General features: G+C 37.2%; 15 protein-coding genes and 3 pseudogenes across 19 annotated transcripts; 6 read left to right on the forward strand and 12 right to left on the reverse strand.

Annotated features, from left to right (window-relative positions):
- Positions 1–9,547: 9,547 nt before the first annotated feature.
- Positions 9,548–10,545, reverse strand: LOC126782539 (UDP-glucose flavonoid 3-O-glucosyltransferase 7-like; annotated as a pseudogene).
- A 1,846-nt stretch (positions 10,546–12,391) lies between these two features.
- On the reverse strand, positions 12,392–14,627 carry LOC126785368 (abscisate beta-glucosyltransferase-like). Its single transcript, XM_050511034.1, has 2 exons — positions 14,047–14,627; positions 12,392–13,923 (listed from the first exon to the last, which is right to left on the reverse strand). Exons 1-2 carry the CDS (start codon positions 14,281–14,283, stop codon positions 12,724–12,726), a joined length of 1,437 nt encoding a protein of 478 aa, XP_050366991.1. The 5' UTR covers positions 14,284–14,627; the 3' UTR covers positions 12,392–12,723.
- A 1,491-nt stretch (positions 14,628–16,118) lies between these two features.
- LOC126785367 (uncharacterized) lies at positions 16,119–18,141 on the reverse strand. Its single transcript, XM_050511033.1, has 5 exons — positions 17,877–18,141; positions 16,965–17,078; positions 16,707–16,780; positions 16,428–16,504; positions 16,119–16,335 (listed from the first exon to the last, which is right to left on the reverse strand). The coding sequence occupies exons 1-5, from the start codon at positions 17,894–17,896 to the stop codon at positions 16,333–16,335; spliced, it is 288 nt and encodes a 95-aa protein (XP_050366990.1). The 5' UTR covers positions 17,897–18,141; the 3' UTR covers positions 16,119–16,332.
- A 5,605-nt stretch (positions 18,142–23,746) lies between these two features.
- LOC126785364 (CBS domain-containing protein CBSX2, chloroplastic-like) lies at positions 23,747–28,808 on the reverse strand. Its single transcript, XM_050511030.1, has 7 exons — positions 28,301–28,808; positions 28,160–28,224; positions 27,939–27,999; positions 26,781–26,833; positions 24,595–24,710; positions 24,237–24,294; positions 23,747–24,134 (listed from the first exon to the last, which is right to left on the reverse strand). Exons 1-7 carry the CDS (start codon positions 28,593–28,595, stop codon positions 24,060–24,062), a joined length of 723 nt encoding a protein of 240 aa, XP_050366987.1. The 5' UTR covers positions 28,596–28,808; the 3' UTR covers positions 23,747–24,059.
- A 2,045-nt stretch (positions 28,809–30,853) lies between these two features.
- LOC126785348 (polyadenylate-binding protein 8-like) lies at positions 30,854–35,509 on the forward strand. The gene is made up of 9 exons (XM_050511012.1): positions 30,854–31,443; positions 32,585–32,703; positions 32,787–33,443; positions 33,543–33,620; positions 33,810–33,899; positions 34,008–34,145; positions 34,379–34,552; positions 34,631–34,834; positions 35,058–35,509. Exons 1-9 carry the CDS (start codon positions 31,203–31,205, stop codon positions 35,301–35,303), a joined length of 1,947 nt encoding a protein of 648 aa, XP_050366969.1. The 5' UTR covers positions 30,854–31,202; the 3' UTR covers positions 35,304–35,509.
- An 87-nt stretch (positions 35,510–35,596) lies between these two features.
- LOC126782540 (probable disease resistance protein At4g27220) lies at positions 35,597–40,867 on the forward strand (annotated as a pseudogene).
- A 1,529-nt stretch (positions 40,868–42,396) lies between these two features.
- LOC126785342 (probable E3 ubiquitin ligase SUD1) lies at positions 42,397–47,658 on the reverse strand. Its single transcript, XM_050511002.1, has 9 exons — positions 47,256–47,658; positions 46,070–46,762; positions 44,971–45,738; positions 44,680–44,891; positions 44,225–44,587; positions 43,836–43,996; positions 43,592–43,755; positions 43,328–43,474; positions 42,397–43,200 (listed from the first exon to the last, which is right to left on the reverse strand). The coding sequence occupies exons 1-9, from the start codon at positions 47,571–47,573 to the stop codon at positions 42,688–42,690; spliced, it is 3,339 nt and encodes a 1,112-aa protein (XP_050366959.1). The 5' UTR covers positions 47,574–47,658; the 3' UTR covers positions 42,397–42,687.
- A 2,040-nt stretch (positions 47,659–49,698) lies between these two features.
- On the forward strand, positions 49,699–55,389 carry LOC126785343 (filament-like plant protein 7). Of its 5 annotated transcripts, XM_050511007.1 has the most exons (7): positions 49,699–50,066; positions 51,448–51,557; positions 51,665–51,776; positions 51,885–53,688; positions 53,776–53,836; positions 54,185–54,710; positions 55,326–55,389. In XM_050511007.1, exons 2-6 carry the CDS (start codon positions 51,459–51,461, stop codon positions 54,659–54,661), a joined length of 2,553 nt encoding a protein of 850 aa, XP_050366964.1. In that variant the 5' UTR covers positions 49,699–50,066; positions 51,448–51,458; the 3' UTR covers positions 54,662–54,710; positions 55,326–55,389. The 5 variants fall into 5 exon arrangements, with proteins under 5 accessions (XP_050366964.1, XP_050366960.1, XP_050366961.1 ...); XM_050511003.1 differs by lacking the exon at positions 55,326–55,389 and having other exon boundaries at positions 54,185–54,957; XM_050511004.1 differs by lacking the exon at positions 55,326–55,389 and having other exon boundaries at positions 51,451–51,557; positions 54,185–54,957.
- A 4,839-nt stretch (positions 55,390–60,228) lies between these two features.
- LOC126785357 (wax ester synthase/diacylglycerol acyltransferase 5-like) lies at positions 60,229–62,501 on the reverse strand. The gene is made up of 6 exons (XM_050511021.1): positions 61,568–62,501; positions 61,379–61,451; positions 61,214–61,281; positions 60,907–61,125; positions 60,673–60,810; positions 60,229–60,566 (listed from the first exon to the last, which is right to left on the reverse strand). The coding sequence occupies exons 1-6, from the start codon at positions 62,327–62,329 to the stop codon at positions 60,411–60,413; spliced, it is 1,416 nt and encodes a 471-aa protein (XP_050366978.1). The 5' UTR covers positions 62,330–62,501; the 3' UTR covers positions 60,229–60,410.
- A 7,751-nt stretch (positions 62,502–70,252) lies between these two features.
- LOC126785366 (40S ribosomal protein S16) lies at positions 70,253–70,886 on the forward strand. The gene has a single exon (XM_050511032.1). It carries the CDS (start codon positions 70,301–70,303, stop codon positions 70,736–70,738), a length of 438 nt encoding a protein of 145 aa, XP_050366989.1. The 5' UTR covers positions 70,253–70,300; the 3' UTR covers positions 70,739–70,886.
- Positions 70,887–74,802: 3,916 nt separating this feature from the next.
- LOC126785363 (caffeoyl-CoA O-methyltransferase) lies at positions 74,803–76,403 on the reverse strand. The gene is made up of 5 exons (XM_050511028.1): positions 76,234–76,403; positions 76,062–76,141; positions 75,800–75,944; positions 75,579–75,710; positions 74,803–75,289 (listed from the first exon to the last, which is right to left on the reverse strand). Exons 1-5 carry the CDS (start codon positions 76,315–76,317, stop codon positions 74,996–74,998), a joined length of 735 nt encoding a protein of 244 aa, XP_050366985.1. The 5' UTR covers positions 76,318–76,403; the 3' UTR covers positions 74,803–74,995.
- A 3,083-nt stretch (positions 76,404–79,486) lies between these two features.
- LOC126782543 (protein ALP1-like) lies at positions 79,487–80,728 on the reverse strand (annotated as a pseudogene).
- Positions 80,729–86,624: 5,896 nt separating this feature from the next.
- Positions 86,625–91,763, forward strand: LOC126785347 (E3 ubiquitin-protein ligase MBR2-like). The gene is made up of 7 exons (XM_050511011.1): positions 86,625–86,935; positions 87,887–88,068; positions 88,193–89,667; positions 90,234–90,284; positions 90,939–91,037; positions 91,112–91,255; positions 91,352–91,763. The coding sequence occupies exons 2-7, from the start codon at positions 87,990–87,992 to the stop codon at positions 91,481–91,483; spliced, it is 1,980 nt and encodes a 659-aa protein (XP_050366968.1). The 5' UTR covers positions 86,625–86,935; positions 87,887–87,989; the 3' UTR covers positions 91,484–91,763.
- Positions 91,764–93,386: 1,623 nt separating this feature from the next.
- Positions 93,387–97,673, reverse strand: LOC126782547 (laccase-15). Its single transcript, XM_050507808.1, has 7 exons — positions 97,586–97,673; positions 95,542–95,555; positions 95,292–95,443; positions 94,948–95,192; positions 94,666–94,794; positions 93,607–94,563; positions 93,387–93,529 (listed from the first exon to the last, which is right to left on the reverse strand). The coding sequence occupies exons 1-7, from the start codon at positions 97,671–97,673 to the stop codon at positions 93,387–93,389; spliced, it is 1,728 nt and encodes a 575-aa protein (XP_050363765.1).
- A 14,728-nt stretch (positions 97,674–112,401) lies between these two features.
- On the forward strand, positions 112,402–116,721 carry LOC126782549 (transcription factor bHLH95). Its single transcript, XM_050507810.1, has 3 exons — positions 112,402–112,851; positions 113,906–114,418; positions 116,617–116,721. The coding sequence occupies exons 1-3, from the start codon at positions 112,402–112,404 to the stop codon at positions 116,719–116,721; spliced, it is 1,068 nt and encodes a 355-aa protein (XP_050363767.1).
- Positions 116,722–123,842: 7,121 nt separating this feature from the next.
- On the reverse strand, positions 123,843–125,508 carry LOC126785361 (U-box domain-containing protein 26). The gene has a single exon (XM_050511026.1). It carries the CDS (start codon positions 125,411–125,413, stop codon positions 124,166–124,168), a length of 1,248 nt encoding a protein of 415 aa, XP_050366983.1. The 5' UTR covers positions 125,414–125,508; the 3' UTR covers positions 123,843–124,165.
- A 3,508-nt stretch (positions 125,509–129,016) lies between these two features.
- LOC126782550 (secreted RxLR effector protein 161-like) lies at positions 129,017–129,808 on the reverse strand. Its single transcript, XM_050507811.1, has one exon. The coding sequence runs from the start codon at positions 129,806–129,808 to the stop codon at positions 129,017–129,019; it is 792 nt and encodes a 263-aa protein (XP_050363768.1).
- Positions 129,809–131,879: 2,071 nt separating this feature from the next.
- Positions 131,880–132,845, reverse strand: LOC126782552 (uncharacterized). The gene is made up of 2 exons (XM_050507813.1): positions 132,183–132,845; positions 131,880–132,014 (listed from the first exon to the last, which is right to left on the reverse strand). The coding sequence occupies exons 1-2, from the start codon at positions 132,843–132,845 to the stop codon at positions 131,880–131,882; spliced, it is 798 nt and encodes a 265-aa protein (XP_050363770.1).
- Between the last annotated feature and the right edge of the window lie 9,105 nt (positions 132,846–141,950).

The raw sequence follows: 141,950 nt of genomic DNA on the forward strand, positions 1-141,950 counted from the left end.
CCGCTTCGGACTCTAATTAGAATTGGAATTGAAATGGACTTATAAAGAATCGAAATACTTGCTGCCTATATGTTGTTTTATGTGTGTCATACATGTTTCTTGAGTAGAATTCGTGTTTTGGTTATGTGATGAATGGTTGATCAATTGTATATAAGTAATTTAGGATTTATTTTAAGTAGTAGTTATAGAATCCAAACCCAAATCCCCCAATAACATGATAAGTGTTGAGGCCCTTTTGATTCCCCGGACTGAACGATCCCTGCTTATTCTATACTAATGATGATGTTTTTCAAGGTATTTTATAGACGTTCTAACAAAACGCTCTATCAACTAGTAAAGGTCATAGCTTCGGCCTTGGCTCCTACCTAGATGTGGGGGAGACCATTATTCTCTGGAATCAAAAACTAAAAAGAAGCAAGGTCCGTAGGCACTAGGCAAAAGTATTTCGTCCATCATCAAGAGATATTCTGTGAACATGTTTCTCAACTAATTTTTTGTGTGACGCTACAGACTCATTTTGTTTATGTTTGAGAATAAAAGAAATTTTTCAATTGATCGTATAAGCACGCGCGTGTATTAATAGATTGATCTCACATGATTGATGATGTATTCGCTTATACTCTTATTTCGTTGTAAAGAATCAATGATGAGCAACATGGCCGAAGTAGAAAGAATCAATACAAGCTGAACTAGACTTTTTATGTTAGTCATCGTTCGTAAGTGTAATGAGAAAGATGAAGTCATGCAATATTTGCCAAACTTATGGCGCAAAGATTGTCTCATCATCCTAGTATTGAATACATTGAGTTCTATTATCTTGTTATGGACATAATTGTTTTCCGCTACTTGATCAATAGTAGTGTCCATGAAAATTGATTTGCAGCATATGATCGTGGTCATTGCATATTTGTAAAGAGATCTTGACACAAATATTAAAGTTCCCATAAGACCTTAATTGCATAATTAAATGTCTCTAGACCACGGAGAGCTTAGACAGTCAGATTGGACGTTCGAGAAAACATAGTACAATCGGTTGCAAGAACTTATACCCATAAGTGTTCATATGAAAGCTAATTCTAGATTCTCTATTACGTCTAAGTAAAGATGATGATGAGTTTCAATTAGCTATAGATTCATGTATGTTAGTGTTGTTGGGACACTATTGCTTTCATTATGATGTGATTAACTATGTGCCTATGCATCGTCATTAGACATGAATTGTTCTTTTGACATGAATTTAATTCTACACTTAGTGAACCAACACAAATCATATCCACATCAACGTCGCCAACAACTCTAGCAACATCAACGTACGCCTTGGTGTAGTAGTTGGCATTGGCAGCATCGAGAATGTGTACGGTTCTGCCTCAGACCAAAATTAGTCCTTCCTTGATCCATTCCTACATTCCTTTGTGAAAGCCACATTGAATGTGACAAATCAGAATCTATCCAATTTCATATGTCAACTTCAACGAGACTTATTGGACAGCTCACTCAATACAATTATGTGAAATTAATATCGTTGCAAAGGTCTATGTGTCTACTTTACAAGGACCCAACCATTTGTTCATAGCTATCGTATTGAGTGAGTTATGACCGTTTTAGTAAAGTATGACAGTTCTGTCTAGGAATTTGCAAATCAGTAAACTTCGACAGAGCACTATGAACGGCTCCGGTCGAGTTAGGTTGTGAGCTTTATGTCATTGGAAAGCCATGGGTGTTTAATTTCCAGAACATTTTACAGTTCACTAATACCTATTGTGATGAATAAGTTATGGTCATTTAAGTGAGTGAATGTCATTCTACCCGAGAATCTGATTTTCATTGCAAACTCTTGTTTTGAGTTTATATGCATTCTTGTTTCCTAAGATCAAAGTTTGGCTAAGTATAGCATGTATGATCTAAGGATGTATGACTAGATTAATGATTAATCATTTTTCAAATACTACGTTTGAGAAACATGTAATGAACGTTGTATACGTTGTTCTTTGTTCTCCATGATTATGACACTAATCGGAGGGAGTTGTTTCGTACTCTTTAGGAGGAGTTTATCTCACATAATGCTATCAAATTTAGACGGTGTGTTGTGCTCTTTTTCTCTTCGTTTAAGTTTTTTGTTTTCACCTAAGAGGTTTTTATTTTTGCTTGACAAGGTTTTTACAAAGGCAACGATGTGTGCACCATGCAACCTAGGCATGCGACACAAGGGGGAGTGTTCTGAGAGAATTATTATTATACCCTTGTGTGTCTTAGCGTTATTAGGTTTCCTATTAGAGATATATTTGCATATCTTGTAATAGATTATGACTCCAAATTCTACGAGATTGTGGTTAATCTTTATATATGGTCTTTTAATAAAGATACAGTTATTTCATCATGCATCAACAATGATATTATTGGTATATAAGTAATATGACTATATATCATATATTTGCGAAATTTCACGGGCCGGGCTCGACTGGCTTTCGGTGGACCGGATTTCTCACCCCTAAGGCTTTTATACGGACCGGATCAGGCTGAGTTTTAGGCCTATCAGGCTTGTGGGGCCTCTATTGACCCACTTAATCCGCGGACTCAGTGATGAGACTTATTTTTTATTATTAACAATAAACGAATTAAGCACCATGTCACCATTGATGTGAAAACTGATGATCGCGTGGCCGGTATCTATAATTTTCCTAAAAATAATATAAAGAAAGTTGTACATGTAGATAGAAGGTGGAATGGTTTATCAGTCGGTCGTCGGAGGTGAGCGGCCGGAAGAGGTCAATAAAATGTAGCTTGAAACTGGCCCACTATTCGGATAAAACTATAATTTTCAAACTGTGTGGGTTCTTCCTCCATTGAAAGTTCTTGGAAGAAGACGTACGTATACAATAATTCAAAAGCACATTTGCATGGTGCAAATTTTTCAGCACGCAAATTAGTTTGTCAATTTATTTCCTTGAATCTTGATTTTTGAGGTCTAATTTGTCCTCTAGTTCTTTAGGTTTCGAAAATAAGTCATACTATAAATATATATAAATGCCTAGGCCACAGTATTATGTGTAACCATCGAACTAAATTTGCTACACTAGAGATGTTGCCCGCACGTTGCTGCGGCATGTATTATATTGTGACGTAGTGTTAGATAAACATTAGAAAGAGAGGGTAAAAAGTCATAAACGCCAATTTCATATCCTAAACAACAGTTGTTTCTATAAATATACAAAGTTGTTTTATCGTATCATAAGTGGGAGTCCTAGTCCCCCGAAACCTAATAATTTTAATTTCTCATAAGATGTCGGCGAAATTCTAAAAGTAACATCCGCCGATTCCTGGTTGACATCGTTTATGGTTGAAACTAGGACGGTATTTAATTGTCTTCGAGCCCCCAACTTTCGTTCTTGATTAATGAAAATATTCTTGGCAAATGCTTTCGTAGTTGTTTGTCTTTTATAAATCCAAGAATTTCACCTCTGACTATGAAATATGAATGCCCCCGACTGTCCCTGTTCATTACTCTGATCCCGAAGGCCAACAAAATATGATTGAAATCCTATGATATTATCTCATGCTAATGTATCTAGAGCGTAAGCTTGCTTTGAGCACTCTAATTTCTGAAAAATAACAGCACCGACCAAATAAAGCTAGGAGCGTATCGCCGGTAGAAGGGACGAGCCAATCGGTGCACACCTAAAGATGGACCGGTCGACCCAACCCAACCCAAAATCCAACTACGAGCTTTTTAACTGCAATAACTTAAATATACGCTATTATAGCATTAATTATATAATGTCTATTGCACAATATATAATATTGAGAAGAGATCGCTTATGTAAATGTTAGAAAATGATTGCTATATCAACCACATTACAATGCATAGTAGTTGAGGCCAAGTATTTATCAAAGTCAGTCACACCGCAAAACAAAAGTAATTAAAGAAAGAAACCAAGTCATAATTAGCAAATCAGACATGCACATTTAACAAATTGGTAAATTCCTCCTATGGTACTTGATGTTTGGCTACTTGGACAATTTGGTACCTGATGTATGAAAGCGGACAATTTGGTACCTAAAGTTCTCAAATTTAGGCCATTTTTGGTACCTCTATCAATTTTGACCATATTTTCAGGGTTATTTCCGTCATTCTAGTCCTAAATTCATTAAATTCACATTTTTCTTCATTTCTTTCTATATTTTCCTCTCTTTAGAGATAATTAAATTGATATATCTACTCCACTTAGCATCTACTTCGCATATATCGAAAATAATTTTTTTTCTTAATATACTTATTGTATCCTAATTATATTTTACAAAGGAAATAAATTGCCTTTATGCAATTGTAAATTTTATCAAAAAAAATTTTAATTACTTATAATTAAAATTAATTTAGATTGATAGCTACATTATGAAAACTTATATACGTAAATCATCACAGATACTAAGTGGATGGGTTATCAAATTTTTAGTGATAACTTAGAGGCAATTTGGAGGTATTATAAAAAAATGAAGTATAGTTGAGATAAGATGACGGAAATAACCCTGAAAATATGGTCAAAATTGACATAAGTACCAAAATTGCCTAAATTTGAGAACTTTAGGTACCAAATTGTCCGCTTTCATACATTAGGTACCAAATTGTCCAAGTAGCCAAACATTAGGTACCATATGAGGAATTTACCCTTAACAAATCTACAATAGGCAATAGTGCTGCAATATATGCTAGCATTATCTCTAATTTCCACTCTGTTCCTCTTATTTGTCAATCTACTTTACAATTATAAATAGCCAAAAAGAGCTTCAACACTATAATTCTCCACGTACGCACAACCAATATGGAATGGCATTAATGCTTAAACAAATTTACATGTGTAAAATATATATGCAGCTAACTCCTCTATTGATCAACAACACGAAATTGGCTGCAAAAATTTTTTAACCAAGAAACTCAGCCACAAAAGATCCAATTACGTTGTGTAACTACCAAAAAAGAATGAAATTTGAGAACATGAACCATACTTGTAAAATCGCCGAACTGGAGATCAATGATAATTAAGAAGAGAAGTAGAGTACTGAAATACATCAATTTGAGAATCAATCAGAATAAATGAAGTTAATAATGATCAAACAATAAGAAGTAAATCTCATTCTCTAATCTTTAACACAAGCAAAAGCTACTCTAACATAAACATATTACAATCAGAACATGCTAGCTATAGCCCAAATCTATAACATAGTACATGTACAAATATCTACATATAACAGCAAATAGAAATTACATAAATTGAAAGTGTTCAGAGGTAATGAAGACTGATCAGATAAAAGAATACCTCAACTTACCCCGAGAATTTAATTAATTGTCTTAACTCATTGATTGAAATCAACGTCTGAAGCACAAAAATCATAATTAGCAATCGAAAACCCTACTTCCTAGCTTGAGAACCTCTAACTATGTGCAAAAGAAAGATTTAAGGGTGGACTAATATAGAACTTTATTCTTCCAAAAAAATAAATATAGAACTTTATCAATAGGTGTTGTTCATACATGATTGAGAACTTTGCCATTTGAGACTTTAACAATGATAACTTGATTAAAGATAGGATAGGGAGATGCATTCAAATTGATATATATAAGTAGGTGATATATAACTATGTGCAAAATAAAGATTTAAAGGTGGACTAATATAGAACTTTTATCAATACGTGTTGTTCATTTTTTTTTTTTTGAAAAGTTGTAGGTGTTGTTCATATATGATTGGGAACTTTGTCATTTGAGACTTTAATAATGATAACTTGATTAATGATTGGATAAGAGATGTATTTAAATTGATATATAAGTAATTGATCCATAATATATATAAAAGTTGGTGATTCGTAGTAATGAATATCAAGTAAACACTAACTCATGACCCATTGATTTCTAACACCAACATAAATGTTATCTCCAAAATCATAACCCATCATAACCCACTTAGAGCTAACTATGTATATAAGTACTACTGAAATCATGTATTCGTTTTGGATTCGTTTATCCTTTCAATAGATGTCCAACGTAATATTATCAAATGCATATATATGGTGTTTTAAGGTCAAAAATAGTGGTCCAATACCCAACAAAGTTGAGTTCGTTGATGGCAAACCCAATAGAGGATCATAACCAAATGAAACAAAAGAAAAATGAACAATTCTAATTAAGTTCTGAAGGCATACCGAATAAGGGAACCCAGATCCTGTGAATGATCGTCGGAGAGTTTCCAGAAGAAGAGAATCAAGAGATTAACCGAATTGAGAAAGAGCATAAGGGGAAAGATAAGATTTTTCTTATGAGTGAGGCGGCTGTTAAACTTGCTTTCTATAGTTCGCAGACGTTTTTTCCCTTACTGCTCACTTCTGCTCTCTCTCATTTACCCCCCTCTAAAATTTTCAGACAATTTTGTCCTTTGTGAACAGTATAATGCGATTCTCCACACTCACCAAATGTTAGATAGTAAATGGGCAACTTGCAATTTTTGGACTCACAATTTTAGTGCAGCCAAACATGTCATGATTGTTTCTTCTTCCGAACTTTCAACATACACACAATCATCGAATCAATCACACACCACTTTTTTCTTACGAAATTGGGTGTTACAACCCAAAATTTCAAGTAATAAATTCGAAAACGAAGCCATGAAAAACTCTAAAATAATCTCAAAAATATTGAAATCATCTTATAGTCACAGCGTATCATAACTGAGTTCATAGTACATCTCAGTCGATTTAATTATTACAAACCCAGTTTATAATTCAAGCATTATAACAAATAGAAATGTAAAATCCTCACAATCCTCACTACAAATAGAAATAATAAACTTCGAAATATTCAGAGTAGCCCTCCAATTATGTTAATCCACACTTGCAGAACTATCCCCTACACCATCGAATAGGTGCACCAGGATTGTAAACACAAACCCGGTAAGCTTTGCAGCTCGTATGAGTAAATCAACAGTATAGCACACATAGTAAACAAAAGATGATTCAAATGACATTTAAATAAAAATGCACTCATAAGACACAAGACGGCCTATCTGGATGTCCAATAATATCTGAAATATGTGTACTCATGAGACATTGGGCAACCCATTTGTTTACCCAAATTACATTTATAATACGGGTACTTATGAGATCCGGGTACTCATGAGACCCAGGTACTTATTTGTTACCCCTCATGCAGTACGCCGTCTGATACTGGGCAACCCATATGTTACCCAATATCACAAAAATATGGGTACTCATGAGACCCAGGTAACCCATCTGTTACCCCTCCTGCAGTACACCGGCAGACAAACTAGCTCTAACTGAATCGTAACTGTCACCCGGCCAAGGCTTGGTTCCGATATTGCCAACACGTCCGAAGACAAAAAAACGTTTTAACATGACTCAAAGTTAAAACCACGTACAATACAATCCTCACATGTTATCGTACAACAGCCAGGCGATTCTTACTCAAATAAAATAAATATTGGTGCTATAATAAAACTCATTTGGAAATAAGAATGTGACAGTATATAATATAGCAACCCATATATATGTATCGTATTTACCATTTATACACATACACAACACACTATCATATACATGTCATAGTTCGGTCTTTTAAATAAAACATAAATATGAATCACCGCCAAGGGAAGACTCGTCATAGTGAGATTTACTCACCTTATTTTCCTGAGCGTAATTTCCACAATACCGAAAGCAAATCTTTCACTTGTTTTGACGATCACTTAGTTGTATAATAAAGTGGTTAGAAACGTTACGTAAAACCTCAGATGCCGAATCAATACTGTTGTTTATTGTTCAACAAATTACGGTTTTACGTAATTACTGTTCATGTAAATAATGTTCAAGCATTATTGTTCATGTAAATGTTGTTCACGCATTACTGTTCTTGTAAATACTGTTTACGTATTACTGTACACCAATGTACTGTTTCATTGTAATTACTATTCAGGTAAATACTAATCATTGATATACTATTCAAAAATTTACTTTTATAATTACTGTTCAGAAATCACTTTTACAAATTACTGTACAGAAATTAGTTTTACATTTTTACTGTATAAAAATTACTTGTTCAAAAATTTACTATTCGGAATCACTGTTCACTCGCCGCCATACGTGGCGGCGCGTGCGGTTCACGCTCCACCATCCGGCAGCCGCACGTGACTTGCCCACCGCCACCCAAAACCCACTCTTTTCCTCTCCTCCTATCCTCCTCCCCTCCACGGCCTAATGTCGCCTCTTGCACCACTCCACTTGCCCTCACGCGCCGCCCTAGGTGGCGGCACGAGCTCTCCCTCCTCCTCCAAAACTCCACAAATAACCACAATCTTCACACAATATGTACATCAAACGATTTAAAATATTTCCATAGCTATATTGAACCCTAAAACTGCCAGGAAGTTGCCGGAGAAGCTTGAATGTCGACGACGATCAAACTCGTGGAGGGTGAGGTGGCAGCGCGATTTGAGCTCCCAATGGCTTGCAGGTCGCACCGGTGGTGAGGATCGGCGAGGATGAGCCAGCCCCATGCTCTGGCGTCGCCGGAGAAGGAGCTTGGACGACGACGGGTTTTTGCAAAATCTTCGAATCGCCGGTCGAGCTCCGATGCGGTGTGAGGTAGCGTGTCAAGCCCATGGTTTGGTGCTAAGGACCGTGCGGTGCCTTTGGGGTCGGCGGTGAGGCGAGATCGCCGGATGAGATTTTTTTGAGAGGGGGTCGGGGTCGAGAGGGTGAGGGAAGGCTGCGGGGGAGAGAGAGAGAGAAGGGTTTTTGTTTTAGGAAACCCTAGTTTCCTATAAACCCCTTTTATACTTTTTCTAAAATCGGAAACCAATTTCCGTCGACGATAACTTCCATATACGACATCCGATTAAGGTGCGTGATCTATCCATGAACTCGTATCGACGAGCTCTACAACGTTTGTGAAAGAAGTTTTCGGAAACGAACGACAAAAATAGAAGTCAATTCTCAAGTCACAAAACGTAACGTTTTTTCCAATTTAAATTTCCGAACACGGTTCCGTTTCGTCTTGACATCGTCGAGAAAGTGAAAAATACGATTTATTCAATTTTTCAAATTTAATAATTTTCAAGAATTCATACAATTCGAACCTAAAAATTAGGGATATTGCATTGTATTAGCAAAGAAATGCATTATAACCATCACATAAACAAATAGACATGTTCAAATTAGGGATGTTTCCCTTGTGACATGGGATTTGCACCCCTGCGCATGCGCGAGAGGGTATAAAAAGACTTACACACTTTACAATCCATATACAATGGATTTTATATAAAGTCTTTTCAACACTTCTCTTTTCCAATGTGGGACAAACATTTTTCCCTCATTCTAAGTAGTCATCTTTGAGTGACAATTTCTTATTCACCCACAAACTAAATTACACAAACAAACATATGATCTTGTAGTCCTCATTATGGAGAACTCAAATCTATGTTCATATTTGATTAATTATAAGTTTAACTTAATTAAATTAATCAATTATAATTTGATTTTAAATGGTTTATTAACCATTTTCCCAACAGTCCTGTCCAGAAGCCTCAAGGCCTAATGCAATTTCTAGCAGCTGACAGTCAGCAAAACGGATCATGCTTCCGAATGATACATAAACAACCGAATGCGGTTTCTTTGAATCAAGCCATCTCAAGCACTCATGTTTCTAAGCAGTATAGTTCTCTACAGATCCCCTCTCTGCTTTATCATCTTCTGTTGTCTTGTTGCATAAAGAAACATGACCGATATGCCATGCTTTCCTCCCAATTAAACACCTTCCTGTAATGATCTGCATAAGCTGGTTCTAGTTCATAAAAACGGTTAACAATTACCCCGTGGCTCCTTTCTTCGCTCTCTATGGATGCTTTGAGCATCTTGATGAATTCTGACTCACCATCTAGATTAGGATCGGCCGCCGGAAAAACTGGTAATTGGCTTGTAGTCATCTTGATCTCATCAGGGAGATTAGGAATCACAAAAGAATCTGAATCGGAGGACAACTTTGAGTGAGGTTGATACATCATCACACTCATTGTAGCACACAGGGGGAAGAATCCCGTTCCATAAAAATACATCCTAGGGATTCCAAACTTGGCAGCAACGTCCGTAGCAAACGGAAAGAAAGCACACCAACAAGGCAATGAGGACGATGTTCGTTTAAGATTTGCTCAAGCTCTGGTTCAAGTAAACTGGTGGGTTTGACAAACTTATCCACCATGTCTTGTGCTGTAATCACGTCGGCGCTTTCGCAGTCATGAGGCAACCCAGCTTCAGTTGATGGGAACTTGATGAGAACAAGTTCAATATATTCTACCTCCTTGGATTGCTTTGGAGAAGGAGGGTGCATTGAGTGGAGTGGTTACTATGGTGCATCTTGCACCATGAAAAGAAAACAATTTGGCTATGCCTATAATGGGTATGCTTAAATCAAAAATTAATGGGTATGCTGTGGCCGCGAGCCATATATGGAAGAAACAAAATATGAAGCTGTTGACATGATTTTGTTTCCATGGGGTTTTAATGTACTCAGCTCAGAGTCTCAAATAATGACAATGTTAGCCTTGACGAAGAAATGATAACGAGTTGGGATGACGAAGGGATAAGGTGTGATAGGATCATCCGATCATATATAGAAAAGAGGCGTATATAGATTGACAGGAATGAGAAAGATATATAGATTGACAGGAATGAGAAAGATATATAGACACTTCGAAAAGACAGCAGTGTGTTCTGTTGGAAAATGGTTGGAAAAACCATTTAAAACTAAATTTTAATTGATTAATTAAATTAAGTTAAATTTATAATTAATCAAAGATGAACATAGATTTGAGTTCTCCATAATGAGGGCTACAAGATCATATGTTTGTTTGTGTAATTTGGTTTGTGGGTGAATAAGAAATTGTCACTCAAAGATGGCTAATTAGAATGAGGGAAATGTATTTGTCCCACATTGGAAAAGAGAAGTGTTGAAAAGACTTTATATAGAATCCATTGTATATGGATTGTAAAATGTGTAAGCCCCCTTATACCCTCTCGCGTACGCGCAGGGGTGCAAATCCTAGGTCACAAGGGGAACTCGTGTATGCCCGTGCGACCTGCGAATACGAATGCAACACCGAATTGAGGGTCGGAAAGCAGATTCTTTTTGCATTTCTGAAAATTCGGTTTTGACTTTTCAAATTCTCTTGACTGTTCAAATTCTTCTTTTGTAACAACTGAGTTATTGTGTGTTATGGAGAATTATAACAGAATTGAAATAAATGTTTGTAACATATGTAACTCATATAACAGCCATCTTATTAATTGCTGATTGCAAATCCTCACAGTATAAATAGCCACCATCTTTTCATTGTAAAATCATCCCATTCGAAACACAATCATCTCCCACTCTCAAAATTCTTAGCTTTTCTCTGGTGATAGAAAGAGGTACCTTTCGAGTTCGTTGAAGGTTCTAGTTAGTAGTGCAACTTCCTAGAATCGTTTAGTCGTTATATCCTGGGAGACAAGCGCCAAGCATCCTTGCACCGGTAGAGGAGGCGTAAACGTCTTAAGGACATTGTGGTATCACACACGTCTCGACTAGTTCTTCCATCACCAATCGTTCGGTATTTTGGTTGAATTCTTTTCGTGTTCTTCGTTTTTAATTTATAATTATTTATAATTCGACTTATTAAATTATATATGTAATATATCACTGTTTAGTGGACCGTAGACTTTTCTTACTAAGGCAACAATTATATATGATCGGTAGTCTTCTCTTCTTTTTTTTCTATAAAATGTAGGCATGATAGTCTTCGATCTTCTTCTTTATGCAAGATCGATGTGTGGTCACTGTGGTGTATGTTAGTCTTCTCGTTCTTTTCAATATGGTTTAATTTAGGTGGAAAATAGTGTTTTTATTTCTTGCTCTTACGCTTTGCTTTTTAAGAAGATTTCATTCGGACATTAGATTATTGCTCTAATTGTCAAGTAGCGCGTTTAATTAGAATTACTCATAAATAACGTGTTCAAGCTCGATTTTATCATGCATTCATGTAATATCATGGTATGGACTCTTCAGACCGACGGCTCCAACACTATCAACCACAAATGATACACCACTTGATTTTTGTGTTTATGATTTGATGTGCTTATAAAGAGTTCTTGCATTCTCAAAAATAATACTTGGTCATGTTGACATTATTCTCAACTTGTCAAATTCTAAGTGTTTGGACATCCAACAATCAGTATATTAGTAACACGTTCGTCTTGCGACCACCGATATTCTGAACCAGGAGACCTTATCGATATACATTGGTAGTCTGGTACTTTAGGGAAAATTCTAATGTATATTGATTTATATTATACATCTTACATCCGACGGTCGATATTATTTTATGAGTATGGTCTAAAAAATAATATACATTATTAATTGTCGGATGTGAGATAACATGCATCAGATCTATAATAAATAAATCCGTACCTTAGTGCATTTTCATTTTATTTGACATATACCGATAAAGAAAAAAAACATATATGTGCAGTCAGTGCAGATGAGACTTGTACGATTTTGTGGTACTTGTTGTCCAACTCTCCAAGACTTGAATTATACTTGCCCAAGCCAAGAGCCCAAGAGTGTACAACTCTGCCATTAAACCATCGACCAAAATAGAGAAATATTTCAAATGAAAAAGCAAAGCAGATCCCCGACTAGTTCTGCTTCAGTGACTTGAGCTCTGAAATCAAAGCATCTACTTCTTCATATGATGACCCGCCTTCTTCAACAGCTCTCTTTGCCTTCTCCAATAGATCGCTTGCCCTCTTCCTCATCTCCACCGCCTCATCACCACCACCCACCACCCTCCTCACCGCCGCCTCCACCTTCTCTCTCCCAATCACTTCCTTCCTCTCCATATTCCACGACGCCCATTCTCTGCTCCCAACCTGCACACCAATCCCCAACAAATCAGTAATCAGCTTCTCATTCGAAAACTGCTCCGCCGAGAGCGGCCACGTAACCATCGGCACACCGGCGCAGACGCTCTCCAATGTCGAGTTCCACCCGCAGTGACTCACAAATCCACCAACAGACTTATGCTCCAGCATTAAAATCTGAGGCGCCCAGCCCCTTAACACAACCCCTCTTCCAATCTCCCTCATTCTCTTCTCAAAACCCACTAGCCAATTTTCTTCATCTTCATAACTCTCATTCTCTGATACAAACACTTTCCCAATAACCCACACAAAACAAACCGTCGAATTCTCAAGACCATGCCCGATCTCGATCAGCTGCTTATAAGACAATCGAACCAAGCTTCCGAAACTAATGTACACAACCGAGTTGGGTTCCTTCGATTCCAACCAATTCAAACACCACTTGAGTTTCTCCTCGTCAACTGAAGCAGCTTGGCCTCTTTCCGACTTATCAGCTTCGTCTCCGTTGCATAGAGAAACCGGACCAATCCCCCACGCTTTTTTCTTCAAGTCGTTCTTGAAATAATCGACGTACTTCGACTCTAACTCATAGAAGCTGTTCACCACAATCCCGAAGCTCTTGTCTTCCAACTGCCCAATCTTATCAGCACCACCACTTTTCTTTCTGGCGAAGATGGGGAGCTGGGACATCGTCAGTTCGACCCGATCGGGAAGACCCGGCACCACGAACGGGTCCGAATCAGAACCCACTTTCTCATGCGGCCCGAATCGACCGACGTTCTGCCTGACGCAGCGGGAGAAGAACCCATTTCCGTTGAAGACGATTCTCGGGATTCCGAGGGAGTCTATGACCTCAGAGGCCCAGCGGTGGAAGATGTCGATGACGACGCAGTCGGGAGGGTGTTGGGAGAGGAAGTGCTTGAGGGGTTGTTGGAAGGCGGAGGTGTCGGTGAAGGGGGCGGCGGACATGGAGGTGTCGGGTGGGGCGGCGTCGTTAGGGAGGTCGAGGACGTGAATGGTGATGAGGCGGTGGAGGGTTTGGTCGCGGTGGATGCAGTTGCGGAAGCGGAGGGCGTTGGAGAGAGTGGTGGAGAGGATGGTGGACTTGGCGGCGTCGTTAGGGAGGTCGAGGACGTGAATGGTGATGAGGCGGTGGAGGGTTTGGTCGCGGTGGATGCAGTTGCGGAAGCGGAGGGCGTTGGAGAGAGTGGTGGAGAGGATGGTGGACTTGGCGCCGTGGGCGGAGAAGACGCGGGCGGTGTCGATCATGGGGATTTGGTGGCCGCCGCCGACGAAGGGGAAGAAGTACATTTCGACGGGTAGTTCCGAATCCATGGTTGAAACTTGAAACAGAGAGAGAGAGTGAGATTGAAAATGTGAAATCAAGGGAGTTTGGATTGAGATTTATATAGGGACTAGATAGAGAGGTGTATACAAATGTGATTGGAATTCTTTGATTTGAGAGAGAGGTTACATCAGACAATTACAGGCGAGGGGTGTGTGCCTCACATGCCATTGTTGAAGAAAATAACAGGATATAGGCCGGTACGTGGATTGGTAGAGTTTTCTTGATCACTTCATAATCGGCGATTGAAGTAGCGTCGACCGGTAGGGATAGATTTCTAGGGTGATAGAGAAGGGCAATAGGTGTTTCACAACATGAACACTCCTCTCTGTTCACATTGAGTTTTTAGAATGTGGAGTAGAGGTGACAAACCAAAATGCGTTCTTTTGGTTTATTAGATTTTGAAGTGTTTATTCTTCGATTCTTTTATGCAAGTCGATGGAGTTGATCATCTCTAAATATTAACTAGAAAATACGTAATTTTTAAGTTCAGTTAAGTACCTTATCGGTGAGGTTTAGTCTGGTTGGTTAGCTAGTCACTCTAACTGACATCCTTGAGTCTACGAATTCAACCTACTGAAGTATGTACGAGTGATTTATGCAACCTCAAACCGCACTATGTGACATTGTGACCCTTTTTGGTTCTAAACAACATAAAGTCATAAACTCAATGTTTAAATAGAAGGTTTCCGGTTGGGTCAGTTTGGGTAGGGTATCTATTTGGTATTTGGTGTTTGATAATGCAACAGATCCAAAGCCAGGCAAGTATAGGGAATAACGGGCTTGATAACCAAACCCCTAAAAAATAGTGATGCATGGAATTCTCAGGCAAGTCATATGGAGAAGAACACAAACAAGGTTCTAAAAAGCGCTAGGCGGTATGTATGCGGACAGCCACTTCCTAGCGCCTAGACGGTTAGGCAGCCTCCTAGGCGGTTTTAAATTATTAAATATTTATTTATTTTTATACATATATTTAAACTATTTTAATGATTAAAATATATAATGATGTTTAATATTAATTTTAAAAATACTTAAAATAGTCTAAATTCACATAACTTAAGTAGAAAGTATATAAAAATATTTGAAGAAAAAATAAATAATGAAATAAATGCAATAATACTAAATCTCAATTTATTTTTCTCCAAATTCTTTCTTAACTCATTTAATGGTCTTTTCGAAAAAAAAAAACAACAATGACATTTTAATCGTGCTACAGTACAAGAATGATTTCATTGATATATCAAGCAGACTCTTTCGATTGAGAGGTAGACTTGTATACTTCTATGTCGAACTTTGTTAACTTTCTCATAGATACCGTACGTAGAAGTTCACATGTACATGTTAACTCAATTGAAATTTATTTAACAGAAAGCATATACAACTCCATATCTTAGTTAGTCCAGGATAGGACACACTAACAGGGAGAAGGTTTACCTCAAAGTGGCTCAGGAAAATTATCATTCAAAGACTTAAAAGAAAATTTCTCCGTGGCTTCTATGAACTTCAATAAAAATGTTAATATGTGGATTGGCAAGAAGATGTGAAGTATAACTTGAAATGTATGTGCAATGAAATTACATGGGGTTGTTATTGAATAGATTTTCCAAATGTATTCTAGGTGATTATACATTGTAGGGCTGTAAACGGTTCCAAAACCGCCAAAAATAGTTGGAACCGTAAACCGAACCGTGTTATTTAAACGGTTCGATTTTTGTATTTTTTAGAGTAAGAACCGTTAGGAACCGAACCAAACGGTTCTATTACGGTTCATGTTCCAAAACGGTTTCTGTAGCTAAAATTTTGTATAAATAATTAAACATCAATGCTTCTTGATGATATTGGCAATATACAAACCATAGTACTAAACTCATCAATAGTCAAGAAAGCATAGCAAATTACAAAACAACAAAACAAAGTTGCAAAAGATAACATAAAAATTAAAAATAAGCTTGTAAATTGAAATCAAGTTATGTGGACTACTGTGACACTCTCCAGCCTCCATGAATACAAGTTATGCAGCCACCAAGTCAACTTCTTTACTGCATAGCAATTTAGCAACAAAGCATTATGTTTACAATTTTACTTATATAATCATTAATATGTAATACTGTAATCAAATATTGGAACACACCTCCCTGTAACCTTCTCGCAGCTTGTCTATTGATAATGCAACATCGTTCAGAAGAGGTACTGCATATCCTACCTTACCTAAAAAAAAGTATGAGAACAAATGTTACTCCAACTAGCAGTTTTTGAAGTGTCTTATGAAGACTAGAGTTGATCACAGGAAACGGTTTGAAAACCAAATGATCAAAGATGCAGTTACTACACTTATGTTGCAGTTACTACAAATGATCAAACGGTTTGAAAATAATTAATACATCCATTAGGAAAAAAATGTTGCATATACCTATGAAATCCATGACAAGTACATGAAGTTTTTTGTCATGTACAATAGGGCATCTGATTCTTGCATCGTTTATCCTGCAATTTATAAACCATCTCAAATTTAATCATTCATCTCAACTACAATGAAGCCCCTCTAAAGCTTCACTTGTGGATAGCCTATAATAACCCTATTAACTTGATCAAAATAGATATATACAAGATTTATTACAGTAAAAAAAATAACATAAGAAATAAACAAAAATAATTGTTTTTTTTTTACCTCTTCAGATTCCTCATTTCTTTCTCAACCAATGTCTTCATTAGTTTCCTGGCATTCTTCATGCTTAATACGCGTCTGAATCGAAAGTCCCCTTGTATGTATTTAGCTCTGTCCCTAAAGTTTATTGGACAAAAGAACAAGAGTTAGATCCAAACTTTAAAGTCTACCTATGTAACATATATAAGAAAATACATGAGGAAAACATTGGGATCCTAGAAACCGTGAGCTTATGTATTATACTCACCATAATCAAAACCTGCTTCATAGCTAGAGTTCTAGACATTAAGAACCTTTGGATTTTGGAGCTAAACCCCAAAAAAATATCTCTCTGCAATAAGCCAATAACTACTCACACCTTCCCCTTGTGTTCTATTAGAAAACAGAAACAAACCTCTTTCTCTCTCACATGCCCAAAACCTCTAATTCATTTCTCATTCTCATTCTTGTTGTCTACACAATCAAGCCATGGAAGAGACAGAAGAGTCAAATGGTAACAAGAAATGCAACACCAAAACCATAAGAGGCATAACCAATAACTCATCCCAGAAACACCATCACCCGCATCACCACCATCAGCTTATACAATACTCGAATGAGTTTGTGTTTTTCAACCAGAACCAGCACTATCAGAGATACTACTACCCAACTCTACTTCCTCTCTAAATTGATTCGAACTCCAAATGAATTAAAAACTTAAATTGATTCATTTAGAAACCCCAAATTAATCGAATTAGTAAAGTAAATCATGTTGTTATAACCTCAAATTGATTCGAACCCCAAGTGAACTAGAAACTCAAATAGATTCATTCAAAACCCGGTAGCAATGAGTTTGAATTAGAAACAATAACAATTCCAGTTGTGCTTGAATTGGAAACAACACAAATAAATTCGAATTACAGTGAAGAATCTTACCTCAATTGAATGGGTCTCATGATTATGGGGATGAATTGATTATGGGTTCCATCGATTATGGATGCTTGAATTGGGGGTCGAGGTCGAGGTCGACTTCCATCGATTATGGGTGCTTGCTTATGGAGACGAAAACAGATAATTATGGGTCTCGAACTCTCAATCGAGCTTGGGTCTCTTCATCATGGGAAGTTGGATTTGGGAACGGAGGAGATGAAGAGAAGACGAGGTCTGGAACTATCATACAACAATAATGCTATAAAGATGTTTCCCGTAGTAACCCTAAAACCTAGAAATCTAACGGTGAAGATAATAACTTATAGAGCCAACGGTTCCTGAAGATTTTCCACAAGCAGAACCGAACTGAACCGTTTAAATTTCAAACGGTTCGGTTCTAGTTATATATACATTTTTTTCTAATAGGAACCGGACTGAACCGACCTGAACTGGTTCGGTTCTAACGGTTCCTTCAGGAACCGGGACTGATTAACAGTCCTAATACATCGTCCATGGAGGTGTTCCTTTAAGACAGCAGCAGAGTTTAGAAACAAGGCCATGCAAGCTTTTCAAGAAGGTGGACATGTAGTCACGTAGATATAAAACCTACATCATAAACATGAGAATCGGAGTTGTGGCCTTGTAGGTATTTGGGATCTAATAATTGATCGCTCAAGTCGTTCATGGATGTATATAAAGAAGACGTTACCCAGACTATATTGAAAATACAGTAAAATAGCAATGTTTTTACCGTAACCAAATTAACCCTCGTTTTCCCGAAACTAATCGTTCGCATTCGACCCTCTCTCACATTCCGAATTTCCGATCACCTTCCTCAAGCAATTTGGTTGACATGAGAGACCGCTTGGATCTCCACTTCCCGACTCCGATTCTTGCAGTTGAACTTGACAACCCAAAATCAGAACGTTTAGAAATCCCCGACATTACTTTTTATTGAAACCGATTTAATTGGAATTTGGAGATAAGAAATAATTCTTGTGTTTTCGAATTTGCAGTTGATTGAAGGATTCATCTCGTTGGTTCCAGATTTACAGTATTTCCATTAATCTACATGTTTAATTTTTCAATCTTCAAATGTTTCTTCAGTTTAGTTGAATATGTTTGGAGGAGGATGCTGCAATTATACCGATGAGTATATAGTTTGGCTTGGATACGATCACCATGTATGCAACTATGTATCTTCAGTTCAATTCCCTTCAATGATTTTAACTAGTTTCACATTGTGAAATCTGGTTTATTGAATGCGAAGGTCATTGTTCTTCAATGAAATGGATTTCGAGTTCATGGCTTCATGCATCTTTCCTGCTCAAATAGATTAATGATTATTTTTCTGTCACGTACTGCCCTTGTAGATAGCTCTTAATACTACTTCGTATGAATATGCAAGTAATGCCACTTAATTTAATCTTAAAAACTAGAAATTAGATATTACAGATTGAAAATACGAATTAGAATACATCTTGATGATTCTCCAATATTATATTTGCGGTTTAGAGACAGTAGTGTCAATTCATAGTTTATTCCAAAGCGCAATGTACAGTTTCTTTTTTGTTAGTAAACACAACAATGCTTTTCCTGTTTCCCTCCATCCATCTCGATCATAGTATTGCTAATGAAAGTTAAGCTTATATTTTGTTTTGTTGACTAAACCAACGTGTCGATCACAACTCATGGACACACTATACACGTATGAACTAATTATAATGTAGCGTAATTATTATAGTAAATGTAGATCCATCCCCATATTCGTTTTGGATTTCGACTTTCATCGAAAAAAACCTTATCGAATCATTGATGACACAAAACGAACTTCGTACAAATATGGGACCTAGAAACCAACCAGCTCGTGATATCTCAAGGACAGACTAGCTCTCACACACCATAACAAGCAAGTCCACACGATACACATATTGAAGGCAGTGTTAATATTACCTAAATACTGCTCATAACCCTTGGCCAGTGTTTAATTTTTTATTGAAGGCATTTCATTCATAAAGAAGAAATTGTTACAAGGGGATGACCGGATGAAACATTAGATCGAGTTCACAATGGTGCTGCCCAATAAGTTAAAACCATTTGGCTTCCTATTGCTTTGCCCGAATCAAAAGGTCACAGTTCACGATTCTACAGATAACAAAAGTAATATAGTAAATGGTAGGGTTTAGGAGGCAAAACCAACAGTCACCTGCTATTACTAATGTTGTGGTTGATGTCGTAGTATTTGATGCCCTAGAGGCATGTATATATATTGATAGTTCTCTGGGATGCAATTTCACTTCAAAATTGTCATTGTGATACACATACCAATAGGTCTAAGGGCTAGTTTAGTAATGCTGTGACTTTTTAAAAAATATATGTTTTTATTGTACAATTAAAAAAACAGATGTGAATTAAAACATGTTTTGTTTGGTAAATATTACTTTATAAGTGTTGTTAATATATATATTATTTGGTAAATTCCAAACAAAACTGTTATAGATATGGCCAACAACAAAAAATGACATGATTTTATTTTGACATATTGAGAATGATTATTGATAAGGGTCTTATTTGAGAATTTACATATTAATATTAACATTTATTAAGTTTTGAGTAAAAACAGTTTCTAAAAACTGATGTGGGTGACCTATAATATTTTTTAAATGGATTTTTTTAAATTATCAAACACTATAAGTTTTGAAAGTTGACCTAAAAACAGTTTTTTTTAGAAGTAAAGTTGTATCAAACTAGATCTAAAAGCCAAAAACCCACTGGAAAAGTCTAAAGAGTACATACACCAAAACGTTATACAAAAAATGAATACCAAATTATGTGGCATCTTATGTGGTATTACCATGTCATCACCTTCCAATTGAATAATTTCCAGCACATATCTTCTATTAATAAAACAAAAAGGAAAATTTGACATGTTAACTGGTTAAATTTTTTAGTTTTCTAAAAAACCTACTGTTTATTAAAGTCCTAAAACTAATTGGTTATAGTTTGAAGGATATGATTGTAATTTATAAAATATAAATTTAAAAAAAATGATTCCGACAAAAGAGAAATGAGAAAACAAGAAATATCCAGTCTAAATGAATAATAACTCCCCACATTTAACTGTCTCACACATCTCCCACTTTTCTCTCTTATGTTTAGTTAATTTTTTTTTTCACACCTATAGGATGTGTTTGAGGCTAGTATCTAATTATATTTATTTTGAAACTGGCTAATTATAGGTTATAATAATGATAATAAATAACTTCCTTATATGAGTACAAAACTTCATCATGAGATTAACCTAAAAAAAAGTTACGTTGGTGGTGCATTTAGAAAATTTAATTAAAAATGAGGATTTTATAATTCCAAAATACAATTTTCTTGTTTGGCAATTATAAATTAGAAATTATATATTTCTGTGGAAAATAAAAAGAAGGAATTCATAGCTTAAATTCCCCACTTGAATTCCTCACAAAATATGTGTCATTTGCAAATTCATTTCCAGTGTCCAATTATCTTTAAAAAATACTTTTTTATATTTTACCTCTTTAATTTATTTTAATCTTTTTTAATTTATCACAAACTTCAAATTCCACATAAATATAACCAAACAGTAGAATTCACAATTAACGAATTTCAGATTGATAGGTTTTAAGATGCCATCATTTATAAACTTCTATAAATTTTACAATTTCCTCATCCAAACACACCAGGGTGTAGTATTCTAGTTCTGCAATTTATACTCTTCTCAATCAAGAGGTAAACACCTCAAATTCCTCACATATGCAGACTCAATCTTTCTCTATTTCTTGGTATCTTTTTTGCAATAATAAGAATGTTGTGATCTTGTTTTTTGAATTTAAGAAACTTACCCTAGTGATATTACGAGAACAAAAGTGAAACCCAGGCCATCTTTAATTCAAACCCGTTTGAGCTCATATATTACCAAACCATGTCAGTAAGGGAAAATGGATTACGATGCAGCTTTGGTGATGTATAGCTAAGAACAAAAGCAATGAAAGAGAAGAGGCACATGCCAATCATAAGAGAAACACATAACACCACCAAATCCAAATTGCCTTAGATGCTCAAAGCTATCATCCATATTGTGTTAAATTTTCAGTTTTATAAATTCCTTTTTTTAGACAAATATGAGTTCTCATGCTTGTGAAGGGAAAGGAGCCGTATGGTGTATATAGAATATGACTATTAATCCTAACACGACCCGATAACACGATTCGAAATCTGCACGAAATAAAATATAATACTTGTTTATATATTATGGTGTATATAGTATATAGATTATAGAATCTTTTATTTTTATTTTTATTTTTGATTCTTTATTTTTGGAACCAAATATTCAATAGGAATACTTGTTGGATATTTATAGTTTTAGAATGATGATGTGGCATATTTGGCATATGTTTTTTGGTATAATATTTTGGTGTCTAGCATTTTCCAAGTCTAAAAAACAAAGAACAACATTGATGCTATTTTTTTTTTTGAAGTAAACCAAGTTAATCTAGAGAAAGCTATGCATATTAATTAAACAGTAAAAATAGTCAGATGTGCTGTTTCATTCTCTGTTTTGTCTTCTCCTCATTGGCCCCCTTCTTTCTTCAACTCCTTTTTATCTTTCGCATGAAACGTATTCATATCAGCAGGAGATTTATCAAGTTACAAGATAAATATGAAGTAAGAGGATTAATTTGTGAATATTTGAGGGTGAGGGACCATATTGGCATACATGACGGCATCTATGTAGAAATGTAGAAAATGGACTGAAAAATTTAATTAGTTGTCTAGTTTATATTCTCAAGTGCCCCAATTAGAAGGGGTTAGAACATATTGTTCTAAATTAGGCATGTAAAATGGGCAGGGCAGGGTCGGCCCTAAGATATGAAGACCCACATACTACCAGACCCATATCTTTTTCATCATTAGGTGTAAAATGAGCAATGTAGGGCCGGCTCTATCAAAATATGTGAAGTTCGAGCCTGTTATCTAGGCAGATAAAATTTGGGCTTAAAAAACCTATGTTTAGCCCATGATTTTTAATAATAAAATATTTTAACTTTTATTTGAAAAAACATTGATTGAGATAGGAGTTCAACATCAACATAAGTTATTGGTTATATCAATTACTCATAAATTAATAATAAAATTAGACATCGAGAATGAGCCGGAATATGAGTCAGCCCTATAATATATCATATGGTTAGAGCTTTGAGTCGGCTCAGGGCTTGAAAAGTGTTGCTCATATCCTACCCATTTCAAAACGGGCCGAGTAAAGTCATTCTATTAATTTGGACCAAGCCAACCTGCGACCCAATTTTTTAGGCTAAGTTTGAGTATGCCCGTCGATCTTGGGCTTAATTTACAAGTCTATTGAAAACTGGCTTGCAAGAAGTTGAGAGCACAAGTTGTATTTCTGTTTTCTTGCGAACCACTTGTCGATTTTAGTATGATATGACCTATATAATTTAGATCTGACCTGGTTGAGAACTAGTGTGAGATCCCAAGTATCAATCTTGGGTTTAACAATTATTGGTCTTCTAACTCATCCAAACCCTGAGAAGCATCCTAGGAGAAATGATAAGAAACCAAAAACAATATACCAGGAATTGCCCAGGTGTCTGTCAAGGGTGTTCAAGTGCTTAAGTGAACTGACTGACATCACCAGAAAATTGTGGTTACCTCATATCCAATCCAGCTAGCTTTGAAATCTCTTTCTTCACTTATAAATTTGAATGTACCCCGTCATACAGTTCAGTATGACTTATTACTTATCAGTATAAACAATCTGATCATAATATGAAGCAGTCACATGAAAGCAATATGGAAGTTCCTTACAAACCAATACAATCAACACATGGTTCTAGGTCATAATAACCTATGAATATAAGAAATCACTTATAAATTATAATACAAAATTTAGGTCTGATCCTAGAGGACCTATACAATGTTGATCAATTACAAGCCTAAAATATACATATATATTTCATGAAAAATACAACGACGGCCCTGTTATAGTGCAATCTATTATGCCATAATTGGCTCTCTTAATAAATCGATGCAACAACAGGCTGTGCCCGCTTGCTGCAGAAATAATGGTGACATGTTTGAGTTCATAAATCTTTAGTTAGCTCATTATGCATGTCTATTGAGTTCCAATGATGTTCCCCTGCACTAAGCTAATTTTTCACTAGCACGTTTAATCTGTAGGGCAGCTTTAACAACATTTCCCCTTGTAATGATCCCAACCTTTTAACAGTGAAAGGAAACCCATTAGAGAGGACTTGCCACAGTTTGGCGTCCAATAAATAAGAAAAACTTGTTATTGTTTAAAAAGAACAGGATTCTTACCAGCTTGCCATCACTATCTACAACTGGCAGTCGGCGATATTTTGTTTCAAGCAACAACCTAACAGGATATGAAGTGTTAAGGCATACTGTTTGACCCAAAGATACGTTACTAAATTAAACAACATATTCAAGTGAAAAATGTCTCCTGCCATCACATTTTAGCATGAAAAGCAGAATGATAACTTCCACAAGTCTATGGTGTGAGAAATTTGTCAAAGTCTAGTTAAGTCATAGCAGTAGCCATTAGAAAACTCTAACGGTCTCTCATCATTGTTTGTTTAATAGTCACATGAAATAAAAAATCAATAAGTCTTCATAAACAAACTAGATGTTTAAGGACATCGATCAAATCAATTACCTAGCAGCATCTTCTAGGTTGGTGGTTTCACGAACAACGAGTGGAGCAGATGTCATCAAGTCACCAACAACTTTTCCATTGGTTTTGCTAAGCAGTTTCTGTATTTTATTGAAAGTCTGCCATAACATCCAGATTTAGAGAGTATACCACAAAGCAACTATAACATATCTTAGTAATATAACATATAAGAAGATATATTGTCTCCAAATTAAAATTCTAAGGCACATAAACTGTCTCAATTTTTATTTAAGCAGACATTCAAGGTTACACTACTCATTAAGGTACTCAACTACAACTGAGAGAAATAACAAGAACAAACACCACACGATCTCTATGGTCTCTTCACTCATCACTTGTTTTCACATGTAAAGTCCAACAAGAGGTCAGGTGTGGTCATACCACCATAATTTCCTCAAAAAGCTTTCAAATGATAAAAAACCGTGTTATCCTAGATACTGAATACCTGACAACAGAACAGAAAATTGATCTAAATCATGGAATAATATGACTACTTAAATGGAATGCTTAGCAAAGTTATACATTTGTTTTCTTCCTATTCCTCAAACATAAACATTCTCACTGATACGATGGGAAAAAAAGCTCAATACAACAGTAAAATTCTATTTATACTATGCAATAACAAAAAGGTCACCAGTGTAATCTCTTTTAATTAAACATTTTAAAATCTCGAGAAAAATTATAATTTAGGAAACATGATGAAACCTTGTGGACAAATTAAGGAGAGGAGCCATCAGTATTAAAAAATCTGGCAAGAACCTTACAATTCACTATTGTTGAGCATATATATTCCAAACCATTAGGCTTTGCCAAATTCCAGTATGTCCCCAACTTCTTATTTGGTAGATATTAGCTAAACTGAGAAGCGAAATCCACACCACATTTCCAGCTTTATTGTGTGTGTGTGTGTGCCTACAGCTTGCTCTTTCTTTGTTTAAAGATATTAACTTCACTGCATTCATTCTCTCTCCTCCTATCCTTTCAACTCTTTTTCTCTCTTGCTTTTCTTTTCTCTTTCATTGGGCTCTAATGATCTACATTTGAACAACAGCTCTGTTCTTCTATTTCTTTTTTTACTCTTTCTTCTTCTTTCTCTCTTCCCTCAAGCATTCACTTTCTAGTACCATCCACCACTTTTTTTTTCCAAAGGCCTATCTGGCACGTCGTGGTGAACAAAGGAAGGGCAGAATGGTGAGGGCAAGAGCTTGACAAACCTTCAATTTGAGGAGCTAGAAGGAGGGTTCATGGATCTGGCTTTATTTATTTATATATATGACAGAGTTAACTTCAATCCTTCCTGGGTTAGGAAAAAGAAAATTGGGGACCAAGGATGATGGTGAAAAGCACGAGAAGCCTTTAAATGATTCTGCATTCCAAATTTGAATTAAAAAACCAAACGTCCTCAATCTAGGATTAGGCAGGAAATCTAAAAGCATTGAACTTTAAACTGATCAACTTGCCTATGAGAAAGAAATCATTTGAAAAGAGTACTATAAAGGAAATGGAGCAGGAGAAAGAGATATAGGCAGGCAGGGATAGTTTTGGTGAAGAGATAACAGCGAGATGAAGAACTATTAATCTATTCGGAAGGGGATGCATAGTTCACTCCCCAAAAAATTAAATGAAATAACCAACGGCTTATGAGTTCAAGACCAAAGAAACAGATGACCTTTACCAGTATGTTAAACCTTATATACTCTTTTTCTCCTGAATCCACACCCATTTGTATATGTCAATGACATCCCAAACCATGAGCTCTATATTACCAACAGACCACAGGTCACCAGCAGAAGGACAGGGGATTATTGGTTGTCAGAAGTTGCAGATCCTGATAAGAGTATGATTTGGGATTCTATATCACTTTTGCCAGCATGTTAAGTAAGCATTGTCAATATGTAAGACTACACCAATAGCTGTAAGAGCAATATTCTCTGACAAATTCAGAACTCGAAAATATAGAGACAAACTCCTGCTAGGCAAGGACTTTGGGTACATCACCGGATGTGGTGTGTGCATGAACAGAGTCTCCATATCATGATCAAAGAGTAACAAATTAACATTCTCCTACTTAACTGAGAAATACAACATCGATGATCTAATTGCAAACTACACATTAAAACACAATAGACAGCTTGTAAATTAAAATTAAGACTTGTCATCAAACATACCTTCCAAGAACTGTCCACATCAGGAAAGATTTCTGGGTCATGTTGACTACCACCTGATGGGAATATAACATCATGATAAGTTTCATTCATTTCAATGAATAACAAAGAAAGATTAAGAAAATATTGTTGAAAAGAAACTAAATATGGCAGACGATGTCCATGCGATTCCATTGGGAGCCTAGTGAACCTATTGTCAGAAAACTATGTTACCTTTGTCAGCTAAATATGCAAGGGTATAATGTATGAGATCATAGGCAGCAACGAGTTCATCTCTTTTGGTAGCCTGAGGCTGGATGCTTTATTTGGTGCTATTTTTTTTTATCCCTTGTTTCAACTATGAAACAACAGTATAATATTGAACTAAATCATTGCAAGAGCTCCTTTTGACTTTATTCTATTCAAGTGGATATTAGTAATTGCATAACTTTACCAAGCTATAATCAAATATTTATATTTCTTTTGGTTGGATTGTTAGAAATTTGAACCTTTTTCATGCATCAGAAATGCACAGAGAGGCTCATTTTAGGAGTTCAGAGCAGCTCCAAAAGTGCCAAAGGCTCAAGGCGCCATTACCACAGACCACATGTATACTGGCACTCCAGCATAGACCCAATTCCACAGGCGAAAATCAAATAGTTCTTCTCTCTAAAGAAAACTAAATTTGTTAACTTAGTATGTGATACTGTGCAACCCAACCTTGAGCAATTACTCAAGCTAGCAGGGTGATAAATTGAACTTCTTCTGTTATTCTGTCATCCTTTCCCAACAAAAGCAAAAAAAAAAAAAAAATATATATATATATAGGTATGCTTATTTGATATCAATTACATTGCTCCCTTCATTTCTCGTTTCCTTTGTAAATGTCTACAACTTTATCCCCTCAGTTCAGATTCCACACATCGTTACTAAGAGAAATAAATCATTGTTCAGGATTAAATTAAGCATTTGACCTCAGTTCAGATATCTAAATTCTTCTAGTCTCCCTTGAAATTCACTAACCAACTTCAAATCTCCTACTGTTCCCAAACTAGTAGAAAGACTAATGCTAACAAGAAAAGGTAGACAAAAGCATAACTTCTAAACCAAGGCATCATAATAACACAACCGAAAAGGTCGACGAAGGCATAAAATGTTCATAGACCTCGCAACACACCATACCTTGTATTCCTCCAGATATGGAGTCCAATGCTAACAAGTCGTAATCCGAAACAACACCAACCTGCAATGCAAACAGTCATAATCTAACACTGCAACAGTCATTGATACAAGCAAGCACGAACTCATAAATACAAACAGTCATTCCTTCTGAAATTTCAAAACGTAAAACTGATTTCAATCTCATAATCTCATACAGATAAACAAAATTAAGCACAATTTACCAGCTTCCAGTCATCATCCACCACAGGAAAGCCGGTAATTCGCTTCTCCACCAGAAAATCCAACGCTGTAAAGAAGAAAAAATCAAACTGAATCAGTCAGGAATGAATTCAAGACTGCACCGGAGTGAGAGGCTCCCTTACCTTGGTCGACGGTGGTGGAGGGGTTGACGACGTGTAGGTGCTCTTTGGTGGTCATGAAGTCGCCGACGGTGTAGTTTCCATTTCTCGGCACGGAGTTGGCGACGCCGGCGCCGGCGGAGAAGGCGAGAGTAGACGCCGCGCGGCGGGGGTGGATGGCGAGGCCGCGGGCCTCATAACGACGTCGTAGTGAGGGACAAAGAGGAAGTGGAGGAAGGGAAGGAGTGGGGGTGTGGTTGGCTAAAGAGATTGGGATTTGGATTTGGATTTGAAATGGGAGTGAGTTTGAGCCCATCATACCAGATATTCTGATTCTGATGGAACTAAAAAAAACACTAAGAATGAGAATCTGAGATGATGATGTTGATGATGAAGCAGAGGGGTTTAGTAGTTTTTTAATTTCTAGTTTGGAATTTAAAAAATTTTGATTTCTTTTTTGGAAGGGGAAAGGTCTGTGGTGTGGTCAGAGAGATAGAATGAGATTCTCTAAGCAGGTTGCAGTTGGCTGTTTTGCTTTCAGAGTCTGCGCTAGTTTCCGTGTCAAACGGAGATTGAGGAACGGCGTTTGGTCGGTCATTGGGTGGATTTATTGAGAGGTCGACGCGCGTCTGTTTTGACTGTTAGTCATTTGTTCGTGTACGGCAAGGTATATCTGCTTTTTGATTAGTATTAATAAACATAAATCTGGAATATACATTAATTTATGAGAGAAAGAAAATTCTAAGTTAATTAAGAATTATTTAGGTCTCATGTTCATCAGGTGCCGGGAATCAGGATTAAAAAGTGGGTAGGGCTAGTTTTAGTCTAAAAAATATTTTTTTTATAATAAAACTAAAATTTTAAAGAATATGTAAATAATATGTTGTAACTAAAGAAAGATAATAAGAAAAAAGGGGAGATAATATAAATTAATTAATATGGAGTTTAGAGATAGAAAATAGTAGACAAAATTGTAAAGTATAAGGATAGATACATTTTTTTAAAGAGAAAAAGAACTCCGAAGGAAGAGGAAGAAAAAATGAATGAAAAAAGCAATATATAGTTTACAGATATAAAATAGTAGACAAAGTTGTAAAATATAAGAAATTAAGGATAGAAAAAAAAATTGGAAGGGAAAAGAATTGTGAAAGAAGAGGAAGAAGAAAAAAAAGAATGAAAAAAATAATAAAACTCTATAATAGACAAAAAGAAAAAAATCTAGAAAGGAAGAGAAAGAAAAAACACTTAGTAAGACTGAATTTAAAATTACAGTTAACAAACTTGATTAACTCAAACATTTGCACATATAACATATTTACATGTGTTTTAGCTCAACTAGCCTTACATGTGATTCTGCTAAGCTCATAGTCATAGTTCATAGTTGGTTTAGTGTGTATGGATGGAGCTCTTGATGTAGGTGTAGAAATTGTGGTACTAAATGTTGCAGATTTACTTGTGGGTTGGCCACTTGGCTCTTAATTATGAACAAGTCTTTTCTCTTGCACAACTTGCGGAGAGAGCTGGCACCTAGCAGAACAGCTTGGATAACTGGTCGACAAACGAGGTTTTTATTCCAGTAACAAGTATAATGTGAGTTGTAATTTTGATGATTTATTTCAGGTTAATGTCACAAGGCTAATAGAACATAAATATGTTATTCAAAAAATGCTTCCAAATGTAGCCATCAAATATCTAAATTTTATAGACCGACTAAAATTATAACTATACCCAACAAGTTATTAGGTACATTTAATAACACTCTAATCAAAATTTACTGTGAAGAATAACGAGCAAAAAAACTCTATTTAGCTTATTAATATAATTTAATTATGTTACATATCGAGCTCTTTTTACGTTACTAGAATAAATATCATATTATATTTGTTAGTTTCAACTTTTTTTCACTATTTGAATTTTCAACAGGCTGATTTAATAAAAAAATAATAAATTAATCAACTGTTAATGTAACACAATTTAAATCTCACACAAAAATTAGCTGTTTAATTTTGATAATTTAAACTTTTAGTTACTGGAAATTTCGGCATGCTTGCGGTTACAATTTTTATAAATAGAAAGCTTTTAGTTTAGTTCCAACTGACGTTAAAATAGACTGCCATTGAAATTACATGAGTCTAATGTTACGTAGATTTGAAACTACACCGAAATAAGAAAAAAAAAATTTGGGAAAGGGGAAGAAAATTCTTATTAACATTGTAAATCCTGAATTAAAACTCCCAGAATTAACCTGGAAGAACCGCGGTCCCATTGCCGCTTGGCACGTCCCTAAACCCGCACGGACCCCCACACCAACTCGGCAACTCCGTTCCAAATCAGAAATGAAACCTTTACCTTATCTAGAAAAATCTACCATTACCCGCAGTTGAACCTCACACCTCCTACCCCTCCCATCCTCACCCTCCACTCCCCCTCCTCTCGACCCCACCACCCCCAATCAACGGCCCAGATCCGCAACCCTCACACCACCCTAGGGTTTCCCTACATCAATTCCTCACAGCCCTCTTTTCTCTTCTTTAGTGCAGTTCCCCTGCCCTCCCCAACCAAAAAAAAAACTTTATCAGTTTCTCTCTCCTTCTCTCTCCATCTTCAGATTGCTCCTCACGCGTCGCCACTCCCCGGCGCCATCCCCCACCGTCGGATCTCCCCCGGCTATTTATCCCTCCGCCCCCTTCCCTCTCTTCCCTCCTTTTCCCAAAACACCAAAAAAATTAAAAAAAAAAAAAACTCCCGATCTTTTCTCAGAAGCAGTTAGAGAGCATCAGTAGTGTGTTTGCCTTTTGAAACTCTTCCTTCCGATTTTTTAGCGAAGAATAACAGCGAGGAGAGGGAACAAGGTTCTTTCTTTTTTAGATTTTGTTCCAAGGAAAAAAAAAGAAATTTGATTTATTTTTAGGGTTGAGGAGGAGGGATGGCGCAAGCTCAGGCTCAGGCTCAGAATGCGGCTTCGGCGGCGGCTAATGGCGGCGCGGGGAATCAGTTCGTGACGACGTCGCTTTTCGTGGGGGATCTGGACCAGAACATAACGGATTCGCAGCTGTACGACTTGTTCAACCAGCTGGGTCAGGTCGTGTCGGTTAGGGTTTGCAGGGACTTGTCCTCCAGGAGGTCGCTTGGTTATGGCTATGTCAATTACAACAACGCCCAGGACGGTATGTCGTTTTTTCCTTTGTTTGGTTTTTTATTCTTTATCTTTTGGGTGTGGAGGTATTTGGATTTAGTGTTGAGCTGATTAGTATAGGAGTGGACTGGGCTTAGTGTTGTGATTGACATTGATAGAGGCCAGGGTGTGGACCGATTGATAAGGGTGTCCAACTGTCGATTGCGAATCAGTGCTGTGTTTTGAGAGGTTTAGATTCTTAAGCATTTTGGAAACTGATGAGTAAGGGAAGCACATTGTTGTGTTGTGTATTTTATCAGTGTTCGGTTGTGTTTTGTTTTTTTGGCAATTTGCCAATTTGCTACCCCTAGCTTTTATTTATGGCAATTTGCTCTACATAGGTCGTCAATTTGCTAACCTAAGTATCAATTTTGCCAATTTTCTAAACCTTAAACCAAATTTATAGGCTTTTCAAGATAAACCAATTTGTTTACTAGGATTTTCAAAATTAGTCATTTGTTACGGAGAATTGACAAATTAATATGACGAAATGGTAGCAAAGTAGCTAATTTTATTGACATAGGGTAGCAAATTGGCAAAATTAATGTTTTGGGTGGCAAATTGCCAGATTATGAAAACCTAGGTTAGCAAATTGGCAGAAATAAAAGCTAGGGTAGCAAATTGACTCTAAGGTGGATCCTAAGGTAGCAAAATGTCTTTGAAGATAGATCTGTTAGACTAATAGCACATTTTTAGTTTTCAGTATTTTTGATATGTGATGGTGTGAGGAATTAATTGGTATGTTTTGCATGCTGGTTATGTTAGGGTCGGGGGTATCAGTTCTTAATAGTTCGAGTAGTTATGTTTTCTTGACATTTTAGACTCTGAACTTGGGTTTGGGTTTTCAATGATCTTGAATTTTTTGTTAAAAAATCTTGTGGAGTTTTTATTTACTATGGGATAATGCCCCCGAAATGTTAACATGCAAAATATATTCTATTTGCCCTATTATTCAGGCTGTGCCTTGGTTTCTTTGTATTCGAAGCAGTGTCCACCACTCTGTTATATATATTTTGTAGCCTTCTTTTCTCCTATTAAACAAATAAAAATAAGAAGACAGAGGGAGTGAGAATATAGAGAGAGTACTTTTCTTTCCCCAGTCCAACTCACCTTTTGATTGAAATGGCTCACAGCTGCTAGGGCATTGGATGTGTTGAACTTCACTCCTGTAAATGGAAGGCCCATTAGGATCATGTACTCTCACCGTGATCCTAGTATTCGTAAAAGTGGGGCTGGAAATATATTTATTAAGGTATTCTTTGAGATGTTGTATATTTGTATTGGTCACTTTCATCAGATCCCTTGCTAACACTTCCACTTGTATCAATGTGGCAGAATTTGGACAAAGCTCTCGATCATAAAGCCTTGCATGATACATTTTATTCTTTCGGAAACATCCTTTCTTGCAAGGTGGCGATGGACTCCTCTGGCCAGTCAAAGGGCTATGGCTTTGTGCAATTTGATAATGACGAAGCTGCACAAAAAGCTATTGCAAAGTTGAATGGCATGCTTATAAATGATAAACAAGTTTTTGTCGGACCATTCCTTCGCAAGCAGGAAAGGGATGGTGTTGCTGACAAGTCAAGATTCCAGAATGTTTATGTCAAGAATATATCAGAATCGACTACTGAAGATGATTTTACCAAAATTTTTGGTGAATTTGGACCACTTACCAGTGTAGCGATCATGAGAGATCAAGATGGAAAATCAAAGTGCTTTGGGTTTGTCAACTTTGATAATCCAGATGATGCTGCCAGAGTTGTTGAGGCTCTGAATGGAAAGAAATTTGATGATAAGGAGTGGTACGTTGGGAAGGCCCAGAAGAAATCTGAAAGGGAAAATGAATTGAAACTTCGTTTTGAACAGAGTATGAAAGAGGCAGCAGACAAATATCAAGGAGCAAACTTATACGTTAAAAACTTAGATGATAGCATAGTTGATGACAAACTTAGGGAGCTCTTCACCCCATTCGGCACAATTACCTCGTGTAAGGTATGTTGGAGTTTGATATTGCTAATTATTTGTCACAATTATTCTAAATTATTTGAAGAAGTATGTCCTCAAATACTATTCTTCTTGACACATGAGCAGGTCATGCGAGATCCCAGTGGAGTGAGTAGGGGTTCTGGTTTTGTTGCATTCTCAACTCCTGAAGAGGCAAATAGAGCTGTATGTTAATTTTGTATATGAGTTATTATAGTTTGTATTCCCACTTAATTGATCCTTTAAGAAATGTCTTACTCATGGCTTTAAAAACTTTTCCTCGCCGCATAAGCCAAACTTTTGGTAGGATTATGGATGCTGAAATGGTTTGCTTATTGCTAAATAAATATTTAAGTTATTAATTATGTTTGCTAGCTTGCGGAGATGAACGGAAAAATGATTGTAAGCAAACCTCTCTATGTTGCACTTGCGCAAAGAAAAGAAGATAGAAGAGCAAGACTCCAGGTAAGTTGGGTTCTTCTAGTGTCCTATTGTGTATCATCATTGAGTTGTTTAGGGCCAGTGTTTGTGTGATTCAGTGTTATTGATGTCTTATGCACAACACCTGCACAGGCTCAGTTTTCTCAAATGCGGCCAGTTGCGATGGCACCCTCAGTTGCTCCTCGTATGCCAATGTACCCTCCTGGTGGTCCCGGTATTGGACAGCAAATATTCTATGGTCAAGCCCCACCTGCTATCATTCCCTCCCAGGTATCTTTATATCTTACATTTTTTTAAAAAGTTCAGACTCGTTTTCATTTACAGTCATATTGATTTATAAACTGTATCAGGTTTTATTTCCTTTTTTTCAGTAACGTAACAACTCTTTATTTAGCTTATACTTTTGCCTTTTAATAAAGCATGTACGGCTTCCAGTTCATCTGTTTTTCATTCTGGTGTGTTGCTCATTCTGGCTTTATTTTTTATTTTTTATGTTCCCGCAGCCTGGTTTTGGATATCAACAGCAGCTGGTCCCTGGTATGAGACCTGGTGGCGCTCCCATGCCAAACTTTTTTGTGCCAATGGTTCAGCAGGGGCAGCAAGGTCAGCGTCCTGGTGGCAGACGTCCAGGCCCTACACAGCAAAACCAGCAGCCAGTACCATTAATGCAACAGCCGGTAAAAGTGAACTATCTTCCTATTATGTGCTGTTGCATGCACTTAGATATGTTTGATTAATTGGCTTTATAAATACAGATGCTTCCAAGAGGGCGTGTCTACCGTTACCCGTCTGCCCGGCCTATGCCTGATGGTCCTATGCCTGGTGTTGCTGGAGGCATGTTTTCTGTTCCATATGACATGTCTGGCATGCCGTTGCGTGATCCAGCACTGTCTCAGCCTGTTCCAATTGGGACTTTGGCTAGTGCCCTTGCAAATGCTACACCAGAGCAGCAAAGGACGGTGAGTCTTCTGTTGGTCTATATACGTGTCATTGTATTAAATAAATTATAGTAGGCTGATGCTAGATATATCGGAACTTGGTGTTGTGTCCTTACCATTCTGGCATTGGTTTGTGCTTTGCTTATGACAAAAAAAAACGGCTTATTATGATTGCTGCTATTGTTGATAACAGAAAGGGACTGTTTTTGTTTTTAATCTCGTTGGCTACTGTGGAAATTTGTAGATGCTGGGGGAGAATCTTTACCCACTGGTGGAGCAGCTGGAACCTGACAACGCAGCTAAGGTTACTGGCATGCTTCTTGAGATGGATCAAACCGAGGTTCTGCATTTGCTCGAGTCACCTGAAGCTTTGAAGGCAAAGGTAGCTGAAGCTATGGAGGTTCTGAGGAATGTTGCTCAGCAGCAGCAAGCTGGCGGTGCAGCTGATCAACTAGCCTCAATGTCGCTCAATGATAATCTTGTTTCTTGAGAGTTTTATTGCTGGCGTATGTTGTCTTTGAAAACAGATAGGATTCTATTTTAGGTGTGGATGGGTTTTGATAGTCTGAACAGCAAGCTTCTTGAGTTAGGTAGACACTGGTTTGGTTTTGGTCTGTTCTGTGAGCTTTTGAAGTTTATTCTGGGATTGTGACGTTTATGCATAAATATTTCTATGCACATCTGTTGGCTTCCATATATCTTTTTGTTTATATTTTGACACATCTTTATAGTTTATATTTTGTTTACAATACTTGCAATCTACTATGAGTCTGAGTAGGTTATATGACTAAGAAGGAAGCGTGTTGTCACTGTAGTGAACAAACACGTTGCAGACTCGGACTCTTATTCCTCACATTCAAGAGGACTGAATTATGGTCTGAGTTTCCAGTTTGGGCGATTTTGTTTTGGTTTAGTAGTGCTGATAGTCTGATACCCGAAGAGACTGGGAACTTTGCTGCGAAGGGGGTGATGGTTTAACGTTTATCCTACAAGTTTAGTCATATTTGAGTCTAGATAATCTTCCAAGTTGCAAGTTGCAACTGATTCCAGTCGCCAGTTTAAAGGATTTGAAAGGGTCACGAGTCCTTTTGAATTGCCTAGGGTCTCTGGGTAAGCTGAAGAATCCAAGGGTCGAAAATTGGACCCACTTGTTCTTGTTGCAAAAACTGCAAATTCTGGAAGCACAAGTGCGGCAATGTGTATCGTTTGGCAGGTGTGTTTGATTGGCGGCAGTTTCGCATGTCACTGATAACTTCCACAGCAGGAGTATATCTGATCTTCTTTGGAGTCGATGACACCTCTGAAACCAGGGAAACGAAACTACCAGGTGACAAGAGAACAGAGAGAACCGAATAAAAGACTTACGGATTTGAGTATTTTAGAAGAGCTCATTTTTTATTTACATGATTCTCATTTATATGGTTTTCTTATAAGTCACCTCTTTGATTCTTACAACTGCATAGAGGAACTGAGGAGACATCAACCAGTCCTGAGGAATGTGATGCTCAATTGGCTTCATCGGTAAGTATCTAGCCTTTTATTTGTTTGTCTTGGTTGAATTCTTAAAACTTCAACAATACTGCAGAGGCATGAAGTATCACAATACTACAATTATACAAACACTTACAGCACCTTAAACTTTAAGATGAACTTCATCTATTATAATTTTTAACACAAAATTCTCAAGCCTGTTAAAAGTTGTTTTCAGCTTCATGACCGATCAATAACATGGTGTAGCTGGATTTAAGTTTTTCGTTTGACCTATAATTAATTTCACATTTTTTTTTAAAATTCTAGCAAAACAAATCAAATCTTTTCGTGTGAAATGATTAAAGTCATATTGATGTTATCATGTCGTTTTCATCAACCTAACCCTCCAATATTATTGTCCAATTAGATCATCAGATAAACCGTTCCATGGTCACTTGCAAATTAAACTGAATTGAAACCTGAAGATTCCGCTGGTCATATGGCGGAGGTAGAGATTAGAAATGGGGGGGGGGGGGTGCCAATGCATGTAACTAACTCTATGAAGAATTTAATTGTGTTAAGTTACAAAGAACAAGTACATACACAACAAAAACATAGGGGGTGCTATTACGGGCCTTTGAGTAGCTCCGCCCCACAGGCGGTATTCAAATAAATTTGAGCATGGTACATAGAAAAAGGACAACAGAAGCTAGTTTTGCATCTTTTCAGTCCCAAAATATAGTAACTCTAAAACCATCTTGATTAATCCACTAATATGAGTTATATGACCCGAAGAGCAGGAAGTAGAGTTTATTTTCAGTCGATTCAATCTCTAGTTCATCTTTTCTACCCTCAAGAGAAACCCAACTTTTTGAGCTAAGATCTGTGCACCAAATTCTCAAAGCTTCTCTGCTAAGGAATTCAAGCTTCCCTAGACCAAGGTTAGTTAACAAGCTTATACATGTAGTTCCATTATCAGAGAATTGATTTTTTTTTTGGTAAGTTGCATCATCATTCAATATATAGTTTAGTGTCTATTGCTAAGCTTCAATTCATTTATCCGCTAAAGCTAAGTAAGAAGCTCCCTTGTTCAAAGATCTGTCAGCTAAATCACAGTTCCATTTGCACAGATTATCACTAGCTTCTCTTTTCTAATTTATCTTGTGCATGTGTTTTCAGTTTTCAGGATAAATAAATAAATATTCAGTTCCCTTCCAGAGCGGAGCTCCGCTTTGAATTTAAAGAGCAGATTTTCTTATTAAGCTAACTTTTCACATTTCAACATTTCCACCATTCAATATTTAAGCATGTATACAAGATCATCTATACAAAATTTTAATCAATTTGGTGATCATTAAGGTATCAAACCTATTTTAAATCAATGAACACATAGAAACTGTTCAACATGAACTGTTTGTATAAATCAAGATTACTAAAGCTCAAACGATCATCAAATTGGATGAAACTTTACATAATTGATTTACACATTAAGTTCTAAAATTTGAAGGTAGAGATGAGAAAATTTGACCGAAAAATTGGCCAAATAAGAAAATATACTCTTTAATTTCAAAGCGGAGCTCCGCTTTAGAAGGGAACTGACGGCCGGGATTGTTGTGGGAATTCTTGGTCCAGTAATTCTCACAACAATCCCGACCATCAGTTCCAGTGGCGTTACAATTTGGAAAGAAAGGATCGAAGCTGACAACAACACTAAGCAAGTTGGTAGAAGAGGCAAATTTTGAGTCTGTTACACTTGAAGTAGGACGACCACCTGAAGTTCAAAACTTGATCTTTACCGAAGGGTTTCAAGGATTTGAATCAACTAGACAAGCCATGGATAGAGTCATGAACGTGCTGAAGAGAGACGGGGTCACAGGCATTGGTGTTTACAGCATGAGTGGGATTGGAAAAACCACTTTGGTGAAACAAGTTGGTGCACTTGTTTGTAAAGATGGGCTCTTTGAAAATATGAATGGCTGTTTTCACACAGAATCCGATGGTGGGGCAAATTCAAGACCAAGTTTCAGATATGCTGGCCTTGAAGTTGCATGAAACAACAGAATTGACAAGAGCAGCTAGATTGAGGGAGAGGGTCTTAAGAGGAAAGAATATCCTCATTATCTTGGACGATATTTAGGAGACAATAAATTTGTCTATCATAGGAATTCCTAGCTATGAAGAGCTTCGAAATTGCAGTTCCAAAGTCATCATTACCACAAGGATGTGTGTCATGCCATGGGCAGTCAAGTGAAGATCCCACTCAACCGATTGTCAAAAGATGATTCTTGGTTCCTTTTTGTGAAGAATGCTAACAGGTCATTTGAGTCGGCCAATTTGAATGAGGTAGCAAGGAAAGTAGCTGGAGAGTGTGGCGGCCTCCCAGTTGCATATATTGATCACAGTTGCAAGGGCACTCGTAGATAAAGACCAGCTGCAAGTCTTGATGATGACGGGCGTGTGCTCAAGTGTATAAAGTTAAGTTATGATTACTTAAAAGGCGAGGATGCAAAATCATGCTTCTTAGTTCTTACTTTGTTGCCTCTTTCCAGAAGGCTACGATATCCCAGTAAGAGACTTGATCAAGTATGGACTTGGGAAAAGCTTGTTTCGGGATGCTGCCACATTTGAAGAAGGCAGGAGCAGAGCGCAGTCCGTAATCAATTATCTCAATTTTACTTTTAGATGGTGAAATGGACAAACATGTAAGGATGCATGATGTCATTCGGGATGTGGCCAAGTTAATTGCAGCTTCTAAATATGGTGATAGATTTTTAGTCAAAGCTTGCACTCAAATAACGGTTGGCGAAGTACTGCATATGAAGGCTGCTCTGCAATCTCCTTGATGAAGAACGATATTCGGAAGCTTCCTCAAGAATTGGTATGTCCAAATCTCCGGATTTTATTACTGCAAGATAATAAACATATAAAAGAGATCTCGGAAACATTTTTTGAAAGTTTGAATTTGGTAAAGGTCTTAGATCTCAGTAGCACTAATATATCGATCTTACCACAGCCTTTGAGTCTGCAGACTAACATGCAGGCATATTTAGACTAGCCTCGTACCCGTGCAATGCATGTGTTTTGATCACACGAGTTTGCATAATTTTATTTGAACGTATTCTTGAAAGACAATCATTTTATATAATTCTGTTTACTACAAATGATAATTTTGGTAAAAGACGTTGAAACATTCGCATTTTACATAATTGTCTTTCTGTCTATGTGCGGAGATAAAATTATAAAGAGATATATTTGACAGTTCATAATTTAGTGAAACTTTTGGATGCTTGTTTTATAATAGTAGAGATAAGTGCCGATCAATAAGAAATGTTTCTCTACTAGGAGAACTGAAGAAACTTGAAATTCTTAGCCTGAGAGATTCATCCCATGAGAAATTACGAGAAGAAATGGGAAATTTGGATAGGCTCAGAATGCTTGATCTCAGTGGAAATGGGTTCATTGTGAGTATCCCTTCCAATTTGATATCAAGGTTGTCAAGGTTAGAAGAATTATACATGCGAGGTAGTTTTGAGAACTGAGGGAGTAAAGTTGAGGGAGAAGGAGAACAAACCAATGTTGGATTTGATGAGTTGATTTTTTTTGTCATACTTGAACATTTGGAGGTTGATATAATTGATGCAAAGTGCTTGCCTGTGAATGTTAGTTTAATTCCCAATTGGATAAAATTTGACATACGTATTGGAGGAAAAGATAGCAGGGTGTCTGATGTTTGTAATTTGGATGTGTACAACTTATCACATAAGGTATATTCAAGAGCCTTGGAGCTTAACAGAACCATTAAGGGACACAAAGTGTGACGACTTAAGGTATACCCAGTTGGTTTATTAGTGCTGTTACCCAAAGAGCCCAGAAACTTAGGTACACAAAGTGTGACCACTTAAGGGACATTCTGTTGGAATGGGACCATGCAAATCTACTAAGGCTTGAGTTTCTAGTTATTAAAGATTGTTATCAGGTTGTAACTTTGATGGACACAACAACAAGGGCTGCGATTGATAAACCTGTGTTCGAGAATCTTGAAGTCTTGTTAGTGGTGAGTTTGGAGAATTTGAAAGAGTTGTGTGTTAGTGAGTTGCCACAAGGGTCTCTTGGCAATCTGAAGCATTTCGGGGTGGAAAATTGTAGTAACTTGTTGAATCCACTTCTTCCATCAAGATTGTTGCAAAGATTACAGACTCTGGAAACACTTGTTATTTCAAGTGTGGAATATGTGCTTCGGTCGGAAGATTTTGCGCAAGATCAAATTGACTAGAGGAGATTTAGAGAACTCCAACTGTTCAATCTACCAGAATTGGAACACATATGGAGTGGTCCTGCTGGTGGAGTTGTCTTCCGTAATCTTCAATCTTTGGACCTGGCAGGGGCAACAAGTTGAAATATGTCTTCACCTGTGAGATATCTCAGTCTCTTGCAACTGGAGAAGCTTGTTGTAAAGGGATGCAGGCGTTTGGAGATGATCATCGGACCAGGCGAGGGAACAGTTATGGACAAAGTTTTGTCACATTTGGCTCACTTGCATATAGGTCATCTTCCAAATATCACAAGCTTCTACACTGGAAATAACGGGATTGAGTGTCCGTCATTGCAAGTCTTAACTGTTGTGAATTGCCCTCAATTTCCAACCTCTACTTATGACTTCCACAGCAGGAACTCGGTCTCAATCTGTACATTGGACAATCTCACCTGAAATTGCTACAAGGTATGTCTTTTTTCCCCCCTGCTTCACTGCTTTTGTCATCAATACAATCCCCACATCGTTGCTTGCAAACCCTTGAACCTATGTTTAGCTTTGTACTACTGAGTCTCTGTGCATGATTCACATGTGGATGTCGTGAACTTTATAGACATTTGGTGAATTACTTAAGCTGATAGAGCAGATACCAAAACTTGCATTCTGTTGTACTAATTAATTAACCTACTTCAATTTGATTGTAATATGTGCAGAGTGCGCATTATCATGAGAGGGCGATCACACCAATGCTCCTGGAGGATGTTCAGTTCACAAATCACAAGTCACTCTTGACGAGAATGTGTCTTTTCAATTCATTTGCATTTGTTGGAATCATAAACATATCAGATGAATTGCGTTAATTTAATTTTGTGTGAGTTGAATGTTCTTTAGTTCCTGTTCTGTTTGTAAGGCCTGAACTTACATGTGGACTGATTCTTCAGATTTGATTTGAAGTATACACACGTATTATTGTTTTAGTAAATTTGTTCTATTTATCTGCTTTTTGGCTTGTAATTTCTATCTGTTGATTGAATACCAAATGCAGTTTTTTTGTCTGGACTAATTCAAATACATAATGATCCTGTTTTAGGACATTGGCATTTAAATTTATTCTTTTCCCCCGATTTATATGCGTACGTGAACTATATTACAGAAATTGTCTATGCATTTGAGGTGTCTCTCGCTTTTGCCTAAATCCGTTTATGGGATTTATGGCTCAAGGTCATTCACATGGCTAAGGTAGTCGTTTTCAGAGGCCTCAAAGTAAGTGATCACAAACTTTCCAGATGCTTCACTACAGAATTCCCTGAAGTTCCGTCTGTTGAAGTTGGGAGTTTCAGAAAATTGTATGAGCTTTCATTCTACTAATTCCCCCAAAAATTGAAACACAAGCAAAGTTCATGAAAGTCGCAGCCTTTTCAAGCACAACTAGCTCGACCAGTTTCTGAATTAAGCCAAGGCTCAACTGCCTTGTGGCTGACATGTTCTCTCCTTTAGCTTCTATAGGAGTCCTTCGATTCCCAACCTTCTGTGATTACTAAATTGCCAAACGATATGAAGCTGAGTAGAAAGACGCCGCCCGATTTCATCGAAGACTCTCCATCTTGAACGGGAACAGAAAGGTGTACGAAGACCATGTGATATTAGTATGCCTCAAAGATAACCTAATACAGTTAGACTAGATGTTTTGGAAGTTCCGCAAATTTTGGTGATGCTTGGCTCTCAAGGATTGAATGGAACTGAGTTTCTGATCGCGCACACAGAATATTATTAGGATAGAACTACTAGACTCAGCTACAGCATACCCTCAACTGTGCATTCGAAAATGCTATAAAGATCATTCAAAAGCGTTAATAGGAACTGGCAACCCAAGATTTATTATATTTCAGAAAATTTCAGACGAGCAAGATGAGAACAATAACCAATGAGCAAGCTAGAACAAAAGGATTATATGAACAATTTTGATACCAGCTAATTTAAACAAATTATTATATGCACAAACTGATCGACAACTCTAATTGGAGGATATTTGAATACACCCTTTCTTTACATCCATGGAAGCGATGCACAAACCAGTCATATGTCGTACCGTATACATCTAAAAACTTCAAGATAGCCTCATATTTGACCAAAACCTTTTATAACTCTTACCTCATAACTGAGCATCATGTTGAACAGCACGCCTTAGACGGAGACCAACGTCAGCCTCTCGGTCATGTGGTATTAACCCACCAACTTCAAAACTAGAGTCCTGCAATTCTGAGGACATCCCTGCCTCACTGTGCTTCACTTCAACATCTTCTCCGAAGTTATGAAGCCTACGTCCAATTAGATATCGATCATCACGTATAGAGTTGTGAAGGTTGGTGAACCATACATGGAACCTCTTGGCACAGAAGCACAGCAGACTAAAGCACAGGCATCCTATCCAGGCAAACCGGTAAACGGCTGAGTTGACTACTAATGGGTAACCGAGCGCAGGAAATAACCCTCTCGCGATCACATATGGCACACATAAAGCAGTCAATAACTTCATTATTATTGGGAATACAATCTCGCGGAGCACCCAAAGACCTTGCAGCCTGGAGAAACCATCTTCCCTCACCCTTTCAAACTTAATGCGCCAGCTTTCATCTACCAGTGGCATCATGTGATCCAACATCACCTGCAGAAGTACATTACAAGCTTCAGCAACAAGTCACTCATGTATGAAAGTAATTGATCCCAAATGGAACAAGTCCACAAAATATGCCACTGAAGTTGATATTTCATTAAGTACATAACTGACTCACCAATCTAGTCCATATCTTGAGAAAAATAAGGCCTAAAGCCCAATCCTGATACAGCAGGAATACTGGGCTTTCATCAACAGGCACCCGCATAGGCACAATCACCAAAAGCTCAAAGAGCAACCCAATTAATACTGGAATGACAAAAATCTGGAATCGGAACAGGGCGTTAGAAAAAATGGACCTTTTTGTTGTTTTAAGATATAAAACAACTTATGATTTTCCGTTATTAAAAAAAACAAGAAGAACAAACCAAATAATTCTTACCCATATTGACAACAAGGCAGTACTCTTTATGACAATGCTACACCACTTCCAGATCTGGCCCAATAGAACTGCAACCCTTTTTGTTCTGATGTGCTCAACAGCATATCTAACTCCGGCTACAGCAGTCCATATTATGTAGCTTCCAATGATGAAAGCATATAAATCTAGAAAAAGAATCAGTTAATATTTTAGACTCGTCCCAAGACTCAGAAGTAAGAAATGAGAAAATTAGAAAAGAAATTACCGTTACACTTGATGCCATGAGTTATAGGGAGAAAAGGAATGACATTGAAAATAGTTCGTCCAAGTGATGTTGGTACAACTATCAAGGCCGAGTTGAAGACAAGTAAAGTCATCCAAGCCACCACCAACAAGAGGACAATTCGAAGCACAAAGCTATACCGTCTAAAACACAATGATAACATGTAACAAGAGCAGAATTAGTATAATATAAGTAAGCAAGCAAACTAAGACTAGGGAAAAAAAAAGATGAAATGCTTAGTGATCAAGAACAGATGCATTAACTCTGAAAATATAACCCAACCAAGAAATTTAAGTTTTGGAAGTGCATCCTTCTATATTATACGGTAAGGTCTAGCATCAAATCCAAGAAGATGGGTTCTCTCAACTTACTCAGAATCAGATTGTTCGTCAGCGTCATACTCATCTACAGAATTTGTGTCCCCTGATGCTAGAAGGCCTCCATTCGGTTCATCCGCACCTGGAAGTGCAACCAAAGCCTGATCCTGTAGCCCCAATTGAACCTGTAACCTATCCTGTCTTCCTGGCTCTGCATTTCCATTGTCCTGTCCGACATTATCATCAGGTCTGGGTAGTAAGAAATCTGTTAAACCAAGTGCCCAACCAACTGCCGTAAACCAATAACGAAGCAAGGATTTAATGGTTGCCCGTAATTTAAAATGCTCAATGGCAAATGGGATGCAAATTTGAAATAGAAGCATGTCCGCAGGAATTTCAGTAAATGGGTCCGACACCCTGCCAAAGAGAAAAAGGGTGCATGTTAGAAACCAAAATGAGAACCCATTACTAATAGATAGGTGCCACTGCAACTTTAGAGGTTAACTTACGAAATGTCAAGAGGAAAAATGGAAGGTGCCATCCGCATAGCCAGTTTAACTGGTAAAAACACCAGCATTACAATTAGACTGCCATACACCGCAACAGATAACAGGACCCTGCGAGCATGTTTGTGCACGGGATCATCAATGAGATCACGGAAGGGATTGTAATTTGGGTCAGCTGGATCTCTAAGGAAATAAAGAACTCCATTGCGCAGAACCTGCAAATATAAAGCATATTAAACAGATGTACAGATAAAAGGTGTTAAAAAAAACTAGGCATATGACAGAAAACAGTACCCCTCGAAGAAGACTGACAAATATGCTTATTTGTAGCATGTATACTATTCCTACAACCCAATGGACCAGGGAGCTAGCTAGGGGAGATGCTGAGAAGAACTGCACCCTGTGAGACATTGTCTTCCCAAACATCCTTATAGTACAAACATCCAACCACCATCCACACATTAATGGGAACACTCCAAGCTCAATGACGAGAAGGAAAGCAACCTTAATCATTGTCATCAAATGCCTCATTGCTGCCAGGAACTGCCTGAAGAGAGATGGAATTGTCTCTGCCATTGAAGCAATACCATAGAACCTTCCCACAGTCAATGGCTCACCCCTAGTGTACCGAATAAAAGCCACAATTCCAAGGTAGAAGAAAACTAGGGAGAATATAAACATGTATCCGATAGCAAGAGTTGTCACATCAGAGAGCCTTGAAGTTCCAATTGTTGCCCCTTTCAGGATGTCTGCTGAAAGTGGTGAACTTGAATTGTTCGTTACCTCGTTCAATCCACTCATATTAGCATTCAAGATTTCTGCAACCTGGCCAACCATACCACTTTTATCGCCATCAGTTGATAAATTTGTCACAGCTGTCAATGCATTCTTCAATGTCATATTAGCCAAGGAAATGGCTGATTCCGTGATTGGCATGACTGTTGACAAGACTGGACCACTAGCGGTGGAGAAAATCCAAGACAAATGATAGAGTATAATCCGACCTAACGAGAAGGGCACAAATATCACTACACCAAGGAATATCATATTGCTTGCCAGTACCTGCAAAATATGAAACCACTCAATTTTTTGATATAAAAAGATAATAGTTTCCTCGGAAAGAAGATTGTCAAGACACAATTAGCTTTAACAAATGTTCTCAACCAAAAAACACAACTTCCGGAAGAAAAAAAAACATAAAACACAAGCATACACATGCATAATTAGTACAGTATATGTTCTTATGTCTGAAAAATTGAACCTGGAGCAACTAGGACATGACAGTTTGGGAAACATGTACATAATTATTAACTAGAGAAAGAATGTGTGGAGAGCTACAGGTAGAGGACATATAAATTTAGAATAAGAAACAACAAGAAACAAATTAACTTACAGTAAATGCATTTTCCACCAAATGAAAGACAGGTCCCTGCATTCCCACAAGCTCGTCAAATGGTACATCCTCTGCACCATCAGCATCATCCAGACCATCAAACATCTGTTCAACATGAGCCTCAAGACGAGCTGCCTGCATTTCCCAGCGAGCAGCCACATTTTCTGCATTCCTTCTAATCATTTGACCTGCTCCAGCAATACCTTGTGCTCCAGCAGCATCTTCCCCGTTAGCGTCCCCAACAAAGTTCCTATTAGCTTGTCCAGGAACTCTTCTGACAGGACGAACACCATTTCTTTCTGCCTCATCTTCCCTGTCAACATCTTGACCTCCAAGCTCACGTAAATGCCTGAAGTAATCCCTCAAAGAAGTGGCTCCGAGAAAAATGAACACAATGCTAGCAGAAAGTAGGAACCCATGCAGACAATCCGTAAGAATGACTGTAGTTGACAGATGACTCAAGAACAATCTCTGAGCTTCACCAAAACTCCTCACGAAAGCCAACCGCCATATCCAAAACGTAATGAAAGGTATGATGAGTAGCCAAACAGAAAGCACAAAGCTAAGGCGCAGGAAAAATTGCAGAACATGGCAAGTCTTCATTGCCATCCCAACCACAAACTCTTGGAAAGGAAGCCTAGCAGGTGCATTCTCCGCATAAACGGGAGAGAATGAAAATGGATGCTTGCAAACCTGCAAAGCACACCAACATGTATCCGTGAGTCTCAAAAGAGTACAAATATGACAATCACACACAAAAATATGATAAGCTCAGATTTTCCAAATTCTTCCAGCACGTTATTGTTTGCGGTCAACAGAGCACAGAGTTAAAAATAACCAAATCTTACAGCAATGATGATATTAACAGGGAAATCCATATCAGAGAGCACAAAAGAATCAAATTTTCACAGAAAATCCATGTCAATTACGCCATCTCTATATTAGTTCCATCATTTGATTCTCTATATGGGACTCATACAACACTCTTCACTTCAAAGTAACTACAATTAAAAAAAGGATTTACCTTTCTAATTTAACCACGATCATCAAGAAATTCACAACCAATCTCACCTATCATAAACTAAAGAACCTCCAAAACCAAACCCTAAACCTAATTACCAAATCATAAAATAACAAAAATCAAAACCTGATTCGAGAAATTCAAAATCGAAAGAAATATTCGAACCTCGCATTGGCGAGCATTACTGTGATTGAGCCACTGAAGAAGACAATCCTGATGAACGAACTTGATGCTCCCGCTACAAGCGCACGGATACCGGAGCGGGTTATCGGCGTCGCCTGGGTTCCTACAGATCCGGCAGACGTCCTCCTCCTCTTCGTCGTCGTCGTACTTCGCCGCCGCCGCCGAAGACGTCGACACGTTCGCCTCCTTGCTAGTCTCGGGGAGCGAGGACGGCGTCGCTTTGGCGGAGGACGAGGAGGGGTCTTCCGCGTTCGCGACGTCCCGGTCTGCGGGCTGCGGCGGCGCCTGGAAGAGCTGCATGGGTCGGGTCGGGTCAGGCTCTGTTTGAATCGATGGTTTACTCGGTCTGCGTTTTATCTCCGAATTGGATTTTAGGGGTTTGGGTTGGAGGATGCTGTTTTTCTGCGTTTTTATATTCCTATAATGTCCCTAGTGGGCGGGGCTATGTGCCCATGCGGTCTAATGAGGTTGGGGATAGGTCGGTGATTTTGCCAAATGTAATGACGTGGACGCGGGTAACCCGAAGTTGGGTGTTTACTGGGAACCTTCATCAAGCCCCGTCACATCACGTTTTTTTTTCCGGGTATTAACCCGTCACATCACGTTAACAACGAAAGACTACATTCTTGTGAAACAAGTTTGTTTTCGTCACGGGCTTGTGTCGTTTTAGTTAATTTGGTTTCACACAAAATCCAAACCAAATCAGCCACCGTTGATGAATAGACTGAAATGTTAATAAGATCGTAAATTGTTAACACCACCCTCAAATGGGGTGATTTCTAGCTTAATCTCATCCTACTTCCGTCGTCGGGCTGGTGGCCGGAGACCTAGAAGGCCCAACATGCATGTAAGCCGGTCCGGTAACCCCTCTGCTTGTTCGGACATCGCCTAAATGATAGACGCAATGTATTGGCGCACATTCCCACATTAAAGGAAGAGTCAGACACATTTCTCAATACACTTATAAATAGGCTGCCTAAATCATCTAAAAGATGTAATTTATTTTTAAGTCATTAACTCTCAAATTAATTCCGTACCGGATACTAATTTAAGCTTTAGAGGGTCAAATGCCGAGCACCGCTGACCATTTGACTTTGTGTTGTGTGCAGGTCCCACTGAGCTAACACATCGATATATAAAGTTACGAGAAGCTTGATCCTCCGGATTTGACTCCCGTAACATAAATCATATCTTAAATCGGACTAAAGAAGTTTCAAGAATTGATCAGAATTTTGGATCATACATTGGCAAATTAGTATTTTGCTTTTACAGTTTTAATTTCTAATTGTTTGTAGTGTTACGTCATTTATGATTTTAGTTTTACAATTTTTAATGTTTAAAAAGACGTACAAAATTAAAATTCTCGATTTAGATTTCATTTGAGATAGTATTTCTTTAGTAATCTTAAAAAAGGCTTGCAAAATTAAAATTCTTGATATAAATTTCATCATGATGTTTCTCTAGTTGTAAGTGGTTGGGCTCGATCCTGTAGAGGCATAATGGCGGAAGAAGTGGGTGGAGGTGTATAGTGAAGTTGGGGAAAATTATAGTTTTATTTCAAAAGAAATTAAAAAGCGGTCTGTATTAAAAGAGACTAGGTGCGACTTGTGACTTGTGAGGACCAAATATCACATAGACTTCGAATTAAAACTTGTGCCAGGATGATTGTTTCTTCACTACCTCTCATTTCTTCCATAAAAATTGGCAAAATTTCTTCAATAAAGATTATCATAATACTATAGGATGAATTTTCTCATTTTCTTAAGATATCATTCTGAACATTCATAATCTCTATTACATTATCCGTTACTGATAAAATCTCACTGGCCAGTATAGCAAGCAAGGTGCGTACGCATGACAATTTCAGTAGGACAATGTCATATGAGTCATGAGACATGTCATGGGTGATTAAGAATCAACTTAAACAGAGAATTACAAGAAGAAACTCATAGGACCATAGACATCATCATTTCCAGCTCACTTAATAAAGAAACGCCATTACATTTTGCGATGTATGCACTATGCACCTACATTCTCTATCCCATTGCACATAGAGTTATATATAACCACTCACATATGCTTTGAATGTGCAAATTATTTGTTTTTAAAAGATTAAAGAAGAAGAAAATGTGGTTGATTTTGCAGAAAAAAATTAGTCATTAAGAGTGTAGTGGAAGAAAAAATATGATTTATGAGATGAATTTATTTTATTTTTATAATTAATAAATATTTTGTAATTATCCGAATTGTCCCTGTAATTTCCTCTGTTTCTAAAGTTTTTTAATTTATTAGAGATTTTTTGGTTTAAAAATTTCTGTTTTAGCTGGCTGAGTCTTATTTGAGTTATTAGAGTATAGATGATGCACCGGTGTCTAACCTTAGTGAGCACTACCAACTCCATTCACAGTTTCATATATACAGACACTTGAATCCACCAAAGCTTCGTGTTCCTGAGTCCCGAGATGTAGAACCCTCTCTTTCTACAACTCTATATTAAAACCAACATCATCACTATCTCTTTCAACGGCTTGCATGTTCGACCTTTGGCCATCGATTCTTTTGACCCCTTTTGTCTTCGGTTTTTCCACCCAGAACCCTTTTTTTTCTGCTTTCCCTTTTCACTGTGCGCGCTCTCTCTCTCTCTCTCTCTCTCTCATGAATTATTACAGCCACGGGTAACTGTCGGTGGAGTGCAAGCATCCTATGAAGGTTTGGATGATGTAAGCTAAGTTCTGTGCTCTGACTTTCATTTCCAAACGTTACACAGTAATTCTGGTGTTTCACTTTACCCAGGTCAGAACAAACTTCTTCTTCTTCTTCTTCTTCTTCTGCAGCTTCTTCATCTTCTTATCTTCTGCTTCTTCTTCTTAGCTTGAAATGGTACAATGTCAGTTCAATGTCATCCATCACCTTATTCTCTCTAAATTTATTAGTTTGATCCTTACTTCCTGTATTCTTCTTGAATTTGTTCATGCATGCAGCTTCTTGGGCTTAGTTCTTGAGTGGTGAGCCTATATTTATTTATCCTTTATTACTGATTTTCTTTTGCTTAGCTACTGTCATAGCGTAAAGATACAAGATTCCGAGTGTTCATATAGATTTTCGAAATTTCTTTGGTGATCTACAAAAATCGGCTAGCTTTTCTTTCAAACTTATAGCATTGGTTCCAAGATGGTATTTTTATCAATATTTTGGTGATATCTCCGTGAAAAGTTCAGTGATCCATGACTCTGTCTTTTTCTCACATATTACTGTAATTGTAATAATAGCAAATTTGTTAGAAAGGTCTAAAATTTAGCCTTAATATGAGGAACAGCTTAGAATTTCAATCTCATTATCATCTTGATCACCAACTTTCACCTTCTTTCTGTGTTCTGACACTCTTTTATAGCCTCCATTAAGTTTTACTTCTTTTGGATCCTGCACTTGGATTTCTGGAAGTTTACATTCTGTTGTTGTTTTCCTTAAATCAGTGCATAATATTTCTAAATCATCAGTCTGGTCAATTTGGCCTCAGTTTCTGAGTGAGACACAATGTGGTCACTGACTGGAATAGATATGCAATATTTGTAAGGATAGAAACTTAGATCTCTTAGTTAATGCTCTCCTCTTGTGGTTCTGAAAAAACAGCTTTAGTTCAGTAATAGTAATCTAGTATAGTGCATTTGAGGCAAATGGTAGTTTTTTTTTTGAGTGCTTATGTAACATCTGTTTCAACCCCAAAGCTTTTCTCAGTAATCCTTTTGCTTTCTCATTATGCAAATCGCGCTTCTAACTTTGTATTTCAGGCTCTCTTGATAGGATATTTATACCAGTGTATTAATTTTGTGTTAGGTGTGGAGAGAACAGCAATTTATGGTCTTCTAGATAGGAATTGTTTACACTGGTGTATGCAGAATTCGCATTACGTACAGAGAGAAAAGCATATTTCACTACTTGTATTTTACTATCTGCACTGGTTGCACATCTTTAACATGATGACTTCTGTTGAACGAAATTAGTACATGCTTATTTTCATGGCCTCTTATACCAAATGACTTATTTTCATGGCCTCTTAGTGCTGGGGGCGATAAGCCAATAACTTTATTTCATATTTATTAGAATTGTTAGGTGACTTGTATTTGCAGATGGTCTTTCAATGGTTATTAAATTCTCCACCTCTGTTATTGAATAGCAGCTAAACTCATGGACCACAAAGGTTGGCTTTGGAGGAAAAAATCTTCTGAGAAGACAGTTGTTTCAACCAACAGACTTGCCATTGCTTTAGGAACAATTGAAGAAGAGGTAATGCGCGCTTTTAACACCGCTTTTGCCAAACTGGCCAGTAGGCCCGTAGTCTTCCTTGTAGATGTTGTATTCATTTCTGTCTCACCAATGTTTCATCGTGTTAGGTACAATATCCAGTGGAGGATGGACATGACGTGGAGAGACCAGGGAAAAATCTTAATGAGAAGTTAGCTTCAGTCCTCCTTGACTCTAGTAATCATGAAGAATGCATACCAGGTAATTGTCAGTTAAGCTGTATCAATGTGTTTTCCTCTTTAAGAAGTTTTCGGCGTACATGTTAAACTACTTCTTCTCATTGGTTGCTTACTTGTTCGCTTTTATCAGCACATTTGGTACCAAAGCAAGAACTAGATGAAGCTTTGAGGCAGGGAATAGCTGCCAATGAAAGATCAATCCATTCAGATGATGCATTGAAAGAATGCGTGGAACAATTAATTTATGTTCGAGAAGAACAGGAACAAAGAATACATGATGCTGTTATGATGACATCAAGAGAGTATGAGAAATCTCTGAAGAACTTGGAAGCAAAGTTGTACGAGAAAAATGAACAGGTTACAAACTTAGCTGTTGAAAATACAAATCTGACGAGGTCCCTTCAAGCAAAAGAGAGATTTATAGAAGATTTACGCAGACAGAAGTCTCAAACAGATGCAGAATTTAGTGCACTAATGGCTAGACTGGATTCCACAGAAAAAGAAAATGCTTTCTTAAGATATGAATTTCACATGCTTGAGAAGGAACTCGAGATTCGAAGTGAGGAGATGGAGTACAATCGTCGATCTGCTGAAGAATCACACAAACAGCATTTGGAAAGTATGATGACAATCACAGAGTTAGAACAAGAATGTCAAAGACTTCACCTTCTGCTGCGAAAACGGTTGCCAGGTCCTGTCTCAATGAATATGAAGAATGAACTCAAAATGGTAGGGAGGGATCAGACCGATATGAGAAGAAGGAAACTCAATCCTACTAGAGATATGATTGTAAGAGATGCCAACATGAGAAACTCTCCTGAAATACCAAATAAGAGTACGAATTTCATGACTGAGCAGTTACGTAAGATGGAAGAAGAAAACAAAGTTCTTAGAGATATTTTGACCAGGAAAAACTCTGAGCTCCTTTCTTCGAGGAACATGCATTCTGAAATAGTTTCCAGATTGTCTCAGGCAGAGAAATCTATGGAGCTGTCACGATTTAGTCCTATCCTAGCCGATGTTTCTCGATCTTCAAGGTATGACATTTGCAGTGATGATGGGATGAGTTCCTCCGAATCTTGGGCTGGTGCTTTACTGTCAGAGTTGGAACATTTTAGAAGTGGGAGGCTTAGAAGTCCACAGGATCACAAAGAAACAGAAGTTTCAGATATGAGCTTAATGGATGATTTTGTTGAGATGGAGAAATTGGCAATAGTTTCTGTGGAAACACCTCCTAAAAATACACATAATCTTCGCTTGGCTAGTAAGGATCTGGTACGAATTGGAGATCACTCCACCATGAAAATGTACGGCGAGTCCACAGATGCAGTACTTGAGAATTCTTTTGACTGGCTTCAAGTTGTGTTAAAAGCAATGTTGGAGCAAAAGAATGTTTCAAAACAAAGTCTAGATGAGCTTTTTGAGGACATCAAAATTGCTTTGGGTTACCTAAACCAGCCAACTAAGCATGAGGCTAGTAAAACTGCAGAACCTCAAGAGAAGTCAGTGTGTCTAGCTCTAGTAGCTTCTTCAAATGATAATAAGCTTAGTGATGAGCTACAAGAAGAAAACAGCAGATTAAAAGATGAACTGAAGAAAATGGAATCTGCAAAGAAGGAAATGGAAGCTAAGCTACAGTCAGCCACCGAAGAGAATGAAGCATTGATGGTACAGCTTCAGGAATCACAACAAAGTCTTGGAACCTTACAAGCAGAAATGGACAGTCTGAGAGAAGAGGAGGGGATGATAGAAGATCAGCTCGAAAATCAGAAGTCAATTAATGAAGACCTCGATACACAACTAACTATTGCCAAAGCAAAGTTAAATGAAGTCTTCCAGAAGTTCTCATCTTTAGAAGTGGAGTTGGAGGATAAACATAATTGTTTTGAAGAATTAGAAGCAACCTGTCTTGAACTCCAACTTCAGCAAGAAAGGTAATCATCAGTCCACTACATCTTCTGTAATATACTTTCTGGTCGTTTAATGAGTCATTTCTGATTTGTAAGATATCTGATTTACAGTGCTGCAAAGACTGAAGCTCCAGAGTATGGCACAAGCAAAGAGGAAAAACAGTCTCAACCTGTAAGTTACTCGTACTGGTCTTTTTTTCTTTTTTCTTTTTTTTTTCTTTTTTCTAGCACAGGTAATGGAGTTACATACCAACAAATTACCAGAACTGAAATAATAGTTCCAAACTTCCAACAGAAGATAATCCAGCCATTTGTGTTCTGTCTGTTTGTAATTTGAAAGATTAGTGGATCCCAAAAGATAATGAACACACTATCATAGTTTAGAAATAGTTAATCATCTGTAATGCATCACACTTTGTTCTGAAAGGAGTTCAACCAAGCTCAAATGTATAGATACAAATGAACTTTTATAAGAATCTTCTAACTGGGCACTCTGCTGTGACAACGGTTAAACAATTAGGGATGGGAAATCACAACAGCTTCAGTGAAACTGGCGGAGTGCCAAGAAACCATCCTGAACTTGGGAAAACAGCTGAAGGCACTAGCCACACCAAGGGAAGCAGCACTGTTTGACAAGGTGTTCTCAACCACCAGCGCTGCAACAAACGCCACCAACAATAACTTCTCCAAGCGCTCTTCCCTACGTGATCGATTGCTTGCTGATGAAGATCCCAGACAAGAGGTTCTGAAGTCCCCCAAGGATAAACAAGCAATGACGGATGCCGATGCACAAAAGTCATCCCATTTTCACTCTGATAGTCATAATGCTTTGTCCACTCCTAGTGCTCTGGTAAATACGCGGCAAGGACAATATGGTTCAAAGCATCTGGCTATTGTACCGAGTAAGAAACAGGGAGGTTTTGGTTTCCTAAAGAGGCTATTGCTGAGGAGGAAGAAAGGAAGCAGCAAGAAACCCCACACCTGGTCCAAAGCTTGATTTTCAAAAACAAGAAAATGACCGCAGCAAATTACAATACTTTAAAGAGGTAATAAGACTTGGTACTTGGTAGCATCAGACTTTTGATTTCTTCTGCTGTTTGGTTGTTTCTCATTAGTCCTTGGCATTACTAGAGTTTGAGCTACTTTTCTAGCATAACGTGAGCGAGAGAGATCTGTGACATTGTGAGTCTGCTTGATGTGTATATATCTTTGTTTGACAAAACTTCGAAGACTATGGTTTACATAATTAATAAGAATGGCGGATGATGAGCAGATCAAACGTACATGTTAGCTCAACAATTTTTGACTTATGCTACTGCATTTATATTGTTAGCTCAACAACTTTTGACTTATGTTGTTGCATTTATGCAATTGCAGACATATTGCATTTATGTAGTTGTAGTAATTGAGTTTTGTGTTGAGTGTTCATATTAGATGATTTCTATAAATGTATGATCTGAATTTGAATGAAATACAACATATGAAAATCTCATCTATTATATCTGATTTGGTATCAGAGCAGATCTGAAAGGGTTTGTTGTTTCTTTCTTTTTCAAGTAAAACCTTATTGTTAGGATTTTCTTTCTCAAATCAATGTTGTGTACATCTGGCGTTGGTGTTTTATCAGACGGTGGTAAGGGTCTCCGAATTGCTGTTTGAAGTTCGGCAGCAACGCCAACGACAGTGTTCTCTGAGCAAGCCTTGAGGCCCATAGTCGAAGCCTCCAGATCGTTCGGCTCCTTTCTCAAAAGCTTCCAGTCTGTTGAGCAAGCACCGTTGTGCAGACGCTGTCATCCCCTTGGAAGAAATCAATCAGACTCGGATGCAGCCTTCAACGACCCGATTCCAATATTCCAACCCGATTTCAGTGTTCAACCAGTTGTCAGTGCATTTACACTGTTGGTGCAGATTCACTTGTTTTCTCCCTATCAGTGCAAGTGCACTGATAGTGCAGGTTCACCTGAAACAAGTGGTTATCGTTATTTTCCGCTGCATCGCTACTGATTTGTTGATTGTGTTTTTTTACACTGGGTTCTGGAATAGAAGAGAGTTCTCATGCCAATGATGTTCAGAAGTTTGAAGTATTTGTCAAGAATTCTGAAAGTAGTTTCTTTGGGAGGGGCCAAACTCAATGGAACCAATTTTCATAAATAGAAAAGAATTATGACAGCTCATCTCAGATAAATGCACAAGATGGGGCACGTAACTGGGGTAATTAAAGCCCCCAGTGAAGATGATGTTGATGCCTACACTAAATGGGAAGATGATGATGGTCTTGTAATATATGTATCATACAACGCTATGATGGAAGATATAGTTGACCTAGTGAAGGTATGTGATACTGCGCAGGCAATATGGAAGACATTAGAAGACCTATATACTAATGAATGTGATTTCATACAGGTTCATTAGTTAATGTGCACCGCTTCAGCAATACAGAAGGGGTAACCAGTGGCACATTATTTCACCAAGCTAAAGAATATTTGGGTTGGGATTGATATGAAACGTCCTTGCAAGATCAAGAATCAATATGATATTGTTTGGTACCAAAAGGAAAAGGAACTTGAACGAGTTCACCATTTCTTGAGAGGTCTTGATGCAAAGCATAATAGTGCTAAAGGAGAGCTGCTCATAATGACAGAACCTCCTAGCCTAACCACAAGTTTCACATATATATGTAAGCATGAGTCTTAATAGGAAAGCCGTAATCATACACAAGTTGAAGTTTCTAGCCTTATTGTTCAGGCAATATCTCCAACATCACTCCTTCAACAATCAAATTCAGTTCCACTTCACAAGCAAAGACCATCACTAGGCTTTGGGAATCATCCTTGTCCTCCTTGATCTTATTGCAATGCTCGACATGCCCATGAGACTTGTTGGGAGTTGTATCCGCATCTTAGGCCTAAAATGCCTAATTATCGTCATAAGGCAAATGCAGCCATTCAGTTGGTTCAAAAACCAGATATCTATGGTATGGTCGGACATAATCATCATACAGTCGGAGGAGCAACACCCACAACATCAATAGCTGGTCGTGGTAAGATTGGTATAGCTTTAAATATTTCTAGCTTTGTTGATACTAATATATGGATTATCGATTCTAGTACTTCAGATCATATGACTTATGACAAATCTTATATTACCGTATTATCCTATTCACATGTACCCTATGTTACTAATACTAATAGTGAGGCATTCCATGTGTTAGGAAAAGGGTCAGTTCGTATTACTCCCACAATAGAACTTCATAATGTGCTATATGTACCCGCATTATCTCATCATCTGATATCTATCTCATAGCTAAATACTGAAGCTAAATGCTCTGTGACCTTTTTTCCCATGTATGTGATATTTCAGGATATTCTCACTGAGGAGTTGATTGGTCGGGGATATCTGAGGGGCAGGTTGTTCCATCTGGATCAGACATACGTAAAGGAGAAACCAGGAGCACAGTCTCGGACTGCGTTAATCTCCACTTCTAATAAACTAAGTGAAGTTTGGTTATGACACCGTCGCTTAGGGCATTCATCTTTTAGTATTATGAAAACAGTCATGCCTACTTTGTTTATTGGTGTGGATGAGTCAACTTTACGTTGTGAAACATGTGTTTTGGGCAAGAGTCATCGAACTACTTATTCCCCTGGTATTTCTAATAAAAGCATTCTTCCTTTTGAATTAATTAATTCTGATGTTTGGGGACCTTCGAAAGAACCTACTATGTCGGGTATGAGGTACAATGTGTCATTTATTGATGATTGCACACGTCTTTCATGGATTGTTCTTCTTAAAACCAAAGATGAGGTTTTTCGGCTTTTCGGCTTTTCGCGCCTTCGATACCAATGTCCAAACACAATAGCATGCCAAAATTAAAGTCCTTCGTTTTGATAATAAGGGGAATATGTAAACCATGTCTTTCAGGAGTTCTTTCAAACACATGGGATTGTTCATCAAACAACGCGTCCTTACACACCTGAGCATAAAGGGATATCCGAAAGGAAAAATCGTCATTTACTTGATATGGCTTGTTGTCTTCTCTTTAGTGCCCACATGCCTAAATATCTTTGGGGTGATGCTATCATAACCTCTGCCCACGTCATTAATCGTCTTTCATCTAGTGTCCTCTAGAGAAAAGTTTCATATGGAGTGCTTACATCTCATGTCTCCCTGCCCTCATTTCATCATCTCCTTACTCGTGTTTTTGGTTATGTTGCCTTTGTCCATATCCCAAAAAGTCAGAAGTCAAAATTGGAATCCGGGCACTTAAATGTGTGTTTGTTGGTTATGGAGGACATCAGAAAGGGTACATGTGTTATCATCCACCTGCCAGAAAATACTATGTCACTATGGATGTTACTCTCTTTGAGGACATGAGCTATTTTACCTCTTCTGATATTGCTATTCAGAGGGAGCATTCATATTTTGAAGAGCTGTATCATGAAGAGGCTGAGATAGGTTCAATTGAGATCACTAATGCATCAGCTCCGAAGACACCACCAGATGATTCTGGTACAGTTGCTCCAAAGATTCAGGTACCAGAAGCAGACAATGCAACTGCCCCTCCTTCCTCCCCTACTGTTACTTGTATCCCTGACCCATGTTTTCCTGATACAAAAGATCACTCATATGAGGTTAGTCACTCTATTGAAGTTAATACTAGTGAGACTAATAGTAGACAATATGTTTTACCAAATAGGTCTACTCAAGGTCAGCCAGCAAAAAAGTATGAACCTACCATTCAGACCAAAACTAAGTATCTTGTGGCAAATTTTGTGTCCACCAAAAAATTGTTTGAGTCATATGAATCATTTGTAAATCAAATATAAATTGTATCAGTACCTAACAAAATGCAGGATGCATTGGGAGACCTAAATGAAGGAATAGATGGAAGCATTACATAAGAACAATACTTGAGAGTTTGTATCTGCACCAGATGGAAAAAAGGCTGTGGGATGTCGTTGGGTGTTTACAGTGAAGCATAATTCAGATGGGTCAGTAAATCGGTATAAAACAAGCCTAGTAGCGAATGGATTCACCCATACATATGACATAGACTATGATGAGACATTTGCACTTGTTGCAAAGATAAACATTATCCGAGTATTGTTTTCTTTTGCTGCTAACTTAAACTAGCCACTTAGATAGTTTGATGTCAAGAATGCATTTCTTCATGGAGAACTTACAGAGGAAGTGTATATAGATCTTCCGCCATGATATGTAGCTGGTTCTCCATGTAACTTCATATGCAGATTGATAAAATCTTTGTATGGTCTTAAGCAATCACTTTGTGCTTGGTTTGGAAGGTTTTTACAATTCATGAGAAATATTTGCTACAAACAGAGTAATTTAGACCACACATTGTTTCTCAAACACCAACAAGGGAATGTAACAACCCTAATTATATATGTTGATGATATGGTAGTTATTAGTAATGATACTGTTGAGATGGATAGATTACAGAAGCAACTAGCTGCAGAGTTTAATATAGAGGATCTAGGTACACTCAAGTACTTCTTGGGCATTGAGGTAGCCAGGGGGAGTGAGGGTATCTATCTGTGTCAGAGGAAGTACATCATTGATCTACTAGCAGAGACAAGTATGTTGGACTGCACACTTGTTGACACTCTTATTGAGCAAAATCATCATTTAGTAGAATATCTAGATTAAGTTCATATCGATTGAGCTCGTTATCAGAGATTAGTTGGGTGCTTGATATACTTCACTCATACCAGACCAGATGTTACGTATGCCGTAAGTGTGGTAAGTCAGTTCATGCATAATCCGAGTGAGGATCACATGAATGTTGTTGTGAGAGTTTTATGGTACTTGAAATCAGCTCCAGGAAGAGGAGTGATGTTTTTTAAAGACAACCATGTTTTTGAAGTTTGTGGCTTTACAGATGCAGATTGGGCTAGAAGTATCACAGACAGAAGATCGACATCATGTTAGTTTACCTTTGTGGAAGGTAATTTGGTTACATGAAAAAGTAAGAAATAAAAGGTGGTGGCACGGTCTAGTACAGAAGCTGAGTATAGAAGTATGGCTCATGGTCTGTGTGAGTTACTGTGGCTGAGAAACCTATTATGTGATTTAGGTGTCAAACCAAACACTACCATGAAATTGTATTATGACAATCGGGCAGCAATTGATATTTCACAGAATCTTGTACAACATGATCGCACTAAACATGTCGAGATTGATCGTCACTTCATAAAAGAAAAGCTTGATGCCAATATTATCAGCTTTCATTTTGTTCCTATAGAAAACCAGTTGACAAATATATTAACTAAATGTGTTTCGAAAAAAGCCTTTTGTGACTCACTTGACAAGTTTGGTATGATTGATGTGTATGCGTCAACTTGAGGGAGAGTGTTAGCTCAACAAATTTTGACTTATGTTGCTACATTTATATTGTTAACTCAACAGCTTTTGACTTATGTTGTTGTATTTATGTAATTGCAGACATATTGTATTTATTTAGTTGTAGTAATTGATTTTTGTGTTAAGTATTCATATTAGATGATTCCTATAAATGTATGATCTGAACTTGAATGAAATACGACATATGAAAATCTCATCTATTATATCTGATTATATCTGATTGTACATACCTATCTGGAATTAGCCCTTCCTAAATGTAGGTTGATCTTCCCAATACAATCAATGTTATTGTACAAACTCTACTAGGGAATTTAATCTATGAGTAATCTTCCATCAATAGTCCAATAAATTCTTCAGAGATCCTTCTAGCTCTTTGTGATGGCTGCAGCTGCTTCCTTCATATCAAGTAAGGCCTCTTCGAAGCACTTGGCGAGAAACGCCGGGTCAGGGATGATATCTTTGGCCACCAATATTTGCATGTCTGCCCTTTCAGCATAGCTCACCATGTGCAGTGTGAGTGCCTGCATTATCAACCATCAGAAGCATAATGTTATGAGCCATCAATTTCACAACTGATGTACTTGAAATTCAGTTTTGCTAGAATTTCAAGTGATTCTATGGCTTTACATGAGGCAAACTTGATGAACTGGCTCTTAGAAAAGTTATAGGGTTGCCTCCAAGTGTAATTTCTTCTTGCGGTCCGAGTATATTTGAGATAGTAAAGCTAGTATTGCAGAGAATCCGGTAGTTGAGCAAGGTAGCAACCTGCGTAGCAATAGAAACAGGCACTTAAACTTTGCACATACAAATTGGAAAATGAACATCTATCATTTTTGTTTCAATCCTTATTTTGGTCATTACCTTCGGTCCCAAGTAAGTCATTACAAACAAACCAATTTTATATGAGAAATGACCCTCTACAGATTGCTTCTTCTTGTCGATCATCACCTTCGATCTCTTAAGATAGGCTAAAGGGTCGGCATTGCTCTTAGAATTATGATAATATATAGGCAAGAGAAGCATGCCGAACTTGTTACCCCAGCTTGATCCTGAATTGCTTCTCATCAAGTCAGACAGTTCCTGGCACAAGTCAGAAGTTTCAATCATTTCCATTAAGAAATAAAACAAAGAGAATAGAATGAAGTAAAGGATGACAGTGAGAGCAAACCTGTAATCCAGGCTGCTTTCTAAGATTAACCATGGCTACTCCTGTTATTTGAACACCCTCAGGCAAAGCTGACAAAGAAAACGAGGTTTAGTTATGGTGATCCAATGTCATGATTCAAATAGTAACGTACTACAAATACAACCCCAGTTGTCACACAAATTTTACCATTTGGTTTTCTGTGATCCAAGTATCTTGATATCCCTGATGAAATTACCCCAAAAAGTACGTCATTGATAGTCTGCACATAACCAAAAAAAAAAATGAAGTCAAAATAAATAAAAAACCCAAGAAAATTGGAGCTAAACCAAAATAGAAAATTCCAAGTTTCCAACAGACATGAAAAACACAACTTACCGCATGAGGAACAGCTTTTTTAACAAGCTTCATGTCTTGAAGCCCAAACTTCGCAGTAGCCAGTTTCCTAGGCCAGAGCTCAACCCCATCACCCCCACAAATCTCAGTTTTCCGATCACAAACCCACAAACTCCTCAACACAAACTCAACCACGAACACCAAACTAAACCACACCATCACCAAAACTCCCCACACCAAACCCCAAAAGCTCTTATTCCTATTCGCACCTTTACTGAGTTTACTCTTCCCCGACGCCAAAGTCGGCAGCTTCCCCTCGTCGTCGGCTCTCCGGCAACTCGCCAGAAACATGGACATGAGCGATATCCCATCTCCCAAAGCATGATGGATTCGGAAAACCATAACTTTGTGAGCGATCAGCAGATGAACTTCCCACATGGGTTTGTCTGTTGGGAGCCCCGGGCCGGTGGAGAGGTCGGCCAGGTAGTTGTTGACGGCGGTCTCGTCGTCAACGCCAACATCGGAGACGGGGTCGTGGAGAATGATGACGTGACGGTCAACGTCGACGCCGGTGGTTTTATGCCAGCGTTCACGGCCGTGGGAGTCACGCACCATGAGGCTGGAGAATCTCGGGTGAGTTAGCATGAGGGATGATTTGACTTGGGATTTGATGGAGTCGATGTCAATAGGGTTCTTGAAGCCAATGACGCAGTAGATTATTTGGTTCATTTGAGGTTGCAGGAAGAGACGTCCGGCCGGAGTTACGGGCTCGTCGGAGTCGGGTGCTGGTGCCGACGAACCCATTAATGTTGCGGCAAAAAAGGGCAAGAGATGGAAGAAAGCGATGGAGAAATACGAAGGTTCTGGTTTTGATTAATATGAGCATGGCTGGCCACAATTATTTGAATAAATTAAGTGTCGCGAATGAGTTCGCTGTGATTGAGATGGGAAGGAGGTTTGGTCTCACATAAATTGCACGAGGAGATGAGAATACTGACCCACTTATATTCATTTGAAGAGATCTAAAAGTGGAATAAATAGTGCAGGTTTATTTCTTTCTGGTCCAGAACAATTGCAAGTTAATTCAGATAGTACTTGGTGGAATGGTACACGGTTAAGATTATATCCTGTAGCTACACGCGTCGTAATACAAGAAATTCTGAAGATAATTAGCTTTAAATAATTGGTGGGAAATGAAAAGACGGATAATGGCTGGCATCTTTTTCTTTTTCTTTTTCTGGCTGGCAAATTGGGTCGATGGGGTTGACTCTAAATTTGGGTTTGTGTTGATTTGAGTATACATTGCCTGTGATGTATATTTGATATTGAGAAATTTTTCAATGGTATGGTAGTGATAATGTATAATAAGTCTATCATTCTAATTACAATTTGACATGGAAGATTTAGTTATAAAAATTATATTTAAGTAATTTTATTAAATACTATTTTGGATTTCTTTCTAAAATCATACACTCTAATACCCTAAATCCTAAAATCTTACACTCTACACCTTAAACCCTAAACTTAAACCTGAAATCTTAGTTCAAAATCATCAATACTCATAAAGATCATTTCACAAATAATAAAAACATGTTAAATTATAATTTTAGTATGATAAATCCACGTGTCGAAATATAACATATAAGGAGGACCGCTAGGCATTTCCACGTGCTACTACGATAACATATAAAAAATTCTCCTTTGATACTATGCAAAATAGATACAAAAAGATTCGCCATTAAAAAAATTGATTTACGGTTATTGAATTACATCTACATTTAAATCCGTTATTTTGTAGAAAAATAATGGGGTACCTGTATGTACTCGTTGCCTAATTTAGTAATAGTGTAGGAGTAGTACGCTTGTATTGATTCCTTCCCAAGCTGACTTCATCACATGTGTTAGGGGAGAAAGCTAGATAAAAGAATGTGCTCCTACAACGAGTTTCTAGGGAGACAAAAATAGTGCTCCTCGCTAAAATATTATCGATATCTTGATCTAGATTTCTCTTCCTTGACCATTTGTTTGGTTGTGTTTATAAGACCATTCTCAAAAAATTCATCCCACAAATGCACTCCAAATGGTGCTCGTCGTACTTAGTGGCTCCATTATTGCAATGTAGAAATAGGAAACTTCATTCTCACGTTGAAATAGAAAAAAATATATATAGTGTTTTGAATCGATTATCTCAAGATATAAGAGACAAATTTGTACGCTAAAATTCAATAATTAGATGTATTTTAATATATTGTTTTAGTATGCCGCCTGTGGTAATGGCTGATGTATACTCGTATCTTAATTTATGTAAATATAGGGTCATGATGCAAATTGACATCACAGTTACTCATATGTGATTTGTTTCTTGCTTCCTTTCATATATAGTTTTATTTTCGTGTGCAGTTGTGCTGATTTGGCAGACCGTATAAGAGTATGATTATTATGGCCAGAACCCCACAAGCAACAATAAACAAGGCCGGCAACATCATTTTATTCATCGCCCTTACCAATTGCAAAGTCTCTTTGCCATCTCTAGCTCCATCCAACAATAGCATAGGTAACCACTTCTTAAGCGAATCATCCAACTTTCGAAGTTCTTCGGTGTAATTCCACCTTTATGAGATATCCCATGCACCAACCTTAGAGCAATTTCGGACAAGCTCTAGGCCGGCAACTATTTCGATTTTAAGTTTTCTGTACAGTGATTAAGAGACCAAGTTCCATGTTTTGTTCTTCAATCTGTTTTATCAGTGGTAATAAGAATTCTAAATTGAATTTGATCCCTCTGGCAAGGCCTTTGAAATTTTTAGACGTTCTGGTCAGTTTCTTTATGCCCTTGTACAGCTCTGAAGATATTGTTCCCAGAACAGCACCGCCAGCGAGCTCTGCAGCCATCTCCGATCCGAGCCTCTTCAATAAGAGAAGTGAAAACGAAACATGAAAATCCAATTTAGCTACTCTCTATTTGCTATCACAAAAGGCACATTGTATCAAAAATCTGGTACTTAAATTGATAACAAGATTATGTAGAAAAAATTTACAAAACAACAGGTGTGTTGAATCCAGCAATTAAGTCACATATCTATATGTGAGAACAATAAGAATAATGATCATAAAGCAGATAAAGCAGAGCTATGTATAAATCATGGACAAGAATAATGAGTAAGGTTCAAAAACTTGAAGGAAAAAAATAAGAAACAGTGGAGAATTAGAAAAGGTATATGTTACCAAAACGGTTGAAGCTTTAACTTGAAACAACAAGGACCTGCAACTGCATTGAAAATGATGGCAGAGTTGTTGACTTGAAATCTCCAACTGTGTATGCCTAGGTTGCATGGAATCTGATACGGGTACGTAGAAGCGAAACGTTTGAAAACGCGGAAGCGTGTTTTTCAAAAATTTTAGGAAGCGGGTACGTTTGGAAACGTCGAAATAAAAAAATATATATATATATATTATACAAAAAATAAAATATAATAACAAATTTTTAGTTTAAGTAACTCAAATTCTCAAATAACTTAAATAATTTGGTGTTCAACATTCGAAATAATACAAATATAATGAGAGATCTAGGTATGAACAAGAAAGAAATAGGGTCGGCGACTCGGCGGGAGGTCAAAAATATGTCGAAATAAGTCATTTGACTCGACGAATGTAGGTCTAGTCCTTCATTTAAAAAAATAAAAAATAAACATAAAAAACCTTTATTTTTTGGAAACTCGTGTTTCCACTGCGTTTCCAATTCGGAAACTCGCATTTCTACCGCGTTTCTAAAACATATTTTTCTGGAAACACATTTCCGGGCGTTTCCGGCGCATTTCCGGACGTTTCCGCTTCGGAGGCGGGAAACGTGGGTGTAGGCACGTCTCCGTGCTTCCCAGGTGTATGCACTTCCATTTTATAGTTGCCGACAAAGTTTAAACGTGTACGACGTTTATCAAGCGCACCAACAAAACAAGAGAAAGAAATCACTAAAATCAGACCTGCATGCAGACGAGATGACTCAGTGGATTTTGGGACGTTAGTGAAAGTAAAATGGTTAAAACTGACACTATATACACATTACAATATTGGGCGCTTGAGGCTGTGGGCGTTAAGCAAAATACTCCGTTCCAAAACTAGCATTTTGGTATACGAAATATGAAAGCCAACCTAGAAAACAAGCACGACGTCAATGACGGAGTTACTTCTGTGTTATTCTTTGTTTGTTGGAGGGTAGTTTAATACTTTCCCAATTTAAAAACTATTCAGGAAAAAATATGGAAAACATCTCTTCTTTCACTCCTTATCCTCTTCTTGATAAACCAAAGATGTCTAGCTGTCAAGAAAAGTCGGAGGACAGCTGCAAAATGTCTCCTAGTAGAACTAGGAGTTGTGACCTTGTATCAGAATGAGTCTGAGTTCTATTACATTTGTATTTGTATATAGTTAACTTCTTGTACATGTATATCTTATAATATACTCATATATACACACACTCAAGTCAGGCTATTGTTTACGCCTTTGGACATTCAATAATTCTCCTCTCAACTCTTGTTCTTTCATGATATCAGAGCGGGTCTCTCTCCAGTCGTGCCTTCAATCTGTCGTGGATCCAAGTTGGGTGTCACTTTATCTTGAGCCCAAGTTGGGTGTCATTATCATGTCATCAGAGAGTTTCTGATTGGATTGTCACCAAGTGTCGTTAGTTACTTGACACTGGTTTATTTCGTCTCAATATGTGAGATGTTAATCTATCACGTGCAGATCTAAAAATTAGGTTGTACGTGAGGGGGCGTGTTGGAGAGGAGAGATTCCACATTTGTAAAGTGACAAGTAAAATAAAGCTTATAAGTGAGTGGATAATACACAATTGTACCGAGATAAAACCCAACACCTCTGAGGTAGTTAAGTTGAGATAATATAAGTACAGTTAGTTCACGAACCACGCTTGTCACTATTTAACACGAGACAATATCGGTACGCCTTGACATTCAATAATTCTCTTCTCAACTCTTGTTCTTTCACTTCTTGTCTTCTTCCATGTAGGGGTGGCACTTAAGACCGAAAAACCGAAAACCGAACCGAAAAAACCGGATCGAAACCGAAAAAAAACCGAATCGAACACAAACCGAACCGAACACAAGAAAAACCGAACCGAACCGAATTAATCGGTTTGGTTTCAGTTTGGGCACATAAGAAACCGAACCGAACCAAAAAACCGAACTATTTATAAAATAATGTCGTTTTACATTTATCTTACCGAATATTTGATTTGATTAATGTGATTTTAGGTTTATATTATATATAATTATATGTTTCTCTTTTGTAGTGTTATATATGTATATATAATCATCTATGTTTATATGTATGCCCATATATGTATGTTTCAAATAAGTTTGCTAAAACAAACACATATATATATACAAGCGGATGTATAATTACTAAATCCATCTCAATATGAAGCAACGATATGAAGGAAATTTCTCGAGATCGATCGACACCAGTCGATATGATTGATATATATATATAGTCACCTTGTAAAAATTTCATCCAATTCGGACCTCGTTTAACCGTCGGAATTTCCGGTAAACCGAAAACAATACTAATATGTCATAAGGGAAGACACATTACCAAAATACGAACACCAAAAGTCGTTTGCATATCTGAAATCACCTAATTTTTGTCACCAATTGTATGCGGTCGCACCAAAGAAACCCATTTGTCAAAGCCCCGGTCAATGAGGATTTTAATATGTCAAAACGCCTCTTTTTTAGTTGACCGTTAGTACGAACGGTCAAATCATGTCCAAAACGGACGAAATTTTTATGGGGTCCCTAAAAATATATACATATCACATCTACTGGTGTCGATCGACCATATTTCAAACTGGAGTTGTCGATCGCCGAAGTGTTCACTAATGTATTATAACCTTTATATTAGGGTTATAATAAAACTATCACATTATGAAGCGACTATATGAAGGAAACTTCTCGGAATTTATCGACACCATCCGTTGTGATTAGTATATATATTTAGTGATCATTTTAAAATTTCATCCAATTTGGACCTCGTTTGACCGTCGAAATTTCCGGTAAACCAAAAACAACACTAATATACCCTAAAGGAGGACCCATTACCAAGATGCGAATGAGAAAAGTTGTTTACATATTTGAAATCACATAATTTTTGTCATCGATCGTGCGTGGTTGAAACAAGGAAACTCATTTGGCAAAGCCCCGGTCAATGGAGTTTTATTATGTGAAAACACATGTTTTTTGGTTGACCGTTGGTACGGACGGTCAAACCATGTTCAAAACGGACGAATTTTTTACGGGTTCCCTAAATATATATACCGATCACATCTACTGGTGTCGATTGACCATATTTCAAACTGGAGTTGTCGATCGCCGAAGTGTCCACTAATGTATTATAACCTTTTATATTAGGGTTATAATAAAACTATCACATTATGAAGCGACTATATGAAGGAAACTTATCGAAATTGATCGACACCATCCGATGTGATCAGTATTTATATTTCGTGACTATTTTAAAATTTCATCCAATTCGGACCTCATTTGACTAGGGGTTGGCATAAAAAACGGAAATCCCGATCCCGTCCCGAAATTCATAGGGACGGGACGGGACGGAGGTCTAAAAACGTTCGTCCCGTCCCGATCCCGTCCTGCTTCATAATTGTGGGATGGGATGTGAGACGAATAATTTATATCCCGCTTCGTCTCGTCCCACCTTTAATGAAAACTTAAAAATTCTTATATATTTGTATCAAAATGAAACTAATTTATATTCTTAATAACTCCAAATTATATCAACTCAAATAATAATGGTAAATTATAATATTTTGAACATAATATGTATTTTTTTGTTAAAATTTCATTATTGAATGTTACTTTGTTATGAAAAAAATAAAAATATAAGTTTTTATTTAACTTTATAAGAAGGCGAGATTTGTCCCGTCCCGTCCCGATTCAAAAGAGTGGGACGAGATGTGGGATGAGCCTTGTCCCGTCCCGTCCCGTGCCCCACCCCTACGTTTGACCGTTGGAATTTCCGGTAAACCAAAAACAATACTAATATACCCTAAGGGATGACCCATTACCAAGATGCGAATGAGAAAAGTTGTTTACATATTTGAAATCACATAATTTTTGTCATCGATCGTGCGCGGTCGAAACAAGGAAACTCATTTGGCAAAGCCCCGGTCAATTGAGTTTTATCATGTGAAAACGCATATTTTTTGGTTAATCGTTAGTATGGACGGTCAAACTATGTTCAAAATGGATGAAATTTTTACATGGTCCATAAATATATATGTCGATCACATCTATTGGTGTCGATCGACAATATTTTGAAACTAAATTTTTTTTTAAAAAAAAAATTTCAAAAAAAAACCGAAAAAAAACCGAACCGAACCGAACCGTTCGGTTCGGTTTTCAGTTTATCCTATTAAAAATCGTGAACCGAACCGAACCGAAGTTCAATTTCAGTTTGATTTACGGTTTGACCTCAAAACCGAACCGTTTAAACCAAATGTCACCCCCTACTTTCAGTGTCTTTAGTCCGAATGAGTGATCTCCATAAACCAACCATGGTGAACCCCGTCATCATTAGCTACCCGATGCACATCACAATCCCTTATAAAATTATTAGCCTTTAGCCGTTTTTCACGTTTTACTCAATTCATCTGAAGCTCTGTTCCTCCGTTCCCAAATTACCTTAATTAACTCTCAATCCTCATCTTCAATTGTCTTTAACATAAGATGGATCAGGAGTCATCTTGAAAAAAAAAATGGATCAGGAGCTGTGATCTCTAAAATTGATATTGTTATAAATTCTTCAAGCAGTGACGCGAGCGCGAGCAGCAGAAGATTTCTTCCCTATCTCGGGGACGACAAAATTCCAGCAACCAAAAACCCAAAGCATCAGAGCAAATCTAAGCATTGAGGGAAAAGAAGTATACCATAATAGAATTATACCCAAGAGGAAGGGAAAGAAACCCTTATAATTTCTCCTCTCTCATCCATGACAGGGTTTAGGGTGGGAGAGGGTTTGGCCATTTGGGTTATCTAGTCTATCGTCTGGTAGGTTTCCATTTTGTAAGTGTTTGAAAATTCTGAGAAATGAGTGAGATAATAAGAGGACGAAGAAGGAGAAAAGAGAGCGATTGGTGAGATGAGAGAACCTGTTGTCACCTTATGCTGCTTTTATGTGATAACAAATGTTATTGAACACCAGGATTGAGCTTAAACTTGAGGAATTGCAGAGGTGATCGGACTTGGAGTCGGAAGATCGAAGAAAGATGAATAAGTACTCAGGACTAAATTACCCCTCTAATAGAGACGGATGTCCCTGCAACTAACGGTGTCAACGACGGCGTGTCTATATAAGTGGGTTGGTGTTCAAACTTTATGTACCAAAACGCTTGATTTGGAACTTAATATATGAAAACTATTAGTGATCAATAATTATTGTACTATTCGTAAAATTTTGTATTGTGAAAAAGTTAGCCCAGGTCGATGTCCATGTCACCTGATAACCCAATTCAAAAATATCCACCAACCCTGGTTACATCAACATTTGTTAATTTGCTCAAAAAAAAAATACTAAGAATTGGGCCTGCATGATATGGGCCAACTGAGAAAGACCAATAACCCAATGATAAAACCCTACAAATTTTCCTCTTATATTCTTTCCTCTCTTATTCTCTTCGCCGCTTAAAACCCTAAAGAGAGAGGCGAGAGAGAGAGAGAGAGAGAGAGAGAGAGCAACACAACCATGGCGGCTCCCCCAATCAAGTCAGTGCAGTGCTTCGGCCGCAAGAAGACCGCCGTCGCCGTCACCTACTGCAAGGAAGGCCGCGGCCTCATCAAGATCAACGGCTGCCCAATCGAGCTCGTGGAGCCTGAGATCCTCCGCTTCAAGGCCTACGAGCCCATCCTCCTCCTCGGGCGGCACCGCTTCGCCGGCGTCGACATGCGCATCCGCGTCAAGGGCGGAGGGCACACCTCTCAGATCTACGCCATCCGTCAGAGCATCGCCAAGGCCCTGGTCGCTTTCTACCAGAAGTTCGTGGATGAGCAGAGCAAGAAGGAGATCAAGGACATACTGGTCAGATACGACAGGACTCTTCTCGTCGCTGATCCACGGCGCTGCGAGCCCAAGAAGTTCGGTGGGCGCGGTGCTCGTGCTAGGTTCCAGAAGTCTTACCGTTGATTTTGGTGCGGGGTGTTTTGGTAATTCTCGACAGGTTTATTTGCTTTTTTATTGCTATAAGTAATTTCTCAGAGTTTTGTTCTTTTAAGAAAGACTTTTGTAGTTTGTTATGCCAAATTTTGAAGTAGAACCCTGCGTTTCGTGTGTTTCATGGGCTTGCTGTTAAAATGCTGGATGATTTGATATTGTTTTGTGGGTTCGATTTAGGTTTGTGATGGGTTGCAGAGGTTCGTGTTATTTTTGAAGTTTGTGTTGTGAGAAGCTTGTTTTGACAATTAGTTCTTCTATGTTTCTATTATGGGAACTTTTGTTTAGCTAGTTTGTAGTGATTCTTGTCTCATACATCAACCACGTTTCTAGGGTAGAGAGATTGCAGTGTTTTCCCGCTTTGATATAAAGCCAAAGAGACGATTACATAGTTGGGTAGATGCATTAAGTTGACATTGGTTATTGATAGTGGAGAGTTTTTGTTGACACTGTTGTATTGTTATTCCCATTCCACAGGAATAGGACTATAGGAGTGTGCTCTGAGATGTTAGCAATTGCTGAATAAACAACCAAATTTTGTTCCTTTGAATTGTTTAGTTTTCAAATTCGTGATATCCCCTGGTTGTTTTCTCACCCTAGTAACAGGAGCCAACAGGACTTGTTCTCAGTTATCGGATTTAAACCAATGACTTACAGGGTAGAACTTGTTCTCTTTTCCTTATCTTATTGGGATATCTCGTTTCTGTTTCTTATTGGGATATGTTTAATACACATGTACCTATCTGGGACAGCCTATAAGCCTATATAAAGACTACTCTCTTGGAGTGTCGAGTTTTTTGTCAGTCCTCCGCCCTCTTTAGGGTTTGAAAAAAATAGCCAAAAGAACCACAGCACGTCATGAACTGCAATCAAATTACAAGGTTTTGTGATCTTCCAGATGAAGTTCTGGAACACATTTTCCTTTCTACCCATCAAAGCCCTCGTACGAGTCGTTTCTCTTTGAAAAAAAAAATACAGTAAGATACGTCCACCATGTCTGTCACTATGCTTAGATGAATCCTTTGACGGAAGTCTTTTTTCCACATTTGGCGGTCGGAAACAAATGCTCAAATCCATCGAGAGGTTCTGAATTCGACGTGGGTGTAATAAGTTGCAATGCTTCAGATTGTCTTGGTGCTATCATGCTCACGAACAAGCCAAACCAGAAAGCCCCTGCCCCAATGACCTGAATTCGTGGATGGTCAAGGTTATTGACGATTCGGTATGGTGTGATGTTGAAGAGATTCATCTTAAGAACATAGATAGTAACCAGAAGGCATACTAGGAATTTCCTGCTATTAGTTACGGATCGTTAAGGCATCCACATGTGAACGGGTACATAAATATCAAAACGCCCCCTAGCTCTTCCTTTCCTAATCTCGAACGCCTGGAGTTGACACGAGTTGCTGTATCTGATGAGGAGACTTTCAAATGGATCTCACGTTCTTGCAAATGCATCAAGGAACTACGGTTGGAAGACATTTCCATTTCCATAAATATCAAGAGTGCTTGCATTGTAAGCTCATCTTTGAAATCGTTTACTTTTATTCACAATAAGAATTACTCAACACGCAAGTACATTCTCTATGTCACCTGTGAGAAACTTGACGAGGCATGCATCCATTAGGGGGTGCCGCGCCACACTAAAAACGGAGGAGCACTGCATTTTCAGCACCAAATCTGAAGATTTTGAAATGGAGCGGACACATGATCATGTATCAAAACTCGAGCAAATTCGTGAGACTAGAAAGAGCTGTGATTCACCTAGATCAGGGGATTAAAAACCTCGGTAATGTTCCTAATCTGTTTCATAGTATTCGAAGGGCTAAAGATCTAGATATAACGGTAGGGACGATGCAATGTTTGTACAAAGGAGGTTCAACGCCAGAACAACTATATGAACCATATGATAGTTGTTCTTTAAGAATTCGTGGTTTGAGCTTAATGAACGACGATGTCCCCGCTCTGGTGTACCTTCTAAATCGATTGCCGAACTTGGCGACTTTGCAGATAGAGGTTGGCCGGAATGCGAGTAATATCAGCAGATATGAATTATAATGTTGTAGTCATCAGTTAGACTAGAAGTGGCAAGAGCTTTCTGTACATAACCTAAAGGAGGTGACTATTCAGCCTTCTGTGGGAGATAATGGAATAACCTTGACACAATATATACTACTTAACGCTCTACAGTTGCAAAATATGGTTATCTATTATTTACGGGAGCAATGTAATGAAGTCCAGAGGTATAAGCCAAGGGCTTCGAATGCTAGAGTTGTCTTTCGCATGCGAGAATATCAATATGCGAGCAAGAATACTCAGTTTGCGTTCCTTGATAGGGATGTTGCTTCACCGAGACAAAAATTGAGCCACAGCTATGGTTCTATCCTTAAATCTGTAGTTGATGATTTTCAGAAACGTTCTAGTTGAATGATAGATTTCTCTTCACCCGTTTAAAAGCTGAAGAAATATAAAATCCTTGTGCATTAATTTTTTTTTCTTTACTGGATAAACTACTGAAATGCTAAACGAGAAGTTCCCTCTTAATGAGAAGAGACTACCACTAAACCAAATGGAACAAGGCCTATGCATCACATTTCTGCGCGTAGAGATTAGTTTCAGTTTTTTTATTTTCTGTTATTAGATGGATAAGAATCAATGGTGATTATATTCAGGTCCGTCAGTTTATGGTTTTCTGAACTATAATTGACCCATTCACCTCGAGCTGGACTTAAACCTCCTCATTATAAGTTCTAGGCATATATAGCATTTCCACAAGAAATTAAAGGACTTTTTAGTAGTACTACTACTATATATGCGGCAACTGGCAAGGGATTTAGCACCTGGGTCGAAGAAAAGTTGCACTGCATGCTTGGAGGGCGGCAACAAATTATCAATAAGAGCGATTCTAAGTACTAAAGCTACGTGGGAGATCGATGGTGTGTTCAGACTAGTGGCAAGGAGGAGCTGCGAGCTTTGCGACATTCCAAGAGTGTCCGGTGGTCTTGCCACGTGTGTTATGTTACGGTAGCATATCAAAATTTCTCTATGTTCTATGTACAAATATCAGGAAAATTCTAATATACATCAATGTATGCTACACATTCCACATCCGACGGTCGATATTGTTTTGTGAGTGGGGTCAGAAAAATAATATCCGCTGTCAACCGTCAAATGTGTGATGTATAACATACATTGGTGTATAATAGATTAACCTCAAATATCATACTATTTACCTTCTTGTTGATCTTGTTCTTTTCAATTCTTTCGATTCTTTCACAAAGAACAAAAAAAATTCCTATTCTTTATAGGCACAATATGCACCATCTGATTCAGCTAGGGAGCCCTTAGTCACATAGAGAGTTTATCATTGATCTGTATATGCAATAACCTGGTCTTTCCCGCAAATTAATTTGTTATTAGTGATATTCTGTGACCACTATTGCCCAGCATATCATTAATACTCTATTATATGCTCCTATAGGGCTAGTCAAAGTTGCACCCCATAGTTCTTTAACTATGAGTGCTGACGTCGTGGATTAGCTCCCAAGTATGAATGTATGATGAGAGTCTATAGATGCTTTGATGATTAAGCTCAATTCCTAAATGAATTTATGTTCTTCGAAATTGAGAAAGATATAACTCTTTATTTTCTTCGCTATATAATGAATCGCAATTTGGAGGCTATGCTAATGCTTGGTGTGAGTCGGGTAGCCATTGACATATTTTGATACGCACACACAATTTGTTCCTGCATATGCCATTACATAAACGTGTACCACTTTATCATACCAAGTCCTGGTGGTTCACCAAGTCTCAACCTCAAAATGAATTAGAGAATTATGTGTCATTTTACATGAACAGATCAATGAGCGTAAACAAATCAATTTGGTGGGGTGGGTGGATGGGTGGGTGGGTTGGTGGAGTGGAGATCATGATCACCACATATGTGATTTAAAAGCTAATAGAGTATTGCACATTCCTATATTAGAAAACGAGATGGTCGCATTTGTGATATACTCCAAAATAACCAAGAAATGGATATGAAAACGACCATGTGGTATATTTATGGCAGAAAATTAAATCAGCACAATTCAATATGGTATGCCTATCAATCCTCCAGACATGAGCATTTTCGGCTCCCAAATTACAACAAATACACATGAAAATAAGAAAAGAAAAGGGAAAGACCATGTTTGCCTCTTATCATATATTGACCCATTTTAGGCTTGATCACTTAACCCGACGGCAGAGAGTGATGCCATCACCAACGGGAAGCATGCAAATCTCAATTCTGGGGTCTGCAGCAAGAGCCTTGTTGAGCTCGAGCACAAAGTCTCTGTAGTACCTGACGTACTTGCGGAGAGGAGCATCAGGTGGCGCCACCACGGAGCCGTTCCATAGGGTGTTGTCGTAGCCGATGAGGCCCCCGACCTTGACCAGGTCGATCAGCCTCTTGTGGTAGTTGATGTAGTTGTCCTTGTCTGCGTCAACGAAAATGAAGTCGAAGGAACCATGGTTCTTCTCCTGTTGCACCAATAGAATGTCACTCTCAATACCAATAAATAAAAAAGTAGTGAGATATAACTCATACCTAACAACCCCACACAATTTTGATGGTATATTATAAATTTAAGAGCTTGATCGTAGAGAATGACAAACAATATACTAAGCTAGTTGACTTGTGTATTGAACTAGTCTATCTGATGTATCTATACAATGATGCACCGTAGATGATATGTATTCTCTAAGTTTACTCTAAATTAATATCGTGACAAAGTAACACGAACGAACTTTTTATGAGCTCCTCACTTACATCTTCGATCATTTGGTCGAGGACGGGGAGGGCAGGGCCTTCTCTGAAGTCAATCTTGTGGGCAACACCGGCCTTTTCGATGACTGGCAGACCCAATTCGTAGTTCTCTTTGTTGATGTCCATGGCCAAGATCTGTGACAAACCCATTTATAAAATAAGTCATAATTTCTAAAGAACTATTGTTTGTGTATTTGATCGGTTTCAAGGGATAAATTATGGACCTTTCCATCTTCAGGGATAGCAAGGGCTGTGGCCAAGAGGGAGTATCCAGTGTAGACACCGATCTCCATGGTGTTCTTGGCGTTGATCAGCTTGAGAAGCATGTTCAAGAATTGACCTTCATCAGCTGAGGTGGTCATGATGTTCCTGTTTTGAATTCAATTTCCCAGTCATCAATCACAAATCAAGAAATGGGTATCTCTGTATCATTGAATGAATCAAACTGGGTTGATGAAAATCAAATCAAAGTTGAAAGAAACAAACCATGGGTGCTTTGCAGTCAACTCTCTGAGCTCCTTCATGCATTCAGGCTCTCTTGGGTACACACTAGTCTCCAATATATACTACAAAACAGAACCAAACCCAGAAACCACAATCAACAAAGCTTCCAAAATAAACTTTGAAGATTCTGAACAAATTGTAATGGGGTTGGTACCTGGTAAAGAGCATCACTTTGAAGAAGGCTTTTGTGGCCAACTTCCTGGTGCCTGCTTTTCTGCTCCTCTCCATTCTCTGCCATTGCTCTGTTAATCTTCCTGGCTTTGTGAATATGATCAATGAATATGTTGGAGACTTAAAAGAGGTTGATAAAAAGCCTGAATTGCAAAAGAGGGACGACCCGGGTATTTAAGGAAGAAAGTTTTGCGGTTTTGATTCGGATGGTGCGGTTGGACCGGCCACGGAACCGGTCCGGTCCGGGGTTGGTGAGGTCCTTTGGTTTGTTTACGTTTTGAAACTCCAAACCAACTCTTTGGGGCCCACTAATCTGGTAATGGTGTAATTGGTGTTAGGACATCGGTTGGAGATTGGCCGGAGACTTTGAGGAGTCTTGCTGACGCCATCTGAGGTTTTATTACATCATTGTTTTATGTTGAGCTTCAATCATCCTCTACATTAGAAAAAAAAATCATAATTTAATCTATCAACAAAGGGTTGGTGTTAATATTTTTTACTAACCACTAGCAATGAAGAATTCATTATATTGGATTAATTCAAAGAATAAATGTATTTAATCACAATTATATATAAGGTGTACGGAAAAAATTAGAGAAATCTGACCTGAAAAATACGACTGTTATTGTTTTATAGTCGTAGATGTTTCCTTTTGTGCAAGTATTGACGATTATCTACAAGCTCGTGCATACAACGCTCTTCTGATACAAGATGCAATACATGGTAGATAGGTTGTCAAATATTCATTTATCGATCGTCAAATACGAGAATTAAAATAGAAAGAAACTTAAGAACATGTAGTTTAGGCCATTAGGGGAAACAAGAGAGTGATAATGATTAATGAATCCTATATAGAGTCCAATGCTTATAAAGGCTATGAGGTTTATACGTGTTCATAAGATATATGGAGGTATGCTTCATGTTGTTTCATCCTATATATCGTAACCGGCCTTAGTAATTATAGCCACATTCCATGCCAGATTATATTCATTTCCATTAATTTCGAAGAGCAGAATAGAAAAAGAGTTGGCAGCCTATGTTGGGATATCACTTTTTATATTTTTCTGATTCTTTTGCAATAGGGTTGGTGAGAATGCTTGAGATTTGGCTGAGTACGCAGCAGCAGTAGGTGAGGCAACCTCTTTCCTCTCCTTTTCTTATATACAAGCTTCAAGCTTGTCATATCTATCCATTTTCAATCATTTTGTTTTTCTGGGTCAATAAATATCAGCTGTGCCATATTCAGGCACTTCAGTAAGTAAAAATCAATTGACCACGAGAACGAATAATCATCCGATATGAATCTTTCAAAATTGTGTAGACATCTTCGGCAATTAAATAAGTTACTTCCCAAATGCACTTTGATCATTTTAGGAAACGAAAATGTAATCTGACATGGGTATGGAAAATTAGAGAAGTATGAAAATGATCTGAATGAGGGTACTTGTTAGGTGAAGTGAGGTAAGTCGTTTGTTGGATTTATATCCTTGCTGGGGTGACAATGTTGAGGAATGGTTCTTGTGTCCCTATCCTGTGAATTTAGTCCCACTTCAGATTCTTCAAATGGCTCACCAACCCCATTGTCTGGCATTTCGGTTAAAATTACAGGACAATGTCTTTTTTTTTTTTTTCACTTGAAGTATAAACCTGAGCAGTTGAAACTTTACCGATTAATCATACAGGCAGAACTGATCTCTCTGATAAAAACAGCTTCACCTTTCAAGTTTTAACTGCTGAAAAACGTCAGGACTCATCAAAGTTCTTTAAATTGGAGTTGCGGCTTGCAAGAAAGTTTCAGAGCATTCTTGACCTGCGAGAAGCCTGGTGCTTATGGAAAATATGTAGTTGTCTACTATGAAAAGGACTCTTCTCCAGTCTCTTGACAACGAATGTATCATTGGTACTGATATTCAAAGTCTTAACATTGGACTGAAGGGTTACCACCCCGTAGAGAAGGACGAGCAGCAGGAATGTCTAACCAAGTCCCGGAATGGAGTTTAAACTAAATTATACGAAGGCAGTTGAGAATTCTGGAATCGATGTATTTTCTTGACTCTAGAATGACCGAAGATACAATTTTTTTTTTTTCAAAGAGCAAGTCAATAGCTGTTTTGGAATGAGATTAGTTCCAGAATACATATTTTGGAACATTTCTAGAATCTGAAACATTTCTAAATAGTTAACACCAATACATCTTTTGGCAGTGTCATCTGTTCAAGCCACATCAATAGAGAAATAAGAACAGCAAACATTAGTTCCAGCAGTGAGATTTTGCATCCAGCCACATAATATTGAATGTATTGGTCTGTCACTATAAAGCATAGACAAGAGTGATCTGAATCGAAGGATGAGTAATTTGTTATGCTATACTGCAGAGTCTGCAGTTTTCGCTTAACAAATAGCTTAGAGGAATAGTGAGTGAGAAAAGTTTGAAAGATGTTAAGCTGCTCCTATTTTTATTGAATTGTGCAACACTGGAGGGAGTAGAGGCTGTTGATATGTGCAAATGCTAAGCTATACAAGGAAGAGGTTGAGAGGAGTCTGAAGATTAAAAGTTAAATTTAAGAACAGGACTGAGTTCCAATTTTTAAACAAACATGCTCTAATGAACAATCAACTATAATGCAAGATAGTTTGCCAGATTGTCTTACTGTCATAAGTTATAATACCAGTCTTTTTACTTGTGTTTCCAGGCTTTGGTCTGCAACCTGCCTAGTTGGTCTATCTCATTATGGAACTATGGATAGACTCAATGCTCATAGTAATGTATATTGTTCTTACATTCCACAGAACTCAAGGTCCACAAGTCACGTTTACAAGTTATCCATTCTTTGGAGATCAATCATTGATCCTATATACCAGTATACCACAGACATTGATGTAGTTTGTTCTTCCTGTTATTGGCTTGTTATATAGAATTTCGTTCAATTTGATCAAGAAATTACAGAGCATTAAGCCTTTACTCTTATCACTCAACGGATACTAAAGCATTCACAGCATAATTCTCATCGCTATAATTTTGGATATATTAGAACATGCTAAACTGGTATATCTTCACAGATCAAAGCTACAATTTAGGAATGCATTAGCAATGAAATAAATCAAATGAATGTAAATGAAACAATGGGCATGTGGTCTAAGAACACATAAGTATCATAATGAAAGAAAAGTTATCTAGAAAATACCTGATAAAAAAAAATTGTGCCATATCAGCTACCTCTAATTGAACCAATCTCCTAGGTTGATTGCAATGACGCCAAAGAGCTAGATGTGGTCGAAAAAATTGATTCTTGAAACTGTTTTGCTTTTGTAGCCAATGCATTTCTTATAGCAGAAGCCTTCCTCTCTATTGAATTCTCCTCCAAACTCGTATCCCACCTATAGCACTGAGAACTCTCATCATACAATGAGTCATCATCCAACCCATCCGACATTGCCGAATAGTCCTCCCTGATCAACAAACCATTATGAAGTATAGAACAAGCACCAATATAAGCAACAGCCATCTTCATCTCCTCGCAAATCGGCCTACTGAAAACCCCCCAATTCTTCAAACTATCAACCACTCTAAGCCCCGAAAGCCGCATCCTACTATGCGCAGCATTGAACTGCTCCTCATTCGACCCCGGCATTGCATCAACATAAGGCACCATAAGCCACGGAAGCAAAGGATAGCCTTCACCTCCAACCAAGTACTGATTCACCGCCACCCCATCCACACTCACCGCCTCCGAGTCGAGTAACTCACCACTCTCAATATTCTCATACAATGTCGAACACTTCAAAACCGTCTCATCACTCTTGCTCCCCCTAAACCCGGCCACAATGCTGAGAATCCGACAAGAAGCATCCGACATTATCTGAGCTGCAACTCTCTCTTCTCCAACCCCATTATGTCTCACAACTAAGAACCTGACACATTCGATCACACCGCAGCAGTTCGGCAACCCGGTGTGGGCTTCGAACCCGGCTGATACCTTAACAAGCTCAGCTTTGGTCGGAAACTCAGTCCAGAACCGGTAGTTGGTGCAGAGAACACGGCAGAGCTGCTTGGAGCAGAATCTGGCGACGGACTCGGAGACCCGGAAATGCGTCGAGATTTGAGAGTAGTTGGCACCGGTGGCGAGGCGGAAGAGGCCAATAGCGAGGCGGAGAGATTGAGAGGGTCGGCTCACTCGAATAAGGGCTCGAGTAAAGAGCAGAGCCACTCGAAGGTGGAGGAGGACATGCGGAAGGAGGACTTGAAGGAGTCGGGGGAGCGGGGGAAGTGGTGGTGGTCGGAGGAGAGGCGGGGGCGCTTGCGGCGTTTGCGGGAGAGGGAGAGGAGGGAGAGGGTGGCGGCGAGTTCTTGGGAGGAGAGGAAATGGTGGGCGGCGGAGAAGGGGGTGTTGTTGGTGGCGGAGGAGGAGGAGGAGGAGGATGAGGAGGATGAGTTGGGAGATGGGGGAGAGTAGAGCTACGAGGGTTGAAGATTCCATTTTTGGGGGGTTTTGGGAGTCTTGGTAATTGTCAAGATAAATCTGAGAAAATCTGGGAGAGGAAGTACAGAGGCAGCACCTGGCTGTTGCCGGTTCGTTATTGTTTTTGTTTTATTTTCTTTTTCTTTTTACTATTTTTTAAGGAAGTGTATATTTGAATCTATGATATTTTTTTTATTTAGAATGCTATAATACTTATCTTCTGACATAAATGTTTGTTAGAAAATCTTGATACGTATTACATCTCATATCGTTTAAGCCGTATGAAACAGAAAAACATTTAGTGTAAAAAAGTTTGATAATTCTGGTTTTAATGTCACATGACGTTTTGATATGTGATTTGATAATACTGAATTTAGTAATTCAAGTCGCGCTAGTTGATGATTAAAGACTAATTAACATGATGTATTGTTTGTAAGAAAGATTTCTCTTTTTTGTTGTTGTCTTTCTTAGTCTTACTTTGCCGTTGGCTCGTTGCCCTTACATTGGTTCCGAACTGGAAAGAAAAATGCTAGGCAAGTGGTAATGCACATATTGTTTTGTTCACCACTTGTAGTACCTAGGACCTATCAATGTGAGGTTTAAGGTTTAAAAGCAGTGGTTGGTATAATATACTTTTCGTGGAAACTTATTGTAAACTCATAAGTAATGCTATGCATAATATACCGAGCGGTTGATACAAGATTCATTAAAGAAAAATATTTTGATTTGAATATGCAAGTTTTTCTTATGAAAAAAAAAAATTAGAATGAAGGAACTTCAGCTTTTGTTTACTTTGAAAATGTCTTGATTTTTTTTAGTACGAAAGTTAATAAGATTTAATTCAGTAAGAGTACAAAGATAACTCACATATAATGACTGACAATAAGAGGCATCCCATCTGACAATCTAAACATAGAAAAATATTAAGCTTACAAAGTCAAAAACATACATCTACCATAAATATCATTTATAGCGCTATTATTTCAGTGTCTAGCAATACTTAGAAGATTAAATAAATGATACAACCAATCCTCTTAAACACTGTGACTGGACTCAATTAATCCACTTTAATCGTGGAAGAAGAGGATACATTTTTCAATCCTCCCGGAAAACCACGTGGCAATGTCCAGTGGTCCTCATCACCTATTATATTTAGACACGTGATTTTATTACACCAAAATTATAATTTTATAAATTTTTATTATTTGTGAAATGACCATCATGAGTATTGATGATTTTAAACTAGGATTTCAGATTTAGATTTTTAGAGTTTAGGGTTTTAGGGTTTAGGGTATTAGAGGATATTGTGTAAGTTTTAAGAAATAAATTCAAAATAGTCTTTGATAAAATAGCTTAAATATGATTTTTATTTTTAAATCCTACGTGTCAGATTGTAATTGGAATGGATGACCACTAAACATTGTCACGTGGTTCTCTGGGAGGACTGAAAAATTCCTCGAAGAAGAGGACATCTCCACGACTAGTTAGGCCTGCCACAGGGTTAGAAACCCCCAAACTAGCATAGCCCAGAATAAAACAGAGGCCCAAACTCCAGGCCCACGAACGATTGAGTCGCACATCTGCGACCTCGGCGGCATCAGATCAACATCTCTGCACACTGGTCTTGGACGACCAACGAATGATCACCACCAAGACCAATAACCGACCAAGCACCAATGTCGTCGACGTCTCCAAAAATAACCGGGTCTTCCCTGATCTACGCCGCTACCAAATTGAGAGGTAGAGACCGTAAGAACCTTCCTCCATCCCAAAACCAATTCATTGATATCCAACAACCCAAGATCCAGATCGATGCTAACACCACCAATCCCAAAACTAATTCGTTGATATCCAACATATGACATCAGATGGAATCTCCACCGATCCCATCTACACCAGTACCCAACACCATCAAAAATCTGGGTCGAAGTCCCAACCCGAAATATTGATCCATCCGTTGATGGATCCATAGAACTTGAGATGCCTACACCTCTCACTTGCAAATCAAGAAGAGAAAGCAAAGAGACAAGAAAAAGGAGAACTCTGGCACCCCTCTCCAGCCCTACATAGAGATAGGACGAAAAGGATGTTCCCCTCCATGACTAAGATTCGCCGAATTGGAATGCGACAATTTTTTAAACCCGCCGCCGTCAATAATTTGTTTAACTCAGCCCTAGCAGAGGAGCTAAAGAGAGTAATAGGTAAATTAGTATATCACTAATTTGATGTAACAAAAAATTTTCCCCTTTGAAAATGTCTTGATTGGATGCAGTATACACATATTAAGATACTCGATCTTGCATTGTATAACTAATCAATTAAGGATCGCATCATCTTTTTATGGGATGGCTAGTGTGGCCACCCTCAAAGGATCGCGTCATACAATATCAGAAAATGTGGATGAAATAGTCTACCAATTAGTAGTAATTAACATTGATGAAGCAGTCACTAGCCAACTTTTGTTTTTTTTTCTAAATATGAGGACTTTTAGGAGATGAAACCCCCGCTTTGCTAGGTTGGGAATACGACGCCTTTAGGCATGCAAATCCAGCAATTCTAGCACCGACTTTTTCTCCTTGAAGGGTTGTTATTTCAACATCTTTGTTGTCTACAGAGGATTCAACTCTTGTTGTTCTTCATCTTTTCAAGAAACCTAAAGTGGTTTCCCAAGAGATATTTCCATGGATGGAAATATGTGGAGGTGGAGTATCGCCAAGACGATGGAGTAGAAGGATGCCGGAGGTGAGGGATGGGTTTCAGGTCTAGGATTCGGGTCCATTCCCCATTGTGTTCGATGCGACTTTGATAGTTCGGTAGGATGTTGGCTCCTTCTCCTTGTAGACAACGACTATGTGGTGGAGAGTGGAAGGTGTGGCGACGACCTTCATGGAGGCGGGGTCGTTCTTTGGGTCGACGTTGTCTTGGATTGGTGGCACTAGTGCGGAGGCAGACACAGCTTCCTCTGGTTGAAGCATGTCGGCCAGGGGTGGTTGAAGGTTGCATCTCATGGGGTGTCCATAGTAGATCTGGTCCTTCTATTGTGGGCTTGTTGATGGGCCTGCTTTGGATAGGTTGAATTTTATTTCTACGGCCCAAGCATTGGTGGATGCAAATGTGGGATCCGGGTGAAAAGATTGGGTTAGTTTGCACTCTAATCTTCAGTTGGATTGGAGGTTCAAACCCTTGGCTCCGGTTACTTGGTTACTTCAGGTGTTTTATTTTAGGGTTTACAATATTGAAATTTTTTAGATTTCTTCTAAACAATTACACACGGTTCAATTTCGTTGTCTTCGTCCAAGAGGGCGTTACGTGTTCATGTTGTATTATCTTGGGTGTTCACCACCTCAGTTACTATTACGACTACGATTATGATTCCTACTATATTTACACTAGTTTCGTGACATATGCACTGTAGCGGTGATTTGCGACATCAAGTCACATGGTTACAATTCATTCTCAATGCGTATGTGCATCTTGTTATCTATTTATTTCACATGCTTTTGTGCATCCTGCTCTTTCATTTTTATTTCGTTGTGGTTACATCCCTATATATTGTACCTTTTAATTTTCATTTAATATAATATTTCTTCATATTTCGTCATTCTTTCCAAAAAAAAAAGAGAGGAATTTTAAGGGTTGCATTGTAATTAAGGAGTTACCCCTTTGGACTGATCGATTCGATTACTCGACATCAATATTAACCATGTAAGCATCATTATTAGTATAAAGCAAGAAGATCTCGTTACAAACCGGAGATCCAACCAGGGACTAAATCACAAACATTTAATCACGAATTCACAAAGAGTTTAAGAGTTTGAAAGTTTCGATCATAAGAGTAGAAATAAAACCTAAACTACTATATACATGTGATCAATCAAACACACACACAAGCATTCATCAAACAAGTAATATAAAGCCAACGATAATCAAGTTCTAATCTCCTTAAGGTTCATGCCGTACACACATATAAATGACTAAGGTTCGATCATGCAATTAGGATCCTTCATGGTTATCCTAAATACATAGACACGCTATATACAATTAAGCATGACTTTGGCCTTACTTAACATCTAACACGCTTATCCTACCATGCATCTGAAAAGCCACGCATATCCTATCATGCATTTATGAGCCACATAGAGAAGATAAACATGTTCATAGCACAAGTCATAAATCGAACAACCTAGATATCATGATATACTTCGGGCAAACACAATAATTAAGCACTCTCGAAATCACTTAAGAACATACACGGCAAAAACCAAAAATCATTGAATCAAAACTTACTTGAAATTCACAGCAACTTCATAGACAAAGTCGAGATAAATAAAACTAAAACAAACAACAACATAATTTGTAAACAAGAACACAACATAAATTCGTAAATAGTAAGTCATGGTTACACTTTAGAAATCATTCGGGGCATTCACAAGGGCAGGGTCCAAGACTACTAAGGGAATGAGCGTCCTAGGCTTCGTACTTCGAAGCAAGAGATGGTGAATGGCTGAAACTTTGATGCTAGGGTTCTTGGAACGATGAGTATGTATTTGTGCAAGGCTTTGGCTAAACTTTTGTGTAGGATTGATGATCATTCTAATGTAGATTTGTGCCTATATATATATGAGAAACAAATCCCCAACTTTCCCTCACAGCACTTTGATCAAAAGCAAATCAATGGCTGAAATAATTATGCCGAGCCCACTAAACCTCCAAGTAATGATTTCACCATAACTTCCTTCAGGAAACAGATATTGATGTGATTCTAAATTCTACGGAAACTAGACTCATAGAGCTTTCCATCCATATATGACAGGTCTTCTAATTCGTTATGCGCTGTCCATGGGAGCCCGTCAAAGTTGGACTACGAATCTTGACAGATTTCTGAATCTTGTATGGATTGAGCTTTAAATGCATATCTTCATCCTACTTGATATTTTGATTTATTATGCACAAAAATCTCGAGAGTGCATATCTTGGAAATCCATCTCCAACTTGGTATTGAAATCCAACTCCGAATAGAACTCCATGTCTTGAATGCACACATCGAGCTTCTCCTTGTGCAATTAGGAATTGGCTTTGATGTCCTTCTCTCCTTGTCCAATTAGAATTTGTCTTTCCTGAAAAGAATAAGAAAGTTAGAAATATGAAAGTAGAGTCTTAATCGAATAAGGAAACCTATCTCAATAATGATTTTTAACACTTAACACGATTTGATCATTAATTCACTCATATTTGAGTTAAGCTTTTCCTAAATACTTATTCAAATAAAATAAACTAAAACATACGAAATAAAAGAGTAAAAATATGACATATATACATTAAAACGTCACACTTTGTACTCATATCATGGACTCTAGATAAGCTGGTGATGTGTGTATAGCTTGAGTAGCACCTTGCCCTATTTCAAAATAATGCCACTAGTTTTTTTTCTTGGACATAAAATATTGCGATTTGCAACTGCTATCAAAGTCTAGGACGGTCTTGAGTTAGGGACGTTATACATTTAAGTCAGAATAGAACATTATATACCTTTCATGGCAGACAAGAAGAGTGATGCATAGAAGAGTAGGGTTTATATTTTACTTTTCACCACGTAGAATTTAGCATATATCCTCGTTCAGAGACGCTAGAAAAATAAATTTAAGTGGCACACGGAAAAAAAAACGACTTCCATCATGGACGAAACTGGAACAGGGAAACCCCTTGCCATCTAACCACAGAAAACCAAAAACTGTGAGTTACGTTTCACTCGCCCGGTACTGTACTGATGCGAGCAAGGAGCACGTGCCCGGCAATTAGCAAAAGAAAAATAATCACGGTGGTCACGTGGCCCCCACCAGGGGTGAGCATGCAAAATTGCAAAGCTATGTGTACATCGAAAGTCGGGCGCTCTCTTCTCTCTTCTCCCCTCAAAAATAAAGAGGGATGTTTTAATTTTAATTAAGAAATTTGATGATAAAAGATTCATCATTGCTCTGAGATTTCTCTCATCATCATCTTCTCTGTGATTCAATTCCCCTCTTTCTTTCTCTCTCAGTCCCCCTTGTCGTTTTACGGTTATCCCTTTCCGACCAAGATTATTATGTTCACATATTGAATAAGGAAAAAAAACTGAAAGCCGGAGAACCAAGACTATCCATACTTTCTCATCGACGCAATTTCCATCCTCACTTCCTCACCTCACCCCCTTCCTTTGATCTCACTCTCTCTCTCTCTCCCTCCACGGTACACTACTCATTCTCTCTCTCTCTCTCTCATCTCCGGTCGATCTTCATCCGTTGATGATTTCTGAATTTGATCCCTCGATTTTCGGCACAACTGGCCCCTGTTTCGTTATTAGATTGTTTTTGTGTGTGGATGTATTTGCTAATTGGTTCTATTATTTGTGTTTTTGTCTGGGTCATTGGTTCTGTCCGCATTCATAGAATCGATTGGGTAAGAATTCCGAGGATCCTGACTCGGGTGGATCAGTTCTAAGAAAAAATCTGCGGCGATTTTTCCAAAGTTTGCTCTGTTTTTGATGTTTATAACTGTGTTTTTATCATCTTGTCAAGTCGTTTAATAGGGATATAATTAGGTTCTGCATTACTAATGCATTTATATATTTAGTGTTGATTCTTTGTTACACTACATTATATAATTAGGCCTCAACCTAATAATACGAGCTTTAAATCTCCTCCAGTGGCAGATTGCTTCTCACATTGTTATGGTGCTCACCGGAAAATCAGTTGATCATTGTTGTGGCAACCATTGTTTTTGGTGTTGTATGCTCGAGATGTTTCCAGAAGTTGGCTTTCTAATGTTCTTATTGTTAACAGAGTAGCATATAAGTGAATCAGATAGTTAGTTGACGAGAGAGTGGAGTAGAGCTATGTCAATTCAAGTTTCTGCTTTTCGGCACATGTAATGTAGTCAGCCACTTATCCAAGAAACCAAGTTGTTGCAACATAGGTCCAAGTTAAACAATAACAGAGAGATAAATAGTATAGCTCAAAGGGATGCATGTTTTTTTTATTATGATTTTCAGTTGAAGACATGCACCATCCCCCTTCTTCTCCAAGTATTTATATATCAGTATTTATATCTGAGTTCTTGCAGAGGTGCAGATAATTAACGATTGAAAACTCTTTACTGTGACCATCATTTGATATTCGGAGTTAATGGTGCAATTTGCAGATTCCAGATGTGCTGGATAAGTGATTAATCTTGACCGCCTGTGGATACGATATAGTATCATCCGCACTTCATCAGGTTATTAGGGGGGAAGTTCCTGTCCCTAATGCAAGGTCAAGGGAGTGGTATTGATACTTTTTCAGAAATCACTGATGTTGGTCTTGGACCTGTTTCCAACAGCACTGGTATGAATTTGTAGACATCTTTATAAATATGTGAAATCCTGTAAAAACCTAGTTGTTCAGCTATATGGTGAAGTAGCATGTTTAAATGCCTCTAGTCTTGACATTCATAGGTTTATCAATTCAGGTGAACCTAGCTCTAGATTGAATTTGCAAAACACGGTCAATGATGGTGGAATAAGAATGGTACAGGATTGGTTGCCGGCTCCACATAGTGCTTGTCCTGTGACTGCCCAAAGATCAGAAGATACGCGAATTGAGCCAAATATCCTTTTTCCTGGGAGATCACGTATTGGCCTTGGTGGCAACCAGATTACAGGTCGGCCTTCTTTTTCAGAAGGTTCTAGCTCTAATTATATCCCTCAGCATGTAAATTTAAATGCAGGATATGTTGAAAACAGTAGTAACTATGAGCATGGTATGGAAGCCGATATAGATCCTAAATTCTACAAGTCAAGTGGATTAGGAGCAGAACATACATCTTCAGGCAGTGCCTCTCATGACATTATTGGGACTTCATCCAGAAGCTCTGATTATATGGTTGGGGAAGATGATGGTAATCCAGGCTCTTCTTCTGGCAATTGGGGTTTATCCTGCAAGAGAAAGGCTCTTGAGGGTACGTCACAGCAATCTTATCCGGGTGGAAGTTCAAGCTCATTTTCTGAAGCTGAAAATCGACCCTGGAATACAGGTCCTGCTTGTCATAATCCTTCTAGTAGCTTAAGTTTATCTACCCCCCGTAATTCTCCTAGTGGCCTTACTTCAGAACAGCAGAACTCAAGAACCAGGATTGGTTTGAGAGTTGGAGCATCTGAAAACTTTTCTTCATTAGGTGCTATGGGAAATGCAGAGAGCCCACTAAGACAATATGTTAGGAGTTTCTCTAATACTGGGTCTCTGCCAGAATCTGCAACATCAAACTTATTATCTGCTGGAAGATCAACTACAGTAGCTGCAACAAATTCGAGTGCTCCCGAAAGCCAGTCTCCTGCTATGCATATGAACAGATCGTCGGGAAGTATGTTTCCTTTCCCTTGGAATAGTGCTTCCAGTTCACGAGTGGGCAGCTTATCAGGGTCTCTTATGTCTGGACATAGAGGTACTGAATTGAGAGAAGAAGCAAGCTCACAAAGCAATTCTAGAATCAATGTAGAGCACCCCTTGTTTGTTGCTGTTTCTGAAATGAGAAATTCAGCACAGGATCCAACAGGTTGGAGTTTAGCCCCTGGAAACTTGAGCACTTCAATAGATGCTCCTTCTTCTGCAAGAGTTGGCTCCAGTTCTAGCATTCATTCTTTGCCTAATCCCTCATGGATCCCTCCTCTGACGGAAAATCCAAGGATAAATGAATTTGCACCTTGGTCTTCGTTTCCATCTATAGAACCTAGAGGTCGTAATCATTATAGTACAATACCACCAGGACCTTCTGCTTCCTCTCAGGATTCTGGAACTTCTTCCGGACCAAACAATCAGGGCCGTCTTCAATCAGTTCATAGATCAGCATTCTTGTTGGACAGACAAGGTGATGATGTTCTTAATACGCCCCATTCGCTGCGGGCGATAGCAGCAGACATTGATGGGAGGCGCCGACTTATATCTGAGGTTTGTGTTGAATTTCTCTTTTTGCTGTTTTCCGGAGACTGCATTGTTTTGAAATGTTTACATCCAGAAGAGAGTCTAGAAATCACTTCTGAAATGTATCAGTTTGACAGTGAGATATATTGCTCTTTGATTATTGAATTCCATTGCAATTTTTTATATTTCTGCAGGCTGGCTTGATGTAATATCAACTTCAAAATTGCTTTGATGTTGTTGTTTTTTTCTCCTTGCCTTTACCTGAATAATATATCGCTAAGTTTCACTAAATGTGTGACATTTTACTTCTGCTTTGAGAGTAATTTTTGTAATATTGTGTTGTTCTATTTCCATCTTTCATTCTCCTCTACCTACCTATCAATTATTAGGTGTTATATTACAAGTTTGTCCTTGTACTGAATTACCAAGTGGTATTTACTAGAGGGCTGTACACATGCTTGCCTCTTCTCCTTTCTCTCTTGGGTTTGACCAGAGAGACGAGTAGTGCGTACAAGTTTTGTTCTAATATATGGACTAATATGCATAAGACATCTGCTCTGAAACTAAAAATTATATCATTCTTTATGTACCAGATCCGTCAAGTTTTGAATGCTATGCGCAGGGGTGAGAACTTACGAGTTGAGGTTTGACATTGACCTATACATTTATTTCCGTTTATTAGATTTTTCTGCCATCTTTGTGAATGATTAAAATTATTATTTTTCATATCCCATGAGTTCATATAGGAAGCCGTAAAATAAGACATTCATTATAGTTGGTGCGAATGAAATTTAGTTCTTTGTAACTGCAATAATCAGTAGCTCTTAGCCTTTGAACTTTTGGGGTCTATTGCATCCATTTCTATCTATTTGTTCCTAACTAATGCTAAGACATTAAACCAGTTTCAATTAGTACTATAAATTGTGCTCAAATCTTTCAAATCACCCGACTATTGTTATTCCCATTTTTAATGGCATTGGTTGTTTTTTTGGGTGCATAGAATGTAGGTCTCTTGCAAAAGTTAGGAATATTTGTGGATAGTCAATCATGTTAAATTCTCGAACTATAGTTATAATTTGATGGAAGAAATATCTTGATATTCGGTAAAAGAGTTGTATTGTTCGTAAAAACTAATGAGTAATCGGGTCAAGCTATGCATGTGTTTATGAGCAGGTACACACTCGATGGTTCTTCTGTTAGCATCTCTTGGCGTTTATTCTGTTACAAAAAAATGTTCAGCTTCTTATGTGCACATGATATATTACTTTGACTATTGAGATTTGTATCATGATTTTCAGGATTATATGCTCTTTGACCCATTTATATATCATGGCATGGCTGAGATGCATGATAGGCACAGAGACATGCGCCTTGATGTTGATAACATGTCCTATGAGGTAAAACAGAAGCAAGTAGTTTCCCATACATTTTCCCATAAAAGCTGTTCCAATAACTATGCTGTCGACTATAGGAACTGTTAGCATTGGAGGAACATATAGGAGATGTTAGCACTGGACTGAGTGAGGAGACCATATCTAAATTGATGAAACAGAGAAAATGTCTGTCTATTACAACAGAATTCCCAGCAGATATGGAACCCTGCTGTATATGTCAGGTATGAGAAAATGGCTCTGTTACTGCAGCTGCTTTCCTGTTTAAGTGCTTCATAAATCTGAAATTTTAAATTGTCTGAAATTAATATGAATGACAGGAGCAATATGCTGATGGGGATGATATTGGCACACTCGATTGTGGGCACGACTTCCACACCAACTGCATTAAACAGTGGCTAATGCAGAAGAACCTGTGCCCGATCTGTAAAACACCAGCCTTGGTGACATGAAAGGGAAGACCGAAACCAATTTATCCCAGCTTGGAATTTGATTTTATTGCTGCTGTAATGCTAATACAAATGTGGGTTGGAGAATCTATACCCTTTTGTCTGGAACTGGGTATTTATGCATGAAGAACTTGGTTGATAAAGAGGGAAAGAGAAACAGTCCTTGAGAAAATAAAAAAGAGACTACTACATTGATCATGAGAGGATTTGTTTCTCGGTTAGAAAAAGATACATTTTAATCGTATGACAATAATTAATATTTGAATAAACATTATATCCGACAGTATGAAACACAGAAGTGTTTGTTTAATATGGACTTTTGTGCGTGGATTTTACTGTGATTGAACAGCATAGTGTTCTATTCAATTCTCTTGATAAAGTTGATGTTGAGATCAGTTTCACAGATTAGTTTCATTGCCTCCATCCCTATAGATGTTCAGAATCTCTCGATCTTCAGGCCGGTAATGTAAGTTTTATTCTAGCTGAAAGTTGCAACTAGAGTATTAAAAAATCGGCAAAAGAAACACAAATATAGGGTTTTTACAGCATGGCAGCGCCGGGTCTAGTAGTCGCCTAGTCGCAGTGGCGCAGTGGCAGCGTACATCACCATTTACTTGGTTTGAAAGGTACAATGCTGGTTCAGTGGTTTTAAGACCCGATAATTTTGATGCCCAAAACATTGCTCTTAGATGTAGATTACATAACGAAACTTATTGTATGCACGGACCGTGTATATGTACGGCTTATTTTGACCGTTCAATTTGACACCTGGAGAAAACTTTCACACGATTGTGATCAAACGCTAATTTCTGTGTGAAGTCGTGTAAGTTTCCATATATGACTGCATCTAGATTCGTTGGTTTGCCAGAGTTGCATCTGGGTTCGCTGGTTTCCTGCATCTGAGTTCACTGAATCAAGGAGATACGGTAAAAAGTGATAGAAGTCTAGTAGTCTCTGCAGTCGCCGAACTTCCAAACCATATCAATTCGAATTATGAATCTCTCTAATAGCTTTCGAATACCTAATCAAAGAACTCCATACATAATTTCTAGTTTGTAGTTATTAGCTTTTTGGATTTAGGAATTTAATGATTTTCGCTTCGTTTGTATATTGTAGTACTACAAAGAGCTTGTACTTGTTTCTGCCTAACCTAATAATAGTTGTCCATTATTAGTCTGTCAACAGAATGCAGTTATCTCAGTTTTTTTTTTTTTAAAGAGAATACGACCCTATTATAAAAAGAGTTATAGATAATTCTAAACTACTATAGGATTTTTCAAATGAATATTTACTCATCTCATACTTTTTGGGAAGTAAATCAAGCGGCTGATGCTTTACCAAATTATAGTACTACTTTTACGAGCTTTTTTGGTGGCACTCTAAAGGTGTATTCTTGCAGAGTAATAGAGAGTTAGAGACCACTTGGTCTTCCGAAATCCGAACATTAGTTTTCGACTTTTCGCTAGTAAACATGTATGTTTTATATCCGTGTAATTTCTTGGGAGGTTTGGTTTTGGTCCCCTTCAATGCACTCTATTTCCTTTTCTTTTTCTTATTATAAGAATAGGAAGGGTAGGTCATTCATGCCAAAGAAAAAAAGGCTGATTGACCAGCATATCATAGCTGATTAGCTGGTATACATGCATAATCCTGAATTGCGCAATTAAAGTAAAACAAGAATTCATAGATGACTCTATTGGTCAACGGAACGGATTGGACCATGAATTCATTGAATCAATATACTTGCTCAATCTAATTAATTAACTTCCTTTATATAGAAATTGAGTTTACATTATTTTCTTGAGAATTATTGAATAATATTTTTTTTACAACAATTATTGTTATCTTCTTATCTATATATGTTAAATGTAAATATGCATAGATACGGCAATACTGACACGAAATTTCAGCCAGATTCATAACACGGTGGCATATCAGGTGGTGGAGGCAGCAACCTTTGGTGCCTGCGTTTCCCATTCTTGACAATAAAAGCCGTGTCCATTCCCCATGTTAAGTGACGCTCGAGATGGCAGTGCAAGAACCATACTCCTGAAATAGCAAAATTTTCTTGTTAAAAATATATTCATCCGAAATGATAATCTTAATGATTATTGTAGCATGAATACCAGGATTTACGGCCTTGAATCTCATTGCCGCCCATCCACTTATGGGGACAGTAACAGTGTTCCTAAGAGGAGGATCAACAAGATTGTAGCTCAATGGGTCCTTTTCTTCATCAAAGTTCCCAAAACCAGTTCCAACAATGTAGAAGTCAAATCCATGAAGATGCATAGGATGATCTAACCCGCCGCCCCCTAAGTTGGTATTTTGAAACACAACTTCTATATCAGTCCCATATTCTATAACCTTCACCTTTGTCCCCCTCTTTGGTATTTGCAGGATCATAGGCAAGTCCTGAGCAGTGAAATTAAACTTGTACGGTGGATATGGTGGAAAACCTTTTTTGAAGACTCCATGGATGTAGTAGTAGTAAGCTTCTAGTATGTCTACTGTATTAGGCTCCACAAAGCTTATATTGTTCAAGCTGGCAGCAAATCGCGTCCCGTTGGGTCCTTGACATGTTTGATTTGTTTGATTTCCCTGGCAAGGGAATGTGTTGATCGACGTCGTTGTAATTATTCGCCTGGTGATGGTTCTCGGGATAGGCTCCTTGAATTCAACAGGTAGGCTCCTGAGTCCACTGAAGAAGCCAAGGGCTGCAGCTGTGTCATTATAGTCAGGAAGTGAAGGAAATGCTGGACTCTCATTCCTATTTCCATTGTTGTACTCAACTATTGCTGTGGTGGTGGTGTTGTCGAAACCAACTACTGGGTTACTGTTGTAAGCCCTAGCAGCCATGTAATATCGACCGGGTTGTTGGTTCGTGAATAACAAGACATCCATGGATTGGCCAGGAGATATTGTAATGTAGTCTGATTCGATTGGCTTCGTGTAGCTTGCGTCTGTCGCGACCACCGTGAGGTTATGGTTTGCCACGGCGAGGAAGAGGATCTCGTTCATTACTGCGTTGACCATTCGGAGCATGTAGGTCTTGTTTTGGTCCACAGAGAGCTTGAATGTATCTGCAATTTTGTTTAAAGGAAATGAAAGCATACCCGTTAATTAAATTTAACTAATTTACTCGTGGAAAATTAAGCTAATTAATTGAAAGAATTCATATATACTTGATTTTGAGCAAGGATAAAGGTCTCCAGGTTGACCATTTATGGTGTAAGCGTCAGAAATATTTGGAGCTCCTCCGCTTCTAACAAATTCTTCAAGAACCTCATTTACATCCTGCTTCCACCACTCACCTGCATTTTCATCAAATGTTCATTACATGTTGGTCGATCATCCCAGAGAGTTATACTAGAACTACGTTCAAAAGAGAAAATTAATTTGTTTTATACAATTGATTTCAATCTTAGTGTAATGCATGACACGGGGAAAAACTAATTGATTGATACCCAATATTATGGGAATTTCATGATGGGGCTTGGGAAAAGGGTAGCTAGTTCCTTCCTTTGGATAGACATAGATTGCTCCATGCACTGTAGCACGTGACCAATCACTATGAGCGTGCCACCAGAGGGTGCCTTCTTCTGTAGAAAATATAATCTTGTAGTTGAAACTTCTCCCAGGTTGAATAGGACATTGTGTGATGTATTCTGGACCATCAGACCATGGATTCCTTGGTTGCTTTACTCCATGCCTATTGTACGTACTCAACCAATTAAGTAAAAAAAAACGTACATTATACACCTTATCTTAAGTTGAAATTAGATAAATAAATTTCGAAACTAGCTAATACCAGTGAAGAGTGACATTGTATCTGCCTCTGTTATGAACGTTGACATAGATTGTATCTCCTCTATGAGCTCGTAAAACTGGTCCAGGAAATTTCCCATTAACAGTCAATATCTTCTTAGTGCTGCAAAGCCTTGTATATGTAGCTTCTCTCACCTGCCCAATATACAGCTAAGGTACTAAGTAATTAACATTTAACATAGCAAAACACAGTCAAGTCAAGGAACAAATCAACAAATTAAGGAAATACATACCACCCAATTATAATCTGCCCAAGCGTCATTATGAAAGAAGAGTAGCAGAAATGATAGAATCTTCAGGGCAAAGTTCCCGTTTTTTAACCACATCATTCTTAAATCTTAACCTAAGAATTGAACACAATCATATGCACAGTTTTACAATTTCTTCTGCGTTTCCTACTTGTAAGTACTGATGATCGAAGAGATCCTAGTTTGCTGAATTTATAGACGATCAAAGTTGATGACAGATAAGGGGCTGTTTTCGTTGATAATGACGTAAGATTGGAAACGACAAAGCATTTCAATGAGAGAGTATCTTAAATTAGTGTCACGAGATTAAGACTATTCACCTTCGTTCGCAACGTGATTTATAGTTTTTTACTTGATTACTTCACTTTTTCGTTCTGATAAAGTATATTCAGGCCGGATACAACTTTTATGCAGACCGTATATTTTGAACACAATGAATTCGTATCCGATCAGCTGTTTTCATGTGACAATTGGTATGTTCGCGCTAACACAAAATTATAGAAGGATAGATTAATATAGGTCGTCATGTTTAGTTAATTGAATGGACTGGTAGGACCAGAAAAGACTAGGAGTAGATGATATGATGTTAAAACCATCTGCTGGTCAGTATCGATCCGACTCTCAGATTACAATTATCGAGTTGAGTTACGTGGTCATATTGATAAAAGATTTCCTCATGCATATATGTACATCACTACGGTTGGAAAAACTGATTGACAATACTTCTAGTAGTAAAGTTTCCCATTCAAGCTAGCATAAAAGACACAATTTTGGAGCGTGTTCAATTACAGGAGTAGCTAATGTTTCCACTCTTCAGTTAGTTATGATTTTCAATACTCTACTGATTTTCGAAAACTCTTGGCAGCACCCCCTTTTTCTTTGGTGAAATTGACAATTCACCAAAGTGCGCGCGCACGCACACACATATATATACAATATACATGTCTTCTTGGCTTGGAAGGGCCGTACTAATTGTTTTAGTGCGAATTTCTATTTTTCCACAACTTTTTCATCGAATTTTCTCATCTACACCATCTAATATTTAGATAATATTGTGTAGATCATCTCTAAAAAATTTCACCCAATTTGGTAATCATTAAGATCCTCAAACTTGTGTTTTTTTAATTAAAAAACATGAACGGTTCATGTTTGATAGAATTCAATCCATCCATTTGTTTTGCGATTTTAAGGGGACGATCACTAACTTGGCTGAAATTTAGCAGAGATAATCTGCACAATATTATCTAAATACTAGATAGTGGAGATGAAAAAATTTAATTGAAAAATTGTGCAAAAATAGAAATCTGCACCTAAGAAAAATCCATTGTGAGTTTGATATCTATATCTGATTGCAGTGGTGGAACCAATGGTCTAAATATCGGTTATCGGCATCGTATCGGTTTTGTAAAATAAAGATATAACGGGAATATATCGAGATATATCGGATTATATCGGATTTATCGTTTTTGTTAATTTTTAATTTAAATTTAATATATTTATAAACATATACTTCAAAATATTCAAAATATACCAAATAATATTAACTACTAAGTACTAATTGAACAAAAATATGTGTACAAAAGATAGATTGAGATATTGATTATGCATTCATGCATTATAAACTCTCTCATCATAATAATCAAAGTCAAACTGATCTTCTCCATTATCTTCATTCTCATCTTCTGAGATAAAATCATCTTCATAAATCACATTCTACCTATTTGCGTTGAAATTCCTCAAAACGACATCGTCTCCTTCAAAAAAATCACCGAAAAAAAGTAACAAGAAAAAAAGTCACCGCAAAAAAAAGTCAACAAAAAAATAATCGAAAAAAAAGTCCACCGAAAAAAAAAAGTCAAACGAAAAATAATCCACCGATATATCGCATGTTGACCCGATATTTTGAGTTGACCGATATATTAAGGCGATATGGCATTTATCCTATCGGTTTTTAAATATCACCGATATATCGCTGATATATCCCCGATATATCGCCGATATATCCCCGATATATCCCGATATTTAGAACACTGGGTGGAACTACTCAACTGTAAGTAGGGATTCCAACCCTTTAGCCGTATCATATTACTTACGTAAGTGCCTTCAATTATTACCATTTACGAATTACAAATAATTAATTACAACGTGTATATATATATATATATATATATATGTGTGTGTGTGTGTTATACGTACACCGTCTATCCATGCCTGATCGATCGGGTTCGATCCTTCTAAAATGGTATACGGTGGAGTCGTATATACGTTCATCGATTCATGTGTTGAAGTGCAGACCTGAGAGAGGAGTTGATATATGGAACTTATTAAGGGGTATGAGGAAATGCAATTGGGTAGACTTTCCGGAAATGAATGCAAGAGGAAACATTCGTTAAGACATGTTAAGAGCATCTTTGATAACTGATAAAGAAATCTGTGTTTAGGCCTTTAAGGTAGCTATAGGTAGAATAATAGTGAACGGCAAGCTAAGTATATCATCCTTTCTGATGCCTCTAGCTCATATCTAATTATCAAAAATACATGCAACATATATATGTCGATCCTGTGAAGTAAGCTGGAATGGATTGACTTGCCTCATTTGCGGATGAATATCATATATGGTCTATCTCTATATTCTTTATTTCTCATCATAGTAAGTCGTTATGTGTATATATCTTTATATATATGTTTTTGGGTAAACAATTGGTACATATGTTGGATCATAAAAGTTAAGTCAGGTAAATTACGCAACATTTCTATACACTCATTTCGTAAGTCCCAATCAAATGTTGGTGGGGATAAACAAAGGTAATTATACTCTGTCTTTAACTTTCGATATCTTTGGCATCCCATAATAGAAATAGGCATATGTCTTACCATTTTTCTTTAGACCCCCACCCCGCCTAGCTACTCGATCACTCTCTCAATTGGATTCGAAAACAAAGTCTCTTAAAATGTAAAGTTGTTGCGAGCCTTACAACCACATTAAACACATGCTAAAACGCATCTGTGTCTTAATTCAGTGTCTTTAGTTTTTTAACACTTAACTTATATTTATTGAAAAATTATAAGACAAGTTACAACGACCACAAATGGTCTGAGTTGGTATAAGAGTTTAAAAATCTTTTTTGGATTTAAATTCCGCCAATCCTTATTAAACTTAAATCCCCTTGATGTAGTCAGAGGGATAATACGTTCTGAGTCTCCTGGCAATTGCACTGATAATCAAGCTTTTGAAGATGCTATGATCCTAATGAAAATATCAAAATATTCTAAGTATGAGAAGCCACAACGTTTCTTAATTGCAGACTAGCATCTCTTGTCTAATCAACACGCATGTAGAAATGTAGAATTCTTAGGAATCAATCAATTACTAAATTACCTAATGTATTTGGACCACAAATTAGCATAGTAGATTAGTAGAAGCTCAATCAACCTTACGTACCAAACGGAAATAATGTTCGTGAATGGCTTTACTTACCGAGCTGTAAATACATCGGAATGATCTTGTCAACTTTCCTGTAATTAGCTTGAAACTTGGCGCCCCGGGTTTGATTCTCATTGTATGATACCTGATGCCGAATAGAGCTAAATTCTTTATAAGCAAGCAACAATATTAGTGATAAAAATTCCTAATTAATCTGATACGTACGTACCTTCTTTTTTCTTTGTCTTTTTTTTTTGTGTCAATTCCTTCCTTTTCTTTTCACACGCATGCATGCATATGTACATCTAGAAGAAAAACCTTACAAACTGACGAAGAGCAAAACAACAACAAAATTAAGAAGCTAGCAGATCGAACCTCCAGATTTCAAACAAGAAAATTATGGCGCAAAAATAAACTATAATTTCTTGAGCCGATCGACATAAGCATGGTACGTGTATGAGAATATGAGTGAAGGAGGAAGTGATATATAAATAAATAAATAAATAAATATATATATAGTCTCTATTCAGAGTGAACTTCTAATTTTGGCACACTTTTCGGTCAATGTTTTTCACCATAAGTGATTCAATATTTAAGTATGTTCATAAATAGTGTTTTGCCTTTGATTGGGCTTGAGGTTTTAACTGGGTTTGAGATGTACTGCTCTGTCTACAGTTCATACGGATCTTGACTGTCTTGGTAGTCAGCCCATCTGGTTGGTTGACTCGGGGCTGCTTCACTATGAGCTTCTGATGATGAGGAGCAATTATCTTCATTATATTCAGCTTCTGAAAGATTAGTAGCATGTTGTGATAGAGTGACTGCTTGTTGAATAAGTTTCTCAGCCATTTTTTGTAGCTCTGATGCTGTGGTAGAGGTTGATTTTGAAGATGTAGACTTTTTTGACTTATTTTTCTAACTGGAAGAAGATGTTGTTTGGACCGTGCTGGCCTGGCCTGGGCTTATTGCAAACGGCTGGTGGGCCAAAATGACTTCTGCAGGGGATGATTTAATTGTGACATGACCATGTGTTGACTGGAGATTGACCGGAGCTGTTTTAACTGTAACTTGATCGAGAGGATTGTCTGCAAATTCTTTTTCAAACTGGGTGAGAATTCTGTCGGTGTTGAACTTGTCCCACCATTTAACTAGATAGTTTCTAGAAATACAAATTTCATTGTGAAAGTCGTAATTCCATTTTAAGATCCAAGGGATTTTGTATTTTGACATGAACATGAGTGTTGGGTCAAAGTTGTCTTCGTAAGTAGTATGGGGAACTAAAACTTCAATTTTTTTTTACTGCTGATTGTAGGACAGGAGGAAGAATATCATCAGAAGCACCATGGTACTCCCACCATTCTCCGAACCATAAAGGGAACTGGCGGATGAATTTACTGTCAAAATTGATAAACCAAGAGTGACTGAAATCTTGTTTTTGATGGAGGAAAATTTTATTCCAGGCATCAATATAATCATGATAGGTACATTCGAAGGTTGGGTGTTTGGAAAAAGCATTGAAACCCCAATCAGATAATGGGATAACCTTTTTAATATAAAGGGAATGGTACAAAATTTTCTTTGTTGGATCTTGATTTTCATAGATGGCTTTAATTGAAATTGACTCAGAAGTAGTGAGACAATTGTGATAGAAAGATAATAGTTGATTGGGCCATAGAAAACTTTCGCCATAGCAATTGGTGATTTTAACTGTATTAGGGATGGTTCAGCAAAGAAACAAAATTCTCTAGCCCTAAACTGATAAGGTGATGATATCGGATGATGGACATACGCCGGGGGAGGTGGAGCTGTCTGGAGTTTGAAAGGATCATAATCATTGACTAATGTTGACTGGTAATTGGGCCTAGGTTGACTGAGAGTAGGTCCTAGTGGACTATATCTGTTTGTGACTGGCAGAAGAGTATGACATGTACGAGGAACAAGACTAAGAGATGGGCATGACTTGGGGTTTTCATCTTTTATTTCATTTTTTATTGGTGATGGTGATTCAAGGTTTACTATTTCTTTTCCGGCCCTGTGGGAGCCAAGAGAGTTGAACCATCGCATGATGAACCCTGCAAAAATTCTCGGGTTAGAAAATCTGGTATATGATTATCACTCCCCTTTATGAATGCAATTTCAAAATCAAAAATACTTAAAATTCCTTGCCATCTGGCAAAAATCTGTTTGCTAGCAATATTTTGAACATCTTTTTCTAAGGCATCTTTTGCGCTCTTGCAATCAAGTCTGACTAAGAATTTTTAATTTAATAAATCGTCTTGAAATTTACTGATACATAAGACGATAGATAAAATTTCTTTTTTCATTGTACTGTAATTAGACTGGGCCGGGTTCCAGGCTCCGAATGGAAACGGACAATTTGTTCAGGATGGGTAGGAGAAATTCGTTGTTTAAGTATACCACCATATCCTATCTCTGAAGCGTCAGTTTCAACTATTTTAAAAGTATCGAGAAGGGGAATTCCTAAACACGGCAATGTTTTAACATGACTTTTGATTTCCTTGACTATAGATGTATGAGTAAGAGTCCATGGAGGAGGATTTTTATTTAGTCTGTCAAATAATGGTTTGCATTTCTTTCGGAGGTTTTGATAAAAATCCGCTATGTAATTCAATGATCCAAGAAATCTTTGTAATTGGGTCTTGTCTAGTATGACATCTGGAAATTTGTCTGCAAATTGGATAACTCGGTTAATGGGTTGGATCTGTAAATGGTGGATGTTAAATCCTAGGAATCTGATGTTTGACTGAAATAGCTTTATTTTTGAAGCGGATACTACTAAACCATTGTTTTTTATAATAGAAAAGAATTGGTGAAGATGTTTTCAATGTTGATCAATAGACTGGGAGAAGATTAGGACATCATCGATGTACACAATTGAAAAGTGACTGTAAGGATTAAAAATGTCGTTCATAATATTTTGGAATTCACTGGGAGTATTCTTAAGACCAAATGGCATTACATTCCATTCATAATGGCCGAAAGGAGTAACAAATACAGTTTTATATTTATCAGCTTCATTGATTTGGATTTGTCAAAAACCTGATTTCATGTCAAATTTACTATAAACTGCTGATTTATTTAGTCTGTTGATTAAATCTTTTTTGTTGGGAATAGGATATCTGATCCATTCCAGGACTGTATTTAATGGTTTATAGTTGATGACTAAACGAGGAGTACCCCTTTCAAGCTCAGCACTTTTTTGAACATAAAAGGCGGCACATGACCAAGGAGATTTACTAGGTCGAATTATTCTTTTTCTGAGTAATTCATTAATTTCATTTTTGTAAAATTCTATGATTTCGTGATTCATCTGTATTGGACGAGTTTTGGTAGGGATATTACTTTCGTTGAATTCTTTTATATATGGTAAAGAAACGATATGTTTTTTCCTATGCCAAAATGTCGTAGGAAGATCAGAACACAGTTCTTTATTTATTTTTTCTTCAAAATTTTTAATTTTACTTTGAAGAGTGGTATCTTAAAGTTGGTTGTCAATTCTTTTAAAATTAATTTCTTCTTTGAGAAAACTAATTTGTTTAGTTTTTGTCTGGATACAATTGATAGTTTTTGTAACTGAATTTTCTTGTAATGCATTTAATGTATGAATTTCAGGATTTGAAAGAAAATTAAACTTGACTGGTTCGTTAAAAGGGTAAGTAATGATTCCATCATAATTGACAAGGAAAAGGTAAATTAAGGTGATAAATGGTAGACCTAAGATGAGCCTATCAGTTAGGTTTTTTACTAGAACAAATGATGTTTTGTAAAAAAACTTTACTCTGGCAGATATGTGCTCTAGGGATTTCATATTTAATATTCATTTTTGAACCATTTGCTGAATTGAGAGATTCTTTAGATTTTTCAAAATATTTTGAAGGTATTAAACCTTCTTGGATACAATTGAGGTCGGCTCTAGAATCTAAAAGGGCTATTGTTGTGAGTTCAAAATCTTTGATCCTGAGTTAGATCGTGGTATACTATTTTTTGAGTTGAATATGATTAATAACACTAAGAATATTTTGTTCAGATGCTTCTTCATCATTTTGTATTTTATTTTCTTCATCTAATATTTCATTAATTGGAGGATTTTCTAAGTTGGAAAATGCATCATTTATTTTAATAATGTTTAATTCTTTTTTGATATTTATATTATCGTCTATAAGCTTAGAATGAGATTGTTGTAAAGCATGAATTTCTATTTTAATGTTCTTAATTTCTTGTTGTAAATCTTGGATGGTAATTTCCTTTTTACTTCTGTTGAACCTATCAAATGTTGAAGTAAGGCTGAGTTTTGGTGAGGGTGTTTTACCAACATCTTCTTGGGTAATTAATTTTTTTAATTTTTTGAGGTACTCAGTTTTTAAGTCAGGGTTATCAATTTTAGCAATTAAATCAATTAATAATTCTTGTCGTTCTTCTTGTTTAGAGAGAACATTAATTGTTTTGCAACAAGTATCGTTGCAGCCAAATGTGATTTTTTGAGAGGGGGAAGATCATTCTTCTGATTCGGAAAAAGAGGATCCTGATAAAGATCTAATATCTTCACTTATGTCATTCTCTGAATCTGTATTTCTTAATTCTAATACTTTAGTTAGATTCTCTTTTTCAACCGGTGTAAGTGTTAATTGATTTATTGTACTTTTAACTTGACATTCATTTGTATAGTGACCGGTTTTATGACATTTAAAACATTTCGTTTTACTTTTATCAAAAGATCTTTTCTTTGAGTAAGATTTCCAGTTTTTGTTCCAATTTTTCTTTGGCTTATTTTTTGAATAAAATTTTCTGGTTCAAAATTTTCTCTGTTTTGAAAATAAGGTTTGTGACGACTAGACCTAGGATGATGAATAAATCTATTGAATGACTTTCTTCGTCTGGAGGGAGCTAAGGATGGTAAACCATATTGTTCACAAAAATTTCCTAATTCATACTTGGCTAAGTTCTTTTCTGATTTTAGTTGGGAATTTAGTTTCATATCAATACACATTTTCATGCCTTCTTTCTGTATAACTGTAATTATATTTCCATAGGTTAAAGAGTCATAATTAATAAATCATGTTTCATTACTGAGGACTTGTCTAATTTTATATGCAAAAAGTTTAGGAAGACCATTTATGAATTTTTCTTTCCAAAATGGTTGGTTACTATCATCTCGAAACATTACTCTGGATATGAAAACATCTTTGTACCATTTAAAATCACTTAAGGTTGGACATTTTAAGTTACTGAGTTGATCATAAATTCGAGAAGTGATATGACTCGGAGTACCTATAAAATGTTGAATGATTGTATAGAATAAGGTATTTATTGCATCTGAAACGCCCATATTACAACGTTCGTCGAAGATTGGGGTTCCATCCGGTTCACATTGTATTGCATGTTTAAAATCGGACCTTGCATCAGGGGTGAGATGTTTTTCCCACCAAGAATGCACCATTCCGGTGAACCCAGAGAATAGAATATCAATAATTTCGGGTTGTGTGAAGTTGTGATTTGTGATGTAACTATTTCCTGCCATTGACATGTGATGTAGTTTATTTAATATCTCTTGTTTTGATAAATTATCAATGTTCCATTCATATGTTTTATCAGAAGAAACTGCAAATTATATATTTGAATGAGTGCTTAGTTGAATATCTATTGGAAGTGGTCTTTCAGTCCAATTTCTTGAATGTTATTTCTTTGGTCGCATTATTCGATCAATATTCAAAGTTTGGAATGCCTTGTCTAATTGGGAAATTATGGTTGAATCGCTATCAGAAGTAGAATCAAGAGTTTGTTTCGTATTGATTACAGAGATTGTATTGGATGATCTTGGTTCATTTTTTTAGATTTTTTTAACAATTTTTCTATTTTTTGAATTAAATTTGTAGGCGTGACAGTCGGTTTACTGTTGAAGTGAATTATGGGAGATTCTGTTTTAGGGTTAGGTATAATGTGAACTTTAGATGTAACATGATCAAGTGTTGTTTCTATTTTGTCTAATTGTTCTCCAATAGTAACTAAGTAATTATTCGTGTAATTATTTTGTTCAATGATCTTCTTAGCATTTGGGTAAAGTTATTTAACTTTTGGATCTTCAGAATGACTTTTAAAAGGCAAAGCTAAAACTGGGCTTGACTTGTGATTAAAAACTATAGTTTCTGAAGGAGGATGACTAGAAGAAATAGTGTTAGTTTGGGTTGAATTAGGAACGACAGTTTGCCATTTTGTTTTTGTTAACGTTTGAATGTTTTTATGTTCATTTAATTGGTCTAGGAAATCAAGAAAGAATATTTCAGTTTTTGTCTTTTGCATCAAGTTTTTCCAAGCTTTAAATAATTGTTTTCTTTGATTTTCAAAAGGAAATTTCATCCTAAAGAGATTTCTCCTAAGAATGTTTTCTTTAGCTTTCAAATGAGTATCTAATTTAGAATAATCGATTTTGAATGGTTGACTAAGCGTGTTTATATGAGGATTTTCTGGAGGAACTATAATAAAATCTAAAGTTGTTGGGGATGTTGGAGAGTTTTGTCTTTCTTCAACAGTTGTATTATTATGATTTTCAGTCTCAGTATAATTTGGGTAGCTGACTTGTTCATTTGTCATTATACTGTTAATTCTTAAATTCTGAACTTGTTCTTCTAATTCTTTTATTCGAATTTCTCTAATGACATTATCAAGTTCTATGTCACGATCACGGCGAGACATTGAATCTGCAGTGGTTGAGCCAGCAAATGATTGCCTGGCAGTTGCAAAAGAATGCCTAGAGGAACTTCCTATTTCTTGAATTCTTGGTGTTTTGCTAATTCTTGAATTTTGGAAGCTAATTCTTATAGTTCCATCGTTGTATTGCGAATAGAATCTAAATCAGAAAGATTACGTTGAGTATTTGTTGGTTGATATTCATTGGTAAGAGACCATTCAGCCGGAAGATGGACATCCGACCATCTGATAGTTTGCGGGACAGTGATGTTTGCTTTATTTTAACTGCTTTGAATCAACAAGGTTTGGCTCTTAGGACTTCTATTAATGGCTTGGAAATTCATATTTGTGGCAGTAACTTTGTAATGGATTCGGTAGATTAAAGCAAGAGGTTGGGTTCATTCAAGGATATTGTATCCTGAGGTCTTAATGTTTAAGGTTAATGTCTTTAAAATATGAGGGTCACTTAGGCTAATTGAAAAATCTGGGAAACAATTGAAGTGAACTGGTCCATTAAAAAGACTTGATTCGATTAAACCAAGGGTACTGTCAGTGAAGTTGGTAAATCTTGCATCTCTTAAGCATAAGAGAATGGAGGCATTAAGACCAAGCCTTGTTAAAGGCTTAATACCAATTTGAACTAAGCCGATATGGAGGAAATGGTGACCATCTTTCTGATGTTTTTTAATTGAATCTGGATTGAGAAGTTGGCAGGTTTCATGTTGTTTACTTAAGGCGTAAACTTTTTCTACTGATTTAATGTGGTGTTCTCCTTTAAAGGCTGCAAGATTCCATTTTCTCCTATAAATTTCACTGGTATGTACTCTAGGTATGTTCCAATCATTAGGGTCAATATTATCATTTGACTGTTCTTCATTAACAATGTCCGGGATCCTATCCAAGGAGAAACTATACCCTCGAGAGGAGACTGAATTAGATCTGAAAAGTTTGCTCATTGTGCTAGGTGGAAGGGATCTGGTACTAGACTTAAAATGGTAGAGAATTGACTTCAGAATACTTAGACCTAAGAGTAACACTCTTCTCTGCTCCGCTCATGCCGCATCCGCTCATGCCTCACTTGGGACTTAGTGTTTGGACCTGGAAAACTTACTGTTTGGTTGGAGAAGAATGAAACCCAAAAACCCAGTAAATAGAAGTAAATTCCTAAAGTTTTAAGAATAGAAGCAGAAATACAAACAAGTAGCACAATAAATAGAGGATTTAAAGATTCAACTCAAAGACCACTCTAGGAGGCTAGGCCTTCCAATCGGGGATTGAGGAGTGTTAATAAATAGATCGACTTAGGATCCACACTTAGGAGGCAGAACCTCCACCTGGGGACTAAGAAGTTTAAAAAGCAGAGATTAATTACTTACAACTCTTTCGGCTCTGATACCAGAGACCACGAAAGCATGTATTATAATGTTTTATTGATTATTACTAGATGACCATAATATTACATAAACATAATTGAATCAAATCCCAAATGACACATACCTCTTCCAGTTAAACAAGGAGACGTACTAGTGCGCGGCTTGGTTAGCTAGCCACTCGATCTGCTAGCACTGGGTAAAGGTCCAATATAACTAAACATTTGAAAGGCGTTCTTTTTGAAGAGTGTTTAGGAGGATAATAAGTTGGACAATTTCTGCATTATATATCTGTGCATATATATGTAGAAATTTTGCAGAGTGCTGTGATGGACAACAGAATTGAAAATCATTACTAATATTATATAAGTGATAATTAAGTGATAGTTTCGCATTATATATTTATATATAATTAATTGATAATTAATCAATATGATGAATAAAATTATGAGCTTCTTATAAAAAAGTTATATTTGACTAACTTAATTATAAAAAAAAATCACCAACAGTTTCAAAATCATAAAAAAGTCACTAAATTGAATTTGATAAACCGTTGCCCACAAATTTCATGAAATTTACAGGAATGCCACTGGTCAAAATTATTTTCTAGTTCGGATCTTCATGTTATCTAATATTCGTTGGTCATCAATTCGTGCATTTCGTCGTCAACTATCCTCCACTTGGACTTCTCCTTGGCCTTCATCATCACCATCCGAAGACCTTGACCTTCGCCTCGGTGACCGCACCTCCGTCTAGAATCCCCGGTGATGGTTGTCGGCGACCTCCAGGCACCGCACCAGATCCAAAGCCCTAGGACGATCTGATCCAAACCTCTCCCTTCTTTTGCTTCTTCGGCACCGCTACCACAGCTCTCGTCTTCTCCTGCATTAGCGCGGCGTATGGCATTGTGAAGGTGGGAGGCGGCGTCGTCGAGGCTGATCTAAAGGGTGGCATCATTGCAACTGTAGAGGCTGAGGATGTTAGATCAGAGGAGGCCCCTACTTGCCGTTGTACGAGGCGTCACAGAGTAGAGATCTTCATCGGCGACACCATCGAAGCGGAGGAGAGAGAATATGACGGAGATGATCTTTGGGTCTGGGTCACACTACTGTGGCGGTTTTTGTGGCCAGTGTCTCTCAGAATGTGGCCACGGTCCTCCATGATCTTGCTGGCCAGTGAGTTGAGTCGAGTCAATGTGCTGGAGAAGGTGATGTGGGTGCCCAGAGCAATTTTCTGGGTGCCTCTATCTGATTTTCTGGGTGCCTATGTCTGTTTTCTTTTTCATTTTTTTTTTCAATATCAATGTGAATTGAAGTGTGACTTGCAGTGTGTCACATTACCAGATACAATGACAATGAACTATTGTAATTTTTCAAGCAATTACAAAATAAAATATTTACAAGTGCAGCTACAACTGTAATTTACATTTCACACTAAGCGTCACAGAACAATTTTAGTGTGTGACATGTAGTGTAGTTGACTAGTTTTCTAGACATAGAAGTAGTGTGAATATTGATGTGGCTCCAAATGTGACGTCTAATGGTGTGGCTTCTAGTATGACTACCAGTGTGAGTTCTAGTGTGACCACTGGTGCGACTATTAGTGTGACAACGTCAAAATTGATATTTGCATCGTATTAGTTGATTTGAGAAGTACAAGTCACATGATAGCAAACACATGTTTGTTATTTTCAGTCATTCTTTTCTTCTTCCTTTTCTTTCACACATGGGTGCCCATATCATTTTTCAGGGTGCCCATATCATTTTTTTAAAGAAATTTTTTGTCACACTACCTGTCACATCAAAAAGCTAGTGTGACTGGTAGTGTGATAGTCAGTGTGATAGGTAGTGTGGTTGGGGTGTGACATCACATTAATATCGATATTTGGATCGTATGAGTTGATTCAAAAAGTTCAAGATCACATAATTGTAAACAAATGTACGTTAATTCTAGTCATTCTTCTTCATCTTTTCACAACATAGTCACATAAAATAGTGTGACAACGGCTGTGACAGGTGATGTGACAGAAAGTGTGACTGTGACTGTGGTTGTGATAGGTAGTATGATATGGGTTGTGACAGAGGTTGTGACAGGAGTTGTGACAGAGGTTGTGACAGGTAGTGTGACAGAGGTACAGGTAGTGACAAGGGTTGTGATAGGTAGTGTGACAGGGGTCATGACAAGGGCAATGTGTGTGACAGTGGTTGTGATAGTAGGTGTGACCGTTAGTGTAATAGGTAGTGTGATAGTGGTTGTGACAGGTAGTGTGACAGAGCTTATGACAGTTAGTGTAAATAGATAGTGTGACAGGTTCTGTGACAGTGGGTGTGATAGCGGTTGTGACAGTATCTGTGACAGTTAGTGTAAGAGGTAGTGTGACAGTGGTTATGACAGAAGGTGTGACATGCTGAGAGGAAATATGGAAATATGTGAAATTTTGTTAAAATTCAAATGAGATTGGTATAAGTATGCTCAGAATGAAGAGAATAACTAGAATTAGGAAACCTTGAGCTTCGGTTTCGCCGGAATTGCTTGGAGCACCGCCATCGATGGCGGCAACCCTTTGCGATGGTTGTTGCGCCTTTAACGGTTTCGTCAGAGTGGATAGTATATCAAATGAAAAAGTGAAGCAATATCTTTCTAACGGTACCAATTTCGTCAAAATCTATCGCCGGACGGGAAAGTTATAGCCGAAATTAGAAAAAGAAGGAAAAAAGTGAGAAATAGCAAAACAGTTCAAAAAATATTTTTAAAGTGACTTTTTTCTAATTTTATTAATTGTTTTTTAATTTCTACATAAATGTAATGACATTTTATAATTAATTCATAAATAATGATTTTTTCTAATATAAGTTGGGAGATGGTATATTTTATAATCCCTAATACTATATGTCATTATATATAATCATATATTGATAATTCAATCTCGCTACGTGGGTACGTATCAAAATTGGAAAGGCTAGTTCTTGCTTGTACGTATGTGGAGACTAGCTGAGGTTAAACCAACAGTCGATGGGGTTTCTAACTATCCTTTGGTATATTTGATTCTTTAAGAGAGTGATGAAGGAGTTATATTCAGAAGGTGGTTTCTTTCGGTGCTGAAATAATGTCTTTATTCATGAACTATAGATTTATATATTCAGAAGGTGGTGTCTTTCGCCATAAGGAAGTAGTTTGTAACTGCCAAGCAAGTTTTGGATGCATTACCCATAACTCGTAGTCTTCCACTGCATACAAATGATACAATGATTACGGCTCTACTTTTTCTTCTTGAGCATCTTCTTCATCGATCACCATTATCAAGAAGAAGATGAACAAGCTGCCTGCATCGCTCACTGCATATATGCATGAATGCTAGGTGTACATAAAACTAGCTGTTTTTGTTGTTGCGTGTGTAACACTTCCTCAAAGAACCGTCCACGAAAACTCCAGAAGCAGACAAAGCCATACTATCTGCGTGTGTGTTTTGCCAAGCAAGCATTAGAAATCAAAGAACACTGAAACGTACAACGAAGACGGTTTTTACTTTTGATTTATTGCTCTGTGCAACTGGAACTAACAAGGTGAAAGTCGTATGCACATCGCAACCCCTCGCCAGTCGCCAGTTAAGCCTTCTGGTCCTGTAAAGTTTAAATTTGCATTTAAATTTAACTGAGTTCATTACCTTATCGATCTGGTTTAGGTGCAAGCATAATTAAGTTGTCGAACTTGTTCTCATATAAATTACCCTAGTATAGGAACCCGAAGATCAGCGCATCTTATTCCTACTTTTGTCAAAGAAAAAATAAAGTAAAATGCCATAGATTATTGATTACCCGTGTTTTATCAATTGAAAACTTCAATTACATATATGATTAATATGAGAACAATCTGTTCGTCATATATTAAAGACACCACAAAAGATAATTACCTTAGAAGTTTTATACATATTTTGGACCATATTAATCCAAGTTATAAATTGCATTTAATTGGATCGGTTTCTGCCTGGACCGGGAATCATTGACCTTCTGTTAAGAGAAAACGCAGTGAAGCTTCGCTGCCACAGGCTAGCTTAGTGAAGAATTAAGATTCTGCAACAAGGAAGATATTCGCACTTGAGTCTTGGTTTATCTCTCATTAAGCATAAGGTAAGATACGCATGCAATTTCTAAAGAGAGAAACAAAACAGTTCCTTTCATTGGTGATCGATCAAGGTAGCTAGCCTTGGTTTCAATATCATGTTAACCTTAATTAGTAACTTTGTTGTGTATTTGACAAAATTAGTGTCAATCGGAGGAAGTGGTAATTCATTTGGTCTGATGAAATTGTTTTTTTAGTTTTTCTGTAAAATGTACATATTACTGCTAGTGGGCAAAGTTTTTTGTTCAAGGAAAAAGAAATTCTAAAATATCTTAATTAACACACCGTGCCTTACATACACAAGTGAGATTTAAACTCGATCATGATATTAACCATATCCATTAGACTAGTTAATTAAGTAGCTTTTAACAACATCGTTATCACTTACGGACTAGTAAATACTTTTGAGAGGCTACAAATTTACAGTAATGAATATATAATTTTTTTAAATTAATTCTCATACTATTTCTTCTCAAGCCCCCACATGTATGGCATAAGCAAAACTAAATATAAAAAAGTGCCACAATCAACATCGGTTTTATCACGCCAATAAGATAAACCACGTAGTCAAAATATTCTGACCAACTAATCATTACTTTGTCTAGAAAACAGTTTTGTCAAAATATTTATTCATAAATATAATAGTTTACCGTCTAAAAAAAGCGTAATAATTATTTAAAAAAAACGGATACACGTAAGACAAATCGTTAGAATTTAGCCTAATTTTTCTTTGATAGATCAATCAAATTCTATCTTGAATTTAGAGCACTGGTTCACCGATTTATCCTTTGGGTACCTAGAAATGACATGGTATATATAACAAACGTAAAATTTTAGATGCATATAATGTATTCTCAAAGTACAAGATCGAGGAAAGAACATTATAGTAACTCTTGAAGGATGAGGGTAAATTGAATGTAAATATACTAGATGAGTGTTCATTTGTTATGTGGGGTCAGAAACCTTGTGGTCGGGTCCCATCTCTCGTATAGCATTAGGTTATCCGTTTTTGTTCAGAAGCATAGTAACGGCAAAACCTGATGATTATATTTTGGCCGGATTCTTTCCTTACCTGCCGAATGCACCACCTTTTTAAACGCCAAGCTGCCTCACCTATCTCTATCCCTCCGCCCATCCAGACTCTCTCTTTCTCGATCTCTTTCTATTTCTTTGGTTTCTCCCTGTGTTTTTAGAGAGTTACCTGGTGTGTGTCTGTGGCTAACAACTATGTCTGAACCAGATGCAGGAGCAAGAGGTTCAGATGGTTGGTGGGCTAATTTGTCCAATTCTAATGATAATTATCTATTGAAATCCAATTCTGAGAATTCGGCTGGTGGTGAAAATGAGGGGAATGATCAATTAGGGAAGGAGAAAGAAATGATAGAGAGGGAAGAGCAAAGAGAACCAGAGGGAGAGCTGACGGCTGCTCCGGGAAAGAAGATTCTAGCTAAGAAGCGAGGAAGCCGAGTCGGTGGCAGTAGTATCAAAAGGCATAACGGGAAGGCTAATAAGGGAAAGGGAAAAACGAGAAGTGATGAGGTGATGAAACAAGGACGACGGGACTGTATTTCTGAGGATGATCATGAGCTGCATATATACACTGAAAGAGAAAGGAGGAAGAAGATGAGGAACATGTTTTCTAGCCTTCATGCTTTGCTTCCGCAACTTCCTTCCAAGGTAATAAATTAGATTATAAATATTACATACATAAATGTTAAAATGTGTTGAGGTTTTTTATTAGAACAAGTATTGCATGCATGTATCTCACTCTTCTCTTATGGGTTTTCACTCTCTCGCAAGTGTTTATATTGGTCTTGAGAGATCACAAGCACTAAATTGTATTTGTGTATTCCTTCAGCTGGTAATTGAAACTGTATGTTCTTTTTTGATGAAAAAATGAAACTACATGTAGCCTTTTTTTTTTAACATACAATGTTATCCATAACTAATGTTGTGTTTGATAAAATTTTGATCTTCTATGGAATAAGAGACAAATCTTTCTATTATAATGGCTTCCCGGCCTGTAGGTAAAATCAGACGATCGTAAGCCTTTGTGCTTATAATTAGCATATAAGGCGAAAAATTTATACTTTCCCCCTTGATTCTCTCCTTTAAGTCCATGGCTTTTTAAAGAGAGTTATGCATGTCTTCATAGGGAGTCTAGAAATTTATTTCATTGGAGTATTAATATTACTTAGTTTAAAGGACATATGTTCATTTGATTAAATTGGACTATAGTTTCATAAAGTACTTGATGCTAGTTCATAGTTTTTTGTTAGTGTTGGATGTCTATGTTCTGAGATCAGTTTTCCCCTGGTAGATTAATTGCACTCTTTCACTTGAGTTGAAAGGTACTTGCTGAGTAAAAAAACCATTAGTTATGGGTAGGTATTGCAAGTATTAATCACACATCTGCTAGTACAGTTCTTAAAGAATAAAAATTAAACAATTCTAAACTAAAAATTTTGAATTATAAATTTGATAGGCATTGCATTGCATAGTATTATTAAATAGTACAATCAGACCTAGCTTATTGCATCTGCGAGTACAAAAACCAAGCAAATGAATACAAAAAAAAACTAGTTGTGTTATTTTGTAACCTAATTATTTAGTTGTACGTTTTGAGTGTAGATCACTAAAATTTATTAATCTCTACAATAATTATATTATAAATGTTCTAATCTGATATAACTTCATACTGATGATTTCTTATATATTTGATCAACTGCAGGCTGACAAATCCACAATCGTTGATGAGGCAGTCAGCTACATAAAAAGGCTTGAAATCACTCTTCAATCCTTACAACAACAAAAGAGGGAGAGGATGCGAAGTCTGCCAAACACTGCAATCAACTACAACCTCACATCGGTACTTATGAACTCAAACGATGTAGCCTATGACTCTAGAGAAACCTTCATAACTTCCCATGCTTTGTCCAATAACCTGGCAGCTGCTTCTACTACCACTGCAAATGGATTCAACATCAATCTTGATTTCAATCCTTTAAACAGTACACTCTCAACCAACTCACTTTCTACTGAACCTGTAGTGTTTGAAACGTGGACTTCACCCAACGTCGTGTTGAACATGTGTCAAAATGGAGCACAAATTAGTGTTTGCACCCCAAAGAAGCCTGGTATATTTTCCCAGATTTGCTATATTTTGGAGAAGTACAAGCTTGTGGTGATAACAGCTAATGTTAGCTCAGACTCTCATCACAGTATGTACATGATTCAGGCAAAGGTAAAAATGAGTATTTTACTAAATTTTCACATGTTGCAATCATATTAATTGCTCTAATGTGGTACTAAAGTTTAATTTTATATTCATTTAAATGGCTTATGATAGAGTTTTAATTAAAACGTCTATAATTAATCTTGTAAAATGTCATCGTTAGTATAGAATAAGCAGAGATCGTTCAGTCAGGGGAATTGAATGAACTCTAAATTTTTAGTGTTAACAAATAATGGGGGGTTTGAGATTGATTATTAACTACTAAAATAAAACCTAAATTACTATTTACATGATCGACTTCTCTTTAACAAACTTAAACCAAATTCACCACATAATTACAAGTTCGAACCTCTAAAATGATATAGTGTTAATTAAAACATCTATAATTAACCCTGTAAAATGTCATCTTTAGTATAGAATAAACACAGATCGTTCAGTCCGGGGAATTGAAGGGAACTCTAAATTTTTAGTGTTAACAAATAATGGGTGGGTTTGAGATTGATTATTAACTACTAAAATAAAACCTAAATTACTATTTACATGATCGACTTCTCTTTAACAAATTAAAATCAAATTTACCATTACCACATACTTACAAGTTCGAACCTATCATGCATTCTAATTCGACCAATTACATACTTTTTAGACACCAATACAATTAGAGCCTTAGGGCCTAATCTAAATTTACATGCAATCGAATTCAATAACACTTAGAGTAAAAATCAAATAAGATTACAAGTAAAAATCAAAAATCCAATAAAACAATCTGAAAATTTTGATTCTTAATACAAAATAATAATCTCACACAAACATCATACTACAATCTTATAGACAAAGTATTGTAAAAAATCAAAAATGAACAAACCCATGAAGAAGAGTTGCGAGAATCACACGTTGTAGGAACCTTGGAGGTGTGTCTTCAATGGTGATTTTGGTGGAGATGGAATTGGTATATGGGAGAGAAAGGTTTGCTGTTTTGGTGAAGGATGTTTGAGGTAGTATTTTGGTAGAGTTTTGGCTCTTGAATGCAAAGGAGAAGTGATCTTATTTGAGAGGTGAAGCCATGTATATATAGAGGAAAGATGGAGGGTTTGAACTTGTCTCTTTCTTCCTATAATAATGTCATGCTTTACCTCTTTAAATCATGTCATGTTTTATTCCCTAAATCATGTCATGAGTTATTCCCTAAATCATGCCATGTTTTATTTCTTAAATTATGCCATGTTTTATTCCCTAAATCATGTCATGTTTTATTCTTTTAATGATCATTTTCTATTTAATTGTTGCATGACTTGGCTCCATCTCTTTTTCTTTAATTATCTCTTCTATTTAATTGTTTCATGACTTGTTAATGATAGGACTCCATGTGCATGGCTTCTCCTTGTTTTCCTCTAGTATTATCTCTTAAATCCAATCTAAAAATAAGAAAATAAAATCATAAGTAAGAGATAATTAGTTTTGAAACCTAATAATGATTCCTAGTGCAAGAATGACTCTAAAAAAATCGCCAATGCGACCAAAACGTAGAAAGATGAAGACTCCTAATCCAACTAGGTTTCCTAGTCCTACAAGGATTCCTACTCAAACTAGAACTCTAGACTAATTATGCGTTTTTAACTCATGTAAGCACAAAAATGCATCTAATACAACCCAAGACTCAATGACTCAATAATACAACAATAAGGGCTAAGCAAAGTACAAAATTGAGGTAAAAACATGTTAAGAATGTCGCAAAAAGTGCTCATATCAGCTTACTAAGGGCTAGCTTTTGAGTATTGATGAAGAACTTATGTGTATGTATCCATGATGTAGGATAATCTAGGGCTGAACTCAAAAACATTATTTTGACGTTGATGGCTAGTGAAGAGAGAGAGAGAGAGAGAGAGAGAGAGAGAGAGAGAGAGAGAGAGAGAGAGAGAGAGAGAGAGAGAGAGAGTCCCTAATTGTAGTATATTTGTTGTTTGTGGATCTAGCTTAAATGTTGTTAAAAACAAATATGAGCTAATTCAGCCCTAATGTTATGGGTGAACAACGTAGTCTAATGACTCTAATCCTTATTCAATCACTACAGATAATTGAATGATGTTCCATAGTTGAATAACTTGAATTCATTCCCCTGTTATGTTCCTATCCAGAGCCTTTACATTTTAATTAATGCACATAACCCATATTTTCAATTTATACTCCACTAATGTGTTAATCAACAGGCAATCAGCGCTCTTGATAATCAGCTTCTGGAGATGTTTCCAGCACCAGAAATATTCAAGCAAGCCGTGACTGAGATAAATTTGTGTGTCGTCTCCAATATTTAATTGATCAATCATCAAGCTGCTGGTGCTTACACACATGGATAGAATCTGGACACAGAAATATAAACTCTTGCTCTCAATTAAGTGTTTGTTTTGATGGATAGCCTAAATGTTGTTTTTAGTTAGCATACTATGTTATTTGTATTGCGTTTGAACTTTGAATTTGCCTTTTCTTTCATTTTTTCAGTAAGCTACAGTTCACAATTTTAGAACTTTGAAATATATATTAACTTAGATATGTTTGGTATTTACTTGAGGGCCCTAATCTCTATAAATTATTTTAAACCTAAAAAGGTAGATAGTTACATGTTGATTAATCGGAAGAATAATCTCCTTGTTGATAGTGGTTTGTAAATTATTTAGATTTCTTAGTGTACATCCTAATTCTGGGATAATCTGGGTTTGGGGTATTATACCTAATGCACTGTTAGGGCTTCAGAATTGTCTTCATCGGGGCGGTGGCTTCTCGTATTCTCGTAATCTCGTTATTGGTCGTCGATTTTGTACTACTTTTTAATTTGTTCGTGATTTTGGGCATTATCAAATATCAATGATGAGCTCGTTCCATTAGCTTAGACGTCCATATATTGGAGGTATTTGTTTTTTTTATCCTAAACATACTAGCTTACAAAGAAAACCCTCCGGGACAACCTACCTGAAAGGGGGAAATCACAATCTCCTATGGGAGTCAAGTTTGTGAGCAACAGAGCAAGGGTCACAAGGATATGACATCCTCATAAACAATAGTGGTCTGCAATATTCTCCATCCTTGTAAGCGCAGTTCGTCTTCCACGTACTAGTTTCGGAGGCTACAAGCCCTTCCTTAATTTGCTGCTTTGCATATTCTGGTGCCATGTATTTAAAAGTCCCTACCACCCGTGTTGTTTTACTCCTAAACCGAATATCCACAAACTTAGCGATCCCAGAATCACCAAGGCACCAAGCTTAATTAGTAATGAAACCGTTGTCAATAGCATGTTAGCTGATTTACTCTCCTTGTGGAACACACATACACTACTCTGTATCTTCATGTACGTAGATAATGAAGGGCTGAGGCCAAGCCTAATATTATCATGTACCTGATATCCCATGTTTTACGACCAAATAGATGCATGCTTGCGCGTCAAAGCGTCGAGGTATTATACAGTTTATCATCTTCACTTCATTGGTAAAAAAATTTCTCACTCCTCACATTTTGCGAAAATTCTTTTGATATATAGCAGCTGCACCGCCTATATCTAGCTTGTATGAATCCTTTATAAACTTGTTTTTAGATCCTTTATGCATGGTCTTGCCTTGTATGATTTGCAGAGTCATTATTGGCAGCAAACAATTCTTGGTAGTTAAATAAATCTTCTTGGCAGGGCTAGTCTCTCAGGATCTGTATTCATAGTTTATCGCTCATCATCGAGGTGATTATTTTCACCAAACAATCCTTTTCATCATGTTCCTTACTAGAAACCAGCACATAGTGACTAACACCATCAAAACTGGAAAGGAAACTACAACAACCACAGGTCCACAGTCTAAGGGTTTGGACATCTCATTGCCTAAGGTGTAGATTAGCTGAAAGGAGCTGAGTTACAAATTACGCCCTAATGGCCCTATATATATTCACAAAGTTGGAAATTGGAAGAGACCAACGACATTAATAGTTTGGACCCAAAATCACAAATTGTTGCATATCAAGGGTGCTGGTGGTGGACAAATGGCATGTGAGCAGCACCCCCAAAAAGAATAAGAACCAAGCCATGTGATTCCAAGCTTTTATTCTACAAACATGTGAACACCATCATCCTAGTTTAACTTCTATATGTGTTCATACCGCATAGTTTTGTGACTTTGTCTACCAGTATGTGCCTACTTTTCAAGTTCTAGGATCTAAACATTTTCATCGTGCCAGAGAAATTCACACCCCATGTTTTTGGAACATTTGTGTCGTCCGTAGAATAATTTTCATACACACATGTATGTGTTGTTTTGAAAGAAAAAAACAGCCAAGAAGAGTACGTTACCGACTTCAGTCCACATTATATGATATGCAATATGTGGGTTAGTAAGGCCTAGTTTGGTACCTAAGAAAATCAACTTTTATAAAAATAAAAATTTAAATTCTATTGTCCATAGGAGAAATTATTATATATACCCGCTACGTATCCCACGTGGCGTATATTTTTAATATTATTGGTCAATTTTTTACTGTGACTGTTTCTGATTGGTTCTTATATGTAAATAAATTTTTATTATTTATACAACGTGCATGTTAATTATATAATGACATAATATGATTGACTGGGTATACCACATGACAGTGTCACGTGGTGTGGCAGATACACGTAATAATTACTCTGCGCATAGTAAATCAAATGAAAGCAATTTCTTATTTTTCAAAATCATAAACACTCACAGCAAAAGTAAATATTTATGGTATGACAAAAAAAATTAAAAGTAAATATTTACTAATTAAACGTGATCGTCGGAGTCATCACTAATCTGGATTTGGCAACGATGCCTCGTCAGGAGGAGGAGAAGCGTGTCAAAGTAAAGTTCAACGCTGACTTAGGTCTTTGGATGATCTTTGATTTTTCAGCGACTGTTTCGATCGAGGTGGATTTGGAATACTAAAAAGTCAAGGGTTTTTGTCGTGCATGTGGCTTGTTCATGCCCGATGCCATGGGTTGTGAAGAGTTTCTAATCAAAGAAAAGGTGGCTATGAAGGATCCTACGTCAATAGTGGCGTTTGCAAGCTTGGAACTCAATGATCGGAGGGATGACTCTGGGCTACCAGAAATCATCAAGCTTGTGTTGGCTCCTTTGGAGACGACAGACTCTCTCTTTTTTTGTCAAAACCTTTAGCTGACACTACTAGCAAAAAGAACTCTCACACTGATTTTAATCAGTGATAATTGAAGGTATTTCACACGGATATCAGTGTCGGAAAATTATTAGACACGGTGCGCATACGGAATGTATATAGGTATACTTTGGAGGGGGCTAATAGTTATTATGCACGGATTTTAAAATCTGTGCAAGTTGTTGACGTGTGCCCCATGAATATTCACGACTATACTTAATTTGTTTAACATGTTTTCAGTGTGAATAAATTTCTTTATTCACACTGATATTTGTGTGTCATACTACATTACACACTGATATCAGTGTAATGTCCTGAGCATTATATCCACATTATTTTGTGTGAGTAGTTATAATAGTTTTTTTTTAAACATTAATATTGGCCTAATTTATATTACCATACTCATATATCTCTATCAATATTTATAACAATTTCTTATCCAAGAATAAAATCAATTTGATGCTTTAAGGAAATGATTAACTTTTAATTATAATTTAGAGTAACAGTTACACAAATCAAATTTCACAATGACAAACAACAAGTTCACATAAATCTAGCTCAAGAAATCCACTCATTTTAACAAACAAATATTCAGACCTATAATAGATTAAATAAGATAAATACATAGTCGGTAAAAGCTCCAACGTACAACTAATCACCAAAACCTCATGTAGCTCTTCAACACCAATAGCTCTAGCTAAACCAATCCAGCTTTCACCAAGTCAGCACCTCAAAGACAAAGATCACATACTCAAGTCAGCATCATTACATACTCAAAGCCATAACAGTCTTTTGAATGTGACCTTCAATTCTATGAGGTAGTAAAATAGAATGAAACTGCCGGCACAATTGTGTCAAAGAAATGACATGAAAAAGTCGATATTATCATCATTTCTATCTTCTCCAAACCATGAAATGAAATACACAATAAGGAAATTGAAATACGTTACATTCACCAAAAGTCCAAAACTTTTACTTTCATGGGAAGCAAATCTCAACTTGTAAGGCATTTCCTTAAGACCAAGGAAACCTCATAAAAATATTTGCAGCTGGACAGAAATATATGAGCACAATTGCAGAAAGGAACTTTTGAAAGAACAATTGCTGGATATATAATGGATACTTCAACATGGCTAATTTATACACTGCATAACACAAAAGACAAGTTAGTGTCTACTACAGTACTACCTTGCCGAATAAAAACACAATTTTGTTTGCAAAAATCCCAACTATAATCAATTGATAACTGAAATATACAGAACATATTTAAGAAAAGTTTCAAAGTTTCCAGGTCAAATAGAGAGTGACCGACACACACATAATCAATATATTTGATTACCTGAAGACACACACAATCAATACATTTGATTACCTTGAATATGTAGAACATATTTGACTGGTTCGCCTGTTGTTGCTGAAAGTTCAATGGCCTGCTGAAAAGTATGATGTGTGGCTTGGGGCAATGAATTGCATAACAGACTAGGATTCCAAAACATTGCAATTAGAAGTTAATAACTGCTTCTGCTTCAAACATGATACATGATCATAATTACACATGCCAATTTCTTTCTCAATTTCAACATACACCAACAAAATACAAAGGTAAACACCAATCGATCCATTGACCCACAGTTAAAACATCCAATCGTGGTGGTGCAATACTAACACATACATATATCCAGAATCTATACATAAACTCCTAAATTCCGAAATCACGAAATTGAATATCAGATTTTTAGTGAATACATCCTTTATCCACAACAATCAAACACAAAAATTGATCAAAATTATAACAAAATGAGACCCAATCAGAACAACAATTCAAATAAAAATTAAAAAGCCTACCTTAGAAGAAGCCGATTCTTTGGAAGTAATTTGGACACTTCTGGAGGAAGAACAAGATGCCCGTAGCGCATAATCATTCTAGGTTAATCCCAAATATAACGAAACACATAAACAAGCCCAGAGATTAAAAACAAAAAAGGAATGAAATTAAAAGTGAAAATTGAGGGTTTACCTGTACTCGTAAGTATCATCGACCGGTGAAAGAGGGGAAGGCCCATTCCCGCAGAGTAGCTGGCCGAGAGCCGCTGCTCAAGGGGGTTTAAAGAGGATGCCATTGCAATTTGTCTCTGGACAGCTCGTGCATTTTTGGGAGAGAGGGAGAGGAGGAGGGGAAAAGATAAGGAAAGCCGCTGTGATTGTGGGATCTCATAGAGATTTTTCTTTATTATATCGGGTGTACTTAAAAATTAAAAGCCCGGTATTTTTTTGTTTCCTGCTCGCGTTTTTGATACTCGGGCTATTGTTAATATGCTATGAAAGATGTGCTTTGTCATAGTGTTATGACAACATACTGATTTTTGTGTGTAATTATATCACACTGAATTTTGTGTGTATTCTTATCACAGCACACACTGAATTTTGTGTGTATTCTTATCACAACACACACTGATTTTTGTATATATTTTTATCACACTGATTTTTGTGTGTATTGTTAGTCTAGAGATTGTCTGTGGACCCACGTATACTCATTTCACACGGTTAATTGTGTGAGTTAGTATCTCACACAGATGTATGATAGTCAGTGTGAGTAAAATCAGTGTGAAAGTTCTTTTTGTTAGTAGTGTGAGAGTGAGAGCTCTAAGGAATCCATGGCAGTGAATTCTGTACCTACCCCGTCGTTCACTCCATGTGTAGCTCTAGGATTTTCTCCTGGAACAGCGCTGAGAAATGAACCTGAGGTAGTGCCTTCTTCTGGCTCCCTTCTTCAAGTCAGAGTGGTGAATGCAATGGTGGCAGTCCCTCCTGTTATTGAAACTGAATTTCCCGGCAAGTAGGGTAAGTCTTGCTTTGATTTTACTTCGATACCCAAGGAAGTTCCATAGGTGAGGATTATGAAACGTAGGGCTACCAAGGATCCTCGTTGTCCTTGGAAGAAATATATCCAATCAGTGAGGGGATGATGATTCTCTAATTATTGTGGTGCAACATAAAGATGGCACTCATTGCATCTTGCCATAGAAGAAGAAATTGGGATGCCCGAAAGGTAGCAAGAATAAGCCGAAGGCTGAGACATCGGAGTCAGCGACTTCTGTTGAAAAGACTCGAAAGAAGAAGAAGAAGAAGAAAGCTTGGGGGTCTGTTACTGCAAAGGATCATGAACCAGGAATGGGTCCAGAAGATTTGGAGATGGTGAGTACTCTCTTTGTTAAGGAATTACCAGCGGGTGAAAAGATCGGGGAGGAGCATCCTGCTGCTTCCCAACTAACTTGTCCGGTCAAAGTGTTTAGGATGCTTAGTTGTATCATTTATTCAATCTTAATTCACAAAAATTTAATTTATAATTTATAATTAACTTAATTCACAACACCCCAGCAGCGTTTTTTTTTCCTTAGTAAACAGTTTGCAGCAATATCGAATTAGTGCTAAGCTATCTGCCAATCTATACTAGTCTAGCTAACGTTGAACCGAGCACAAAGCTGAACCAGCGTGGCAGCGTTTATTTCAATAATTGAGTTTACATTTACATGGGCTTCAATAATTTCAAACCGCAGAACCTAATTATTTTACAACTCTAGAAACAAAACCCAGTCAAAGCCTGTCAAGTGTCAAATTAGACATCATATATACGTGGATTAAATGTGGTCAGCAAATAATTCGAAGGAGCAGTGCCAATGAGTGACCTTGACCACCATCATTATTCATCAAAACCTTATTCTACGAATTCATTAATAAGGTTTTTCCTTTTTTTTCTATTTAAAGAAATGAGGTTAGTACTGCAGCTCCTCAATCCTCATAATACATGGGAATCATCCGGAATTGCAATAACTATATAGAGTACATGTCTAGATAACAAGACGCTTCAAGTAAGATCTATTCTTCATTTAGCATGATAGAAATTTCATTTAGTATAATAGAACTAGAAATTTCCTATACCATCAAAGTACCGATGAGTTTGTTATATATGAGCAGTCATGCTTATATGAACGGACGGATAAAGAGAATTTATACTTGATTTATTTATTTTTATTTTTTTGTCCATCATAAAAATTATTATAATTTTGAGAGACATTTGGTCTTCACGCTAATGCAGTACTTCAACAATTAGAGCAACTTAGGAAAATTTTCCCTTTTTCGTGAATGAGAATATCAAATGTATAGTCAAAAATAGAAAGAGGAACCTCACCATGAGATGCTCTTCTAGTCCCTTATCCCCCAAAATTCCACTCTGATCACTAGCTAGTGTCACAATCACCAAGTGATTCCCATTTCACCCAATGACCATAAAGATTCCACATACAACTTTCCAATGGTATCATCTCAAGTATGTCACCAATTTATCAAGGAAAAAAAACAGAAAAAAAAATCACTTCAGTAACTCAATTATCTATCTTTTAATCATCTGCTTCTAAACAAAAAAAATCTTACATACAAAGATTACACAAAAATTACATCATATCTATATACCAAAATCTACCACCTCAATTCTTCTTCCCTTCGGGTTTTCCACTTTTCCTTTTCTTAAACCTAAAAATTATGATAATTTAGATTACTAAAGAAGAAATGAAAAATAGGAGGAGAAAAAAGAAACTACCAAACGACGTCGCTGCGAACAAAGTCATCAGAATTTCCGACAGAATCTTCTGGCCACGAATCCCGAAGAAGCTTGAGCAGAAGTTGCGCCTTCCGCTTGGCCCGGTCCGTGCAATCACTCTGCACCAGCAGTAACAGCTGCGTCATTATCCCCGCCGCCACGGCGTCGTTTTGGCTCTGCTCCGACTCCGAGCACAATGACAACAGTGCCCCCGCCGCGTACTCCGTGGCCCTGTCCGAGATCTTCAGTATCGTCTTCACCAGCAGCGGCACAGTCAGCGCGTGCGCCGTGAACGCCGCGCACCCCTCCGGGATCCGGCACAGCAGCTCTATCGTGGCCAGCGCCCTCTCCGAGTCGCATTTCTCGAACTCCGCCAGCGTGTCGATCAGCGTCTCCGGCGCTCCGGCCGCCACGGCCTTGTCCCGCGTCTGCTTCACCAAACACAACGCAAACAGTGTTTTGATCCCGACTTTTAATGCCCGAGGATGGGATAATGGGTTGCGGAGGATTTCAATCACGCCGTGGTGGATATCATCGACATTACTTATCTGCGCTCGGAGCTCCGCCGTCCGCGATCCAGCTAATAGATTCTCAATCAACGCGGCCGAGTTGACTCGGACCTCCATCGAATTATGGAACATGAGCCGGGCCAGGAACCCGACCCGGTCCGGGTCCGACGCCACTGCCACGCAGTCCGACTCGGCCAGCGGCAGCATTACCAGAAGCGCCAGCGCCTCGCGGTTAAGCTCCGAGTCGGGGCCGGAGTCGGCGAAGACGATGTTGACTAGGATTTCCCGCGCGTTAATGTGGGAGGAGATGACAGACCTGTTCTTATCCAAATCGCGAGCCAGTCCTCTCAGCCGTCGCAGCGCGGCGAGCCGGGTCGGGTAAGGGTTGGAGTGCGACCCGGCCTGGGACAGCAACGACCGGATCAGAGTCGGGTCGGCGGGCTGCTTCGGTGTCGGGATTCGCTCGACGCCGAAGGAGCGGTTGGCGACGCACCACTCCTGGATGAGGCGGCGGAGCGTGTGGTTGGGGATGAGTGTGAAGTCGGGGAGTTGGGTACGGGTGACGGGGCAGGTGGTGTTGCCGGTGGCGACCCAGGACTCGATGCTGTGGCGGTCGTATGTCTGGCCGGTGCTGATGATAACCGGGTCGCGCATGAGCTCTAAAGAAATCGGACACCGGAAATGATAGGGAATCTGAACTCCGACTAAATCCAAAGGCTCTAGACTGCCTGGCATGGTGGGGCGGTGGTGGTGCTAATAACAATAAACGGGTTAAAAGGGGGGGTTGTGGAAATGGTGGGGAGGTTTAGTTATGGTGAGGTTTGGGTGGTTTTTATATTAGAGGAAGGAATGGAACAGAGAGACATACCCAACGGGGGATACATAGAAGGAGAGTGGACTCATCTGACTTGGTTTGGCCACACGTGTGGGCGTGGTGGTGCCATTTTTAACTAGAGTGGGGTTTATTTATTTATTTTTGTGTTAAGGTTAATTGGTTAAGTTGTGGTCAAACTGAGAGGTTGGACAGGGACCCGCACCCAACTGAGCTTCTCATTCTGAAATCTTACTCATGTCTGTGTACATCATGAAATTGTGTTAACGTGACTCGCTCCTCCACCGTTTGTCTACCCACGGCAACTGTTTTGAGAGATTGATTGAGAAACCCGCATCCTTCGTTCATTTCATCATGGGTGAGGTGGGTAGTGGTCTTTGCACTCAAGTCCTTCTTCTATTGAAATCTTCATAACGCAATCTCGGTAAAGTTAGTATTATGTACACGAAACCCATGCCCGTCTTGAGAGGTCTCTTGAGTAATACGGATAGTCAGATTATATGTATGACGTTACGTACATATATACTGGTGATGCGTTGTGCATTTAGTTGGGATGTTCAAATTTACATAAAGTAGTAATCGTTCATAGTGTTGAATAACTGTTCAAATTACAACTTACTTGCTCATGAACTGTATTTCCATGTTCCTTCCTAAGTTGCCAAGGACCACTTATGATTTCACATCCACCTTGTTTTGACATAAAGCATTAATAGGAAAGCGATTTTACACAAGACATCAACTCATGTCTCTTTGTTTTATACAACCTTTTAATCTTTATATCAATGGGTTGAACAGTAAAGAAGTTCTAAAGTAAAGGGAGTAACCATAGTCAAAAAGATAAACCGGCCATCTTACCATCTTATTTCTAAAGTTGAGATAATGCAAGTAGACGTGTAAATACTGTATTAAGCAGTGAAATACTGTATGACTTTAAAATCAAATAATAATGAGTATAGGTAAGAGATATATAAATAACATAATATGCTAACGAGATGAGATAATATTTTTAAGATTTTCGGGTTGAATTAATTAATTCGTGTAGGAGATGATGTCAAGAATACTTTCTCTTCTCGGCCGAGGACCATGTACTTTGTTCCAAGTCTAAATCTAGGCAATTTCTGATCCTGGCCAAACAAAACTGGAAAGGGTTAAAAATGAAAAAACAATAAAAATACAAGGACATGGAAGGAAAATAATAAAAAGGATAGGAGATCAATTAGGTTTGAATTGTGTGGTATTCAACGGTCAAAGATGATCAGATTAAGAGAGAGAGAGAGAGAGAGAGAGAGAGAGAGAGAGAGAGAGAGAGAGAGAGAGTGTGACCGAGGGAGAAAGGAATTGCGGGTCCAGGTTGTCTAAGAGTGCCCGCCAAAAATGTGAGGGTGTGGATAATGATCTTGATTATATGTGGGACCCGTAGGACGGGGTTGTGTCTACCTTAACATAATTCGGTTAATTCCTGCCCTCACTCGTATACATGAACAGAGAGCATCACAGTGGCGCTGGCAATCGGATCTACAACACTGTTCTGTACTGCACTGCACCACACGCCATGCCAGGCCGGCAGTTCCTTGCTCTGCCCATTTTGTACTCAAAGGCAAATCCCCCCCCCCCCGACTTTTCTTTTTTGCCGGAAAACAAGCCGTGAGGACTTTTTTTCGGCCATGATGTACGGATGTGACTTTTTTTCTTTGTTTCCTCTTGTGGTTCGCTTCCTTATTTTTTTTAAAACAGCAAAACGTTTTGATACATTCGCTCATAGACGATTAAAACGAGACATGTTGGCATAGACTTATGCCTAATTATAATCAGTGCTATTAATAATATATTTGGAATTAGATATAGCGCGAGCCGATCATACATATGGCAAGACAACAGTGCCAATTGCGCAACGAGCCAACACAGGCCTAAATCCGATCGACCAGAGACGCGCTCGCACGCAAGTCCCAAAGAGGGTCTCAAAGAGCACCCTGAAGAGACATAGTCCCACATCGAGAAATAAGTGTTTTATATACCTCAACTCAGCTATATAAGGTTTAACTTTTCTCCTTATTTACTAAGGAATTAATACTTACCTACCGTTACTCTATCAACATATATACAATGTCTAACTTAGGTATCATAGAGTTGAAGACGCAGACTCTCTTCTAACGCCACATTGTATCTTACATGACAGGTCAAATGAGAACCAAGTGTTAAGTGCGCAATAGAGATCACACTAAACTAGTAACTAAACGAGATTATCTCAAGTGTTAAGTGCGCAACAGAGATCAGATTAATCGACGTGCATAATTCATAAACTCATATCTCCCCTTGGTTGTCAAGTTAAGGGTTATACAAGAATCGATTTTCAGATAAGGTGAGACTTACACCTATTCTAATTATTTCGTACAATAGCAAGTTGTAAATTAAATTACATGATATGAGTACAAAACCAAAGATCATATGCATAACAACTAATTGTTAATTTAGTGAATGAGATTAACTTACCATCTTCATGAACGACGACACCGTGATCCATTGTGCCTTAATCCGAAGTCACAAGGTGCTAGGTAAGGTCTTCTGTTAGTCACTATTCTCTGCTTTCTCAAAGGACAGAAACTCACGCAAATAACTCGTAGTGATAACATGGACGTTTACCATCTATATATAGAGAATCTTTAACCTTTAAGAGTCCTTCCATTAAAGACATATTGTAAGTTAAGTAATCTTATTTAGATTCCTGATTCAATATTAATTTGTAGTCTTGCTTCTAGACTTAAATTAGGATTCTTTACCATAATGATATAATACACGAAATCATTAGGAACTAGATTTGATACTATCTTTGTTTCCATGTAGAAATAGATTATGACATTAAACATGATAATCATATAATATGTGATATGTCCAAAATTGATCTAACAATATCCCACTTGGACAATCACTTCCGGTTTATGAAAATCAAGTTCCTGTAATGTCAGAAACTATACTACCTACTGTAGTGCGCGCCAGAAACAATTGAATCAAAAATCCCATTACAACATGGTCACCTTACAGTTACTTATGCAGAACAAGAAACGAGTTACACTTTAACAAAAATGCAGAGTTTCTTTGCTACAACATAAGCTCCTGCAAAATACATATGTCCAAAACCTCAGTATTGAGATATATATATAATGTGTATTAACAAGTATAGAATATATATACATCAAGTCCTACCGTATGTTCTAAAACCAGAACTTCAAGCAATAAACTGGACACCAATGACTTTATAACTTGCTTGAACCATATCATCATGCTAGACATGATTAAAGTCATCTGATATGCACGTATATATACAACTGTAACTTATTTGTGTAAGTTTTTCAGAAACTAATGTAAAGGTGCAGCATGACATAACAATTCTGAAATACCTGAAGACTTTATTTAAAACAAAGAAAACTGTTATCATAAAGATAATTAAAACAAGAACTCGAAACTTGTAAATTTTAGTTTGCTCCTACTGGACTTAGCTCCCACTGACCTCAAGCATCTAAGTTAGGCAAAATGTCTATGCTCTCAATGTGTTTCTTGAACACTTTAACTGGTAATGCTTTTGTGAAAGGATCACCTAGTTGTGAGTTTGTATCTATACTTAGAACCACTAACTCACCCCTTTTAACCCTCTCCCTAACAATGTAATACTTTAAATCTATATGCTTAGAATTACTAGATCTCTTATTGTTCTTGCAAAAGTACACAACTGCCTCATTGTCACAAAAAACTTCCAATTCGTCTTCCACAATGTGACTGAGTACTTGAGTCTGCTGTAGAAAATTCCTTATCCACACCCCTTCACACACTGCTTCATATACTGCTATGTACTTAGCTTGCATGGTTGAGGTTGTGATCAATGCATGCTTCATGGTTTTCCAAGCAATAGCTCCTCCTGCTAGCATGTACACGTATTCACAAGTGGACTTCTTTGAATCAGGGTAATTCCCTGCAAAATCAGAATCTGAAAATCCAATAACCTTCAAATCATTGACTTGTCTGTAAACTAGCATGTGATTCTTTGTCTTCTGTAGATACCTCAACACCTTTTTCCCTGCAACCCAGTGTTCATAACCTGGATTAGATTGAAACCTTGATAACATCCCAACTACAAAAGCTAAGTCAGGTCTTGTGCAAACTTGAGCATACATGAGGCTTCCAACTAATCTTGCATAAGGCTTTGACTTCCTATTCTCCTTCTCAGTTTCAGTTTGTGGCTGTTGACCTTTTGTGAGCTTGTCACCTTTAGACATTGGAACTTCTCCTCCAGAGCACTGTTCCATACTAAATCTCTTCAGAACTTTAGAAATGTAATTTTCTTGAGACAATCCCAACAGTTTCTATGCTCTATCTCTTTTAATCTCAATCCCTAGTACATATAATGCTGCACCTAGATCTTTCATGTCAAAATTCTTTGACAGAAAGCTTTTGGTATCTTTTAGCAGTTTTAGATTACTGCTAGCCAAAAGTATATCGTCAACATATAGTACTAGTAATATAAATTGATCTCCGACTGTTTTTAAATAAACACACTCATCAACTAGATTTTCAGTGAAGCCAAAAGAGGAAATCACTGAGTCAAATTTCTTGTACCACTGCCTGGAAGCTTGCTTGAGTCAATAAATTGATTTTTTTAGCTTGAAGACCAAATTCTCATTCCATGCTTCAATAAATACATCTGGTTGTTTCATGTAGATCACTTCATCAAGCTCTCCATTTTTCTCCATTGACTCAATTTCAGATTGTATACCTTCTTGCCACTTCTCTGACTCAACACATTCTGTAGCTTGAACAAAATTTGTTGGATCATTGTCTTCTACACAATCTTCTACTATGTCTGCCTCAATTAGATAACTGACAATGTAAGGACAATCCCCCCCCCCCAAATTTTGCTTTTTTAGCTCTTTCGGATCTTCTAAGCATAGGATTTTGAGGAAGAGCTGGAATTGGATTATTTTGAGGTTGTGGAATTAGATTAGGGTCTGCTACATGTGCCACTGCAGCAATGGGATGATTCTTAACAACTATATTTTTTTCTAGGTTGTCAATTTGCATTCCTTGATCAATTTCATGATCATCTGCATCTTGATTTTCTCTAATGATTTTATCTGCTAATTCATTATCAAAAGGTAATGTATTTGTTAAATCCTCATCCATCACAAGTTCTTCAAAGTCTGAGGATAAATCCTCATAAATTGTATTGTGAATTTTCTCATTTATGAATTTTACTTGATGAGTTTCAAAAATTATGGGCGAGTGTTTAGCAGAATATAGCTTGTAACCTTTAGATTTATCTGGATAACCTATGAAATAGCAGCTAACAGACTTTTCATCAAGCTTGCTCATTTTTGGATTATAAATCCGAGCTTCTGCTTGACAACCCCATACATGACAATGAAAAAGACTTGGTTTTCTACCACACCATAATTCAAAAGAAGTTTTCTCTATGGCTTTACTTAGTTTTTTGTTGCAAATATAATTTGCAGTTTTTAAAGCCTCTCCCCATAAGAATTTTGGCAACCCAGTAGTACACATCATACACCTAACCATATTTAGAAGGGTTCTATTCTTTCTCTCTGCAACACCATTTCGTTGGGGATTATAGGGTGTTGTATATTGAGCTTTAATTCCATGCTCTTGAAGATACAAGGCAAAAGGACCCTTTAGTTGACCTTTTTCTGTATATTTTCTATAAAATTCCCCACCTCTATCTGATCTCACTGTTTTGATCTTTCTCTCTAGTTGATTCTCTACCTCAGCCTTATAGATTTGAAAAGCTTTAAGTGCCTGTGATTTTTCTAAGAGTAGAGAAACATAACCGTATCTAGAGAAATCATCAATGAATGTAATGAAATACACGTTTCCACATATAGTTTGGTGTTTAAATGGACCACAGATATCAGTGTGTATGAGTTCCAACAACTCTTTACTTCTTACTGCAGTCTTTTTCCGTTGTTTGTCATCTTACCCTTAAAACATTCAATACAATCATGAAGGTCTGAAAAGTTTAACTCGTTTAAAATGTTGTTCTTTACTAATATTTTCAGTCTCTCTTTGGATACATGGTCTAATCTTCTATGCCATAAATATGCAGATTTTTCATTGTTCCTGGTTCTCTTAACACCAGTTAAGGTGCTAGTACTTTTAGTGTAATTTGTTTCAATAAAAGAAATATCTTGTTGAGATATTGAAAAATTTAACTTTATATGATCATCCAATATCACACCAGAACCAATTTGCTCTTTATTTCGAAAAATAAGAATTCCTTTATTTTCAATCAAAAAACTACATCCAGCTTTAACCAATTGAGAAACTAAAACTAAATTCCTTCTCATGGAAGGTACATAATAAACGTTAATTCAAAGCTAGAAATTTTCCAGATCCTAAATCAAGCCTAAGACATCCTGCATCTTTTACTGCCACCTTCATCCCGTTTCCAACACACAAGCTAACATCCTCACTTCTTGGAGTTCTGGTCTTTTTGAACCCCTGTAAGGAATTAGTTATGTGAATAGATGACCCGGAATCAATCCACCAAGATTGTGGATTGACATTAACAAGATTAACTTCTAAAGAAAAAACTGTATTAGAAATAATCTTACCCTTTTTAGCTAGTCAAGCCTTATAGCCAGTACAATCCTTTTTCATGTGACATACTTTCTTACAAAAGTAGCACTTGAATCTGAATGGTTTGTTATCCTTTGGCCATGTAGTTGCTGATGTCTTAGAGATGATCTTGTTAGGCTTAAGCTTGTTCTGTTGTGGATGTGACTTCCTTTTCTTAGGCTTTTCAAGCAGGTAAATAGTTGGGGTTTGCTTCTTAGTCCTCTCCTTCTCATCAGAACAAATGACTATTAGTTCATCTAGAGTCCAGTTTTCCTTTTGAGCATTATAGCTAGTCCTGAGATGGTCAAAACTGCTTGGGAGTGTGTCCAGTGCATGATGCACCAGCAAGGTGTCTTGTACTCCCATCATCATCTCTTTAAGCCTATTGTTAATATTAATCAACTTTAATAAATGTTCTCTGACTCCTCCAGTTCCTGAGTATTGCAGGCTATGATATTCTTTGTTTAGCCTAGCTATCTCAGCTTTCTCACTCTCCATGAACTTAGCTGACACGGCCTCCAGAACATCAGTAGCAAATTCCGGCTCAGCCACGCATCCTCTAATGCTTTTGGACATAGACTGCCTAATAACATTCTTAGCCATCATGTTTGAATGCATCCACTTCTTATAGTTAGCTTTGACTGTGGTTTTATCATCTTCTGCTGGGGTTTCAGGTCTATCCTCTTGAAAACAATAGTCTATCTTATCATTCATGGTGATATAGGTTTCTACATAATCCTTTCAAGCTCTAAAGTTTGACCGAGTAAGCATTAAAACATTGTTGAAGGTGAGGTAGGTGCTACCTAAAGAGCAAAAGAAAATTTTGTGAGTTCTTAGTTTTCAGTGTTTTCTGTTTTGTCATACAATGTCAATCAAGACAAGCATAAAACAAAAACAAAAATACCATAAAACAACACAGTCATATACTTGCATGTAATTCAATCCATAACTTTAATCAACACTAAGCAATACTTTTGAGTAATTACTTAACATTCTGTAATTCTTTTCAATAAGCCACACAAGATAAAAATATGTTATCCAAAGAATCAAATCAACATCTTTAGACAGAAAATCTAATTCCAAGTATCCGAATTTATTTTCATCAAATATGCTTACTGTTGTCTGTATTCTAAAATCATATTTAAACCATTTCTTTGGAAGAATAAAACGTGAATTTAGAAACACATAACACAATTTTTCAGTTTGTTATCTTGAAAATTCCCTGCATATATCAAAGAAGAATGCTTTGTGCAATATGTTCAATTATACCAACAGGAAACCACAAACCAATGTTGAGCTTACAACTTTGTTTTCTACCCAGATAATCTTTATAAGAAAACTAAGCTCTGTGTCATGTAACCTTTTACAATGTATAAAATTGGGAGATTTTAAACTTCTGCATACATTGTCCATCAATTACAATACACACATAGAATGCAATCATTCAATTCAACCATAGAGTATATACTTGCATAGAAAATTAAATTTCCCAGCCATACAAGAACCACATGTCAACCACAATCCAAGTCTCTAAGCTACTCTTATATGCACGCTGGGTGTGCTCTAGGGTTTTTATGTATATTCATATACATATATATATATATATATACTTCATATAATCTGCTTAAATTGAAATCGGAAAACCTTTAAGAAAAACATGTTTTGCTTTTTCCCCAAATTTGCTGTAGTTTTTGAGCGGAAGCATAGAACAAATTTTTGAATCAGCAGCAATTCCCTTTGGGTTATGAATCCAATAAGAGATGTAAAGGTCTCAATTGCTTCCGATCCAGTTGCCTTCCCAAATCCAGAAACTCAACGTTGTGAAAAACACAACGGCTAAAAAGTTTCTGGCTTGTTGTTCTTGAGTTCGGATTTGGTTGAGACCGGATCCGCGTTTTTGCAACCGGTTCGACCCGTAAAGCAAAATTCCTCAGTAGTAACGCTCGCGACCAGCAGTAACACTCGCGACCCTTCGTGACGCTCGCGATCCTCAGTGACACTCGTGACCATCAGTGACGCTCGCGACCATCAAGTACATTTTTTTTTTGTTAAAATATAAAACCGATTTTTAGTTATGCAAAACTGAAAATTTTTGTGCTCATAAGTGCTCTGATACCATATGTAAATTAAATTACATGATATGAGTACAAAACCAAAGATCATATGCATAGCAACTAATCGTTAATTTAGTGAATGAGATTAACTTACCATCTTCATGAACGACGACACTGTGATCCACTGTGCCTTAATCCGAAGTCACAAGGTGCTAGGCAAGGTCTTTTGTTAGTCACTACTCTCTGCTTTCTCAATGGACAAAAACTCACGCAAATAACTCGTAGTGATAACATGGACGTTTACCATCTATATATAGAGAATCTTTAACCTTTAAGAGTCCTTCCATTAAAGACATCTTGTAAGTTAAGTAATCTTATTTAGATTCCTAATTCAATACTGATTTGTAGTCTTGCTTCTAGACTTAAATTAAGATTCCTTACCATAATGATATAATACACGAAATCATTAGGAACTAGATTTGATACTATCTTTGTTTCCATGTAGAAATAGATTATGACATTAAACATGATAATCATATAATATGTGATATGTCCAAAATTGATCTAACACAAGTATCTAAATACTTTTACCCATAACTATTCTAGTTTCTGTAAATGTTACTAATGCAAAAAACTATTTTGGTATTCGATATTGTCCCTTCTTAGTAAGTAAAGGCACCCATTAGACTTATGATACATCATTGTTTCATTGAAAAGTTTGATAAACATAAGCTTGGAGACCGAGGTGTAACTTTTGTTATCAACCCTATAGCCAAGTTCAAACATGGTCATCAAGTAAAATCTAATATATAAATGTATTTTCGAATACCAACCAACTAATACAACAAACATGGCAGATGAAGGTACCCCTCTCAGCTAATCTAACTGAAACGCTTGACTCTTAAAAAAAAAAACTGAAACGCTGGAAACACATAAAAGAGAAGAAAAAAAAAAGACACAAAGTTGACGACCAAGAAGTTGAAGCGCTCGTTCCACTAAGTTGTCAGCCACATAATGATGAATGTGACGAAATATAACAAAGTGGTACCCTAAAGAAGTTAAAAGTCGTATATATCACATACCAAGTTATGTATCATCCAGGGAATGAGACCTCAAATATTGAGAGCATCGATAATTAATTTGGAATGATTGAGAACAACAGTGTGAATAGCTTCAGGTAAAGCCACGATCATGTTACATACTCTCGTTATATATATACAACAGTAATTTGCGTGCAAATTCTTTTTAATTTGTACATTGAACGGTGTCGGTGTTTATATATATATATATATATATATATATATATATAGTCTGAAATTACAGACTATATATATAGAATGAACATTCACTCTGAAATTACAGAGTGAAGTTCCAATTTTAACACACTTTTTCGGTCAAATGTTTTCATCATAAGCAATTCAATATTTAGGCATGTTATTCAAGATCATTTCTATAAAATTTCATCAAATTCGGACATCGTTAAGGTATCGAAATTAGATTAAATCAATGAATGAATTAAAACTTTTCAACGTGAACCGTTCGTGTAAATCTCAATTTTGAAAGATCAAACCATTATCAAATTGGATGAAACTTTGTAGGGATGATCTTGAATAACATACCTAAATATTAAATCTCTTATGGTGAAAAAATTTGACCGAAAAGTGTATCAAAATTGAAACTTCACACTGTAATTTCAGAGTAAAGCTTCACTCTGGATAGAGACTGTATATGTATATGTATGTGTATATATATATATACAGTCCCTATCCAGAGTGAAGGTTCACTCTGAAGTTTCAGAGTGAAGTTCCAATTTTGGCACACTTTCCGGTCAAATTTTTTCACCATAAGTGATTCAATATTTAGGTATGCTATTCAAGATCATCTCTATAAAGTTTCATCCAATTTGACAATGATTTGAACTTTCAAAATTGAGATTTACACGAACGGTTCACGTTGAACAGTTGTAATTCATTCATTGATTTAATCTAATTTCAATACCTTAACGATGTCCGAATTAGATGAAATTTTGTATAGATGATCTTGAATAGCATACCTAAATATTGAATCGCTTATGGTGAAAAAATTTGACCGAAAAATGTGCCAAAATTGGAACTTCACTCTGAAACTTCAGAGTGAACCTTCACTCTGGATAGGGACTATATATATATATATATACACAAACTCTTATTATCTTTTTTTTTCCAATGAAGTATATGTACTTAGATATAATTTTGTTCAACATATGATTTTTTGTTCTCAGAAACGAAAAAACATATGGTTCTTTTCTTACCTCATCGGTCCATCAATGCCTCATAATTGATTTAATTCTTACATTTATTGAAAATTGTCGCCATGTTTGAATGCATGGTCTACGGTACGGAGCCACTTTATCTAATAGTTTGATTTGTCTTTTTTTTTTCACTTGAAAAAACATGCAGCCATAGATGAACAGAGACAGAGTTATCCGCCTATATATTTTACAATTTCTCATGCTAAAGGTCGATGTCTTTCCAAAAACAAAGAAAAGAATATGGAGCTCTCTGCATGCATGTCGACATTTCATTTTCCGGTTATTGAACAAACGGACAACTCGACTCTGCACGACATGTTCGGGAGAGTCGTGGACAATGGAAGCCAGGTGTGAAAGAAAAAAAAACTGTTTCAGAGTAAAACCCTATACCACTTTCCAGATAAGCTCCGATAATATGCCAGAGATTCATTTCAGGCTGACCGAAGTTGGTGAGTCAGAGATGAACAGAAACCAAAACCCAACCACGCTGGCCCGAGCCAGTAGCCAAGGACCGTCCAAAACGGTGTCGTCATGCGGTGGGCGCCAAGCACACGGGTAGTTTCGCCGACCCTATTGTCTCCGGTCAACCAGGCAACCCCAGCTTTGCTGCTACACGCTAGTACTTCTCACCTTAAATTTTCTTATAGTTTTACTATATTTCTCTGCACGTGCGCTTACATCTCCGTCGCACGTGTTTCCAGCTCCCTCCTCCTCCTCCTCCTCCTCTGTTTATTATTTTGACCCGCATGCTTGTTTTTGCCGACTCCATTTGTACGGAACTCTGAGCCCGGCTTGGTTTCAGAGAACGGGAAATCTAAGGCTCTCCCTGAACACGTGTAGGTGGTGTGAAAACCTGAGATAAGAACAGTTCCCGGAATTTAATTCAATGGTCAATAGTACGAAACCGAAAAATATGCATATTAATAACTAAGCATGTCGGAACGTAAATATGTGCTTGGGGTTTTGGGGGACGGAACCCTAGATTCAACTATGACCGACGAAGTACTATTAGTCTATTAGTTATTCTCCTTCAGCACACGTACTGCAGAATCCTCCGTTTTACCTTGCTAGGGTTTGGGGAGCAAAACCATCAAAGTATGACACTGGCAAGCTTGTGAATGGCAAGTACTTAAATTAATTACTTATCAACGGTCTTGATGATAAATTTGGGAATAAATTGCTGTGTTTTTATTGGGCTGCCCATAGCCACGTGGTAGGGGAGTCCGCACCTAAGAATTTTTCGTTTTCTAAGTTTAAATGACGATTTCACATTGTCTCGAAGAGGAAGAGGGTCGATTTACCGCAAACACGAATCTGACAGAAAATGATTGAGCTGGCTAGCTAGCTTGAGGGATGACCCTAGCTATCAACTGTGTTCCTATGATACTGGGTTTGATAAGTAGCTGAATTAAATCATCTACGACAATATTATACAGGAAACCAAAGCTTAGGTTAAATAAGATCCTTCATGCATGGTTGTTCACTTTCGACAAACATAAACGTGGTAAAGATAGTACTGTTCTTCGATTTTTCTAATACAAGCTGATCGATGGAAGATACATATCCAAGAGAAAAGAGATCGAGAAGACCAAATTTTAGTCCGTTTGTTTGTATGTTTTTTGTTTTTTGTTTTTTGTTTTCTTCAAAAGAGAGTAACCGACTAACCCATTCTCCAATCGTTTGTTCTCTTTAAGTGGAGGATACGTAAGATGCATATATATATATATATATATATATATATTTTTTTTTTCTGGTTTCCTTAATTATTGTTCTTGATACTAATTGATTTCACTAATATTGTCACATCAGAACCTAAACGAAAGGAAACTTATTCTCATTGGTGTAGTTCTCTCTAGTCTCTACAGTCTACATGCATGGTAATGATGGTATACATTGTATTCTCATATGGCAAAGTTGACTAATAACAAACACCCACTAAACTCCCAACTACAAACGAACAGAATCTAGAAGGAACCTGAGGACATGTATTTCCCACACTGTCTTGCATTGGTGACTTAGTGTGTCCTTCTTCCTTCTTCATCCATGTATTATCCATTTGTATAATTTTTTCATGTTTCAATTCGTTTTTTTGGTAGATTTCTTGCATGTTATGTTATATAATTGTTGGTTCAAATTATTGTTATCATATGTTTCCTTCTAAAATCTACGTTATGTTGTGATCACTAACTGTATTGCATGAATCGAAGGAAACATTTTTCTCTTTTCGTTTAAAAGTGAAATAGAATCTATTAAAAAAAACAGAAGTGAAATAGAGTATGTATATATAATGAATTTCGTACATTTCAGCTCGCAAAATTCTTCAATTTATATGAAATTATTGTATACACTTTATTAGATTAATTCTCTACAAACCTTGTGTTGGTAGGTCTTTTTTATGTTGTGGGAGCACTAATTCCCAATTCACCAATCAAATATTTCTTTATCCGTATTACATATCATCATGTATATACATACTCTCTAAGCTCTTGAAAGGCAAACTTTTGCTCAACTGGTCAATTAGTTTTATAGGTGACCAAAAGTCTAGCTTCATCTCTCAATTTTATGTAGAAATATTTTTTTTCCACACAAAGACTAAGTGCGGCTTATTTTCAACCTCAAGAAATTGAATTAAGTTAATTAAATTTGTATTTGAAACAAATGTTTTAGTGGCATCCATAGTGTAAAGAAGGAGCCCTAGCTAGTCGGTTTTGTTTTTACTTATTAGGATTTTTTTTCTCGGTCCTTTACTCCTCTCTGTCATATGGTTGAAGTTACTTTCCACTTGGGTGGTCCAGTCCTACACCACGTGTTTGTGATGCTGATTTGGTCCAATAAGCAAGTTCGGTCCATCAATTATTTCAATTAACATTGGTTCTCAACGTAAACCCTTCATTTGCTTTTCCTCACGTACACAGCTCGATCCGTAAATTTAAGCATACATTGTTTATTTATTTATAAAATTTAATAAATAAATAAAAATTCTCTAAAATTGAAGTATTTCGGCAGGAACTTATGCTTCCGGCGCTCGATATAACTTATTACGCAAGCTAGGTTTGCAGAGACCAGCTCCGAAAAACAAAGTTCTAGATTTTCACATACTGAAGATTGACGGGGATGTAAAATGCTAGCGAATTTATAATTTAGGTTATTCTATCGTGTCCGGTCAGTTGGATTCACTTTTGACCTATAATGTTTGCTCATTCTTCACATTATGAAAGAGTTGAATTCTTAAGGTCGTGCATCTAGTATCTACGACATGATTGCCTATTATCTTGATCATACCATTTCCTTAGATCTTGACTTGGAAGATAGTAGGAAGCTTAATTTGGTGAATTGAAGAATTGGCTGAATCAGTAAGGCTCTCTTTTTTCCTGTGCAAGCAACCAATAACATCAGGCAATATACGTACATTTTACACTACGTGCTTATAATTAATAACAACTATCGGATTAAGCTGTAAAGAGCACACGCCCACGGGAAGAGGTGACTATATATATACTGGATAATGTTTACGATAAAAATGATTTAGCATATATATGGATTGTAATGCAAGACAAGCAGTCAAACTCGATCAAGAATGATCTCATCATATATTATCTAAAATGTGGGTTACTTTCAAATGTGGCAATAGACACCCCAATTTATAATGATATTATAAATAGACGATGCGCAAATGTCTTACACAGAGGAAAATGTAATAAGATCCCCATATGATGAACTCACAATCACAGATTAGCACCAATTAACTAAGACTTCGATTAATATGTGCGTGTTCTAGACGGCTTTTCAGTGCATGTGTACGTGATCGATAACTGATAACAGTGAACATATGACTTTGATTAGATTAATTTTGGATGGCAGATGGTTTATTTTGTTATATGTGTTGAATTGCATTATGGTACACCAGAAACTTTCCAAGTCTTATTCCAATATTCCAATGACAGGTCAACTTGTAAAAAGTATATGCATGACTATTTTGCACATGCTGTAATAATAATTCTTACTATAATACTGATCGATCGAGGAGGAAAATAAACCATGTCGTTCGATTTATGCTCTTGATCCTCAATTCTAAAGCATGTATACACGCGCAATCTAAAGAAGCTTTTATTTACCAAATAAATCAAAAGTACGTCTGTTTTCTATTAAGGTTAGCTATAAAACCCTATGGTTTAGGACTTTAGCGTTCTCAACTTTTGGTACCGCCTACTGTATTGTTTTGATAGTAGTTGCAAATGAGTATTTGAAAATTTGTTGATTAATTTTGTCCATTAAGAGAGCCATCTATTATACGAGAATCAAATTAGATATTGTCACATTATGAGCTTGAATCCGATCGGATAGAATCATGTCGCATTATGCGATCATGTGAATTTGTCGGAAAAAAAATTAAGCTATATCCATATCTTATAAAAACAGTACTATAAAATACACAAATATTCCGTTTCTGATAATTTTCGCTGTTTCATTCGCAAGTTACATGTATCGAGTTCAGGGCACTAGTTTATGCTTTTGTTAAGATGACAGCTTTATGAACCTTGATTCCCCCTCACCGGCCTATATTCCAACCATTATATTCTCAATAAGCGCTTGATTAACTTAATCTAATCAAACATACTAGCTAGTTTTTCGATCAGGGTGCTTGATCAGTACAGATTCAGAAGGATTAAAAGCATTACTTGAAATTAAAGTTGAAACCATATCCATTGGTAAGTGTAAACTAATATATCCTTAACTATGAACCCCTAAACTTAATTAAGGATTTTAAGGTTTCTTGAGCCGTGCGCAAAAAGTAGTACTTAAACTGAATCAAGGGCACTTGATTCATGTAATTAATTAAGTTAAATGATTTAAGTACGTCGTAGTTCCTAATTATGTTCTAAATATCCTGATATATCCTCGATATATTTCTGATATCTCAAATATATCAGTAAAATTAAGAAAACGATACGATATGAAAGATATCGTGTCAAGTTATCGGTCAACGCTAATTTCATAGTCAAAATCATATATATATCGGGTCAATCCGATTTCGACCCGATATATTGGACTTTTTTTTTATTTCAAAAAATAATGTTATCGTTTTACTATTTTGAGGAAAGAAAAAATGTAGACGAGTATCAGTGAAAACTTTATTTTCTTATAATGCAAAATTTTCATATTCATATTCGAATGCCGAAACCTTAATCAAGGAAGATAAAAACATAATAAGACGAAATCTCCAACTTTATATGTGAAACCAAATCACTGCCCGTCTACCTCAATCCTTATTTAGACACTTATTTTTATTATTTTAAATTATATGTGTATTTTTATTTAGTATTTTTTTGTAGTAAAATTCATAAATATATTAAATTTAATTAAAAATTAGTAAATCTGATAAATCTGATATATTTCGATATATCTTTATTTTTTCTAAAACCGATATAGTGCCGATAAGTGATATTTAGATCATTGCATTTGGATCCCTAATTC

The sequence above is a fragment of the Argentina anserina genome, chromosome 2 (assembly GCF_933775445.1).
Source record: "Argentina anserina chromosome 2, drPotAnse1.1, whole genome shotgun sequence".
Lineage (NCBI taxonomy): Eukaryota > Viridiplantae > Streptophyta > Magnoliopsida > Rosales > Rosaceae > Argentina > Argentina anserina.

What these genes read in the sequence shown, in the direction of transcription:
- LOC126785367 (XM_050511033.1), bottom strand. Translation starts at nt 17,896, where the DNA reads ATGAGACCCATTCAATTGAG. An exon ending in ATGAGACCCATTCAATTGAG is followed by an intron (nt 17,079 to 17,876) that starts GTAAGATTCTTC and finishes AATAAACTTTAG; the next exon opens with GGACAGAGCTAAATACATAC. An exon ending in GAAATGAGGAATCTGAAGAG is followed by an intron (nt 16,781 to 16,964) that starts GTAAAAAAAAAA and finishes TATAAATTGCAG; the next exon opens with GATAAACGATGCAAGAATCA.
- LOC126785364 (XM_050511030.1), bottom strand. Translation starts at nt 28,595, where the DNA reads ATGATGGGCTCAAACTCACTCCCATTTCAAATCCAAATCCAAATCCCA. An exon ending in TGGATGATGACTGGAAGCTG is followed by an intron (nt 28,000 to 28,159) that starts GTAAATTGTGCT and finishes TTTGCATTGCAG; the next exon opens with GTTGGTGTTGTTTCGGATTA. An exon ending in AACCTAGAAGATGCTGCTAG is followed by an intron (nt 24,295 to 24,594) that starts GTAATTGATTTG and finishes ATATCCTGTTAG; the next exon opens with GTTGTTGCTTGAAACAAAAT.
- LOC126785357 (XM_050511021.1), bottom strand. Translation starts at nt 62,329, where the DNA reads ATGGGTTCGTCGGCACCAGCACCCGACTCCGACGAGCCCGTAACTCCG. An exon ending in GAAAGCAGCCTGGATTACAG is followed by an intron (nt 61,126 to 61,213) that starts GTTTGCTCTCAC and finishes GACTTGTGCCAG; the next exon opens with GAACTGTCTGACTTGATGAG. An exon ending in GTTCATCAAGTTTGCCTCAT is followed by an intron (nt 60,567 to 60,672) that starts GTAAAGCCATAG and finishes TTGATAATGCAG; the next exon opens with GCACTCACACTGCACATGGT.
- LOC126785366 (XM_050511032.1), top strand. Translation starts at nt 70,301, where the DNA reads ATGGCGGCTCCCCCAATCAAGTCAGTGCAGTGCTTCGGCCGCAAGAAG.
- LOC126785347 (XM_050511011.1), top strand. Translation starts at nt 87,990, where the DNA reads ATGCAAGGTCAAGGGAGTGGTATTGATACTTTTTCAGAAATCACTGAT. An exon ending in GTGAGAACTTACGAGTTGAG is followed by an intron (nt 90,285 to 90,938) that starts GTTTGACATTGA and finishes CATGATTTTCAG; the next exon opens with GATTATATGCTCTTTGACCC. An exon ending in AACCCTGCTGTATATGTCAG is followed by an intron (nt 91,256 to 91,351) that starts GTATGAGAAAAT and finishes TATGAATGACAG; the next exon opens with GAGCAATATGCTGATGGGGA.
- LOC126785342 (XM_050511002.1), bottom strand. Translation starts at nt 47,573, where the DNA reads ATGCAGCTCTTCCAGGCGCCGCCGCAGCCCGCAGACCGGGACGTCGCG. An exon ending in GACGAACAATCTGATTCTGA is followed by an intron (nt 43,997 to 44,224) that starts GTAAGTTGAGAG and finishes ATTGTGTTTTAG; the next exon opens with ACGGTATAGCTTTGTGCTTC. An exon ending in CTGCCTTGTTGTCAATATGG is followed by an intron (nt 43,475 to 43,591) that starts GTAAGAATTATT and finishes TTCCGATTCCAG; the next exon opens with ATTTTTGTCATTCCAGTATT.
- LOC126782549 (XM_050507810.1), top strand. Translation starts at nt 112,402, where the DNA reads ATGTCTGAACCAGATGCAGGAGCAAGAGGTTCAGATGGTTGGTGGGCT. An exon ending in TTCCGCAACTTCCTTCCAAG is followed by an intron (nt 112,852 to 113,905) that starts GTAATAAATTAG and finishes GATCAACTGCAG; the next exon opens with GCTGACAAATCCACAATCGT. An exon ending in TGTACATGATTCAGGCAAAG is followed by an intron (nt 114,419 to 116,616) that starts GTAAAAATGAGT and finishes GTTAATCAACAG; the next exon opens with GCAATCAGCGCTCTTGATAA.
- LOC126785361 (XM_050511026.1), bottom strand. Translation starts at nt 125,413, where the DNA reads ATGCCAGGCAGTCTAGAGCCTTTGGATTTAGTCGGAGTTCAGATTCCC.
- LOC126782547 (XM_050507808.1), bottom strand. Translation starts at nt 97,673, where the DNA reads ATGGTAATAATTGAAGGCACTTACGTAAGTAATATGATACGGCTAAAG. An exon ending in TTATCCTTGCTCAAAATCAA is followed by an intron (nt 94,564 to 94,665) that starts GTATATATGAAT and finishes ACAAAATTGCAG; the next exon opens with ATACATTCAAGCTCTCTGTG. An exon ending in ATTCAAGGCCGTAAATCCTG is followed by an intron (nt 93,530 to 93,606) that starts GTATTCATGCTA and finishes TTGCTATTTCAG; the next exon opens with GAGTATGGTTCTTGCACTGC.
- LOC126785348 (XM_050511012.1), top strand. Translation starts at nt 31,203, where the DNA reads ATGGCGCAAGCTCAGGCTCAGGCTCAGAATGCGGCTTCGGCGGCGGCT. An exon ending in TACCATTAATGCAACAGCCG is followed by an intron (nt 34,553 to 34,630) that starts GTAAAAGTGAAC and finishes TTATAAATACAG; the next exon opens with ATGCTTCCAAGAGGGCGTGT. An exon ending in CACCAGAGCAGCAAAGGACG is followed by an intron (nt 34,835 to 35,057) that starts GTGAGTCTTCTG and finishes GGAAATTTGTAG; the next exon opens with ATGCTGGGGGAGAATCTTTA.
- LOC126785368 (XM_050511034.1), bottom strand. Translation starts at nt 14,283, where the DNA reads ATGGATTCGGAACTACCCGTCGAAATGTACTTCTTCCCCTTCGTCGGC. An exon ending in ACGACGCCGCCAAGTCCACC is followed by an intron (nt 13,924 to 14,046) that starts ATCCTCTCCACC and finishes GCCCCACCCGAC; the next exon opens with ACCTCCATGTCCGCCGCCCC.
- LOC126785343 (XM_050511007.1), top strand. Translation starts at nt 51,459, where the DNA reads ATGGACCACAAAGGTTGGCTTTGGAGGAAAAAATCTTCTGAGAAGACA. An exon ending in TAGGAACAATTGAAGAAGAG is followed by an intron (nt 51,558 to 51,664) that starts GTAATGCGCGCT and finishes TCATCGTGTTAG; the next exon opens with GTACAATATCCAGTGGAGGA. An exon ending in CTCCAACTTCAGCAAGAAAG is followed by an intron (nt 53,689 to 53,775) that starts GTAATCATCAGT and finishes TCTGATTTACAG; the next exon opens with TGCTGCAAAGACTGAAGCTC.
- LOC126782552 (XM_050507813.1), bottom strand. Translation starts at nt 132,845, where the DNA reads ATGAATGATAAGATAGACTATTGTTTTCAAGAGGATAGACCTGAAACC. An exon ending in AGTGCTACTTTTGTAAGAAA is followed by an intron (nt 132,015 to 132,182) that starts GTATGTCACATG and finishes AATTCCTTACAG; the next exon opens with GGGTTCAAAAAGACCAGAAC.
- LOC126785363 (XM_050511028.1), bottom strand. Translation starts at nt 76,317, where the DNA reads ATGGCAGAGAATGGAGAGGAGCAGAAAAGCAGGCACCAGGAAGTTGGC. An exon ending in AAAGTGATGCTCTTTACCAG is followed by an intron (nt 76,142 to 76,233) that starts GTACCAACCCCA and finishes TCTGTTTTGTAG; the next exon opens with TATATATTGGAGACTAGTGT. An exon ending in TTGACTGCAAAGCACCCATG is followed by an intron (nt 75,945 to 76,061) that starts GTTTGTTTCTTT and finishes AATTCAAAACAG; the next exon opens with GAACATCATGACCACCTCAG.
- LOC126782550 (XM_050507811.1), bottom strand. Translation starts at nt 129,808, where the DNA reads ATGGAACAGTGCTCTGGAGGAGAAGTTCCAATGTCTAAAGGTGACAAG.